Below are 107,861 nucleotides of genomic sequence, written 5' to 3'. Positions count from 1 at the left end.
AACTTGCTTTTTCTTAGAAATGAGTTCTGGTACTTAATGGTGTGCTTTTAACAGTCTGAAATCTGGACTTGACAAATCTTGGAAATAGTTCAGATTTATTTCCAAAAGCTTTGTTTTTTATGAAGTGGATAATTATTGTATTTTTTCCTTTTTATCTTCTTTGGTCAGTTTTTAATTAGTTACAATGTCACATTGCTCAATGAGTCATAACAGAATGATATAGGTTAGAAGAGGTTTCTGGAGTTTCACTCCATAGTCAGAGCATGGTTTTCAGTTGTCTTTCTCCAGATGGAATTCTATTGATTTTTTTTCTGTCTGTTTTTTGTTGGTTTTTTTTTTAGTGTGGACATTTGAGTTATTTTCATATGCTGATTATTAGTGGTCAGTTGGTACATTCACTAGCTAATTATGCTGGACAGAGTAGGCTGAGCCAGAGTGCAGCTCACAAGAGCTACCAGGGGGTGCCCAGTGGCTCTTTGCAGAGCTCACCCCAGCCAGGGCTGTGCCCAGAGTGCCCCTGCCTGCCCTGCCTGCCCCATTCCCTCTGCAAAGGGGGCTGCCCAGCCTTGGGGGGCACTGACAGCACTCAGGGGCAGCCTGGAGAGCCAGGGCAGGGAGCTCAGCACCACTCTCACACAGATGTAATTGATGCATTGCCAGTGCTGCTGAGCCCTTAGAATGAAGAGCTGTTAAAGAGTAATGAGTATAAAACTCTGGAACTGAAGGCAAAGTATTTCAGAGGAAAGGGGGGTGGTGTGGCAGGTGTGTGTGTGGCTTGGCCATCCATCAGTTTTCAAATACTGTACATAAGAGTGGGGATTTTTCCATTATAATAAGGAAACTGATGCTCAGACTTCTTCACTTGTTAATGTGCAATTAATGGGAAGCCTGATAAAACCCATTCTTTATGGCTTTTTACCAGTGCAGGGTTTAAAGGTGCTGAGGTTTCACATTCAGTTACATAGTTAGAGGTAAGTTCTTGTCATCTTTTAAGTTCCCATCTTCATAAAAGTTTGGCTGTGTTTCTTAGCAGATACATATTTATTTCTGGTTTTTTTCTGTCTTCTGATGCATAGCTTTAGTCACAGTAAGACAGGAAAGCTGTTCTGAGGACATGCTTTGTAATGTACTAAATTAAACCCCTCCCACTCAACAAAACTGAGTATTTGTTGTGGATTAAAAAATAATGTTGTCTAGAGCAATCTTAAACAGGAGAAACAGCATGCACTACAAACCTTTTCTGCACATGCTGATGAATGAAGTTTTAGAACTGATAAATAACAAAATATTGTCTAAAATGTGCTTCCAGCTGGTAGATACTTAGCTCACAATGTTGGACCAAGTTCAGCATCAGACTGGCTCTTGAATGTCAAGTTAGCTGATGGGGCTGTAACAGCTGAACTGTTTCCTCTAAAGATAAAGAAATATTTGGGATCACCAAACATTTGCAATACACAGGAAACTTGCTTCTTAAGAAATCATCCATGTGGATCCTGGTTCTCTTGCCTGCATGTTTGGTTCTTGTCTTTAGCAGCAGTTCTGTTTGTGCCTGAAAATCCAATCTCAGGTTGGTGCTCAGGGAAACAGCCCAAGCTAAGGAAGCTGGGCTATGCAGTCTGCTTGCCAGCCTGGCTGCAGGTGCACTGAGCTGATAACCAGGCATTAGTCACAGAGTGGCTGGGCTCAGCCCAGGGCACTGTGTCTGGGTACAGAACAGATTTGCACAGGGAGCAGCAAGGTGTTCAAAAGCAGGGAGAGCAGAGTCCTGTACAGCAGCAGTTTGTGTCCCTTCAAGGCTTCCCCTGCTTCAATTTCTGACAGGAGGGAATCATCATGCTGATGAGGAGTACCCTGGGTGTTCAGATGGCCAGAAGGAAGCTCAAATAATACTATCAAGTACTCTTAAACTTCAAAGACCAACAGGAGCTTCCATTCCTGAAGAGTTCTTAATCCACACATTCTGTGGATTGATTTGCCTCAGTTCCTCAAAGACGGAAAGCAAGACAGAACATCCTCAGAAGCAGCACTTAGAAGTGGTTGCTGACAGCCTGTCCCTTCCTAGCTGCACAGCCTGAGTCAGGATGTCCTTTAATTTCTAAATGGGAGACCAAAGCAGGTGAATGACCCAGTACTCCATCAGAGATTCCATAGCACCAGGTCAGTGTGGTGACCCACAGGATGACTGCCACAAATCACACTCCCTACTTTAGATTCAGAATGGGAACATCTCTGACTCGGGGGAGCTTCCCAGCCCTATTTTTTGCAGTCTGAAAGGAAATGAGCAAGTTTTTGGCACGTGCACCTGCTTGTAAAGAGATGAGTGGAGCACAGCCAAGGGCTTGTTGCAGTTCAGAGCTCCTGCTGCCTCACTGAGAAAGCCACAGACACACAGACCCTGCTGGGAGCAGCTCTGCAGCCCAGCTCTCAGCACCACACGTGCTGGAGGGTGTGTGAGCCCGCTCCTCAGAGCCCAGGCAGAGGGCAGTCCTACCCTTGGAGCAAATCCTCCCATTCATCTCTTGGAAGGACCTTTCTGACTTGCAGCAGAGCATCTTCTCTCTGCCTGGGGAAGGTCCTGACACTTTAACCAGGACTCTGCCTGCAGAGGCTGGGTCAGCCTCATGGTGACCCCTGCAGCTTTGGCTAGAAGGGACTTAGGAGCCATTCAGCTTTGAACCTGGGGACTCATCACCAACTGTGCAGCTCTACCCATGGTCAGCAAAAACAAGACCTCCATGGGCAGCACAAGTGGATGGTGCAGTTGAGTCTTGTGTTGGTTGGTGAGGAGGGACAGCCATGAGGAGACACCTGCTTTTCAGTGGGAGCACAGAGGTTATCCAAGCCAATTTGTAACTCACTTAGGTCATGTTGGCAGCTGTGTAGCTCAGCAATGTGCCAGCTCAGGCAAAAAGCCTGACCAAATAACTCTGGAAGACTGAGCATCTCCTGTAGCCCTGCCAGCCTCAAGATTTCAGATGTGTGTTTGTAATGCTGCAAGCTGGGCATGCTCCAGAACAAGAAATACATGTTCTGCTTCTTTGTTCAGGAATTTAATTCTCTCATTGCCCTGGAAGCAGGAATTGATGTGTTGACTGATGCACCAAAGCTCTTGAAGGATGAGATGGAAGGTGATTATGGCTGTTTCTTTGGTGTTGGGTCCAGTGGCTGTCAAGAAGTGGGAGTCACAGCGTGTCCTAGTTTCTGTCCCCAGACCAGAAACAACCTGGCTTTATGCTGATGGCAGAGGTCTGAACCATCAGTCTCCTCTGGACTATTACAAGACATGACAGGTGACCCATGCAGAATTTTTTTTATATTTCTGAGTGTATTTTTAATAATTAGTAGTTTCCACACCTGTAGGAAAGCCCAACCCTCACAGACTGCACATAGAAGATCACAGTGGCATTCACAGCAGTCCTGGTGTGTTTGAGGTAGATGTGGTGGTATCTCTGTTACAGATACCTTCCTGGTGAGATCATCCTTCAGAGTGTATCAATGTGTGTAAATGCCAAATAGGAAACAGAGCCAGACATAAATCCCTGGAGGAATGAATGGAAATTGGAAAATTTTCCTATTTCCAGGCCAAACTTTTTCCCAACCAATTAATACCAACCTGAGATCACATTCCTTGTAGGTGACTGGTCACAGCAAGACACCCATCACTGCATCCACTCCTTGACTCATCACCCCCCAGGTTGGCTCCTGCTCTCTGCAGCTTTTCCTGTGCCTGTGGAGAGGGAGATGGGCCCTGCCAGTGCTGCGGCACCGCGTCTTCCCCCCTGCCTCGCTCCATCCTCGCTGCATCCACACTTCCTCCAACCTGCTGTGTCTGACCAGCACACCATTTTCCCATGGAACCATGGTATGTGGGGCTGTTTGGCCATTTTTGAGGGCACCTCTATCCCCAGAGCTACAATCAGAGGCATAGGGGCCTTCTGTTAAATTTACTACCACAGATTTGCCAACTTCCTCAGAGCTCAAGTCTATTTTTCATTTGGTCACTCTTCAGCCTTGAAAATGCTAATGAGTTTCTCCTCCAGAAGGCCACGTACCCTGCTGTGTCCAAGCCCCTTCCTGCTGCCACATGGGAGCTGCAGCACCTGCCAGGGGAGCAGAGCAGGGTTCCTGCTCTAAGCATTTCCCTTGCACACATTCTTTCATGAGGGTGGGTTTGGAAGCTGCCCCGAGCAGTTGGCCAAGATGAAAGCAGAGTGTCATTTGATTCTGCATCACTGAGCTGCTTTCTTTCCAAAAACACACCTTTAAACCAAAACAGGTTGTTTCTTCTTCTGGGTTGATGGTGGGATTTTTAACCTTTTTGCTATTAATAGGGCTTTGTCATTTCACACTTGCAGGATGTGGCCCCTTTTGTGCCTCTCTGCTTATTTTTCAGCCCCATCTAACAGACCCAGACCCTCATACCCCTGAGTACAGCTGGCTCCCTCCAGCCCATCCCCACAGAGCAGGGCCTGGCCTTGCTGCTGGCTGGGGCTGTGCAGAGAGGCAGGATCACCTCCCTCAGCCTGCTGCTGACTCTGCCTCCTGCAGCCCAGGATCCTGCCCCGTTTGCTGCCCTTGCCACGAGCACAGGTTGGTGGCTCATGTTCAGCTTGGTCCAGATCCCAAACCCCCAGGTCTTTTCTTGCCAAGCTGCTCTGCAATTGTCCCAGCTTGTACTGGTGCTGGGGTTTTTCCTCCCCAGGTTCAGGACTCTGCACCTCCCCTTCCTGAATTCCTCACAGATGAGAACCATTCACAGGTGAAAAGAATGGCACACAGACATTACAAAGAATTACTTTCCCTCTTTGTATTTTAAGAAATGTTTGGGGTTGGTTTGCGCTTTGTTTTTTCCCCTCCACCTCAGCATTGTCTGACCCAGTGAACTTTTGGTAACTACTTTGTTCATACATGTTTTCTTCCAAATAGTTCTCTCTCCTGATAAGCATGGCCTGGAGACATTTTATCCCAGTATTTTTGATGTGGTTCAGACCATTAAAGGACTGGAGCGTGGAATAAGCTAAAGTGGGCAACACACATGCCAAGCAAAGAGTGAGCAAGCCCCCATTCCACCAGGTTGTTCATACACAGGATTCGTTTCTTGCCTCTTTAACAGCAAAAAAAAAGAAAATCAGATGTTTTCATTCTATTTGCACTGCCAGCTTTGGATGGTTTAAGCCACTTTCTACACAGATAAACCACTTCACACCCAACAGTTTCTTGCAGCAAGGTGAAGATGTGATGGCCACCACTTCCTGGAACCCACTTTGTGTCTGGTGTTTGTTCTCCAGCCCTGTGTTGATGGAAATTTAAAGCTGTGGCAATGACAGGATTTCTGTGCCCACTCTTTGTTATGACTGACTGCAGTGTGAAATGGCACCAGTAGTTCTGCCTTTGAACCAAAATCTGTCTTGGTGCATAACTGGCTCCTATTTTAGGAGGCTATAACCAGCAAAATGTTCCTCTGAAACAGGCACCCTCCTCTCCACCTCTGCACCTGGGCAGGAGGCAGAAGTATAAAAACAGAGACAGGCAGCTTTGCCCTGATACAGTAATGTGGCTCAGCTGCAGGGAGCTTCCCAAACCTCTCAGGGTCAGCAGGAGCTTTAACTGTTCGCCATCATGATGTTTTTAAATTGCCAATTGTGAGAAGAGCTTTTGGGAAAGACAAAGGCAAGAGACCATGGCACTGTCCCTCTCCCCACCCACTGCAGGTCCAAGGGCCACAAGCCTGTGCCCCACACCATTTCAAGCAAGGGCAGCTGTACATGGAGGACTTGGGGTGCTAAAGGGCTCTGGTGGCTCAGGTCTCATCATCACAAAACAGATTCTCTCCCATCTCCCCCTGCCCCCATATTTTCCTCACCAGCCCAGTTTATTGCCCTTTATGCCAGGCTGTCACAACCCACCTAAAGAATTAATGTATTTCAACACAAAGCAGCCACTAAGTGAAGCAATGTAATTTATTTGACATTATATCAGACACGGGTGCTCCAGATCCAGACTTGACCTTAAAAACAATTTAAAATCCTGGATTTGCTGTATTGGAGGTATCAGTTACCCGTCTGAGAGCCAAATGTGTCAGTATTACAGCCACTGAAACAGAAAACTAAGTACAGGACAAGTCAAGCTAGCAAGCACCATCAGTCCATTTCAGCTGTGAACTCGCTTCCAGTTTTGGGGCGCTGGAAGAAATGACAAGGCTGTTGGACAACTTCACAAATATTTCAGTATAAAGCAGCTCTCAGTTACTCATGTCAGTGTCTAACTACACAAACTGGGGAAATTGTACTTTTTTAAACTCTGAATTAATGTCAGGCTAAGACCTGCAGGAGAGGGACTGGGGAGTGCTCCCTCTCCCTCACCCCTCTTAAAGAATGAGGTACCACAATACGACACAGCTCCTGATGACAGTAAAATTAAACAGAAAACCCAAACAACATCTTACACCATAAAACTGCAGCACCATCCCAGCTGGCAGAGCCTGCCCAGGAACCTGCAAACCTTGCCCAGGGACAGACACACCTGAAGCTGGGATGCAGATCTGAAGCACAGTATTACAAGCAGCTCCACAGCAACCTCTCTGCTTGTTGCTTCAGCAGTGCAGCTGCTGCTTTAAATTGCTTTACTCAATTTAACAAATGTTGACAAATGTTAAAAAAGTGAAGTTGTAGTAAATCCATAGTCATCATCCCTCCTAGATTCTTCTAGAGCCGAGCAGCAGGGCAGTGCCATTGGCCACCAGGCTGTCACCTCCCTGTGCATGAACCAACTGCAGTTTGAGGTACACAGTTTAAAATGTACAAAGATGACATGAATGTAAGCGGTGCAGGGAAATCCAGAGAGAACTTTTCCTCTGTGTTACTGGCTTTGTTTCTTCAGATGCAGCCTTTGAAAGGAGACAAGAGGTGGTGCAGGATGGTCAGGCCATCACATGAGCCAGTCCTGGTTGAAATAACACAAGCTTCCATTACACAACTTCTATTTACACAGCTTTCTTCGTCAAAAGTTTTTAATGTGCACCATGAAAATGATCATTCTTTTCTCTCTTGTTACGGACATGGAGGAGTAGACCCTGTAATCTCAGAACAATCTGAAATGCCAGAAATAAAATGAAAACTGTTTTCAGGGAAACATGCATTTATTGTTAAGCATTCCCAGTGAAAAATCAACATCTTTTAAAATGTGTGTTTATTTAAAAAATCATTTGTTTACAAAAGTGTTTGTGTAGCTTTTATTTTCAAGACAAAAAAACACTGATGCTGCATTCCAGCCTCCCCACCCCTGTTCCACCTCCACAGGCAGTCTGGCGCTCAGGAACCAACCTCCTGCAGTACTTATAGGTAAATATTTATTTACTAGAAAAGTCAGAGTAGAGGATGGAAAAGGTAATGAAAAGCAGGGCTCTTCAGCAGTTGACATCAGCATTCCTATGATGGCAGCCTTCTTCATTCACTGCACCACAGCAGCAGCAGTCTCACACCCCACACAAGCACAGCATTGGCACAGGACCTTTCCTCGGCTGTCGAGCCGTGATCTGAACTTCCATTATCCTTGAGGGGCTCAGCACCACGAGCGATCCCAGAGCCAGTTTGATGCCTACAAAGCAGGAAACAGCACAGCTCCAACAGCACAGCACCGTACAGGGCAAATGATTCACAAGGGTTTGTCCAGTGAGAACAAATCCAAAGTCAGGTTGCTGCCAACAGAGCACTGCAGCTGGAATAACCAAGGCAGAAGCCAAATGCGTTGAGGACAGTTGGTCTTGTGAGTCTGATGATGAATCAGCTGATGACACAAACACCACAAGCAGGAAGAGCTGCCTACATCATTCACAGATTGGTTTGGAACAGATAAGAAAACTAGCAAGAAAGAAGTGATTGCCCCTTTGCCTAGCCCTAGGAGAAAGCTGTGCCTGGAAAACAAGGATGGTAACACTGAAAATATCTATTTTGTCTTCCCAGAAGAGGCTTGACTTTCAAGCATCTTGACTTTCATTCTTCAGTTCCATGATGCAACAGATGCTGAGGAAATGCACTTTTGCTATCTCTTGTTGAGCCAGCTGCTCATCAAAACCATACAAAACTAAGCACCTGGTCACAAATCAGTGTCCCCACTCATCAGCTCCATCAACAAAACAGAGCAGGGGAGGACACCTCATCTTCTCATTGCCTCTGCCCATCAGCATTTAAGTAAAACCAATTCATTTGCTAAATAACATTTCCCACTGCAGGCAAGCCTCCAAGTCTAAGCCAGCTTTTGGTGATGTTTCAGAAGGGAACAAGGGACATGCACAGTGGACTTCCCCTGCACTAAAAACAGAACTTCCCAACACAGTGCATGACCAATGCAGTAAACAAGAACTCACTTGAATCTGTTTTGATTTCCCCCCACTCCCCTTCTCCCTTCCCAAATGACATAAGCTCTGAAGTGCCTAGTCTGAGTCACAGCTGTTAGGCTTAAATTTGCATAGTTTAAACGTCTCTGTTACCCACACCATCTAATGCAGATTTGGTGTTACAAGGTAAGATTCTTTCTGGCTATTTAATTCCTCCTTTCAGACAACAACAAAAAAAGTTTTTATATTCCTTATGTCAGTGTTCCAATACTAATTTACAAGGAAAACAGTTGAATACAGTGATAATTAGAAAAAAACTAAGACATATTCATACACCAGTAGTACCTAATTGGTCATAAATACTACCGAACCAATTATAGTCAAGGCCCCATGTACTCTGTTGCAAGCTTTAAACAAAATAGTAAAAAAAAGTTTGGAGTATGCAGAATGCACTAAATGATGCATCGTTCCAGGATATGTTCCTAAGGTTTTTTTGTCTCCAAAATGCACCAATTTGTCACACTGAGAACACAGTTTGTTCACAGAAGGAATGGGAGGAAGCTGTGAATTTGGCAAGGGGGTGGAATACAGTCAGGGATTTTGGTACTCATGGGAAAATGGAGGCTTTTGGCAACAGGAAAGGGCATTTCTCTACCTCTGAACAAAGCTGTACTTTGCTCTTGGAGGAATTGGGTAAGATAGGATAAACCACTCTGCTGGATGCACGTTAAAATGTTCAGCAGTGAAATCCAACGAATGCTCTGGTAATCTGTGTTATTACCAAGACCTTGTTTAGAAAAATGGGGCCATTTGGACTTCAAAATGACTGTTTCAAGCCATCTTCTGGCACAACAGAGGAAGACAAAGCATGATTTATTTGTACCTAGCCACTGTAGCCATGTTTCATGTTGTTGCAAGGAGCAGTCAGCGTGCAGCCCGAGCCCACAGCTGGAGTGGGTGCACAGCAACTCCTGGCTGGGAATGCACAGGGCCCTGAATATAGCGGTGTTCAGTGACACAACACAGCTGCCATGCCATGAGCAATGGCTCACAATGATAGGCTGAACACTAACAGCACAATGCCCAGGGCTCAGCCCCAGCTGCAGTTAAACTAACCTTGTACAACATTATCCCTATATTCAACTCTGATAATTACCAAGAATACAAAAACATTCCTTATAAAGGAGTAACATGTCAAAATTCAGAGGGACTTCAGACCAAAGGTGTCTCCTTAATGCTGGGTCATGTTTCTTTCCCAGCTCACCTCTTGAGTAGCTTCCTGCCAGCACCTGAGCTAGCATTAAGCTACTGAGCACATGGATGGAGGGCAAAATCCAGAATCCAACATTTATATATGAGGGGGAAGGGGGAGACAAGTGTTCTGCAGTAGAGAAGAAAATGAGGTAACTTCATGAGAGAAGTAAAACGTAACAGGGCATTCTTTCAGAGGTGACTGTGCTCACCTAAGAACCTCTTTTCCCCCTCTCCCCTTTCCCTGGCCTCCTTTATCACTTTACATACTGTTGCAGAAGCCTGCTGTTCTCAGGAGTCTGCTCTATGGAAAGACACGTTCAGAAGCCCAGTACTGAGAAGTTTTATGTCCCCGACAATGATTTCCAAGTTCTTTCTTTTGATAAATAGCAGCGAAGAACAAGGGAAAGTAGTCAGCAATTCATATTTACCACCAGGGTAAAAAAAAAGGTGTTGATGTAATCAAGAAGTTCTTAGCCTGTATAACAGAAAAGACAGCAACTTGAGATTAACACAAGTAGCATTTTGCCAGTTTCCTACCGTCCCTGGTTTTCACTTAGCAAACCAGCTGAACAGTAGCAGCTTCTTGTTAAAAAAATAAATAAATATAAGGAAAGTCAAAACAACTCACTTCCTTTGGCATCATTGCAAATGATTTACACTAACTCAAGAAAACCCAAGAAAACTGATCACTGACTACACCTTAAAAAGCAGTAAGTATAAAGACTAAGCAAATGCATTTAGTATTGCACTGATATGAGTTCAAAGTATTTACTGTCTGTGCCCTGCTCTAAGTTTGGACACATCTGACAGAGCAGTACATGGAGCACCCCAGAACCAGCCAGGTCTTGCCAGCTCTGTGGTCTGGTTCTGTTCCCCTACTGCTATGCTCCAGGTATTTAACAGATACCACAATGTTCCTGATTTCATCTAGTATGAGTTATAAACAGACCATGAAGTGCAAAACCATTTCAATTTGTACTTCACAGCTCTAGAAAAACCCCAAGCAGGCATAGATTTCCCCATCCCATTAATCCACAGCCTAGGAGGAAAAAAACCAAAACAAACCAGAACAAAACAAAAGAGTCATAGAAAAGATGACTGATACAGTACTCCATTATCCACAATCCCCACTTTCTAGTCTCAGGATTTCTCTGAACTTCCTTGTCAGATACACTCTCAAAAGTTAGCATCATATTCACAAAGACATTACAGCTCTCTTTAAATAGATGTACTAGTGTTTGAAGTTGCAAGACTAATAATTTTCAAGCTTTTGCACTCAGGATGAAATGTCATTTTAATACAAATAAAAAGACTGACTGTATGTACAAGCCAAGGTAAGATTTCAGTTCTCATTTATCAGAAACATCAATCAAAAAAAAAGCTAAATTGAGAACACACTTCTACTTCTATGTGCATTTGAAGTATGTACAGTAAAAACACCAACACAGCCTCCATGTGTTAACCAGAGAAAAATGCAAGCAAGGATGAATTTTAAAGTACCTGGTAAGCAATCCTTAAACTGAAGCCCAAAATAAAGCTAGAAAACTGCTGCAAAAAAACAGCTGATTGCATCATATCAAGTACTCAAAAAAATTTTTTTTTCCATTCTCAGTACACTGGAGAATCAGCTGTGTCCTCCTTCAAACCCTGTGAAATCATATTATCCAAAGTGTACTGAAGAACACTTTACAGCTATTTAAGACAAAAAAAAAGGAAATGAAACCAGCTCCATCTTTTTGTGCTGTATGAGGCATACTCCTTACATGATTGTGTAGAAAATATGATGGATGAAAATCACTACTGATAATTCAAAATATATATTTTTAAAGGGGAGCCTAGACTACTGCAATGGCACACATAATACCCACAGATGATGAAACATAATCAACAGTATGATGTAAGGGAGAGGAGAATCAGGTTTCCCAATTAATAAGCTAGAAAGAAAATGGTTCTGAATAGGTCACCATTTGGAACTTTGGGTAAGACTTGAAAGTCTGGCAGGAAAAGTTACAAAAGCAATTGAGTATTTCAATGGTGCTCTCTTCAGCAACCCTACCTAATATGTCTATTTAAGTACAAGCATGCAAATATAGGTCAATCCACAGGCACATAGGATCCATGTTAAAAACAGTAAGATAACTGTGATGAGTGGCACCAACAATTTTGATGACTAACACTCAAAATGTTGCTTTCTGAATTACTAAATCAAAATCCTGAAGCAAGTTCCTGCTAGTCTTTGTCACACTGCTAAACACTAAAGTAGGCATTGTTTTCCCCCATCATCTTAGCTGAGCTCAAAGAATTTTTACAATATTTAGTAAGAAAAAAAATTAAAGTATTTCCCCTTTTTAAATTTACACAGACGTTTAATTAGCTTTATTTACAGAGCGCTTTTTTTCAGTCTCCAATAGTGCCTAGATAGCATCATCAGGCAAGAGTGCCAGTTTTGAAAGAGAATCTATATAGAATCCTAGGAATAACAGATGGTGATGCTCCTCCAGAAGGGGCAAGCTGGACTACAGAAGCAGCTCTCTCTATATGGCTCAGTTACTCAGGAGTAATTCTGTTGCAGTCTCTACATCCCATGATTTTGAAGACAAGGCCACTATTACTGCATTCTGCAATGAGAAAACAAGAGCAATAATATTTTCAGTGTGTGAACCTGCAGCTCCAAGAAGTGAAATGAAAAGTTCACAGAAAATCAAAACACATTAGTTTACCATTTCTTAAATCCCAACTAATAATTGATAGAAAAATTGTCTCAAAAAGGCAGGGGGAGCTCACAAGAGTTATCCATAATGTAGTATTCTAAAATTCCAATTCTTAAAAATAATTAACAAAATAGAATAATTGGACTTACACAACATCATGAAAGTAGAGAATCTACTTTAGTAGATTCTGATGATACTGATGACTCCCTGTATATATACACATAAATTTGCCCTGCCCTTACTAAAAATATTTAAGTTATTTGTACTTACCCTATCAAAGCCCATAGCACAGAGGTTTTCTATTTTTTTGGTGTATTCTGGACTAGAAACTGGTGCTCCAGCATACACATGTGCCCAAAGTCGAGCTGTCTGTTTAAACATTTCTGGATTTTGTTTGTACTACACAAAAGAGAGAGGGGGAAAAGCAGAAAGTTAAATCAACTCAGCAATCCAACCAAACAGCAAGACAATATGCAGACTGCAACCCATCATTCTTCCTATGATATCTTCCACAATGTTTCATACTGATCATGCTGCTATTCCTAAAGTAAATTTAGAGGTGAGGATTACACAAAGAGCAAACCCATGCAAGCATTTGATATAATGAGTTTGCCTTCAGGTTAAATTATGCACTACTGGTATTGGATGTGTGCAGCCAGGTACTGCTCTCAATTGCACAGATCAAAGTAAAGCAGCTATATTTAGCACAGCTACTGAAAATTTATATCCAGTGCAACAGAGTACAAATTATTCCTGTGTTAACATCTCCTGAACACGGTACTACTCCAATGCACTTCTCTAACCAGTTCAATATGTATATTGTTTTACACACTGCAAGTAGGCTGCAGTTCTGCAGTCAGGCCAGTACTCTACTACTGGCTTTCTTCCTGAGAATGAGGATCTTATTCACACAGGTGAGCAAGTACAGAAAGTTAGGGAGATGCAACTCTTCATGACAGCTATTACTTACCAAAGGAAAAAAAGTCATGCCAGTATGTAACTATATTATTTTGTACCAATCTCACCACTAACCAGTTTTCCAATAAACAACAGACTGGACCATATTGCAGAGAATTTTTAGCCTGTGCCAAGAACTCAGCTGCCAAGAAAGTGGGTCATCTGTCATAAACTGTACTCAGAAAAGTTAAATGATTTTCCTATTTTAACAACTTTTGTATGCAATATCAAGTTTGTCTTAAAAAAATCTCTTCCCTTAGATTATCACTTTAATAAGACAAGATATTAGGAAATACATTTTTCAAATATTTAGGTACATTTTAAGGACAGAAATATGGCTGATTATTATTCTTAGACATTTCATTATTACATGAAAATAATTATTAGCTCTATAAAGCACAGTAAAATGCACATTTCATTTTGCCTCTCCTACAACAACCCACACCATTTACACTGCTTTGTGTGCCTTGCCCACCTCCCTATAAATGTGATCCACATGTCATAATTTGTATATTTATTATGTGGTGACATTAATGGCATTGAAACAAACATGGGAGGCAATCTACTGCTGGAAATAAACCACTGTTATAAATGCAGTGGTCTGTAACAAATTCTTTTGGTGTAATGATTAAAAAAGAAGGAGGATTAAGTTAAACACCAGTAGCATCCTGAAGTACTATTTCCTTCTGCTCTTGAGATCTTCCCCAATTAATTTTTTAAAAATATTTTTGAGAACACTGCCAAGCCTGGAAAGCAACTAGCTGAAGTGCAAAAAATTAGTCATAATTGCATTTTACTCAGAACTAGCTTTCAGTGTTCTATTCATAGAATTACTTTACTTAGGTATCTGTAAATAATCCAGTTTCTCACTGAATTTAGAAAAGCCTAAAGGCAACTTTCACTGATGTTTCAGTATCAGGAATCTGAGGCAGTTTGTGCAACTAATACACCAGACAGCTGGAGTCTGAAAATACTGCTCTTACTCAAACAGGAATTCTCCCTGGGATTCTCTCAGGAGCTTTTGCCATTTACCTGGACAGCACACAGTTTAATAAAATAGCACAAGTGTGGAGAATAATTAATTCCTTGTGAAATGTTTGTCTTGGAAAAAGCAATTAACCCAAAACAAAGTAAAAGAGACCCCAACACCAAATAAACACATGAAAAAAGCAGTTGTTTACCAATATCTCTCTTAAAACCATTATAATCACTTTCTACATACAATCACATGCCTGTAACTCAAGGCCAAACCCCAGCATAGTTTTCATACAGGTGTTTGCAGGAAACAGGATAAACTGAATCCCCCCAACATCAGCCATGCCACAGTCCCATGGACACACCCACACAAGCACCTAAGGGGCAGCCTGGAAAATTGCTCTTTGGAATCTACAAAGATTCATGGAGTTCTTTACCTGAGGAAAAAACTCTCACCAGCTCAAGGGCTTCTACTGTTACGATTCCCACACAAAGTTCTACCATCAGAGCCAGAACAGGAAACACTATTTTTGTTCTTTGTAAAAAAGGATATATACTTGTTTTTTTAATGAAGGAGTCTGACAACAAGGGCATACATCTGGGAAAAAACCCAGTGCAGGGACGTGCCTGGTGGCCTTTTTGGCCTTTGCAACACTTCCCCCTGGGCAGAGCAATTCAGGCTGACACAACTGTTCAGGGACATTTATTCAGAGCAGCCTTAGTGCAGAATCCCACAGGCAAACCTTCTGTACTTACTGAGTACAGTGGTAGCAAGCAGCTCTCACACACCCAGCAGTGCAATGGGCTACCTCTAATCATGTTTTCCCCTGAATCCTGACAGGTTTGAAAAAAAAGTTTATCATTCTACACTGGCTTTTAAAGGGAAGTAGTGCACACCTTGTCACCCTATCCTGGAAGGTTCTGACTTAGAGAAGATACAGGTGAGATAGAATGTTCTTCCAGCATCAGCTTGCTTTGTTCTTCTGTAACTGAAATACACCCTTACTGTCAGCCAGGGGGGAAGCCAGGCTGCCCTTCTCCTCCTCAGAGTAGGAAGGAAAACACACACATACTTGACACTTTGTTGAGAATTGTCAGAGGAATAACTGTTTCTATCCTTCAGCAACACTTTAAACAAAATCATGCCAGTCCTTGTATGGCCCAAGATCTAACTGATATTTTTTGGTATTAAAAGGTATCACTAATCTGAAACGCAACAAACCTTGTTGTTATAAAATTCTACTGATAGCAATTCAATCAGTGATGAAAACAGTTATTCCCCAAGTCAGCATTCATAAAATTTTGACATTAAACAAATATAATGCTCCACAACATTTGTATTAATCTGGAAGAGGAGCTACATACCAAGCCAAATCCAATAAACAGCACCAAGTTAAAACTCATTTAAAACCAATAGCATATTGCTTTTCTTATACTGGAAGCTTTAGATTTTGAAAGGCCAGTTACACTGGAATTCATTTAACTATGCTGTTATCTCCAGACATTTCTCACAAGGTGATATAAATAAAGGACAAATCCTCCTGACACTGTAGAGTAACTAATACTCACTCTGGAATCAAAAAGAGCACAAAACATTGTAGCAGCTCACATTTAGAATGTACCATTTTACAATAAATTGTCTAAAATCTTTTATCTTCTGTAAGCCTTGGGACCTAACCTGAGTCAGTAAAGATGACAGAAGTGTTACAAAATCACAATCAACTGAGTATCTTACCTGGTTTGCCACTACTGCATCTTGTGGATCATCTGGTTCTGCAGCTGCCAACAATGCTTGCAGCGATAACAACACTGTTCTTAGAGTCATTGCTGCTGCCCTAAAAGTGAAAATTCAAAATATTCTTAACCATATCCTGTGCCTGTACTATCACAGAAGATATGAGTTCATGTACAGATTTTAAGTCCAAGAAACAATTTTAAACTGCTGCAGGTTACAGTTATTAAAATACTCTTTTGTATATATCTTTAAATAAGGTTTTAAATGTGGACTTTCCTATTAGCAACGCTGTCTGAAGTTTTGGAAAGTACCTTGACCTACACATTTCACCATGCCCACTGAATGCAATTCATTTCATCTGGAGAAAACCCCCAGAGAAGCCGAGGCCAGACGAGGCCGTGCCGCCCTCCCTCAGCGCGGCACCAGCGCCTCTGTCCCGGCGCGGGCGGGGCCGGGCCCGGGGCTGCTCCCTCTGCCGGCACTCTGCAGTGACCTACACTGCAAACACGCCCAACAGGTAAGGAATTCTATACACTAGCTCTCTTTGCACCACTTTTAATGTTACATTTTTCATTAAACTGAACCTTTACACAGTTAATTACTACTACAATAACAAAATGGTTAGGCTAATTATGGAACGTGCGATCAAAATAGTTCACTACAGCCTGACTGTCGGCAGCACGAAAACATTCCGTAGTCACAATGGTCCTGTAAAGTTCCCCTTTGCCCCTGTGGAAGAACCCTATTGAAGGTAGCACAGTCCCAGAGTTGGAACTTCTAAGATTTTAGGTTCTTATCATTCATCTTGATGTCAAAGTGTATTTAGAATAAGGCACTTCAATAACTTAGTAAGGGAAAACAGAGTATGCTAAGGGACGTCAATTACTCAAGTAACCACATGGAATTATTACACACTGGAAGTCTTGAAAGTTGTAACCTTTACATAGTTTCATTAGATTTTGATCATAAATAACTCCTCTGAATTACCATTTCAGTTGGCACACACTGGAAACCAAGTAAGAACCCCACAGACCCTGTGAAAGTTGAGTATTTCTGATTTGAACAATTAGATTCTTATAATCACAGTGGCAATGGCACAGACAGATGTTCAAAGCAATCCACAAACCTGTTTCTTCTGCCTAAGAACTAGGAGTGAGGTGAGTGGGGAAGATGTGACATTTTAGATTTGAGCAGTGATTATGACACATGAATGCCAGATCAAAGTTGTGAAACACAGGCATCCAATTTCTTACAAACAAACCTCAATTTTCACTCAACAGAAAACAGTTTCTTGTTCTCAGAAGATTGCAAATAAATGCAAAGGCTTTGTTAGAATAAGTGGGGAACAGTTTGACCTGACAGTCCAGCTACAAAGGAGACAGTGTGCAAGTGCATTTCCAGGCTCAGGTTTCAGAAATTGATGTATTTTCCAGTACTGAGTCACTGTATTAAGGTACTCTAGCATGTATACCAATGAACAAAGCAGAGGTGCTGGTAAGATGTCAGAGGTACATTTGTGGCACCCAAATATTATGTTCCTAGATGCTTTCTTGCTGTGTCACTAACCATTCAAGTATGCCACTCTTCCCTAATTGTTTGTAATTCTGGAAGATCTTTCTCAGTAAGTTATTTTTTAGCTTGATAATTATTGCTAAGCTTTCGCAGTGCAGTGTTCTACATCAAAATGCAAGTGAGAAACATCCCAAATGACAGAGATTTTAATTAGCACATAGTGTCTCATTCCAACTGCCACACCAGCTTGAAGTCCCTTAAGCTGAACCTCATATACCTAAATTTCAAAAAAATCCTTATGCTTTTAAATTTGAATTCTGAAAAATCACAACATCACAACATACAATTCTCTTCTTTCAAACCTATTCTTTAGTAATTTTCTTTTCTTTACATGTCCCTAATGCTATTTTGCTCTTATAATTTCCTTGGGTTGTAATCTCTACTGGTTTATACAGTTTTTAAATTAACCTATTTAATGTACACACTGATGACATAATTCACAATCTCAGCTCCTAGCATTACAGGAGTGTAATGCAACATATTTACTATTCCAGCATTCAGGTGCCATGGAATAAGAAATCTTTCAGGCCGTACTATGATCAAATGGATGAAATAATTTTTATTTTTATGCAGTCAATTTCAGGTACTAGCACATCTGCCACACCCACTGTAAAACCTGAAGTCTTTTACTCAGTTAAGTAACTTTATTATTTACTGTAGAGTTTTAAAGATTGGCTCAACATGAAATATCTATCAACCATAACTAATGCTATAGTCACTTTCTCCAAATAAAAGTTGTTCTGCCCTTTCCTTTGCAGAAATACTTCTACATTACAGACATCTGAAAATGTAGAGAAGATGGCATAAAAAGGATCACAGCCTTTTGTGCCACTTTTACATGCAATTTACTTCCACTTCCACTGTACCCTCTAGGAGAGGAGTATAAAGTACACTTTGGAGAGCAGGGGGCACTGCTAAGAACCAGGGGTGCCATGGACACCAGCTGCCTCCAGCTGCCTCTGGCTTTCCACACTGCCCCGTTCTTCCAATCCCTGTTCACCTCTTGTATTTGTAGATTTTTATACCAAGCATACTGACACTTGGACATCTGACATTCCATTTTCAAAATAACAATAAAAAACAACTTATCCATATATATATATATACACAGATGGCTATATGATCAGAGAATTTAAACTCTGAAATACTAAGTTTCAGACAACATTGGTTTAACTTTTATTAAAAGGTTTAAAAATGTAGCTTACAACTTAGTTTCAAGTCTCATGCCTCAAAACAGCTTTCCCATCTCATGCATAGTAAGACAGTCTGTATTGGACAGAAACCCTGAAAGAAGTATTCTTAAATCATAAAAGAAAACCCATTACAGCTTCAGTTGTATTAAACAAAAGAAGAAATAAGAGTTTGTGATTATTGGTAAAGAAAAACTGACATATTTTGTGTAACTATTGTATAACCATCTAAAATCTTCTATCCTTAGAACACCAATTAGCTTTCCTGATCAAAGAAAGTAAAAACAGCTTGTTATTTTCTCACAGCTTAGTCTTAATTTTTCAGATAGATATTCAGATTTACAGAAGAAATTGAAAGAACAGCTAAAAATAGATTCTGATTCCCATGAACTTAAAAGCTCTTCCTTCTTTCTGTTACCTTCTTTTGTGAGAACACAGTGAATGGAGATGACTGCCTAGAATTATATTTACAGATATCAGTAAGGCAGGACCTGTTCCTCATGAGCAAAAAGCAAAACCAATTTCTATCATATCATCAGTTCTGAAAGAAAATCTATACTGATAGTGGCACAAAGCTAAAAATCCCAACACACACCCCCACCCCCTTCCTCAACATCTTCACAAGCCAAAGAAAGAATGTCCAGGGGAAGAATGAAAAGAAAAAAGTTGTATTTTCCTTAAAACGAATTTCCAGTGCAAAGATACAGATCTTCTGAATTTTCCAATGCATCTCAAAGGTTTATTGATCCAGAATAGAACCCTGAAAAAATTAGGTATTTCCAACTCTTCTTACATTGGAAGTTTACTTAGAGGTATGGACTTATGTGCAACAGCTCATGGAGTTCAAGCAATTCTCTTTGGTAACTAAGTTAGCTGCATGGCTGTGTCCTAGCTTTGTTCTCTCCTCCCTACCAAAGGCAAGGTTTTGTATTGCTCCTGACAGACTCTGTCTGATCTGTTCTTAACTGAAGCCTCAGAAGGCTCTTGGAAAATCCACTTCACTTCTTCACCATGCTTGATAATACTCTGCACACTGAGATGGCTTTCCAATCTTTCACTGTACATTGTTTTTGCTTAGACCATCATTCTTGTTACTTCACTCTAGATTTTTCCTCTCTTTCTATCTTTCTTGTACAACAACTCTCTAAGCAGGTACACAACTTCAGTGGAAACCTGCAACAAGCAGCCAGCTTGTACAATGAGTTTTACAGGTAAGACTTCCTATTTGCCTTGCACATGACCTTACATTGCCTTTGTCCCATGACATCACTGGCTCCTGTTTGCTCCTCCTTGACTTCCACTCCCACCCCAAAATGCTGCCTAGCTATCCTGCAGGTTTGCCATCTGCAAAATGGGAGGAGGCTCCTGTCATGCAGCACTGAGCTGCAGAGAGCTCCCTACAGGGATGCACTGGCCCTCAGAGAACCTGAAACTAAAAGCCTCCACTCTGGACATCCAAACCAAAAGCTCAGCTTTCTATTGGCATTACATTTGCTAAACCACAAGGAAAATCTGGATTGAATCAGAACAAAGAGAGCTGATATACATTTTGTTCACTTACACTTTCTTCCTCCTTTTTTTTAGTAGTATCTTAGGGCATTTCCATTAAAGAAGAGCACCCCTAGTTTGGGTGACTATAGTGTTAACATTAAAAGGCACAGCAAGCCAGCTGTGCCCAGCATGCCCAAGGAAAGAAATCTCTTTTACCTTTTGATGAGCAGAGAGAGTCCTAAGAGGATTACAAAACACTGCCAGGTTTTAGGGTTTTTTCTTCATTTTTAAAAGCTAAGTAATTCTCCATTTAGGAAGTATTTACTTATGTTCTTTACATTCCACTCTAAGAAACAATCTCTCTCATTATTCCAAGAGGGTAACGAAGCAGAATGCCAGGAACAGCTGCAGCCAGCAGATTGCTACTCCACTCTCATCCAAACATGGCTATGGGAACACTTTTTTCTAAATAATCTGCAATATTTGTTCCATTTGTGAAATAAATAAGCTTGTTAATCCAAGAGAAAATGTCTAGGACCTTGTACCAACAGCTTATGGAATCTGGATGAAAATTAATAAGGCCTTTGAGTAGAAGCCCGTTGCATAGTCACTATCTACAGGACAGCTACAAGACCAGGCACCCTTTTCTTTTAATCAAAGAAAATTTTTAAAAAAGAATAATAGGATAGCTTTGACACAGCACAGAGGGGGAAAAACAGCCTGCTTGCTGAAGGGTTCCCTAAAACCATGTTAAACCATGCATTCCTCTCAAAGCTTTAAGAAGCTTCAGTGCTCCTCAAACACCCTGAACAAAGCTCAGCAGTACTGGGTACCCAGGAAGATTACAAGCTGGCTGCTGCTTGTTTATCTATTAAAACTGCATTATCTCTTATAATGATTTCTGCATCTCAACTAAAACAGAAGCACACGTCCTCCAGTAGTCAGTATGACAAAAATATTCTTATTATTCATTACTGACTGTCAAACCCACAAAAGCCAAGAGTTTTTGTAGCCATATATGCAGCAAGGACACATTCACTTAATGATCTCTGCCCAAGGGATTTATGCAGAACAGCTTTCAAGTAATTTGTTCTCAGGTTTCAATGAACTGCATTAGATACGTGTGTATTTCAGATTAAAGCTTTGAGACAGTACTAGCCCAGAAGATAAATATAGGCCATAGTAAGTGAAACCACATCATGAAAATTATGTCAGATAAGCATAAACAGTATTCCTTTTACAAAATCCTACCCCTATTATAATTCTAGTGGCAAACAGTAGCTGCTTTGCAAACAAACTGGCATAACAGGTACTTAATCAAAACATGATGAAAATCCACAGCTGCAAAGAATTTCAGTATCAAGCTCGCAATGTTGAAAAATAATTTCATTAAACTCATTAAAAATAATTTAAAGACATTACTTTTCAAACTGATAAAATCTCCTGCCAATATGCAGAATATCATCTCAACTATGCTCATCAGAACAGCAAATTACCACAGGATGGGAGATTAGGGAACAAACTTTTTAAAACTGTATAAACACATTTAAATAATTGTATTTGTATTCACTATCTATAAATGAGTATTTTATCAGCTTATTAACTCTTTCACAAATCCTGCTAAGGCCCATAGGCCGAACTTCTCCAGTTCTTTAACTCTCAAACCTCACTGAAAAACAGATATGCAGTGAAATTTGAGACTTATATTCAAACACAGGAACAAAATGAGCATTATTCAGTTAAGAGCATTACAAGTCAAGGAAGTGGCACTTCAAAAACAGATCTTGCTGCTAAAAGATTTGACAAGAGAGATGGTGGAACTAATATATTTTCTAGAATATTTCCACAGATATATTTCAGAATTGCATCTAGCCAATTTAGTTTTGAATCTCTGGTGAAATAAATATTAAAATATTAATAAATATTAAATATTAAACTATTAATCTGGGGGGTTGGGATTGCTTGTTTTTTGTTTGTTTGTTTGCTTTCTAATGAAGCTATCTTCTTCAAACCACTTTTCAATCTAGACATGCAAAAAACTTTTTTTTGGTTGTGTGTGGTGGTGCATCTCCCCCTGGCTCCCTCCTCAGGCCAGCTATGGTCTGAGGAATGCTTGTTAGGCCCCAGCCTGCATTAATGGCACCTGGACAGTTAGGTTTCCTTGAGCTTATCAAAAACCCTATCTGCTCTCAGAATTTCTGTTGTCTAGCAAGCTCCTGTTTTCCAACAAAAAACCTTGAGTTCCTTCTTCCATCGAACAAAAGATCAAGTGGAATAGTATTTTTATTACTGGTCTTTTCAAGGAATATTCCAGTAAATACCAACTCATCCTTGCAGCCAGGATGGAAATCTACTGATGAATTAAGTCAATCATCTTGTGACCCTATCTATGAACAATGGTACTGAAACCCTTTGAGTTGTTGTGGAGCACAGGAGGCTGTGACCAACATTTCCCAGAGTGGGATGACTCTCAGAGCCAGCAAACTCTCAAGTTGTGAGACTCTGAGGATTGCCATGGAAAGCCAATGAAGCCTGGGCTAATTCCCTCACCATTCCTCAAGCTTTAATCCTTTGCCCACTGAGAAGATCCAAAGGCATCTGCAAGTATTTCACTGAACCCGAGGGCAATTTTTTTCAAGTATGCCTTTGTACATACTTATTTTTGTCTGTGTGCATGTATATTATGAATGTTGCCACTTCAAATTTCATCTGGTCTAGTGGAAGGTGTTCCTCTCCATGGCAGAGGGGTTGGAACTAGATAATCTTAAAGGTCTCTTCCAACCCAAACCATTCTGTGGTTCTATGATTCTATGCTGTGGGCATTTCTTAATTAACTAAAGCTGCATATACTGAAGAACAATAAACAACTAATTTAAACAATATTAACCATTCATATTGCTTATTGAGTTTTAGGAAAATACTCAGGAGAATTCTAGTCTTATCTACCACAATACAGAAATGCTTCAAACAGTAAACAGGGGAGACAGCTATAAGGTTGTTCTTATCAAAGGATTAGAGGCTTTGACAAACACTTCAACAATGCTCAAGTGATTGTCACATACCATTCTATGATTGGAAAATAAACAAAACTTACAAAATAGCACCACTAGAAAAGGAAGAGATCACACTACATCAAGAATCATTTGAAGAGGGATTAATAGTATACAGGAAATCTCCCTCCATCACCACCGGGTTCTGTGCAATTCTCTCCTTAGCGCTTCCAAATGAAGACACTGTTTCAAAGGAAGAGTTTAAAACTATATAACTGGAATAATACTAGTGCTTCTTGTGTCAGCTGGGATAAACATACAGAAGTAAAATCCTTGTTCCAATACTCCTATTCTACATATGTCTTGGAGAAGGAAGATATTAATGTTTGGGTTTTTTTCATCATGCAGAAATAACAGAAATAAGACACAGACCAAATTATCTGTGCTAGACATAACTCAAAGATTACAAGAACACAGGTCAACTCTCCTGTTTGTCCTTCTCAAATATCAAAGGTTTTGACTAACAACCCCAAAGGTAAATAAATTAAGTTGAAGCTCATGGTTTTTTTACATCTTTGTTGCCTTTTGATACTTCCAGACAGCCTCATGCCCATTCATTCATCTGCTTCAGAGTACGATCTCTCAGGAGACTGTACTTGGGACAGCTGAGGAGTCATTAATCTCCACTAAAATTGTAGGGTGGTATGACAATTAGATGCAGGTACAGAAGTGCACTAGCTTTACTGATAAGAAAATCTCTGCCAGGTACCACAGCATGTATACTGAAAGATTCTATTGCCTGAAAGAACATCAAGTGCTCTGAGACGGTAAGAAAACATGCCATTCCAAAAGTTAGAAAAATAACAGTTTATGACCATTACAATTTCATTTCAGTAATTTACACTACAATGTGCCAGATGACTTCTATAATCTCATACATCTGTAAAAGATTAATACCCTGATGTGTCACCTGCAAGACCTCAAGACTTCAGCATTCTCCTCTAAAGTTTGTTTCAAACCCAACTGATATCTGCTTGGCCAACAGCACTCTTGACCAAGTTGCTGACTTTACAAGCATTTGAAGTTTGTCTGGATGAGACACTGCTATGATCTGCTGGGGAATTACAGTACTATTCTTTTGGGGCAGACATGGAGGCAGCCATCTGTCTTAAGTATCATGTCTATCATACAACTGTTGTACACAATCTTCAAACCACATGAAATCAATTACTTTGAAAAACAAATGAACAATGAGTGCAGCTGTTAGTTTGGACACAAGTCTATTCCACAGACTTTGGCTATTAAAACTTCTGCAGTAAAATTAACTGATCAAAGAAGGCAGTAGGTAGTATTTGTTAAAAGAAAGCACTAACATTAAAAACTAACTCATATAAAACCACCCAAAATGTCAACAATGAAATGTTCATTCTAGTGCAAAAATTTTTGGAAGAACTCTCTGTGTATATAACAAATACTTAGTGCTTTCCAAAACTATCACCCAATCATTTCATTTGGATATTTGCACCTCACTATACTATACCATAACGTGTGCTTTAAGGACATCTCAAATTATAAGCACAAGGTGAAAAGCAAGGTGAGCTGATGCCTCCTATCCAGGACACCAGTATACTTGATTTTGCACATTTAAACCCCCGTGGAATCTTACCATTGATCCTTCAGAATATCCAAACAAATGGCCCCAGTGACAGAGCTAATGTTAGGATGCCATATTTTGGTGATAAACCGCACCTAAAAAACAAGACAATTTTTAAAAACAAAAGCAGGAATTAAGTGCAGTATACTAAGTAAACATTTTAAATCCACCATTTTAAATAATAGTATGAAGAAATACTAATTTGCAAAATATAGTACTACAAATGGAACTAAGATGTGATACTGCTTATTTCAGGAGGCTTCAAGTTTGTAAGGCTGTTTGTTAGAGCCTCGCCTTACTCAAAACAGACTACTGCCCATTCCAGCTCCCCAAACTCATCCCTAATTGCTCTCCCACATGTCATGTGTTCACATCCCTGGATCACACAAAGCTACTTAGAAATATCCTCCAGCATACAAGTGTTTTCACAAGCAGATGGTCAAATACAGACTAAAAACTTCTAACATTACTAAAAGTGGGCTTTCTAGATTTCACAAAGTCCTAAACGCTTAACATAGAAACTGGATATCATTCACTGTTGAGCTAAACTGTTGGCTACAGATGTGTTAGAAAGTGGATGCTACTACATCCATAACCATCCAGTCTCATTACCTCAGATGCAGAAAGCTGTTCACCAACCCAAAACTTAATTAGATTCCTAATATTTTTTTTTGCTATTGAAAGGATCTAGTCCCAGCATCCATTCATTGATCATGTCCACACTTTGACACTAAAGTGTATTCATGTTTACAAAGCATTGCTAAAACCAGGTTTTGGTGGTTTGGGTTTTCTTGGTGTTTTAAGACACCAAGAAAGGTAAAAGCAGCACTTTCTCTTAAAGGTCTCAGAGACCAAAGCTGTCCTCAGAAAGGACATATATGCCTTTGGAAATTCCCCTTCATTTTCTTCATGTTGTACTGTAATTGCCTTCCAGTGATTCTGACCCATCTGTTTCTCATCTCCTCCTCACCCCAAACTCCTGAATAACATTTTATGTCTAGCACAGATCTTTTGACTTTTGCCCCAGACCTGCAAGCAAATCAGTGAAGAGATCACCTGTCAGGCACTACAGCAAAAGACCAGACATACAAGGCTATAATAAAATCAGTGTAATCCTGGTGTCTAAATAGGCAAGACCAGAACAGTTCTGCTTTCCAGGACAAAAATAAGCTATCATGTCAGCTGAGGCACTTATTAACTACCTCCACTCTAGAAATCACTTGGAAAATGTAAAAAGCGATGTAAATACTGGATAATTTCTCACAGTGAATGACTGCTAACAATGGCTGTCAAAGCACATACTGAACAAGCTAAAGAATTCTTTCAGATGAAAGGCAGGGCCAGACACAAGCAAAAAGGCTCCAGAATAAGCAGTACTATGCTACAATGCACTGAGTTTCTAACAGCTGCCGGTGAACTCTGGAAATGGAGACCACCAAGCCCTAAAGCAGCAACTAAATCATGGTATACAGACTGATCTTTCAGCATCTGCAACCTGTTTCAGCTCTCCTTAATTTAGGTCCCAGCACAATGTGTGCAGATTAAAGAACTGAAGACCAACAGACATTTCTTTAAGATTTTCTGTGTCTTTTGCTCCAGCCCCAAGGAAGTAATTCAAAGAACCTATGAGCAACTGACACCTCTCTCCTCCTTCCTCTTTCCCAGTTCCTTCCAAGTATTACATATTAGGGTGAAAATAATAAGAATCTAGAACATGTTCATGAAAGACCTCTTTCAAACAAAAAGCAAACCAATCAGGAAGTGGAGTCAGACAACTCAGGTGTCTACTGATTCAAGGCACTGAAGAGTAAACTAAATCAGGGCACAGGAATCTACAGCTGCACATGGCTGGAGAGAACATTATACAGAGTGGAATGACAAAACTGAAGTTCTAGAAAGATGCAATAAAGTTAAAATGCCAGTAAGTTGTGAAAAATATGAGTGATTTTACCACAGCCATTTCTCATCTCTCATCCACGTACATGTTATCTATTTCTGTTATATTTCTCTGTTGGTTCTTCAAGACACACAACGCTACAAGTCTCTATTTAATTATTACTAGAAACTTGGTAGGTTAAATTCAAAAACCTTTTAAGTATAACTTATGGAGCCCAAGAAATTAAAAAAAACAATAAATCCCTATTACAACATTTCTTCAACAATGCTGAGGGGGAGGGAAGACAGTTGTACCCTCCACATCATTTAAAACTACCTGAAAACTGTATTTATCTTGTCAGAAAAATATTACATTAGGGTCAATAATAAGGCCCAAGCTCCTCCCCCAAAATTTCCCAGTATGTACTTTTAGGAACAATCAGAGTGTACCTCTAACTAGACACAGTTTTGCATGCTGCTTTGTTTCTACCTAAATGTAACAGTTCCAATCCTTGTCTAGAAGTGAATTAAAAAAAAACAAAAAACAAAAAAAACCCCAACAAAACCAACAAAAAAAATCACCAAACAAACAAGTATATAAGAATACTCAAACCCAACTTGTTAGCCAAACTGTATTATCCAAAAATGTGTGTTTGCAGTACCTTAGGAGGATTAAACGGATATGTTTCTGGGATTTTTATCTCTAATTGATACCTTCCACCTGCAAAAGACAAGAACAAGTTGGAAATTATACCAAAAGAACATTATTCAAACTTAAGTCTTTCATGACACTAAAGCTTACACTTCTAAATGAGCCAATTTTCAAGTTAATTCAAATTTACCCAGCTGTATTAGTTAGGAGATTCATTTAGATTTCATTTATTTCACAAACAAATGCAATAAAGTCAGTTACAAAAGCTGTGTTTGCTTGTGCAAATCACTACCTACATTTCTTAGGTATATTTGTTTTGTACATTCTTATTTCCACTCTTATCATTTCCATGCTTTATTTTAGTAAAATATACCAAAATAAGAACCAAATATCTCCTAAATAGATGAAAAACAGGACAAAGGAATATTCAGGCTCAACATGGGATATTACATTATTTTGGCTCTTTTCTGATACCTCATGACAAATTTTCTTCAAATTACACAATTGAAATTACTCGTATTTAATTTTGAACTTTTTGAAATTCAAATACGTTCAAGTAACTCTTTCAGAAAAGTTCCCACACTTTGGGAAAAAAATAATAAAGGAGGTACCAGTGTTTAACTTTTATTATGTGCTACATCACCACCTGAAGTAGTTACTTCTGTTTCAATTCTACAAACACTTTGACACACCAGTATCATTAATGCAACATGAAGGGCCAGAGCAAACAATACAGGGTAACAGGAGCTTGAAGACTGAACCCCCTCCTACTGCCCAGCTTTAAACATTTCTCAGTTTGATTTCTTTGTCACAGTATCATTCCCTATCCTATTTCCACTATAGTTCTGTTAACATTCAAGTTCACTACCAATACTTATGTCTTCTGGAGCAATCTCAGACTATCTCTGGCTGCACAGTGAAGGCCATGTGCCAGGCAGCAGTTCAATGACAAAAAGAACAGGGTATTAAAAAACATACACTGTTTTTTAGACAATTCATTTTTTATAAAAATTGAAAGCATTTATTCTCATTTGCTTTTTTTTTTCTTCAACCTGCTGCTCTTCTTTCAGAAACCTTTTCCCTCTGTCAGTATAATGTGTTACAATTTATACAATTTCTTGAATTAGTGCTGAAGTATTTGCAATCTATTTTCCTTGAGATTTCCAGTGATTTACTCTGCAAATCAAGGTATACAGAACCAGCTCTCAAGTAGTTACAATACTGGCAGCAAGATGCACAGGGAAAAAAAGCCTCCAAGTACTCCTCTCAGCAGTTACAGTATATGGCATCTTTTCATCATGCCAAAAAACACATTAGTAGCTCCTAAGAGCTCTCATTTTTAAAATGTATTTCAGTCTAATACACTCCACCTGAAACTAGTTAGCATCAGTTTGGAATTTTACACTATTGCCTACAGCTGTTCTTTTTCTCACTTAACTCTAAAGTAACTTGAGACATTTTAACAGATAATATTATATAAGAAAGACCAATAAATCCAAAATTTGTAATGTCTATGTTGATTGCTTGTCTGCTCACAGGACAGCACAGGATAAACAGTTTTGAAGAAATACAGCAATAAGAGACCTCAAGGAAGTTTGGTTTTCCTTTTCTTTGAACTGAAGCATAATTCAGCAGCAACTGTTTCTAAGAAAAAAACAGCTACACTCATCAGTCCTTCTACAATTTTGCTGCCACATCATTTTGTAAGGTAATATGCAATCTATCCTTAGGTATTACCATTTCTCCTGCTTACCACAAACTGTTACAGTCTTCTGCCTAATAGGATATTCAGCCATCAATATCTTTCACCAGACTGAAGAGCTGGTAGTGTTATTTATACAGTATTGTTTTGCACTAAACTTTGAGGTTAAAAATACAGGCTTAAAGACATAACCCAAACAAATCTGTGATTTTTTTAATACTAAATTTAAAATACAAATTACTAATATATTAATTTCTGCAAGCCAATATTTCAGCATTTTTTTAAGAGGGTGAATATGGATGGCTTTTTTTGTGGCTATTTAATGCTTGAAATTGAATTAAACAGTAATGGCATAATATTCCTTCTGTAGTCCTACTGGAACAGGTCTCACAAGAGTTAGAGCAATTTTAGCTATTTCCCTTGAAGAAAAAACCTATTATAAATTTTGCAGTTGCTGTGGCTCACATGCAAGCTTGGCTTGAAATTAATAACAATATTACACAGGCTTTAAAAAAAAACCAACCTCAAAAAATCCAAACCCACAAAACCTCAACCTATCTACTGAAAAGCTCTTGATTCAAGTAAAATCCAGCAGCCATTAATCAAGTCTCTCAAAGGTCCTCTCTCCAAACACATTTTAACATTGGATGCAAACGTGTTTCCATTAAGTGGTGTCTTGCAATATTCTGGTAATTGATCAATATGAGTTGACACTACTAACAGATAAATAAAAGCTGTAAATTTTGTCAATAGATGGCATTCTTCCCCTCAGTCACTCTTAACTAATGTTCCAACATTACCTATAAAAAAATTTGCAGCAGCAGTTTGGTTTCAGATACCTCACCAACTATGGTCAACAACTGTTCTTTCACTTCACAATGGTTCTAGAATTCCCTCCTGTATCACAGGGACTGTCTGACCAGAACTACTGCATAAAACTTCTTCATAAAGCACTTCTTGCTGTGTCACTGTTCAGATTATAGATGACAAAACATCAGTCAGTAATTGTGCAGCATGCATAACTGCTACAGTCATAAAATGAAGACAAAAAACACTGGCACGCCCTTCATAATTATGTAAGGGAATAAATGCATATAACTATATTACAGAAATATTAACATTCCAAAGCAAATGATTCTAATGACAGGAAACACCAGAAACTGGACTGGCAGTAACTCTCATTTTGTTCTTTGAAGCATATGACTTCTAGATTAAAGTGAGCATACAATCAATCAGTGCTCTTCCATGAGATCCCTGCCATAATCAGAATAAAAAATAAGTTCAACCCACCCCACCAAGGGGTATTTACTATATCCTCATAATTAATTCTACTCAAAGGTCTGTAAGTGTGCATGCATTTCACATCAACAAATTCTGCACTAAACATATTGCTGTTTTTCACTAGCAGGATATGCTGAATATCTGAGCACAGTACCCAGCTTTTGAAATTCTTGTCTACCTGAATCATTCAGCATCACACAGAACCCAGTTCTGCAGACAGATATTTCAATCTTTTTTTACCCTCTACATGAGCTGCTATACAGTTTTTAACTTATGTAACACTCATGAGTGTTACACATGAGTGTTACATATTTAATTTCAAATAACTCTCAATACATTCTCTAAAACAGGCCCATTTTATAAGCCAACGTAATACTGACCTGGAGGGGGGGAAAATGGCAATCTCTGACAAACCAACTGACCCAAGAAGGTTTCATTCTCTCTGAATGGAAAATAAACACCAAAACCAACACCCTTCTACCACCATTCAGATGTTTCCTAGTATTCAATTGCCTATATACAGATATTAAGTTATTGCAATACTAAGTCTTGGATTTACAAGACTAAAACCCTCTGATTTTATAGATTCCCATATGATACTAAATTCTAACTAGAATGATTCCCTTCTCAATAGATCACCAGCATGAGTCTGTATTTTAGGTGAACATTCTCAATTTATTTGCCTGAGACACTCCTTGATACTTTCTATTGTACTCCTTTTAAATTGAAGGCACATATCACAACCAGAAGAAATTGTTTTCAGACATTATCATGTGTCAACTATACATCTGCAGATGATGAGGTGGAGACACATGGGACAAGGGAGGGAGAGGGAAAAACCACCATTATTTACCAGAATGTTGAGGGACTCTGGAATCTGCAGGGCACCCCCACCATTACAGCTGCTTCCACTTTTCTACTTTCTTTCTTCCAGACTAATTTCCCTTCTTGTCAGCTTCTGACATCCACCCCTGCCCAGTATTCTTCCATGTCAACCACTGTCAGGCTATTTCTTCCTTCTTTTCCTGTCCTGGGTCCCAAAGCTAGAGGGGAGACTCTCCCTGCTCTCAGTCCAAAGCTACTGCACCAGCTTCTAGCCCAGAAAAGCAAATCACAAGGGATGTCCTCCATTAGGGAAGATGTGACAACCAGATTTTCATCAGCAGTCATTAATGCTTTTGAGTGCATACACTTCCTATAGCTATAAAACAATTGCCAGGTATTTTCCCCACCTGATGAAAATTTATTTTTTCAAAATAATGACAAATGGCATGTGTCCAATCTCAAGGGAATACTAAAGTCTCAGTGTTAGCTCAAAGGCATAGAGCAACCAGAGCACCTGAAGAACATGCAAAATAGTTTCATATTCCAAAAAAACCCAATGTATTTGAGACACTCCTTGATACTTTTTTATTGAAAGTACAAATTCAAATCAAAGTAGATACCTGGCATGGAAAAGTGAAGTAAAACTATGTTTTAAAGCCATTCAAATTTTTTATTTAAAAATTAAAAATCCTTACTTATCATGAAAGAACTTTAAATAGAAGGTATGTCTGCCAGTTCCATATATATTATACACAAAGTTTACAAGTACCAACACTATTGAGTAATTTTGTATCTCTGAAGGGCATGTTACATTAACCTCTGTTAAAGCTTCTTTATGGAAGTTACCTTGCTTTTACCAGACTGTAAGAAATGCATAATTAGTGATACCAGCTTCAATAAACTAGAAAGTCAGTAAGGTACAATTTTTGAAGAGAGCTAAAGATATGAAGCTCTACTTACAGACTCCCCCACATCAGTATAAATTAAGTACTGGGACACACAGATGCCCAAAATTAATCCCAAATTTAACTTGCAACAGCATCTCTGCTTGAGATGGGAGAAATGCAATGTTTATGAATGATCACCACTCTAGATCACAGAAATACATGCACAGTCTGAAGCTGAGTTTCTTAATGCTTCATGGTTAAGGAGCCCAAGCTCTCAAGACAGTAAAGAAACAACTAGAAGTCAGAATTATACCAATTAAACCACTCCGCTCACATTTGTAAATTAACCTTGATATGGGATAGTCTGTCCTACTGCCAAACAGATCTCTCCTCAGGGAACACAGAAGCTGAACTGAAAGAGTTTTTTAAGCTTATTTAAAAAAAAAATCAGACTATTTTAAAACATGTACCTCTACATTTTATGCTGTAATTATTTTTACAAACAAAGCATCTCAAGACACATGACTTGAAATGTACAATGATTGCATACACAAAAACTTTACTTGCCTTCATATGGTGTGTCCGGAGGTCCTGCTATTTCTCCTCTTAATTCTGTAAAATTCTCATCTACAAGATCTACTTTAATTTGATTTTTGCTCGTCTTAAAAATAAACAGAGAAACAAAGAATCATAAGTAAGCATTTCACATACAAATTTCCCCCAAAATATGCTGCTTTAAATTTTTAGAACAGTACTTTAAAGTAAGTAAACATTGAAAAATATAGTAACCTAAAGTTAATAGCTATCTTCCAGTTGAAATTTTACTTCATTAAAAACAGACTACTTGTGAAGCATTAGAAACTTCAATACTATTTATACTATCACTAGAATGTGCAAAGCAATCCAGCAACATACCTAAAATTGTACTTCAAAGTTGACTATATTTTAAAATGACCGTGATCTTTCAAATCAGCTATTAATTCTACACATCTAAACTATAAAATTAAATTGACCAAATTACACATCAGTTCTTTTCATATTTAGACCAATTTATTTCAAAACAGACATTTGTCACTTGCAATGGAGCACAAAAAGACTTCCCCAAACAGAGTAGTATTTTTAACATTACAAAGATCTAAACAGAATATTTTAGTCTTAAGATCATGTATATCTTTAATATTTAGGCATAAGATACAAATTACTTTATGCACTTGAATTTTATTGTCACCTCCTCAACATTTTCACACCACATATGAACCTCTCTACAAAATAAAAATAATGTACATTGATACTGGAGAAAACATATGTTTTTCCAGAAACAGATTCTCCAGAAGTGTTCAGCTAGAACTACTCATGCCATTGAACTTGCTTTCCAGAGAGCAGTATCAGTGAAAGCCATGAACCTCCCAGCCAGTTACTTTTATTGGTGACTTGCAAAGCACAATCTCCTTTTAGAAAGATGCACCATCAAGTTTTCAGAGGTAAGGAATTACAGGTTTTTCCATTCTTCTGCATACTGTGCTCACTGACTGCAATACAGATTTCTTAATTCCTGTGTTATTTTCTTGCAATAAATGTTAGCATCTTTTCAGATCTTTTAAAATTGTTCCAACTAGTTCTATACAGCTGTGCTGCTTCTCACCCTCAGAGTAAAGGTGGTTGCTGGCAGCTACTGGAGAAGGATTCAGTCACATAAAGCTGCTGGGTGCCACGAGCTGGTTCTTGAATCTACCAGTGATATGAACCATGAGGCACACAGCATTCACTGGACAACAGCTGGGAAATTACTTCTGTTTCTTTCCTGCAAATGTTCTATTGAATCAGTCCCACCAAAGCAAAGAGCGCTCTTCTGACCAGGTATGTTCACAGATATAAAGAAAAATCAAAGATTACGTAAAAGTTTCACCATGTAAAAAATTCTAATTCACTAAATTAATCCAATAGTGAACTGGGAGCTTTTAACACCTGTAGCTACATACATTTGCATTTAGAACTTAAGATCCCTCCAATCCACACAAATGAGGCAGCACCTGCAGCTCTCCACAACAGCCAGGCCCTGTCAAAAATTCTCTCTCTGAATTTGAACTTGATCTTATGTGACCTATCTTCTTGCAAGCTTTCCAATATCACTTTTAATTTTTTGCTCTCACGCTTCCAACTGGCAGCTTGTTCCAACACCTCACAATTTTTAAAAGCTTTCTCAAGTACAATTAGAAGTTACAATCTACTTATCCCCACTTGTGACAGCACTGTTTCCCAGCTTCAACAAGTTTTTCATATATCTAGTATTTATTCCCCTTGTAAAATATATGGCATTTACACTGGTTTTCCAGCCTTAATTTTGCTTTAAATGAGATGAAATTCTAATCTCACCATACTGATTTTTTTTATAAAAGGTTCACTATTTCCCATGATCACCTAACCAGCCCTGCATACACAAATTTAGACAATGTCTCAGAATCTGTGCCACGAGCACTCTGCTGCACCCACTGAAGACACATCACAACCAGTATAACCTAAGAAAGATGAAATCTGTCTCTTTCATGGCAGCATGACACGAGGCTCAGATCAAGTGACAAGAGTCCCAGCAAATATTCCTGCAGAAGTTTTTGTCCTCTCCAGTGACTGCACAGTGCTTTGTCAGAGGTACTGCCCCTGTGCATGGACTCTCCATTCCCAAAGCAGCAGAGTGGGTTAAATAACCAATACAGGTGAGTCCCTGTAAGTCTCTGTGCAGGTACTGCAGTCACTCAAACCTCAGCTGAGCTTCTCCTGCTCTCCCTCTGCCAACACCACCTGGCAAGCTCCACCTTGACACCAGGAGTTCTTGTCCTTTGCAAATAACTTCTCATTTAGAGGACTGTACTAATGGCAAACAGGATGAATTTCAATGATACAATCTATGGTTAATCCATGCTGCAGCTTGCTTCATTTCCTACTGCACATTCTGCTTTTCCTCAGTGACCTCTTCCACACTCTTGTAGCAGCCTGGATATTCTCCTTCTTATTCAGTCTCAATTAGTATTACACTGGCTGTTTTTCACAACAAATCCTTCCCAACTCCACAAATTTAAAGTTTAAAAGCAATCAAACACACAGTCTGTCCCTAAGACCAGTTTCTCTCAGGAGTCAGTGATCCTGGTTCCCACTGTGAGATGACTGCTTCCATTACTACAGCTGTAGCTGTCTCCATCTCCTTATTTGCTGTGCACAGCACCTTAAGCAAAACAGCAATATTGCACTGTTTTATTGCAGGGATTAATTTAATTTTGTATTTATGCTTCAATTCTACCATGTCCTCCATATACCAAATTAATTTTTTCTTCAAATAGCTGAAGATCCTTTGTTCCATGTTATTCTGACACTTTTCAAGGTTCAGCTCAGCTTCACCTTGACAAGTATTGCTTTATCCTTCATTCCTGGAGAAACAGCACCAAAGTGATTATTAAACAAATTAAATCTGGAGTGTTTTCCTACATTTCTCTTTAATGAGGATAATGTAGGATAAAATTACTTAATTTTAGCAGTTCTACAAAATAAATCCCTTCCCTCCACCTCTACCAAACAATAGTGGTCTTCAAAATTTTTCTATCACCAATAACCTTGGCACAGAATTTATGACTCAGCTTGTGATCTCACACCCCAAGTTGATTTTCCAGAAGCAGTCCTACAAAGACCTCAATACACTTCCACACCAAGTCTAAAACAGCCTCACCTCCCGTTGATCCAGTAACAATTTAGTGACTAAATCACTGGGCTAGCAATTCCTGAAATATGAGCCATGCCATTACTCACAGCCTTTATTTCCATAATTTCAGAGCAGAATTCTGTAACAATGCAGTGCACAGAAATCCATCAGTAAAATCCTTTTCTAGAAATCTACAAGTTCAACACTAGCATAATTTTTCATTATCACACCTGAAAATCATTTTGATCAAGACTGATCAAAAAAACCCAAACAACAAACAGAACACAAGACAGAGAGAAAGGAAAATTGATGCAACAATTTTCTGTTGCATCATGCAAGGGAATGCATGATGCCATTCCCTGTTTTTCTTGGTAGTCTAGATGGATTATGCATAGCCATTTTTCTTTTTAATTCACACTAGGGTCAAAAGATTTGTTGTCTTTTAGACCAGCTCAACTGCTAAGATTCTTTTTGCAATGCTACAGTCCTGCTTAACCAATTTTATTGGAAACCTTGTGGAAACTAAACCCAAGTTTAAGAGACTAAACTAAAAGTATGATGCAGACAAGTTGGAGAAGATTCATACGATGACCTTTTATTCACTACTAAAAGCTTTATCTCTAAAAAGAAACCCAAATTAATCAATCCATCTTTCATGAAGTGTCATTCTGTGAGCATTTTCCAAAGACAGGACACTTAATCATATTTATCACAGTAACCATTGATCAATAATATTTTGTCTTCACCTGCTTCCTCTTAAAAAAATTCCAGAATGATACTGTCTAATTTTATGTTTTAGTAACTTCCTTGCAAAGGACACACAATCAACTCCACCAGAAAATTTGAAGAGTAACTTCTGCCACTGTGAAGACAAACACACATCTCCACTTCTACTAAAATCATTTCAGAGAGCAGCTCTGGACTCTATAACATTACTCTCAGCAGATATCAAGCTCTTCTGTTCTCCTTACTCACCATAGTCTACAGGCCTCAATAAGGAGGGCCTGCCCATTCTGAGGGCCTGTCTGCCTTCTGCAGGAAATCCAACCTTTTCCTGAGCTTTCAATACCATTTCCTTCTCTCTTCTTCAACCTGCCTTTAGAAACCTCTTTCATTTCTTCATGGCCTATTATCCTCTTCACTAGTCCAGTACCTCTACTCTTAAAAATCCAGTGTTTTCCTTGACATAAAATAAACAGACAAAACCATTACATATCAACACAAAAGAGCATATTAAGATAATAAAAACTGCATTGTTCTTCTAAATTTTATTTCTCACAAACAAAATACTATTTACTATACTTACTAAAAGCAGAGGAAGATTATATATTCAAAGTTTGATCCTGGGTAGGTCTACTTCATAAAGACTGAAGTAGAGCAAACAGCTTTTTAGAAATAGGAATTATAATTACATCAGAACTTTTTGTGCCTTCTAAAAAAGCCTCAAATTCTTCAGTTAATTTGATAAGGAGACTACCAGAGAGTCAATCTCAAGCAATCTGCATAAAAATGCCTATTATCAGAGCTGGTGATATATGGACAGATACTGGTAGGCTGAACTAAAAATGAAAGAATAAGATGTTTCTAATAATTTTTTCTTTAATTATATGGCCAGCAGTCTTGACATGTGTTGAACTCTCTTGAGTAGAAGCAAAAAAACCCAAACAAACAAACCCAAACCCCAAATAAATCCCTCACATTTCCATGTCAGCCACGGCTACCAAACATCATAAACTTAATACTGGATGATGGCAACATACAAAAAAAGTTTTGAGTGAAGTTTTCCTAGAACCAATCAGCTCTATTTACTCCCCCCAGGACAACTTATTCACATTAGAGCCTCAATCCCTGTATAATAAATTACTCTACAGAAACATAAATGCATCCATTAGCAAACATAAGATGTTTTTAACTATTGGTGTCAAAACTAAAATAGAAAATTATGTTTATTAGCAATATTATTAACTTCAGGATGTTATTTTAAAAACAATAAAGTAGTGTCTAACTTATTTGCATGTTCTAGATCTGTCTCTCCTTACATATTTAGATACCACGTGCAAATTCCAATCAAGTGTCTTTGGGTAAAAGGGACAAGGTGGTAAATACCATTTAGAAAAACAGAAAACGACACAAAATCACCTTAAACATAATAAGATCTGGAAATTAAAACCTAGTGGCTACTTCTGAATTATGTTATGTTTGGGGAAAAAACTCCAACAACAACAACAAAAAGAACAAACAAACAAAACCAAACCAAACAAAATCATAAAACCCTGCTATTCCATACAGGAATTAATTACCTATAGGCTGTGATTTTACTGGTCTTTTAAAATTATTTATATATACTCTATATTGGATCAAGTAATGTTATTTTTTGTTAATTTACTTTGCTTTACAGAAGATAACTCAGAAAACTCTAGAAACAGATGCATGTATGTACATAAACAAAACTAAACCAGAAAACACTAGCCTGAAAATACACATATATGTGACAAATGATGCATACAAACATTGCACTAAAATCAGCTATGTATTAAAACTCTGTAATCATTCAGGGCTTTAAGACTAGCCCCTTACACATTAAGAAAGAGTTTTAAGGAAGTGACAAAAATCTTAAAAAATGTACATGCAAAACTTTCAGCAAAATTAAGAAATAAACTTAAAAACTTTCCCTGGAATTTTCTCAACCAAGGACAAAGTTTGTGAAGGAGGTTTTGTACATGCAAAATGTTTTCAATCACTAATTGTTTCCCTAATCACAGAAACAAAAGAAATTACTTCTTTATCTTTGTGACAGGATTTTAAAATTTTTGATTCATCCATGAGGTAAACTGGCAATAACCACTTTTGAACCTACTAAAATATAATAAAAATTTAGTTAATTGTTTAATTACAACCATGACTTACAAATGTGAAATAGGTACTTTTGAACATCCAAACATTTTATACTGACATTACCAAATTCAATATTTAATAAGCCAAATTAAGTGAGAAATCCTCCACCCTAGTCTGCAGCCATGCCAGCAAAATTAAATTGTTATACTATAAAGTTACTAGTGCCATATAAACTCTTTTTACCCTCCCACTCATTTTATATGCCAACACAACAGCCTTATTCTACATCAAAACCTCTCATGAACATATTTCACCAGATTTACAGAAAAAGATCACCTGACTATCCCTGTGCAATCCATAACACGATTTTTGCACAAGGCCATAAGTACTCTGAGTCAACTTGTTTTGAGCAAAAGACTCCAATATTTCAGCAGCAATTTACTCCACAAAACAATCTTTTAAATAAATTAAAAAACAAAACCAACTTCATCCTTCTTATGCTATTTAGCAACTCTTTGCAAATCTGTGGATAAATATTCCAAGGAATTTTGCTTTGCAATATTTATCTTGTTATTTTATGTTCTTTTGCTAAGGTACCATTCTGAACTTACTCCAAATGGTTCAGGTCTCCCTCCTTCACTGACATGCTAGAAAGGAAGATTCCTAATAAAGGCTTGTGTCTTCAGCTGCTGTCTAAGAAGTCAATACCAGACTCATCTCCCTTCTGTTCAAACCAACACTTTCCTTTCTTAACCCCCTTGCTACCCCAGAGTAAGTACACAGCATCCACTCAGTTTCCTCTTTCACAACGAATGGGAAAATATAAAAAAGGGAGGTGTCACTCAAGAAAGCAAAGTGCAGTGCATTGTCATGCAGAAAAACAGCAAATTCAATTTACCAAAAAAAAAAAAAAAAAAAAAAAACCAAAAACCAGTTTCATAATCCCACTGCCACCCCCTCAAAGAGCTACCAAAGCAAGAGGGAACAGTTCAATACTTCCAAAATATTCCTTCAGACTCACTCCAGCTTCAAGCCAAAGTGCATACCCTGAGCCTACTGTGATGAAGAGAAGCAGAAATGCCACATAACGAGCACAGGGCTATGAAGCACACGCTGCACGAGCAGCTGAGCTCAGCAGATCACATCTGCATCCTAGAGCAAGCGCCTGCTGACCTTCAACGCACAGAGCAACGCCACAGAAACAAGCCAGGGCTGGGGCAGGGCAGGGCAGGGACACTTCCGTCAAAAGCACATTAAAGAGCAATTCTCTAGATAAGAAAGGGTCAATACCAAGAAATACATTTCCTTAAAATGCTCCCATGTTCTTTAAACCTACCAATAACTTCAGTCATGGAAGTCCTACCAAATTTCACATTCTATTTCATGCCCCCATATCAACATATATTAGGTGACATATTAAATCTGTCCTAGTAAAACTAGGTGACATTGGTTTTGCATGCTATTTGTTTCATTTACTGATAAAAAGACTATGTTACTAATAAGTAACTTGTATTTTAATGTATCTAAGGAGCTACAAGCATGAATACTGTGTGAATTCTGTATTACTGTTGCTTAGACAGTCTAGAATTTTCACATCTATCACAATATAAAAAAACAATACTGAAGGATATTCTTTTTTTGTCAGAACACAAAACATCTCAAATATTAAAACCGTCTTCATTTTTCAAGAGTTAGACCTGTACCACCGCAAAGTTTTAGCAGAATTTTTTAAATTTAAGGTAGGTAAATGTCGGATCTCAAGATCTCAGTCCTGAGGTGCTGAGCCACCGAGACCACCCTTGGGGGGCTCGGGACTCCTGGAATGTTGCCAGAAGTGTCTGGGGGCTGGACTTTGGTCCTACACAGGAGACGACAAGGATGAGGGCTTCACCAGGGTGAATGGTGAAGGGATTAGTTAATTAGAGGGTGAGACACAGGGTTTAGGATTTCTGTACAGGGGGGTTTAGAGAAGTAAGATGGAGGAATTGGGGCGTGTCCTGTCCTCCTTCTTCTTCTTCTCCTCCTCCATCTTCTGTGGTGATGGTGGCACTTTCGGATTGGTTATTACTAAAAGTGCACCCAGCAATAAGAATAAATGATATTGGGGAAAAATGATAAATATTGTACACGTAACCATGGGTATAAAGATAGGTGTCTGTACGGAGGACAGACAGTGTGCTCATGGCTGGCTGCTGAGCAGAGCTCTGTTGGGCCGAAAGAAAATCTTTTAGATAAACAATTAATAAACACAGAGACCGAAAGAAGAACTGAAGCCTCTTCTCGTCCTTCGATACGCGGGCTGCCCCAAGGCCACTCCGGGCCTTTCCAGGCCCTTCAAACAGCCGAAAAACCAACAGGTAAAAACTCCTGCTAATGTTCAGCTGTTGAAACATCACTCTACCAAAACACTTCAGACACTGTACTTCCATGGTGCCTTAAACCAGTCTAACAGTGGCCAAGGTCCTACTTCCCTTCTTATCACAGAATTAATGTCAATGAGGGGGTAAGATTTTGTAATAGCATTCACACAACTGCACAGCAAACATCTGAAATAAGCACATATTAGCAAGACAGTTCTTTCACTTTAACCCAACCCCTGATTTGATTCACCACTGAACACTGCAAGTAAGAGAAGAAGCACAAAAACAGGAAGAAGAGATGAGTCTGGAAGAGGAATGTGACACTGCTCCCTGGAACTGCCTTAGGACTAGTTAAAAGAATTCTGAAACTTCAGCTCCAGCGTCTGTCCAAACTATTTCTGCCTAACCCATCACATCAGTCTGGGAGAGCAGAGGTGTAAATGCCCCAGCTCTTGTGGCAGAAGCCCCAAGTGCAGTTACACAGTGACTGCTTGTGTCACTGAGGGACAGAGTGGTGACACTGCTGAAGCTGTGCCAGCCATGAAAGGTGTGCACATAACTGCTCATGCTCTCTCCTGTACTCCTCTAAGGGCCCCTGCACAGGCCATGTCGAGCTATGCAAGACACTGACAGGCCCTCAGAGCACAAACTGTGTGCAAGAGTTACCAGAGTGATCTGAGCCTGCTAAGATACTCGACATCAGCGTGGGCATAGTGCAAAGGACTCCTGCTCCCTTCAGAAGAGTAAGGGCAGAAAGAAAAGATGCATTTTTCCTATCTTTTTATGCATGGTTCTGGTTTTGATGTAGAACTGAAATACCCTGCAGATAAAGCATGCTTTAATAATAATTTTGAACCATTCTTTCAATTAGCCATTTTATGAACATACAAAACCATTTGATGCAGACTCTGCAGTAAATTCCATGTATCTATCCTACTTAGGTTAGCAATTCTACATATGAAGGAATCACAGGATTCAGTTCATTTTAAATTGATTATGCTAATTCAATCACAGTCTCAGAGCTTGAAGACTAATGAAAATAGCTCAAGAACAGTTTTTCCGTGCTAGCTTCCCACATGGACACCCTTATTCCAAAGTGGAAAGGCTTACCTAAACACCATGAAGGCTCTAAGAGCCTCCCAAGAACATACAACCCAGCTACCATGATTTCCATTCATGTATGCTGCCTTATTCCATCACAGCCTCCGGTACTTTAACACATCCTAACATAGCAAAAACTCAAAAATACTTCCTCACAGTTCCTTTTCAGCTAAAAATAAAAAGTAAAATATTATCAGCTTGAGCTGACATACCTGTTTAAGTAAAATATGGACTAATGTATTTGGGTGTTTGAGTTTCTTCCTCCCTTCCTGAAACATTCCATAGATGTATCTAAATCTGAAGGCATGTTACCTTAAACTTGTTTCTTTAAAAGTAATTAGACTTACAGTCTTTCATTAGTCTTTCCCAATCTGAACTGTTGATCATACTGGCTAATAATGAATAAACATTATGAAATAATGAACTTCAATTAGTTTCCTACATATTTTGTGACAAATAGACAGGACAGCCCTTATTAGCCATCCAACAGAAGAATGACACTCGGGAAGAGCCCGGCTCTCCCAGATGTTGGCACAGCCAAACTGGAGTTATACTGCAGGCCTGACTTTGACAGTGTCCCCCAAAGCACAACACTGAATGCAGCTTCCTCTGCAGCCACTGACACTCCCAGCACCTCCCTCCTGTGCACACACTCTGAAGGACAGACAGGAGCAATCCATTACTTCAGCAGAATTCTGTTGCAATATACTAGATTAACAAACACAGATCTGGTACTCAAAGAAAGTTACTTTTGCTACTCACAGAGATACTTTATTTATGATGCAGGTATTATTTCATTAAATACTCAGGGCAAGCATATTCAAGTGCTCTCAACTCTACTATTACAAATATTAACACTGATATAATCTCAAAGGAAAATTTTGGATAAATCAAGACTGCAGAAGTGGACTACGTCCAACTCAGAATATTCAGTGATTCTGTGAAACATCTCCAGAGTGCCATATAGAACATTATTTGCCAAACTTCCTACTCTTTGCCATAAAATAACTGAATCGATTCCTTTGCTATATCTAAATTGCAGAAATTTTACTTAGCTCGACAAAGACAATGAGACAGCCTGCCTGTTAATGATAAACTTTAACCTAAAGCATTTTCTCAATTTAATACCAGCAGCAATTATTAGTGTAAAAGTGATGAAGTATAATGACAACAGTCCTTATTAGGATTATGGAATCCAGGAATCTAAAAACCATTTAACAGGTAAATAATTTAAGAAACACTCTAAGTACTTGCACTAGCTTAATGAAAAATAAAGACCACTGGACTGCTAGCCAGCAGTTTCTTGCAGTTTATAGTTACACAAATTTATTATGATAAAAAGTTAACTTTATTTAAATCTCATACTACATAAAGTGAACTAACCTTAGGACTCGTACACTTCCTTTCTATTAAAAGAACTCCTGAAAACAAGCACAGAAGAATGAATGCAAGACTGGAATTGGTAAAGGACTGGCTAATTTTTAGCACTGCTTTAGGTTCACACAGGGTTGTTATCAGAGGGTACCACCATCAGCTACAATCTATCCCCTGGCCCTAAACCGATTCATCCACTCCTGTAACGAGGGACTGCTCTCCTTCCTCAGGTTTTTATGACATTACCAAAAACAACCAAATGAGTCTGACTCCAATGCAGACTGAAGTTTTTCTGTTTTCCACTTATTCCCAAAATCTTTAGGATTCTGCCAATTGATATATAGACCACTCACTAGAAATCTGGACCCAACTGGATACACAATAACATAAAAAAGTCACCAAGTGACACAGGGAAAAGCAATAGATCTATTCTTCTCTGCACAAATATTCTGCTACCAGTACTTGGCAAACTCATAGGTCTAGTCAAAGGATCACTGACATTGTATATTTTAAATCACAAATTTAATGCTAGTACTGATTAGTATCTACATAATACTGATCCTTAAAGTTATTATACTCACAGAACTTGAGGAACAGCTACATGGTTCAGGTAAAGGGGTGTTAATTATAAATAAACCTAATAATTCTGAAATACCATCCCACACGTGAGACTAACATGCAGTTTTTTCACCACTTATAGACAAACTCGTTTGATGGCAAAGATGTACAGAACCATTCTCTGTTATTCCCCAGTACAAACTACAAGATATAACCAACACACCCCAGATAGGATTAAGGAAACCAAAGATGCACAGTAATGGTGTTTCACGATTCTTTTTATGCAGTTATAGGAAACAGGTCTAAACCTTGTCTTGCCTAAAATTGTAGGCATGGCTAAAAACACAGCAGACAAAATTATTTTTGGTGATGTACCAAAGATCTCACAAACAACTACTTTAAAGTTAAGATAATCTTCACATTTCAGAGAAATGAAGCTTAAAGAAGTAGTACAAATCTTGTATTTGTTCTACTTTTAGGGTTCCAAACTAGAACTTGTTCAACATAAAAACCCTGACAGCATTGCATCTACCAGAAAAACCCAGCCTCCAATTTGTCATACAATAGTGAAAACTTTTAAACTAAAAGAAATGGTCTACTTCAAAATTTTTCTATTTGTTTACAGGGAAAGGTTTTACCAGATGTGGCAATAGAGTTGGAACCCTTTTATGTTTTCTTTGACAAACAGAAGCAGTAATTAAAAACCAAACTTATACTAGAGATTCTGTAATCATGCAGGTAGAGACAGCTGGGTGGCTTCTAGTCCCCACCTCCTGCTCAAAGCAGGTCCAATATGAGCAGGTTGTTTAAGAATGTGTTGAGTTTTGAACAACTCCAAGCACAGAGATTCTGCAAGCTTGCTGATCACACTGCTTAAATGTTTGACTACTACCACTGTAATTTTTTTTCAGCGTCTAACCAGGATGTTGCAGTTTGTGTCTGCCACTTCTTACCATATTCCCATGCACTTCTGAGACAACTTTGGCTCTTCTCAGGAGCCTCTCATTAGGTATTTGTAGATAACAGGAAGATGTCCCTCTCAATAACATCAACTCTCTCACTGTCTTCTCACACATCCTGTGCTCTTAACCACCTTGACAATTTTCTGCTCAGTTCATTTGCGTATGTATCTGAACACAGAACACCACACGCGCTCTCTCAAGCAGAGAACAGAGGTGAAGAATCACTTCTCACAACTCACTGCTACACTCTTGCTAATGCAATCCAGTATGTGGTTGGACTTCTTTGCCACCATCACGTTCAACTGGCTTTTCACTAGGTCATGAAGTTCTTTTCCTGCTAGACTGCTTCCTTTCCAGTCAGTCTCCTGACTGTACATAGGGATGCATGGAGTTACTTCCTCCCAGGTGTAGCACTTGGCACCTACCTCAGCTGAGCTTCAAAAGGTTCCTGCCAGGACATTCATTTCTCCAGCCTACTAAGATTCCATTTTGCATAGCAGCCCCAAGCTACACACACACTTTTTTAATAATATGCAGGCCTTTGGAGAGACTGGAACCAATATAATAATGACACTTTAAGCATTCTTATGTTTACATCTTTTTTTACCTTTATGCCTCTCAAGCAACTAAGCACACTCAAGCTTTTTTCACAGTTGTCCTGGTTTTGGCCAGAACAGAGTTAATTTTTTTCCTAGTAGCTGATACAGAGCTGGGTTTTGGATTTAGTCTGTGAATAATGTTGATAACACACTGATGTTGCTGGGTACAGCTTACTCTAAGTCAAGGACTTTATAGTTTCCCATGCTCTGCCAGCGAGCACAGGAACAGCAAGCCAGGAGGGTGCATGGCCAGGGCAGCTGAGCCAAACTGGCCAAAGGGATGTGCCATCCCACAGAATGTCACACTCAGTACAGAAACTGGGGGGATTGGCTGGGAGCTGCTGATTGCTGCTGGGATGGGCTGGGAACAGATGAACAGGTAGTGAGCAATTGCACTGGGCATCCCTTGTCTTCATCCAGCTTTATTCTTTTCTCTCTTTTTGTAATCTCCCTTTCCATTATTTTTACTATATTTTACTTTATTTAAATTATTAAACTGCTCTTATCTTAACTCATGGGTTTTATCTTTTTTCCAATTCTTCCTAGCCCATTGTGGGGAGTGGGGTATCTGACTGAGCAGCTGCACAGTCCTTGCTGCCCCCTGGGATTAAACAGCAACAACAATCCCACTGCACTCACTAAACTTCTACTGACTTCAATGGGACTATTCTTACAAGTCAAAGGTTAAGCACATGTGTCACCACAAAATGGATACTGTTTAAAATATGTATGTTGCTGGCTCAGGAACCATAATAGAAGAAAATTCATTCTTATAAATACCTGCATTGCTTCTACATGATAAATAGGAAGAAAAACAAGAATCCTACTAATGCTAAAGTACAATTACAACCAGAAGTTTCCACATTAATGGATTCAGTATCTAAGACTGCCCAAATATAAGCAAGCTAAAGCAATGAAGTTTTTAGGAGCTTGAAGATTAAATACCTATGGCTTTTTCAAACAACAAAAACATTTTCAGAGATGTTACTTAGTATCTTGCTATGTACTGAAATAAATCACAAGATCTCTAAAGGCCTACTCACTAGGTCTCTACAAGTCCAAGAAAGGTATGGCAGACTACAGCTATTTTTCCCTTCCTTTTTGCCTGCAAATCACTGAAACACATAGCAGACTCCAAAACAAACACTCATTTCCTTCTTGGAAATCAAGTTCTTGAAGTTTTTGTTGTTAACCCACTATCTTTGCTAGAATGCTGTTTTGGGTTCAAGCAAGTTGCAAATTTACACTGCTACTTCATAACTGTTCATGAAGATACTCACACTCCATAATTGCAGCTGAGTTACATTTACTCGCAGCTCTACCTGGATTTACCTGCCATAAATGTCTCTTCACATTTGTAAGAGAAGAACACTTCATGGTAGACACACCAGCAATTCTCCTCTTGCTAGAAGGAAGCTATGTTTCCCAAAGTGTTACCTTCAATACCAGATTAGAGTTTTCACTGCAAAAGTTATCAATTAATAGAAAACACCTTACATTTCCACATGATAAAAGAAATTGGATGGCAAATTAAACATTGAATCTTTCACTGCTAGCACAGTCTAATTTCTTCCAAGTAAACACTGATGCTTTATTAAATCACAAAAAACAAGTTACACATAATGTTTAACATACCTGATCAATTACAACACGTCTCAGCATCAGTCTTTAAATGACCACAAGATCTTTCATGTTTCTATTCATTATTAAATGCCAGGCAAGTTCTCCCTCTCATAAGATAGCTACTTGTAAACAGAGAGCAGGTAAGGATTTGGCTACCCAATGCAGCATTCCAGTAACTTAATCTAAAAATAACACAGCTAACCTTCACTAAAACTTTCTCCTACTTAGTAAAGCAGGATACTATTCTCCTTCCACCTCTTCATTGGTTTCTCCATCATGCTGCAGCTTCATACTTTTGTTCAACATGCATTTTGTAGCTTTATCATTTCAGCCCATAAAACCAACAAGAAAACAGATTTATGAAATTACAGAACAAGGAGAGAAATAAAGTGAAACATCTGATCCCTTGCCTACACATATTTAACCAGTAAAGTTACTACCTAGATGAACTTAACAACTTTATCCTTGCTGCACAATACCTCACCTACCTTAGAACAGTAAAGCTTTCTCCACACACAAAAGTAAGAAGTTTAAAAATCATACTTTAGAGAGCACTTCTGACAAAGAAACTTTGATTATTTTTATCTATTTGATTCAATTATTAAGAGATGCAAAGTTACAGGTATCCCTCTTATATAAACAATACCCTACTTCTTAACATGAAGTGTGTTTATGACAAAACTACAAATAATAAAGCAAGCAGAGCAGAAGCACTTTTCCTCAAGTGTGAAAAGACCTTAAATACTTTTACAAAACACTCAAGAAGTCCCAGACTCAAAAATATGGAAGATCCTTCATCTCTTACTTGTAAACCAGACAGCAAGGTAGTATTTCACATTTTAGTTATATCCCAGAAATTGCATTCAAGGAAAAAGGAAGTGCTAAGTAACATGAAAAGTCTATTTAGTCCTGAGTGGCAAGGATTCCTAGATCCTTATCCACAGCAAGGATAAACACACTTTACAGTGAGTTTAGCACTTCCAACACATTCTTCAAATGCAGAAGGAATTAACTGTCATCCAGCTGCTCCATTTAAAAACATTTCTAGTTCCACCACTCTATTTCAGCACAAAGGTGAGTAGTGGAAGAAGACAGAGAACAAACTTCCTATGTACTTTTCTCCCTGTTGCCTACCCCCTTCCCAGGCATTTGTGCTCCTATTACATCTACAAGGAAAAGGGGAGGAGGGGCTGCTCTTCAAGTAGTTTGAAGCATTAAATCAGGAATAATTTAAGAACAGATAATGTGAGCCACTTTGCTTTCAGAGAGGGACTTACAAACCTCTAAACAACAAATTTTACATTGCCATTCATTAAAAAGATTTATTTCTTTTTAAAGAAGCTACGTTTAATAATAATTTTAGTAAATAGTAAGAAAACTCCTTTTTGTTTTGTGATTTGTAGTATTTAATTGGACCTTCATTCATCATCCCACTCCACATGTTTTCACAGCCAGTGATAATGACACCATAGTTTGACTGCACTGGAATGTACAAACATTCACAAAAAAACTTTGCTTGCAACTTTGATAACCATTGAGTAATGCTGAAATTTTGCATTCAAGACATGGGAGTCAGTATAGTTGGTAAACAGCAATTTTATACATACTAATGCATCATGACACTTATGTAGCTTGCTAATGGCAGAAAAAAAGAAATACCAAGAGTCTGCTGTACTATGATTTTGAAATTCCATTAATTGAATTTCATAAGAATTATGACCTTTTTTCTGAATAGCTTTAGGCAGCTCAAAGGCTATTTTAAAATAATATCCATTTTCAAAATTCTGTAACTGCGTCCTAAAGACTAAACAAACAGAAATAATCAAAAATAAGCACACTAGATCCAACCTTTACAGTAAGAAAATTTACCATTCACCTCCCCAAAACCTATGTAAGTTCAGGTTTCTTTTATTTTCTCTACATAAAGCAAAGGGAAAGGGTTTTGAAGCCTTTAGAAAGCACATCCAAACAGACTTCTTTGTTCACAGTATCAGCTGGTTATACAGGGTATGAGGTCTACATTCTCTAGCATTGGCATAAAGGTATCCACCTAGAAATTTCTCTTGGTCTCCATGCAATTCTGTGTTTGCTGTGCAATAGCTTGGCAAAGTCAGCCTGGGCTCTAAAGGCAGCTGTAAAACAAGGCACGTACATTTTTCTAGGGGCTAGTTCAAGATGCATAGCAACAATGTTTTTAGCATACAATTTAAAAGTACATCAACTACTGCTACCCTAAACGTGTTTTCCTAAAGCCATTAGTACCTTTCAAAAATTATCCTCTCATTTTTTCTCTGTGAATATGTCCAGATTTCTGAAACACCAGCCTCAAGAGTTACATATTCACATTAATATTTCACAAGGATCTAACCTGCAACATCATCCCAAGTAGGACGACAATGACGACACAACCATTAAAACCTATCTGGCTGACGTCCACCAACTCAGACACAGACACAGCAAAAGCTGTATTGATGCAAGCCTGCAAACACTGCTATTTATTCCCCCAAACTGGTCAGAACTTCTTTACTGCTGCCCTCAAAGTAGTCAGCCTCTCTTACTGACCACCACATACCTCTGAACACACTGATTGGGAAACGAGGTAACATGACTGAAATGAGTGAGGCTTTAAAAGCATCCTTCTGAAGGTGAGTACGCCTGCAGTGGGATAAAGGAAGTTCTGTACACATGGAAGCTAAATGGAGGTTTAATAGCAACCGCTAAAAAACCCCAAAAATTAAACCCCTACCCTGCAGCCTCTGGCCCAGGCGAGCCGAAGGGGTCAGCCGAAGGGGATGTGTGGGATCACGTACCCCGGCTCACCCTCCCCAGCCCGCTCCATGCATCCATCCATCCATCCATGCATCCATCCCTGCCGGTGCCGCGCGGGCGGACGCGGGAGGGCGCGTGCCGGGGGTCCCCGCGGAGGCCGGGCCGGCCCCACCCGCTCCGCTCCGTGGCCTCCGGCCTGGCGGCGCTCCCGAGCACCGACCGCCGGCAGCCCTGGCCGGGGGCCGGCCCGCCCGGCCTCTTCGGGCCCTGCCGCCGCGCTTCCTGCGGCCCCCTCCTCCTCCTCCCAACGGCTGGCGGGCCCCGTCTCCCCAGGAATCGCCATTCCCCTCCCAGATGCCGTGGGACGGGCCCACCTCCAGCACGGGGAGGTGGGGCCGAGGGGGTGCGGGGTCCCCACGAAGGCCGGCGGGGCACCCGCACCGTCCACTGCTGCCCACGCTCACACGGGGGAGGGTGGTGGTGGCGGACGCGCAGGGGGTGGGGGGAGAGGCTCTGACCTCTTCGCTCTTCAGCACCTCCTTGAACTCCCGCTTGATCCTCTGCACCGCGATGTTGGCCATCTCCGCAGCGGGCACCCCTCGCCCCCTCCGCGCCGGGCCCAGCGAGCTCCGCCGCCGCTCCGCTGGAGAACTCCCGGCCCTACCAAAATGGCGCCCGCGCCGAGCATGCGCGAAAGGGCCGCCGCCGCTCCTCAGGAGGGGCCGCGGCAGCGCGGCCGGAGCGGCACCGGGGCGGCGGTGGGGCCGGGGGGGCCGTGGCTGGACGCTGCCGGTGGGGCGACTGCGGCGAGTGGGCTCTGGGCCGCCGCCTCCCCGCTGACCCCGAAGGAAGGGTGCGCTGCCCACCTGTGGAGGCGCAGGGGCTCTCCCCGCCGGCCGCCCACCCGCCCGTCCCGGGAGACACCTGCCCGAGCCGCTCACCCTGTCACGGGCCGGGCGGGCCCGTGGCGAGAGCGTGAGGAGGCACCCCTCAGGCACAACCCCGCCGCGGGCGGGCCTCGGGGCACAGCTGAGGCCGTTGTGTCGTCATGGCTCCCGCCCGGCCCTGCACCGGCAGCGGGGTGAGCCCTGAGGCTGCGGGCCGGCGAACGGCTGAAGGAGCGCCCTTGGGAGGGCCGGGCCCGGTCCGCGGCAGCGGAGAAGTGGCTGAGGTGTCGCGGAGGAAACAGCTGGCTCAAGGAGCAGCTGGTATGTCTGCTGCTGAAGCCCCCAGCAAAAAGAACTAGGGGGCTCCCACGTAGCTTGAGAATCTGCTCACCCGGGCCCATAACAGCGGTTCTCATCTATTTTTTTCCCCATTATGCTCGGCAGAGAAAAATGTTATTCCTTCCACGTCTCTCCCCCAGACCTGCTCCTCGTCCTCTTCCCCCCTCCCCCTGGAGACGCTGGAGTCTCCTCAAACGGGACCAGGAGAACTTGCAGGCCCATAAACAGGTTATTTAATGGGGACAGTGAAAGGAACTGCTGCTTTACACAGATTCTGCTACAATGTTTTAAAAGTAGAGTAAAAGGCAAAGGTCAGCCCTGTGTAATGGACATTTTATTGCAGAGGCAAACGTGGGCACCCACGATGCTGCTTCTGTTCTGAAATCTGAAATAGGGAAACAGCAACCATAACTTCTAACCTGAGGTGTATAAAATAAGGTATGGGATCGAAGAGCGTAGATCTTCAGAGGAGAACATGAGATTGGATTTTGAACTGTTTATTCAGGAACTAGAGGCTTTCAAGACATTAAGGTTTACAGGAACACTTTATAGGGCCCCCTTTTAACGGTGCAGTGCAGGACAACGTACAACACACATTTATCTCAACAAATGTTAACTTCTGGTAGGGCTGTTATCTGCAAGTGCCATTCATTCACCTCCATTAGAATAGACAGCATTTTAACTACTATCTACACTATAAAGAAAATACAAGCAACAAAAAAATATTTTTTTTTAAAAATCTGTCAACTATATACAGATGCATGTAGTCCCTTTAATGTGTTCACTCTTCCTATGTAGTTTGACTGGAAAAAGTTCATTTTTCTGAAAAATGTTGCTGCATGTGCATCTCTTCATAAATTTTTCTTTTCAGATGAAAACTTTAAAATGTTTTATACAATCCAGTTTTTCAGCTGAGATTTTCAATACCTTTATGGAAAGGACTGTTTTGCAGTAGGCCTGGTTTCTTTTTAATGACTTAATAGTGGGATCTTGTACTTTCATTTTCAGAATAATTTAGACATCTGAGTTCCACTGATATGTCTCAAATTCTTTTCGAGGAGGTAGGCCATGGCTTTTCTGTCACCAATAGAGAAAGGATGATAACGCTTTTTTGCCTCTTAGATGAAAGTTAGGTTTGTAGTGTGCTGAGCAACTATGACTACTATAGACAAAAATAATAAAGGTGGTACATAAAATCTCCTGGTTAAATCCTTCATGTCTTTTCAGACAGCTCACAGAAAGAAGCTAAGCTTCCAATATTCAGATTTTGCTCTGAATGGAGTGGAAAACATGACCTTTATTAAGTGTCAAAGTCCTTTGTGTTCCTGTGAATATGCTTTTATGTTATAGGTAGTGAACATCCAGTAACAGCCATGGTAAAGGGCAATGATTTTGTCTGGTTTGTACCTAGGTTCATTTTCATGTGCTCATTTGGATTACAAATGTCAGAGTCTGCTGCTGCAAAAATGAAATTAATATGAATTACTGTATCTCTTTTCCTTATTATGTCCCATTCCTTTCCCTTGTCCTTAAGCAGGCATTTTTCACTTACCTCACAACTGTTTGATATTCACCATAATACTGTGTTAATCTTCTCTTTGCTGAAAGACAGATATAGAAAGGCTTTTTGGATGGTAGGACAGAGCAGTGGTCAGTTTTGCCAGGATCAAAATTTGTGTAAAAATCAGTACCTTACATAATCAGCATGCTGGAAGTATCACTTTGTACCTCCAATACTGTTTTATACTTTATTATAATTTACTATTTTACAGAAGGTTCTACAGGGGTTTAGGGTAGAACAGGACCATAGACTTTGAATACATGTTTTGGGGTTTGGTTTGGATTTTTGGGGGGAGTTGGGCTTTTGTTTGTTTGTTGTTTTATTTTTGCTTTGTTAAAAAAGATAATGCCTAGAAAAAAATTGAGAACATAGCCTCTGTGTGTGATTTCAGGGACTTCCATGTCTGACTCCCTAATATATTTTATGGTATGTTGATAATAAAGCCCTGAATTAAGTTCTCATTAGTATTTTGCCCTTAGAAAAATCCATACACAATATGTGCAACTGTAGTGCATTGGACATAGCTACTTTTTGGAATTAAAAATATTTGTAGTATATATGATTTCAGGGGAGAGTTCTTTATTGACCCTATCACCATTTTAGTCTCATACTGAACAACTCTCTCAATAGCAGCTTTTACAAACTGGCTGCAGATTGGTTTATGCTTTTGCCTGTTGGTGTTGATCACAACTAATAGAGTGAGATACAATTCTGAGTATCTATGCATTGTTTATTATGACTGGCATGTTGTTTTGAAAGACTTCTGGAAGTGGGAGAAGGAGATATAGTTGAAGTTCAAACTATGTAAGGTTATTGCAGGACAGGCTAACAATATTCATTAGCCAATGCTGGGACAACCAAACATCCTGAACACTGTCATTTCCCATGTAATGTGGGAAGTGCTGTCTATCATGTAACCTATATACAGGAAAGAGTCGTTTCCATTTTCATGGAAAAGTGGCTGTGGCTCATGCCACAGTTTCCTTTATATAGGAAAGAGAAATTTCCATTTTCATGGAAAAGTTGCATGGCTCTTCTCTCTGGCTATGGATGCCCCCAGCCCCAGTGCACTGCCTGGGGACTCCAAGATGCTTCTGACAGAACCAAGTGCTTTCTGTTCTTCAAGTTAAGATTCTTGGTGATCTTTTTCTCATTTCCATATTTTCCTAATTTTATTCTTTTCATATCAATAGGACATTTTTATAGTATAATTACTCAGAGAAAATTTGGAATTATTGAGATAGTCCCCTGTGATTTGAGGAAAATGAGATTTTTGAAACATTAACTTTGCAGGATGCAGCATTCTATTTCTCTTTTGCTGTTTTATGTCTTGCATAACAAAACTACCACCTCTTCATCTTGGCTTCTTTAGTTTAGAAAAATCAAAAATGTCAGGCTTGATCTTCTCTCTTTGTTGCTGGAGGATTACTTATTGGAGAGGAAAGCTGTCTCAAGAGATATGTATATTGATTTCAACCCCTTTAGAAACAGAGGTTGAACCTGTAGCATTTGAAATTCTTATTTTATTTATTTCAGATATCCATATAAAGATTAACTTTATAGGCTGTGTTAGTACTAGATTATATGCACTTTGCATTTAAATATTTGTATGCTCATTTATAATAGTGCTTTATTTTTAAAAAAGGCAACAATTAATATTCATAGAACTAGGTTATTTTTAAATTTAACCTTCGTTTTCCACGGAAGGTACACTTACAGCTCTCTTTCTATGATCCCAGCTTTTACCAGAGAAATGCAGAAATTGTCTTTTTTATCTGCATATCATTCAGCACATCTCAGAGACTAAGAAGAAATTTAGCCCACACGTTTATTGCCTGTCATATTGCGTTCCTGTTGTGGCAGCGTCTGGATGATTCACCTTACCTGTGATTAGCACTATCATAAAAATAACGAGCTGGTCGTGCAAGTTGACCGAGTTTTAAGATGTCATCTGAACTTTCCTGTTCCTCCCGTGGGTGTCCATGTCCGGTTGCGTGGCCAGGTGTAAGAGTGCCCTCTCCTGGGTGGAACAGGGCAGCTTGCCCTGCTCGCCTGAGACGGGTCCTTCTGTCGGGAGCTTTCCTTTGTCCGGCCGTACCTGCAAAAGTATTTCTAGAGAACTTGTAGGAGGTCTGTAGGCAGAAATGGCAAAACCAGTAGAATAGAAATTGTTCGGTGTTCAGGAAGAGAGGGGAGGTATTCACTCGAGATGCCTGCGCTTACCAAATGATACTTTTCATGTTGTTAGCAGGTAAAATGTATATGCACTAAAAGGCAATAAGGGTTCTAACTAAATATTAGAGTGATGTGAAGTCACTCAGGTTGAATTCATACAATGCAATTCATCTGAATTAGTGGATTTGCATCAGACATCAATCTATAGCATAGCAAAATTTTCATTAAATAATGAATTGGCAGAATTTTTTTGTAGTTTAATAACACCCTATTGTCCTTCACTAGGCTGTGCTAGCAGTGAAGGATTCAATGTTTAATTTGCCATCCAATTTCTTTTATCATGTGGAAATGTAAGGTATTTTCTATTAATTGATAACTTTTGCAGTGAAAACTCTAATCTGGTATTGAAGGTAACACTTTGGGAAACATAACTTCCTTCTAGCAAGAGGAGAATTGCTGGTGTGTCTACCATGAAGTGTTCTTCTCTTACAAATGTGAAGAGACATTTATGGCAGGTAAATCCTGGTAGAGCTGCGAGTAAATGTAACTCAGCTGCAATTATGGAGTGTGAGTATCTGCATGAACAGTTATGAAGTAGCAGTGTAAATTTGCAACTTGCTTGAACCCAAAACAGCCTTCAAGCAAAGATAGTGGGTTAACAACAAAAACTTCAAGAACTTGATTTCCAAGAAGGAAATGAGTGTTTGTTTTGGAGTCTGCTATGTGTTTCAGTGATTTGCAGGCAAAAAGGAAGGGAAAAATAGCTGTAGTCTGCCATACCTTTCTTGGACTTGTAGAGACCTAGTGAGTAGGCCTTTAGAGATCTTGTGATTTATTTCAGTACATAGCAAGATACTAAGTAACATCTCTGAAAATGTTTTTGTTGTTTGAAAAAGCCATAGGTATTTAATCTTCAAGCTCCTAAAAACTTCATTGCTTTAGCTTGCTTATATTTGGGCTGTCTTAGATACTGAATCCATTAATGTGGAAACTTCTGGTTGTAATTGTACTTTAGCATTAGTAGGATTCTTGAAATTGACAAGACACCCTGGACTTTTCATTAATTTGATATTGGTCTGCCAATATCTTCTAAATTAATGTTATATCTGAACATGATGTTTGTAGTAGGAAAACCTAGATACAAAAACACCCAATGCTTTTGAGTCTGTGAGCAAAATTACTGGTGTTTTAAGTTTCCACTTTTTTGTGGAGGAGTGATTTTCAACTGACAGTACATACACCTTGAGGTCCATGGGCCAATTCTTGTGGCTTCACGAAGAAGCAAAAAAAAAAGAGGGGGGAGGGGGAATTAGGTTCAGCTGTGAAACAGTTCTTGTAATTTTGCAGGAGCTCCCAAGTTGATTAATATTCTTAATGATCAGGCATGTACCTTGAAAATTTGGCAGTCAAAGACTGACAAGTTGATTACAGGGAAATAGAAGCACTTCTTATAAAGTGTGCTCCTTTCTTCCTATTACAAAAAGAAGATAGCAGTCTTTCTGAGGATCCTTTCAAAATGAAAGTAAGCTGTGAATACAGAAATAGATTTCACAACCTGACATGGCTTTTTCATGCTATGAAAACTTTTTTTCATAGCAGTTTTATGAATATTAGAGTTATAAGGGAAGAGAAGATTTAACCAATCTTATAAAGAACTTAGTGACCATGCTATGTTGCTGGTATATTGTTGTCCACTCAAAAAATGTTTACTACCTTGAGTGAAGAATTTGTACCATTTTAAGTATTTTGTGTTATCATCTACTGATGTAATAATTTACAGTATGTTATCAAATCTGTGTAACTCTATTTAATTAAATATTGTGATCTTTCTTTCACAGAAAGGTACAAAAGGGAGTTAGAGCTGCCTTAAAAGGCCAGCTGGACATTATCTTCTCCTCATGGTAGGATTTGTGACTGAATAACATTTGCTGCTATTTTAATGACTATATGGGCTAAAATCAGATCCAGACTGATACTCAGTAAAGCCTCCATTTATAAAAGTCATCAGGACTGAAGTATATCTGACCTTTTAGCTAGAAGCTTAAATTTATTGTTCAGTGTAGTGGTAGCCAGGGAAGTGCCTAAATGCAGCAAGTAAGGAAGAGAGAGGATAAAATGGCATTGGTATTTTGAAGTGATTCTTTGGGGGGTGGAGTTAGAGTCTCTCATTAGGAGATTTGAGTTTGGAATTAGAACGGGAGCAGCAAAAAATTGTGAAGCAGTAATTGAATGAATATGGGAATCCAGAAATAAACCCACTTTCTTTGGTAGTGGTCTTTACTGCTAAAATATTTGCATATTCCTAACAATGTAGATAAGCTGAGTGCTGGGAAGCTCACTGTATAAAGAGGTTCAACTGCCAGCATATATATATATATATATTAAAATTTGTGTCTCTGGGATGGTTCCACCTGGCTATCTGTATTTTCCTTTGAGCAGGCAACACTTGCTCAGGGAGTTTATGTTGCAAACTGATCTGCATCACTGCTGTGTCCTCTCAAGAGAAAAGGATGAGAGTGGACACCTTTCCTCCTATGTACATAACTTGAGACACAGAGCCATCAGCACAGGCTGCAGAGTGTACCATGCTCCTGCTGGCAATAGTCTTATGAATGGTTTTATGAGGTGGTCCCACCTCAAAAAAGTTTCCAGCTATAAGAGAATATGCATTAAAGATGTGTGAATAACCAGAGTATAGTACAAGAATATGTGCAGTAAAATCAGAAAACTACAAGCCAAGCCACAGAGACAACAGACTCCAGTATACTTTGCATATAAATTGTTAAGAATTCCTCCAATGGTCTCTGTTTTGTAAAGCACAGGGCTTTTTAGGGATCGTGAAAGGTAGGGCTAATAATAAAAAAGCAATCTGGAGCTCTTGAATTCAGTTATTATTGCTTGATCCAGCAATTTTTGATTCTGAGGTTTTTTGAAAATTGTATCTAGAATTTGAACCTACTCTTATGATGGCCATTTTGCTAAACTACAGTATAATCTGTTATCATGGGCACCAAATCCACAACTGATGGAAGCCTTTTGGAGCTGTCTACAACAAAAATTTACAAAATAGTGAAGTTTGTCAGAGATCATCTAGAAAAAGCTCAGCTCTGACAGATGGGTAATTTATCAGGCTCTGTTGTTGTAGATACCATCCTAAAATAGCTGCATTTTGGAGACTAGAACAATTTTGTACTAGGAAAAAAACCCCAAATTTTTCTATTAATCTTACTACAATAGAATAATAATTTAGAATTAAAGCCTTAAGTCTAAATCACTAGTCAGTGTTTGCACCATAGTTCTGTAAAAAAGTTAATTGAATAGAATTGCAAATCCCAGAAACCAGTAAGGACCAATTCAAGAATAGAAGCCAGGACAATCTGATCCTTGTTGTTTTCCTAACCTGATTGTCTTCAGTTTATCCACATGGCTAGCAAGAACACTGCACCTGGCAATTTATTAGAGAACACTGAGGATAAAGTCAGGTTAAACAAACAAGGCTCAAATAGTGTAATGTACAGTTTCCCTGAACACAGCAGATACAAGCCATTTTTCTGGTCTGTGGATTTCTGCCAGGCATGCAATGTTTCACAAAGCAGTATCTAGAAAATCCCTACTATTCTGTATGTCTGTCTTTTCAGTAATAGCATATGCCTTTGTTTAGGTGGAAGATCTAGTTTAGATGTAAGGAGTTTCTTGTCTTGAACATTTTCTCAAACAAAGGGTAGCAATTATAGCAGTTTCATTGAAGAATAATCCATCTCATAAAATTCCATGTTACAGCTTTCCCATCTTTCTGACAGTGCAAAAAGATCACATGGTGAATTGGAACCAGCTTTTAAAGGCAGTATTCTGGACTGTATCTTTGTTTCCCCAAACAGGGCTCAGTCGTACTGGGAAGTGTTCAGTCATGCTGTGTGATTGCTTCTTGATTTTGAAGATTCTAACCCTTAGTGATGCCTTGAGAAGGCTGACCTAGAACAGAAGCTAGGCAGAGTTAAAGGAATAAAGTAGGGATTTACTAAAGGGCCTCAATGGATACACCTTGGGCAGTGTAAGAGCCCGGCCAGGGCTACAGCCAAGATGAACCCAAAATTGTCACAAAAATGGATGACCGGTCACAGGGTCTCTCACTTTTATAAGTTCTGGTCCATTTGCATATTGGAGTTAATTGTTCAATTATAGCTTTAGGTTATGAAATTCATCCTCCTTATTTTCTCTCTTCAGTCCACCTTTGTTTATACTTTTTGGGCCTGCAACTGGTAACAGCTGTCCTTGGACAAGCTGGAAAAGGATTGTTTTGTCTACCTACCTTGTGAAGAGAACTTGCTAACACTTTATATAAAGCTCAGAGTTACACACTAAAGCAGCACAGAATCTGAAAAATACAGAAGCTAAAACTTAAGGCATCATTTGTCCTAGGAATATTGTAATATTACACTGTTGGTCCCTTCCCCAAACACAGAGCAGATATAAAAGGTATTAACTCTCCTAGCAGACTTATTTATAGGTGCCATACTATCCCTGTATCTTAATATCACTTATTCCAAATAATTTTACTCCCACAGAAATTGCAGTGAAAGTGCTTTGCAGGTATATCTACTCCTGGCTTCCCTCTTGAGTGGCACAGTATCACAGAATCACAGCAGGGTCAAGGTTGGAAGGGACCTCTTCAGATCATCTAGACCACCCTTCCTGTCAAAGCGGGGTCAGCCAGAGCAAGTTGCCTTGCCAGGACCATGTCCATTTGAATATCTCCATGGATATGAGATAGCACAGCCCTTCTGGGCAACCACTACCAATGTTCAGTTAGCATCAGAAAAAAGAAGTGTTAGCTCTTGTTTAGCTCTTGTCCTGTCACTGGGCACCATTGTGAAAGGACTGGCTTACCTCAGTATTTTCTCTACAAAGGAGTTGGGCTTCTGCTGTAATACAGCTTCAGCTTCCAATCTTTCCATCCTTTTTTTTCAGTAATTATCTTCAGTTTTAGAGACGTCATCTACGTCTAATGATTGCCTCAGTAGCTCAACAAAAGGTAACCACAAGAACCCATTTAAACACCAAAAATGTAAATTCATACTTTCAAACACCCAAAAGGTTTCCCTCAATTCATGTGGTGTTTTTGCAAAATCTCTGAACTGTGAAGTATGAGTTGAATTGAATTATATAATGGTTTGGGTTGGAAAGTACCTTAAAGACCACCTACTTTCAACCCCCTGCCATGGGTGACACCTTCCACTAGACCAGGTTACTCAGGGCCCTATTCAACCTGGCCTTGAGTACTTCCATGGATGTGGCAGCCACAACTTCTGTGGACAACCTGTTCCAGTGCCTCACCACCCTCACAGTAAGAAATTTCATCCTAATAAACCCATTGTTAAAAGTCTCTCCAGCCTTCTTGCACCCTTTTAGGTACTGAAGGACACATTAAAGTCTCCCAGAGCTTCAGCTCTCAGCTGTTCCTTACAGGAGAGGGGCTCCATCCTTCTGATCATCTTTGTGGCTCTCCTGTGGGCTCATTCCAGGAGATCCATGTCCTTCTTATGTTGTGGGACCCACAGCTGGATGCAGCACTCCAGGTGGGTCTCACAGGAGCACAGCAGAGGGGATGAATCGTGTCCCTTGACCTACAGACCACGCTTTTGATGCAGCCCAGCATACAACTGGCTTTCTGGGCTGCAAGTGCACATTGCTGGATCATGGCCAGCCTCTCATCCACCAGCACTTCCAGGTCCTCCTCAGCAGGGCTGCTCTCAATCCATTCTCCTCACAGCCTGCATTTGTCCTTGGGCTTGCCTTAACCCAGGTGCAGGACCTTGCACTTGGCCTTGTTGAACTTCACACAGACCCACCTCCCTCCAGTGTCTTGTTTGCACTACTCAGCTTGGTGTTGTCAACAAACTTGCTGAGAGTATACTACAGAAGAATTCCCTCTTCCTGACCAGACAGTGTTTTCAAGTTCTGTAAAGTCAAATTTTCTCTCTTGCACTAAACCACTTGTAGGGTTTACAGCTCCTCTTCAAAAGGTGTGACATCCTACAGCAAACATCCAGCTGCATCATACCACACCATCAAACAAAATTTGCTCAAAAGCAAATGTGCACAAGTTAAAAACCTTGCATTATGTCTATAGGGATCTTGCCCAGTTGAGAGAGCAGTCATTTCTTGTACACTTGTCAATACTCATGTTCTAATAACCAAAGTAAAATGCATGTTTGAATGTGCTACAGAAACCAGAGTATCACTTACTATGATCAGATTTTTTTTCAACAATGTGATTTAGTTCTCTGTAGTCCATACGGAGATGCTGCCACATTTTATGTGATAGAATACTGATCTTCAAGTGCTGACTGACAGAGTTATGCCTTTTGATACACCTCCTCAGGAAGAAATGAAATGTCTTCTCTTCTTGCCATATCTTTTTTTATTAGTAAATAATGCTTGGCTTTTTAATGGATAGTACTCTTAAATTTCAATCATATACCAAGTGCTTAATACTAACTGCAAACTGCATATATCAATTTCAGATCAGAGTAATTTTCAGTTCATGACCAGAAAATTTCAATTCATTGCCGCTTCTTAGTTATATCTAGTAAAGTGTTTTTAAAAATCCTTTAGGATCTTGTTTTCATTTTCTCTTCTCACTTCTGCACCTAATATCAAATCTGCTTGCTTGCATTTTAGCTTGTGGTTTGTCTATCAGATACGGCTTCTTCTACGAGGCATTCACTTGGAAATGAAGAGGGATTCATTTTTATTTCAAGTCTGTGAGAACTGTAACAGTTGAGGGCTCTGACTCATGTTCAGAGGCATTTTGAGACTAAATGCTGAAATGGCTCTGAACATAGAGGGTGACATGAGATGTGTTTTTCCCAAGTGGCAGCAGTTTTCAGATGAATATAGCAACGTTAGCTGCTGGTAAATTTATGGCTGCAGATAGCTTATGTGAACTACAGTTGCTTATGAAGCAGTTCACTCTGTTTCTCATCTTTTCTTTGCAAGAAAGCCACCACACTTGAACAGCTGCTATTATGATTTCTGTTCCAGAGGAAAAACAATTTTTTAAGGTTATAGCAGTGTTGGTTCACTTAGACCACATTTTTAGAGGGGATTGGCCTAAGCTATTGGAAAATAATGTTCCCAATACTGATTGGATAATTATCAATGAAATTTAGTGGACTATTAACTTATGTGGTTACTGATAACATACTATTCTAATACTACAGAACCATTTCAGCCTAATTCAGATGGTGTATCTTTACCAGTGAGTGTTATCATTAACAATTTAGTAGCTCAGGACTTAATCCTCTATTTTTAAATTGCTTTTTGCAAGCCTGACCTTATAAGCATCCCAACTGGCTTGCTTGCATTTCATAGTTATTCTAAATTACTAGTCATTATTCTAGTTAAGTGTAAAATAATCCTTGTCATCCCCTCACCTTCAGATTTCCTTCATCCATTTCATAGTTTGGAAAACTTCACTGGGCAGCTGTGGTCTGGCAGCAGTGCAGCAATCCTTTGCGGTCATTTTCCCTAGACTGTGGCTAATTGATCCCAAAAGTCTGTGTTGGTGTGTTGGTGCTTCAGGAGCTCAAACGATCCTCCATAGATTCCATAGATCCTCTGACAGTTTCACTGGAGTTTCTTGTTTCCACTGAGCCATATTTTTACTGTGAGTTCTGACAATTGCAGTTGAGTGTTTGTTAAGTTTAGATCTGCACATTGACAGAAACCCTGGCAGTATACATTTGGTTCAGTGGTGATTACACGAGCAAATATCAGTAAAATTAATATAAGTACACAATGTAGTCTTTGTGCCAGCCAATTCTCAGGCTTGCTGCCTAGTATCCCAAAGGGCTTTTCAACTCTCCAGAGCTTTGTGAGATGCCAGTCTAGCTGAATTCTAGGAATGCTTGCAGGCAACTTTTTTAAGGACTTCTTTTTCCAAAATTGGATTTCCTTTTCCAAAAATCCCAAATGGATCCCAAAAATCCCAAATGGATCCCAAAATGCCAAAAGGCCTCTCTTACCTTGATTCTACAAGGGCATTTAATAATATTTTCCTTTCCACTTCCTAGGTGCCAGTTTCAGACCATTTTGCAGACCTCTTCCAAATGGCTCTTTGGTATCAAAATTTGCAGCAGAATTTCCTTAGAACAGCATTATCTCCTTATTATGAACTGCATACAAGAAAAGAGGGAGCAGACAGAAAAGGAGATACATTAGGAGGATTTGTCCCATTTCTAGGTCATTTTTCAGATCTGATGAAACTGCATGAATTGCAGATGAACAAGTTCCACTCCACAGAATACCTGGATGTCAGCAATACAATGCCTAGTGACATGACTTATGCAGCAAAGATGAAAATAACATCAGCAGAAAAAGAACTTGAGAATGGGAAAAGCAATGTTCTTGGGTATCTGTAAACAAGCTCATTCATTATTTGGCAAGTTAGATCACCAACACAACTCCTAATTTACCATTGCCTACTGAGGTAGAAAAGTTGAAAGCTAGCACTGTGATGTGGAATGTGACACCTCCTGTTGCTTACAAAATGCCCAACCCACACTACTTTCAGATTATGGATGTAGAGAATGTATATAGTAACTTTTGCTAACTTCCACCCTCCTCCATTATAAAGGGTTTTGGTAGAAGGACTATTACCACCCTCTGCTCTTTAATCAGAGTTGTCTTCATAGTTTTAGCCTGGCAATGGACAGCACAATTCTTTTAGTGTGCCAAAATCAGTAGATTCACCATTCTATCCCTGTTACTACTTGAATGCATCTCATAACTTTGTTCCTAAAGTAGTCTACATCACTGTTTTCATCATAGTTTGACTGCCAGAATGGAGACTTCATGGAGAGAGTTGAAGATAGCCTCCATATCAGGATCTTGTTTTACTGCTGTATTGTGCACTAAATTTGTGAGTGTAAGGGGGAGCAGATGGCTGAAGTCTGGGAGTAGGAAGCTGAGATAGAATCAGTGCCTGCTATGCCTTGTTCATTTGCCCGTGGGAACCAGGAGGGCCAAATTCTGAGGGATGCTCTGGCAGAATGTTTTATTTAAAATATGCAGCTACTTTCTGCATACCTGTATGTTCTTGCTGATTTGAAAGCAATAAGCTTATACATTGTTTCTCTTGCTCCTGGTCCCTACTTTCTGTGGTTCCTGTTGCCTGCCCCTCTTCCTTGACAGATCATCCTCTGCAGTTTCATATATGAGGATAACCCTTTCACAAATCCATCCTTCATTAGGCCCATCAACTTCCCATACTTCCAAACATGGGAATGGAAACATATATGTTGAATAAAGAAAAATAATTGGAAAAAATTGCTATTTTGCTGTCAAAAGGAAGTGCAAATAATGCAGGATACTGGAAAAATCCTCAGCTTTTTACTGAGACCAGGTAAGTAAAACTATTTTCAGATATGCTGAGCTTTGCAGCATACAACATGGGGTGAAGAAATGGGAGTAGGGAGGGGGAGCTTTTGTCTCACCCAGTGGGGCTGGCTGGCCAGCCAGGTAGTGCTTCTCGCACACCTCTTCAAGGCACAATTTCAAAACATTACCAGATATAGTGCAAGTACCTGGATGGGGTGATGTGAGAAATGAGCCAGAAAGATGTAATGCACTGAGGTCTGAGGAGGCTGCATTTGATTCAAAGTGAGGAAGACATCTGAGCTCTAGCTGTGCCACCATTGCATACTGCTTCCTTGTAGATCACACAGTTGTCATCACTCTCAACTCATGCCTCTCCTGGATAGACTCTTTGCAGGCTCATATTATTTCTGACAAGGCATCTCATGCTGCTGGTCAAGCTCACTTAGTCTCGCCCTTCCAGTTCTAGGATTGTTCAAATTCAGTTCTCCAACAATAATCACTGAGATTCTCTTATCAGTTTCAATGGTTCCTCCAAATATGCCTGATATCATTTTAACAACTGCTGTTTGACCTTGTCCAAGAGTTGTTCAGCAAGAAAATAGAAGTGTTTGGCATTTCTGCCTCAGCTCGGCAGAAGGAACCCTCTCTGCTACTGTGCTGTTGGCATTTCTCTCCTCTCTTGTTAGAATCAGGACTAATGGCAAGCTGTGTCTGGTTTGGGGATTTCAGGATCTCAGATCCATTTTCTAGAACAATGGCTAGCCCTGTGTATGAGGTGTGGGAGACAGGTAAGACTGGTTAATGGTATTGAGAAGCTGCCTTTGCTTGTTTCAAGGGTGGCTTGTTCCTGGTGAAGGGTTAGGAGAATGGCTAAGAGAGAGCTGGAAAGAAGGATACAGCCAACAGTTGATCATTCTGCTTATGACTACCCTCTGACACCATTGTCTAGATTAGCTGAGCGTTTGGCCAGGACAGCCAAAGTAAACATCAAGGCAAGCATACCTTGAGATTGTCAATCTTCATAGTTCTTGTTGCAGTCCAAACTCCTGAACGGGCTGTAAAGAAACCTGTCCTCCCAGGAAACATTGAAGGGATATGGCTTCATACTTCCAAATTAAAGGTAAGTTTTAGCATCCCTAGTACCTTACCAGAGTCTTAGTTCCCTGGATGGAGGTAAACAAGATGATACTAGTTCTGCATAGTTTAGCTTTTTTGTGTGATGGCCTGGCTTTGTGTCAGTGCCTTGCCTCCCTTTTCAGTATTGCCACTGCTTAGTTGGGTGCTAAGACAAGAGAAAGGACTAAAACATGGGAAAGAAGAGGCAAGACCCGCAGCAAGTCAGGACTGTGTGGCATTGCTACACAAAAGCAGCCCACCTCCTGACTCTCAGAAGTGGAATGGATATGTTCAGGGCCAGCTCTAACCAGGAACAGTTGGTCTGCCTGCATCTTTCAGAGAGAGGTGGCTCTGTGCACCAGTGATGGCTGGACATGCAAGGCTGCCAACTGGCAGTGCATCCAAGACTTGGCAAAGTAGCATAGGCTAGACACTCAAGTTTAGGAAGAAACTTTCAGAAAAAAAGCTGTTGCCACGAAAGGAGGCTTGAAAACCCCATGACAACTGCAAATAGTAATGAGAACAGCCATATGTGGGTCACATGAGACTATGCAGCACTGGTCAGAGGTCCCAACTTGACAGCATTTGCAACTTCTATCCAACTCTCCTTTCTCACTCTGATTGCAGTACTGTCCTTGTTTCCTGGCTTGGAGGAGGTAAGCCAGCCTTGGAAATATTGGAGAACAAGATTTTCTTCCCTGTATAATCCCCACTGCATTATTGCATGGTATCAGTGTCTCCAAGACAGGATGTGGTCAATCTTTCTGTATTGGGAGTATGACACTCCCTTTCCTTGGGTGACTGAGAAGCCACAATCTGATTTTCCTTTCTAACTTCATTCACAGCATCTAAATACCTATTTTGATGGATGCTTTAATTGCTTAGAAGCCCGTGAGTCACGAGCTCCTGAACAGGCTTTAAATTTCAAGATGAAAAACTAGCCTGTAAATTGCCTCGTACTTCGGTGGGGATGGCTGGGGCCAAGCGGCCGAAGCGCCCGTGTTTGTGCCGGGGGCGCGGAGCCCTGGCCGCGGGGGCTGTGGCGGACCCCAGGCACACCTGGCCCTACAGCAGTCCTGTCCCCGCGTCCTCTCCGCGCTGACCTACCGAGCTTTATTTTATGGCCGCCGCGTTGTTGGGCACTGCGGCCCGCCTGGTCCTGCCGGACAGCGCGGCCCGGGCCGCGGCCGCCCCTGCCCGCAGCAGGGCTCGGCTCCCGTGCGGGGCGGAGGGCTGGCAGTGGGGGGCGGGACCGCGCGGCGCCGCCCCGGCCCCGCCGCCGCCGCCGGGAGCCGGCAGATCCGGGTCTCGTGGCGCGGGCTGACGTGTGAGCCGGCCCGAGCCGCGGGCCGAGCCGCGGGGCCGCCCCTGCCCGCCCGGCCGCCCTGCCCCTGCCCCCGCCCCCCAGCCCTCCGCGACGGCGGCCGGAGAACGGTGAGCGGGGCCGCCGTGGCGGGGCCGGGGAGGGCGCGGGCTGGCGGCGGCCGAGGGTTCGCGCGGACATCCCCGCCCGACCCTCCGGGGCCGGGGAGCGGCGGCCGAGCCCCGGTGGGGGCTGCGGGGTAACTTCAAGCCTGTTGAAGTGCAGAAACGTCCCCGCCGCCGGGCGCTTCGCCGGGTGCCGGGGAAGGTAAACACCGGGAGAGCCGGAGCCTCTCCTCTCGGTGTCAGGCAGCTCTCCTTCTTTTCCAAACCAGAGAAACGTCGGCTTGTCTTCTTATCAGCTGGTCTGATTGTGGTTTTTCTGGTTATTGGGGATTTTAATGCGAAGTGGCACTCTTCTGTCCCTTTTCTTTTTGTCCTTAAAGGATCGCAGTCTGATACTTTGAGCCAAAGAGGTTTAGGTTTCTCTCTTTAAAGAAGCTGGCAGTGGCGTGCAGACACCAGGATGTGTGCTGCCAGGCTGCTCCCTGCTTTGCGAACAGGGTGCAGCTGAAGTGGGAGAGATAAAACAATGTCATGTGAAAGATAATCTCGGGAATAGGACAGTATCACACTGCTGTTAATTTATTAAAGATAGGGTTCCTGTCAGGAGCTCTTCATGTATGCTCGAATATGTGATTCCTATAGAATCAGTGAAGAAGGGCTATATTGGCCTTGGAGAGCACAAGATGTGGTTATTTCTCTGCTGCTGCCACTGTGCTGGGTTCCCCAGCTGTCCTGCCCTGCAGCTCAACCGCTGCCTTCCACGGCAGTTCTGAGGCCTTGGCCAACCAGCGTGAATGTGCTGCAAGACCTACATCAAAAACTTTGGTTTCCTGACAAACACCTGTTTGCCTTGTCAAGTGTCTTCAGGTTTGCCGTTTAGATTGTAGACCGTTTGTGTTTTAATACTGTCTGAACATCCAGATCTATGCAGATAGATAAGTCTTGAAAACCAACTCCCGTTTTTGGAGGCAAGGACATCTAACATTTGGGTCTTAATAGCATTTTGCATTTATGTTGTTAGTGTGCCTGCTGGGGAAGGTGTGTATCTTTCGTGAGTGTTAATGGGTTATGTATTAGAAGTCTTTAAATGCTTAGCTATTAGTGTGCTATCCACCTTTACTCATTCATTTTACATTCCAAAAGCAGACGTAAGTTCAAAAAAATCAGAAGTGTGGGAGATCAGTTTTACTTTTTTATCTCTTCCTACATCCTTGATAATTTCATCCAATTCCTGTGACTCAATGAGATGAAAGAAATCAGTCTTTGATTTTAAAAAGTGAACCTGTCACTGATAGCGAGGCTTGAAATGATAGAAGCAGTTTGCCAAATGAAATTAATTGTAATGTTAGCAGTCATTAGTTGATTCACTTCTAAGCACTGTTCTTTCTCCTGCCACTGTGGTGGGTGAGTCCAACATCTTTAATTCTTTTTGCCCTTTGTAAAAGACAAGATTTACAATGTTTGTCTAACTCTTGAGTGGTACAGAGTTCTGTATTTTAAGTAATTTAAGATTGTTTTGTATATGGAGCTAAGTAAGGGCAAAGCTATACAGGATGTGTTACTGCAAGTTCCACACTGTGTTGTTGCACGTCCTTCTTGGGCCGGCAGGGACGTCCCTGACCCACTGGGGATCAAAAGCCCTGGTCTGCTATAGAACTGAGATGATGGTAGGAGCAGTTTTGTAGCTCTGGGTGGATCTTTTTTTAGCCTAGTTGGATACTATTTTGCTGACTATAGAAATAAATATAATCGACAAAGTTCTATGATATTCTTCATATTGTGCACACTGTGATGGTTTTGCAACACCTTACTCAAGTCCATTAAGTTCCAAACTGCATGGCCCAGTTACATGAGCAATATTCTGCAGTCCATGTTCTTTTATTCTACGGGAAAAATGAGAATAATACAATTGTTATTAAAGAAATATTTTACATTTAAAACAATTCATTGTTTCAATAATTTTTAAACTATTTTACCTGCTTTCAAGAAGTTGGTATTTAGTTTTGGAGAAAGTTAGTTTCTAACTGACTCATGGTTTTGTTATTAACTTCTCATTTCCTACTTTCATATATTTAAACTTCAGAATAAGTGGTGTGTGAATGTTATTTGCATAACAAATGTGTAATAAAACTATGTTTGTACATTTAGAATTTTCCCCCTTAGGTATTATGGGTACTTGACATACATTCTTAAAGACCAAGTTTTGTCTCTGCTGAAGTTTGTCATACCAGAATTTGACCTTACAACATCATGAGACTTCACAGGGCCAGTACAATGAAAGTTAGCAAGATCTTCTCTTCTTATAAATGCATATGAATGGCAAATGTCACAGTGGCCTGACAATACCATCAAATTCTTACTCTCTATGTTTTGAACATTTATCAGATTCCTCATCATAACAAATATGAAAAAGTTTTGGCAGATGCATTTTTGCATATACAGCCTGTTGTCATCTGGCCATTTTCTGCTTGGGACACAGGTCAGAGCCTGTGACCCTATTTTGCATACATGCTGTTACACACTCTGCATGTTTGCATTTACATACCTAGATATTAACTTGATGCTAAACACTTTCTGCCTTAACTCTCTGGGTTAGAGATTCAATTTATGAATGCATTCAGATCCATCTAATTGTTAATGAGGCAGCTGATTCTGCAAAATGCTAATACTTCTTGGAAAATCCAAGTACTCCCAAACCCTCTGTAAGTACAGTGGAAGTGAAGAAAACTTTCTAAAGCTCTGTCACAGAGCTGAATCTTGCAGTCCTTGTACAGGTAGAAAGAAAGAGGAATTATTTTCCCAGAAGAGCTCCTTCAGCTTGTATGCCTTGACACATCAGCATCTAGCATCCCTAGTTCCCAATGAGCCTCATTTGAAGTAACACTCCTTAGCTCCTCATCATGAAGGAATAGTCAGGGATAGGAGAAGGATCAGTGTGTGTTAGCTGTGTTAGTCTTACTTTGCTGACAGAACAGTGGTTCTGCTAGCAGTAAGAGAAGAAATATGGTCCTATCCTCTTCCCTATTCCCACCACCTGTTTCACACTGCTGGCTGAGGCTGGGGCAAGAAAAAGGTCCCTTAGTGATGACTGATGGGGCTTTTCATGAAAAATTGGAAGATGCTTAGGGGAGCAGCCCTTGGCATGACTGAGTGATTGTGCATTTGCATTGTTGTTAATTGAACAGATATGCTTCAGAGGCTTTTGTTTAAGTGTCTAACTGGTATTTTTATAGATAATTGAACAAATTAGTCCCATTTGGGTGGGAACAGATTGAATTACATTTGATAAAAGTTTTCCTCATTAAGATTACTTCTGATTCTTCTGCAGCTTTGCATGCATTAAAAAGCATGGCTTTCTGGAGCTAAATATAGTTTCATTCTTACTTTATAAACCTTTTAAATAAATGTCAGATCCAAACCACCAAGCACTCCTCAGAAAGAAAATATTTTTATCAGAAAAAAACCCAGAAAAGCTGGACAAAAATGTAGCAGCAACCATTTACATTATATAAGCAGATGCATTGCTCATTTACTTTATTTGTTGAATCTTTGTCAAAGACAGACCTCTAGTATTAGAGCTTTGGTCTTTTTTCTTCGTATGTTCGTGTATTTCCCATTAGTTAATCAAAAAATCTTTATTTCTAGCAGGAAAATATTCTTAGACAACTTGATAAAATAATTTATGTTTTTTTCACACATTAAAAAGTTATTTAGAAAAAAAAAGCCAGCTGTCTGAATGAAATTACATGAAGGTGTGAAGAGAAGTTGGGGTTAGCTCTTCAAGCAGTTGAACTAAATCAAGTGTGAAAGCAAGCTTCCTGGTGTGAGCAACCTTACTGTAACAAGGATTCCAGTGCAAGTGATTACAGTGTTGTTAGGGGTTCCTCACCCTGGTATCTAGATGAGACTCATCAGATGTGACCCATAATTAAGAACCCCTATTTGAAAATACTACATTTTATCAGAGAGGTCTGTGAAACGCAGAAATATTCTTATTATATTATTATATTTCTTATATAAAAGAGACATTTTTGAGCCATGGAGATTGTCAGATGGTTTAGCTTCAAATTAGTATGTAGAACAAAAGTCACTAAAGATGAAAAATACATTATTTTCTGTATGAAAATGGTGGAGCAAAAGGTAAGATGTGTACTGCAAACTGATCCTGATCTTGTGAAACAGAACTGTAGATTTTTGTTGTGCAAATTAATATAATGGATTTTAAAATCTGTTGCTAGAAGGTGCAGGGAAGTGTTGTGTAATTTGCATAACACTTTCCTTTTGATAATCTAAACTAGTCTGTGAGTCTGCTGAATTAGATGGATGATATTCTCTGGTAAAAACTGGGTCATCTGGTAGCTAAACATATGTAAATAACCAAGTCCAGAAATCCTGTTAATTGCTATGGGTTCCCTCTGGTAAAAATACTGATTTGAAAAATTCTAGTTGATAAGCTTCAAATTGTTTACTGCAGGTATGTAAAAAAACCCAGCTGATTGAACTTCCATTGAAGTTGAAGACAGGCACCAGCTAGCTTCAGATAAAATTTGATCTGGCCTAAAGGGGTTAGGAGTAGAGCTGCCAGGGAATAGAGCTTCTTTCATCTGAAAATTGAAAATCCTGCTATCTTTCTCAGCATGCTGCTACCCTGTTAAATCTGTTTGCTCAGTGGCAAGTTATTAGAAACATATGTCATCCCTGGAGAAAGAAATAATGAAAGTATTCCAAAGAATTTCAGTATAATTTTGTGTTTGTATGTGATCAGAGTGATGTTAAGGAAAAGTGTATTTTTATAGTTTTAAGGATTTAGTAAGGTATTTTTTAATGCAAGCAATTGCACTCTTAATATACTAGTATAAAAAAGCTTCATAGCTCATGGTAGGGCTACATTTGCTGCCTCAATATGGCGGAAAAAGTTTCATTTTTATTTCTTTTGAAACTGTATGTTTTTTTGTAAAGGACTGAATAAGAGACTTTTTCATGTTTAATTTTGCAAAGAAACAAAATATCTAAAAATTTCTGAATGAGGAACATTTATAAAAGAATAATTTGAAATAATGAATTACTGTAGGCCACCTGAGCTGCAGTAGCTGCCTGGCTGCTTGTGGTTAGCTCTGGTGTGTTTCAGCATAACCTTTTTCTTTTACAGACTGAGCAAAGTCATGTTTCAACAGCCAAAACCAGTACAATAGGTTATATAGTTTCTTATGCAAGCATACTTTTCTAATACTTTTAAAAGTAAATTACTAGTTTTGCACTATGAAGCCCAAAAGTTAAGCCCAAAGCATCTCTCAGATGGGGTAATAAACAGCAAAGTCTGGTTCCCTGTTCAGCTTCCGTGGGGGGCTAGTATGAGATCCTCACCTCTGCAGTTTTCCATCTGCAAGAGGGTGCTCTTTATTCTTGCTTTCCTGCAAAAGCAGGCCTGTCCCCTGTTAGGTGTGCTCCTGTTCCCTGTGTGGGTGCTGTCTGTCCCCTGTTAGGTGTGCTCCTGTTCCCTGTGTGAGTGCTCTCTATCCCCTGTTAGGTGTGCTCCTGTTCCCTGTGTGAGTGCTGTCTGTCCCCTGTAAGGTGTGCTCCTGTTCCCTGTGTGAGTGCTGTCTGTCCCTGTTAGGTGTGCTCCTGTTCCCTGTGTGGGTGCTGTCTGTCCCCTGTTAGGTGTGCTCCTGTTCCCTGTGTGAGTGCTGTCTGTCCTCTGGAAGGTGTGCTCCTGTTCCCTGTGTGAGTGCTGTCTGTCCCCTGTTAGGTGTGCTCCTGTTCCCTGTGTGGGTGCTGTCTGTCCCTGTTAGGTGTGCTCCTGTTCCCTGTGTGAGTGCTGTCTGTCCCCTGTTAGGTGTGACTCCTGTTCCCTGTGTGGTGTGCTGTCTGTCCCTGTTAGGTGTGCTCCTGTTCCCTGTGTGAGTGCTCTCTGTCCCCTGTTAGGTGTGCTCCTGTTCCCTGTGTGGGTGCTGTCTGTCCCCTGGAAGGTGTGCTCCTGTTCCCTGTGTGGGTGCTGTCTGTCCCCTGTTAGGTGTGCTCCTGTTCCCTGTGTGGGTGCTGTCTGTCCCCTGTTAGGTGTGCTCCTGTTCCCTGTGTGAGTGCTCTCTGTCCCCTGTTAGGTGTGCTCCTGTTCCCTGTGTGGGTGCTGTCTGTCCCCTGGAAGGTGTGCTCCTGTTCCCTGTGTGGGTGCTGTCTGTCCCCTGTTAGGTGTGCTCCTGTTCCCTGTGTGGGTGTCTGTCCCCTGGAAGGTGTGCTCCTGTTCCCTGTGTGGGTGCTGTCTGTCCCCTGTTAGGTGTGCTCCTGTTCCCTGTGTGGGTGCTCTCTATCCCCTGTTAGGTGTGCTCCTGTTCCCTGTGTGAGTGCTGTCTGTCCCCTGTTAGGTGTGCTCCTGTTCCCTGTGTGGGTGCTGTCTGTCCCCTGTTAGGTGTGCTCCTGTTCCCTGTGTGGGTGCTCTCTATCCCCTGTTAGGTGTGCTCCTGTTCCCTGTGTGGGTGCTCTCTATCCCCTGTTAGGTGTGCTCCTGTTCCCTGTGTGAGTGCTCTCTATCCCCTGTTAGGTGTGCTCCTGTTCCCTGTGTGGGTGCTGTCTGTCCCCTGTTAGGTGTGCTCCTGTTCCCTGTGTGGGTGCTCTCTATCCCCTGTTAGGTGTGCTCCTGTTCCCTGTGTGGGTGCTGTCTGTCCCCTGGAAGGTGTGCTCCTGTTCCCTGTGTGGGTGCTGTCTGTCCCCTGTTAGGTGTGCTCCTGTTCCCTGTGTGGGTGCTGTCTGTCCCCTGTTAGGTGTGCTCCTGTTCCCTGTGTGGGTGCTGTCTGTCCCCTGTTAGGTGTGCTCCTGTTCCCTGTGTGGGTGCTGTCTGTCCTCTGGAAGGTGTGCTCCTGTTCCCTGTGTAGCCACTTGCTCAGAATCTGGCCTCCCAAAGCAGCACAAGCCTTTGGCCCTGCTTGGCCTGGCACAGCATGGGTGTCCTTGCAGGGCTGGTGCAGAAGTGCTGCCAGCAGGGTTTTCAGGATTAATATGTGTTGCTTCCTGCATCAGTGCATCACTCATACAGCTGCAGGAGTGCTGAATTTGGGAGATTGGCACTTGTTTGGGAATGGGAGGAGGAATGTCAGCAAGCAGTGAGGCAGTCTGTAATGTTGGAGACACTAACCAAAAGCAGGAGAGTGAGCTAATATGCCCAGGTGTTCTACTTAGTATTGAGGTGGAAGGACCATGAAAGTCAATAAGAGTTCTTGCCTTACTGAAAACCACAGGAGAGGGCTCCCAGTTTGCTCTGTAAACTGGTTGAAATATGTGTTAGGAATTTTACAGAGGATAGCTCACATTTTTGCATTAAAATGTGAAATTATTTATAGCCATTAGTTACTCAGCACGGTAGGAATAACTTTGTTGTCCTAGACCACTGTCAGTCTCCTACACTAGAAGAGGCCTGAAGCATTTACTTAGCAGAAAGAGGGTATTATTTTTGGACAATACTCTGTGTCACTGACATCTTCTCTTAATTGGTTTTCATATTCTGAGAGCTTTCTTTCAGAAAAATGTCATCATTTTAACAAAAGGATGACCAAAGCTGACAGCTGGAGTTTGGTAATAACATTCTGTATCAAATATCATTAAATGAATTCTAAAATAGCTGGACTGCTTTTTTGGTCCATGACTGTATGTGCATAATTAGCTCCTTTTCAAGTGTTGCCCAGAGGAAATGTTGAGCCACCTGCATGGGAATAAGTAAATAGCTTGTTTTAATCTCAGTAGATTTTATTTAGCTCCCTTAGGGAGTTCAGTTTTGGTCAGTGACATCAGCCTTATTGCTTTAAAGCCTGAAATCTTTTGTCCTGACGTTCTGGGGTCTGACCAGGAAAGAGAAGGGGGCAAACAGTGCAGGAACAGTGAGGAGTTTCAGTGAGTGGGTTCTTGTCCTCTGAGAGTTGTACTTGATGCTGACAAGACTTAACTATGCTGAAAGAATCATCTGTATAATCTGTATTTCCCTGATATGCCATTCTGTGTTGAACTGATGCACCTCAGCATACCTGTGACCTTGGTTAGCCCAGCCCAAAAATAGTAAGCTTCCTGCCAGGTTCTTATTAGAACCTGCCACTCTTTGAAGGGGTGTGAACTTTTTCACATACTTCAATTTGAGAAGGGTGGTGATGCTTGGCTATGAAAGGGCTTTGGCCATAATTTTAAGTAGTTGAAGTTTTTATGCTCTGATTCCTGCTTCATTGCTCTAGGTGCTAGCACTGTTGTTGGCAGATGGGCTCAGAAGAATATTCTGCCCCACACAGAGCAACTCCAAATGTCCACTTCAGGGTGAAAATGTTACCAACCCAGCAATGCTCAGAATATCATGGTAGTCACACAGTGAAGACAAGGGATGTATCCAGTAGTCCTGTAAGACCACCAGGAAAATACCTCGGACTTTTACCAGTTACTTCTCAGCTTTAAGTCTGTCCCTGCTCAAAAGCTCCTTCCCCGATTTCAGACGTCCTTCAGTGGCTGGCTCAGCGTTTCTTAGTTTCTTTGGCTTTGTCCTATTTTTAATAAGTTTTGTACTATGTTTTACATCTTTAAGAAACATCACATGAGTGACACTGGAAAATGAATTCATTGTTTACTGACAAGGTGATTTGTGGGACAGTAGCAAAGTTACCCAACTAGAATGCCTTGAGCAGGATGTGGCTGGGTGAGCATTTCTCGTGTGGAGCTCCTGCTGGGGTCTTGAGCTCCTGCTTGAGCAGTGTGAGTCAATTTGGTTGAATCCAACAAGAACTCCCCCAGCTGCCTCTATCTGTGTATGGATAAGCACTGACTTTTCCATGAGGAAGGGAACTGGCTTAGCTCAATCTGCATTGAAGAGTTCATCTTAGGTCTTGTTAATTATCCTGAGAAAAATTGTAAAAAAATACTTGCCAATTCATTAGGCTACAGCTGGAAGTCCAGGGAGACATGCTGATGCTTTCAAGTACAAACCCAGCTGCTCTCCCCCCACCCCTGGAATTACAAGGAGAGTGGAGATGGTTGCTTTGTACCATGAAAGTGTTGCTGTGTCTAGGAACCCACTTTGGAATCAGCCATCAAAATCATGGCAGCTCTTTTCCTAGAAAAGCTAAATGGGTGATCTGAACTGGGACAATTAGTTGAAGAAAGCTGTAATTGGAGCCATGCTCTTCTGTGGCAGCTCTCCTTCTGACAGGACCCACATTCATATCTGACTGGTTTGCTTTTGCTGCCCAGTTAGCCAGTTGTTTTTTGGGGGTTTTTCTTGTCCTGAGAATTCAGTTTTATGCCCAGGAGGAGGCCTGGTAGAACAAGATCAATAGTTCTCTAGAGATCTGTGGTCATGCAGAACTGCTAGATCCTGGTGCACTAAATCTGATGAGAGTCATAGTATTTATTCCAGTAAAAATAGGGTGCAGCTGTAAGTGTGAAAGAGATGAGAGAGAGCTTCTCTTGGGTTATTAATAAAAGGGATTAAAAACAACATTATAAAAAAGCCAAGTATAATGTTGCCATGTTTCAGGCTTTAGTTCTATGAGGGAATATTTACTTGAACTATCTAAATTACAGTAATAGAGCAGAAGAGATCCTTGGAATGTTTTAATTAGTATTGATTTGTATACAAGATTCTTCTTTGCAGAAGTTATTTTTAGCCTTGTTTGAACAGAGGAAGTTGCTTTGTAAAGGAAGTTTTCCTAGAAAACTTCAAGCTTATTTTTGCTAATTTATAACCCCAACAATTTAAAACATTTTTATAAAAAATGAAGACCACCTCCACTGGTTACTTATACCAGGCCCTTGGCTTCTGGATTGATTTTGATTTAGTGTGGTGTCTTTGTCTTTATTGTGGGTTCTATTGCCTTAGAATCATGCCCCTGTTAACTTCAAACAGAATAGCATTCTTTATTTCAAAGTACTGCTTATTTTTCTCTTCAGTTTTGTCCCTATTCTCATAGTTCCTTTTGTGAAGTTTCTTCCCTATTCAATTAGTAATGCTTTTGTTTCCTTGCACTGTCCTGTAGTTTTGTTTAGTTTGCCTTCCTTTGCTTTTTTAGCAGAGTGGTGGCTCTGCTACTGCTTTTGCCTTGTTCCTCCTCTATACTGCCCTGGTGATAGGAAATGTGTTGCATTTCTGATAGTAGCAATTGAACTAGAAATTTTACAAAGCTATGTGCTGGTAAAATCAGACAGTCCTATGTACACATACATCTGTTTGGCTTTTTAAAGAGAAAACCCCAAAATCCGTGCATATTGTTTCCCCCCTCTGTGCTGCAGTCTAGTCTGAAGAAACACATGCTGCAGAAATCAGTGGATAAAATTCCCTGCCCTGTCTTACTCAGGAAGTTAAATAATAGGCTAGTGATTTGGATGTAGGTAGTTCATCAGAAGAGTAACAAAACACTCAGGATTCTGTGGGAGGGTGGGACGTCCATGAAGTAAAAATACTACAAAAGATGGTAATCAACAGGAAAATGCATTATATAACAAATACAGAAAATTCTGAGTTCGTCTGGGATTCACTGTTTTGGAATATTTTGTCTTCCCTTGGTTGGTGACTAGTAAACAGTGTTGCCCTACCTTTATCTGTTATTTTACTGTACAGCTAACAGATGTTGAATTGGGCTCTGTATGACTAGGCAGGGTTCAGAGGACCACTCCCTAGAAGAGGCAGGATCAGACACGGATTTTGGATTGCACCCAGAGGCATTTTGAAATGCCCAGTAACAAGTCAGTTGTGGTCCCAGTTACCCCCTGAGTGCTCACAGTACCTAGGGGGCAGAATGGCCAAGGAGGAGGAGAGATTCCTATAAAAGCAGTGATCAGGAGTTTTAGGAGGAATTTATCACACCAATCTCTTCCTGCTTGAAGCAATTTTCACTCCCTGAGTTAATGGGTACTGTGGTCACACAGTCCCAGTGCCTGGTAGTTTCTCTGGGACAGGACTTGATGTGCAGGAATGCAAAGGTGTTATGTCATCTTATGAGGCCAATCATACAGGATGATTTTGATTCTAGAAGAAAATATTTGGAGGTGGGAAAGATTATACAAAAGAACCAAACTTGGAGCATGCTGTGAATAGAAGAATTACAAAAAGAGTCAGGTATTGTGAGAAGACATGGATACTAGTATGGCTTAGATCCAGGTGAAAAGGCAAGGGAACACATAATTTTTAAGTAAATGTGTATACTATATAAGATAATGGTTGAGTAAAAGAGAGAGGGTTTCTGCCTCTGACAGTAAGATAAAAATGAGCACTTTGTCTTTGGGCCAGTGAATCATTTGTGCTCTGTGTATGGCTTTTGCTATTTTAGCCCTTTATAATTTTTCAGAATGCCTGCAAGAGGCAGGGCAATTAATTTGCTTTTTTTCTGTAATTTTATTTTAAATTTTATATCGATTTTCATTTGTTCTGCCGCACTTCTCCCAAACTAAACTCAAAAGTAAAATTAACTTGATGGCTTCTTTGAGGTATTTGACAATTGTATTCCAAGTTATTGCAGTTGGCTGGAAAACAGTAGCAAGGATCTGAATAGGATTTTTGTTTCTCTTTAAAGTAATGTGGCAAGATTATATAATTTGCCTGTTGTGCTATGAGGTATTTTTATTCCCAAGGATTTCTTACCTTCAGTCTTCAGGAAAATAGCAACACAGTGAAAATAGTTCTTAGCAGGGGAATCTTCAGTCAGTGTATTTATCGTGTTTGTAATTGTCTACATTTTAAGTGCCTGGATCCAGGACAGAAAAGAGTTGATGAATTTAATGTTTTGATCTGAAGATGCCTGGTTTAGTCCATGATAAATCTGAAGTTACTCTGATCTGTGTATCATATAAAGTTACTCTTTCTTCAAATACTGGTGTGATAAATACTTCTAGACAGTCTTTTATACCAAGGAGTAGAGATGACCAATGTGTACACTTTGACCATCTTGCTAATCAGCATCATATTAGAATTGCATTGGAGGGCATCTAGCACATGGAAAATGCACAAACATTCTTTGCCTTCACAGTAGAAAGGAATCCAGTTTTGTAATTATTACAGTGGAGCAAGGCAGAGTATCATTTGTGTCTCCCAGAGCTCACCAGCTGCATGCAATTTACTCAGGAGTGGTGTTGCAGAATTGGGAAATAATGTATAGTCATTGCAATAATTCAAAATACAGAACAATCTCTAGGGACAACCCCCCCCCCCCCAAGCCAGATTGTAGCCATAAAGATTGTGGGTTTGATAGTAGGATGTATAAAATATAACACACTGCTGTAGGGCTGGGAGTGGGGAAGATAATAAAAGAAACAATTTACAATAGTTACTATAACTGAGAATGCTATTTTTTAAATCATGAGAGACTAGAAATATTTTCCATATGGCTTCACTGGCTGCAATTTCAAAAAGATACTCAAGTCAAAAAGTAGTGGGGGGCTTTTATTTCTGACTTAAATCATCAGAGACCATCCTCCACTTTACTCCTGAATTGTAGTAATTCAAATTCTGACCACAGTGCTTTAATTTCAGCAGTTCTGTTTATGATTACCTCTGTGGGCCTCTTTACACTGGAATGGTCATATTGACTCTCTGATGGTACATCATATTTATTCATGTTTACTAATTTTCTCCTTTATTATGCTCTCTGTCGGTTTGCTAGTCTGCAGGCCATAATAGATATCTTCTCAGCTGTTATCATAGAGAGCTCTGGCATATTTACTGACCATGTCTTCCAGCTGTTTGTAAATGCTGTGATTTAAATGTTGTGCTAGCAGTAACATGGCCAATCCAAAATATGGTAATTTTGAGTTGTGTAAAAGACACTGCCCGTCAGAGGACTTGCAGGTATTTCACATCATAGCCTTACCAATTGCTGTGATCCTACCAGCTGATACAAACCAGCTCTGTCAACTCCAAGGAAAACAAGGTGATGATAAACAAAAAACCATACTGGAAATAATAAGTAAAGGAAAGCTACAAGCATTTTATTTCTTTCTCCAAGTCAGGAGGAAAAGAAGAGAGCCCATACTCCCATTGTGGTAGATTGTGTGTAGAAGGACTGTATTTGCAAAAGGTGGAGAGCTTGTGTGACTCACAGCAAAGAGGTCAGAGCTGAGCAGAACAAGTTAGCTGCTGACGTGAGATCAGACAATTGCGAGTACCGGGAGGCAGGCAGGAAGCACGCTGCAGTTCTGCAACAGGGTTTTGATACAAACAGGCTGCCTAAGGAGCCAAGAAATCCTGCGTTGTGCTCTATAAAAATACTAGTCTCTTTTACAGGGTCACAAAATGCTAATAAAGCTTAAGATCTGATTACAGAGCTTGGTACTTTATGCATTTGAGGTGTGCAGTTAATTCAAGAATGTTTTAAAGAGAAATAAAGACATGTGAGTCACATTTTGCACATGAAAATCGTCTTATAGTATAGAGTGTTTCTCTCTTCTTTGTAATTGGGCAGACATGTAAGATCTCCATTTCCTTCAGTTCCATCAAAAATAATTACATAAAGGGGAATTATTTACCTGGATTTTAAGAATATTAAACTAACCCAATTTTAGCAACTTTATTTTAGGGGAAAACCTAGTGCTATTCCCAAAATATATTGGTTCTTTGCCAATGAAAGAGTTTGTTGTAGGCTTGGAGGGAAGAAAGGATGACTCGTTTCAGCGAATCATGTGAAGGTGGAAAAGCTTTAAAGAGATCTTTTGTTCAAAGTTTGGATGGCATTTTACTTGGTGATGTGTCTTGTGCTTTCTTTAGACATCACTGAGGTAATTGGTCATGTACAGGTGCCTTGGGGTAAATTCCTTTTAGTTCACCTCCGCCTAAATTTATGATGTTGTATGACAGATTAACTTTTCCTGTTTATTGTCTAATTTTTTTCTCTTATATGCTCTATAGAGAATGTTATCATGGTCTTAGCAGTGGTGACTCTTACTTGGTGTTTGTTTTTTGTTCAGTCCCCTTTAATATAAACAATTGTCTGTTAATTTCTGTGACATTATTATGTGTTACTGACCCCTAAATTATTTCAAGTTACAATTAAATACTTTTTTGCAACTTGTTCATTTCTTGTTCAAATACCTTCTTGTGGATGTCAGTATTATATCCTATTTTTCACTGTTTAGTAATCAGTGCTTTTATCTGTTCCTTATCCTAAGATTGTTTTAGAAATGCTCCTCTGCTTGGTGTGGTACTCAGGGAGACTGTGTAGTTAAAGAATTTCTTCTATTGCTATCATGGGGTTCTAGTGGTTCTGAAATAATTTCATGTAAGTTAGTGTAGTAGCCTTACAATAAATCTTTAAAATAGTTATTAGATCATCTGATCTCCTATGTATTGGAGGCCATTATATGAACTTGGGTGCTCCTGTACTTTACTCAGGAACCTGTATTTTACTGAAGCATATCTGAATGCAGTGAGGGGTGGGAAATCCCACTGCTTCTTGGGCAGTTTGTTGCACTGATCAGCTTCTATGATGGTAAAAATGTATGCCTAGCTTTTCTTTTCAATCTGGTTAATTACAGCTTCCAATTACTGGTTCTTGATTACCTCTTCATTGAAAAATTCGATCTTGGGCCTGGTTTTCTTTTCAAAGGGACTTGTGGGCTACATAATCATCTTACTACATAGCCAGAGTGTGCTTTCTTAGAGGCAAAAAAAATTTCCTCCATCACTTCAACTTTTTTTCCTTTTTCAGTTTTCATTTTAAAAAGTGGAGATCCTAACTGATTAAGGGCATTGATGTTCAAACTCCATAATTAAGACAGATATCTCTCAGTTTCTTTTACTCTCTGGTCTCTCCAGCATGGTAAAGATTTATTCAGAAGAATAGTTGGCATTAACAAAGGAAGGACTTCTGAAATGCATTTGTGTTTTTCTCCCCCCAAGAGCGTAGAACTGTAGCAGTGTTACATTCTGTTGAATGAAGATGTCTTACAGCCACATAGGTTCTGCCTCTTCCTACTAGTGACACTGAAACATTAAAATGCTCATGTGTGATTGAGGCTGTAAGTTTTTATAGGCAATGACTGCAGAACATGTCTGTTGATTCAGCACACCCTTATCAAATGGCTGGTACCTTCATAAAGTACCTGTTTTAGGAATTGAGAGGTTGCATCTGCTCTGCACTGCTGTGTTTGTCTTTTTTGCAAGCTTGCCAGTTGTGTCACATCAGAGTCTGAGTGCATGCAACGCTTAACACCTTCTGAATACGGCTTTATGGATGGCAAGTGAAAAGTATTTCTTAAGTATGCTTTTGCAGAACTACCTAATATATCCTGAGTCGTCGTTTGAGAGAAATCAATCCCAGATTTGACCACAAGAGTAGAAATGCCTTGCAGTCTGCTGCATGGTTTGACCCTCAATTAAGTCACTAAAAGTTATTGGTAAATACTAAACATACATTTGAATATGCCTGACATGGCTGGTGTGAGTGATTTTAGCAGATGAATAATCTAGATTTGATTTCCTACCATGTCCATTACAGCTTCTTTGAACATTCTGTATTGCTAAGTAATTCACCTACTTCTTTGATCTAAAATTAGTGTGCATAACTCCATTTTTAAAGTGTTTCCAAGTACATTCACTTTTGTACCCCTGCTGTTTGCTTGCAATATACAACAAAGATGGTTGTTTCCTTTAGCAAAAAACTTACTGAGTTTTAAATTCTTTTCCTGTACATTGATCTGGAGGGAAGATGCCAGCAGTTTATTAGGGTTTAGGAGTAAAAGTTCCCCTGACCTTTCAATTTGTATATGTATACTTAAGAGTCCCACTGTGCAGATGAGAGACAAGAATTTAATCTTTGTGCTTCTTTTGATAGGATGTATTTCATTTTGGTATGTGAGAAAACCCAGAGGAGAAACACAGTCTTGCAAAAAAAATTTGTGTGAGACAGTGTTTTCAGCAACATCAAAATGTAACTGCACATACCAGACTTCTTCATTCATACCGCCAAAGGAATAATAGGATTACCCTGCTTTGTTTTGCTTTTTCACCCTGGCATTAAATGAACTGAAACTTGATGTGTGAGTCTCTGGAAAATAAGGTCAGTTGAGAAAGAGTTCATTGTCCTTTTATTCTTATTCCTCTTAGGTGTTCAGAGACAAGTTCAGGTTTATCCAGAGAGCCATGGCAGAAGGTGGATTTGATCCCTGTGAATGCATTTGCTCACATGAACATGCAATGAGAAGACTGATTAATCTGGTAAGGATAACATGAGGATATTTGGAAGGGTGCTTATTCAGGCACTACTTCAGCTCTTGCAGATTTGCAATTACTGGTGCTTTTGATTCTGCTTATTCAGTAGCACGTAGATGCAGTTAGAATTTGTGTATCCAACTTTCTGATGAGCTTTTGAAGAGTCAATACAAATGATAGCTTTCTGGTTTTTTCCCAGAGCTGCATTTTGACACCATTCACACTGTTTCTCTTGAAAGGTTTCTTTTAATGCCTTTTTTTCAGTCTGCATAAAACCAAGGAAACTACCCAGCAAAGTCTTTGTGGTCAAGGTTGTTCCACACATATGAATTTGCACATACTCATATGGCAAGATAATGATGTCTAATTTTTAAAAATGCTCTCTTAAAACTACTGAAGTTGAGAGTCCAGTGAGTCTGAGTTTTGAGTTCTGTTTCTTGCCATGTCATTGATAGACTGAGCAACTTTGAGCAAGTTATGTACATTGCTCTAACTGTAACCTGTAAAATAGCTGTTTCTTTGTTTCTGTATTGAACTTAATTCAATGTCTATTGAAAAATAAGCTATAAAGTGTTTCTTTTTTTCTGAGTATATATACTTTCAAAATAACATTAACAATTATGAACTGTGAGCAGTTAGGTGAATTTGATTACAGCTCTAATTTGGTAAATTCTTTTTAAGATTACAGTATACATCAGCTTCATTTGATGTACTTCCCATTATTGATTTTCATATGTTTGTTTTTATCGCATTTTCTTTCTTAGGGCCTAAATTAATATTATTTTTAGTTACTGAGTACGTCAACTGTTCAAGGCAGTTGTGTGAAGAAGATTCTCTCTAGGATCAGGCCCTTCTTCAAGAGGTTTCTTAACAGTATTTTGGAAAGGTGCTGCTGACACATAGGTGCAGAAAATTGAGACTTCTGTAGAGAATAGTTGTCTTTTCTGTGGAGCCTTTGCCTCAGGCCTAGCCATCCTAATGCTTCCCAGTTAGAGGCACAATTTCAAAATCATCTATGTTCTTTCCCAAGAAGGATTTTCTTTTTGTCTTCAACATGATGTTTGTGCCATATCCCACAGTTGTGTTGATTCTTCAGAACCTTGAGGCTTCTGAACACAGGCTGAAGTCGTGAGAAAGGAACCCCAGAACCAAGTTCAAAAGTTGGGAGGAAGAAAGGAGGATTCATGTTTTCAGGCTTGTCAGATGCAAATCTAAACTAGCACGGTTCAGAATTTTCACCCTCTGAATTAAAACATTCAGCATTTTTTAATCTTTTTGGTTTTTTTGCTAGAAGGTACTGACATGCAATGACACTGGTCAGCCAGTTTTGTTTGTTGTAGCTGGAGGGTTCTAGTTATGAACAGTGTAAGTGAGTTGTGTCCAAAGTTAGAAGAAATGCCACAAATGTGTGTGAGGTTTTGTTCCTGGGCTGCTGCAAGCAGGGTGAGGTGGGTAAAAATGGATCATTTGGAGGATCACTAGTTCCTGTGTTATGAATGTGACAGAGCACATAATAGATGCATGCTCTTGGGCAGTCACCAAGAGCAGTCTAACAGTGTTCTGTGTAGTTGCAAGAATGCAGTTTGTTGCTCAATATTCACCCTCCAAAAAGATCATACCAATTAGCACTTGGAACTGTGAGGAGTAAAGGGAAATTCCAGATTTCATCTCTCTAAAAAGCAAAGCAGATGCTCCTAAATATTTATAAGAACAAATCACTAGCTAGGATAATTTAGCAGAATCTAGAGAAGAAAAGTCTCAGAAGTCTCAGTCAGCAGCCAGACTATCCTCAAGTAACCTGTGCTATGATCTCAGCAGGAGACTTGCTAAGCCATTTTTGCATCTGTAACTTTTATGCTTCAGTAAGAGTTTGCCTTCTAAGCTGCTGTTTTGTCACTCAGTCTTACACGACATAAGCAAACAGAAGTTTTACTATTTGTGCTAAAAAGAACATGTGGATGTTGGTTCTCAAAATTGCTGAACCCCACAAGTCTCAATGGAGACTGGGTACACACTGCCTCTAAAAGTTGAAACTCTAACTTCAAAATCAAAATTTTGATAAACAAAGCAAAGTGATCTGTTCTGAGTCTGGGTGAGAAAAATATATCCAAACATGCTGTCTACCCAGAATGGTTCCCTATATGTATTTAATTGTTGATTCTTTTTAATATAGATAGGTATAAAACACACCAGAGTACATTTGAATGGTATTAAAGCTGGCAATACTTGACAGGACTTTGGAGCAAATTGTATAACAAAGTGTTTGCAATTGTCTCCAGACTGAGCATTGTAAATGCAGAAGTTCAGAGATAAGATTTAATAGAATCTAATTTAAAACAGGATTATAATGTAATTATAGGAGATGCCCAGATGTGAAAATGTTACTTTTAAGGTCTTTCAATCCAATAATTGTGCAAATCCAGACATTGTTCAAAACCCCCATGACTCATTGTAGATGTTTTAAACTTCTGTTTAAGTAAACTAATTTTTACAGAATAATTTGTTTATAGCTATCTAAACCAGCACTGATAAGAATTAAGGCTCCTGCTAATAAGTAAGTTATAGTATATTCAGTTGTGACTATTATGTGTAGAGTTAGCTCATTCAAATACACAGGATTTCTGTTAGAATTAACTGTGCAGGAGAGTTGAATGACACTGCTATTCCAAAATCAGAAGGAAGTCAAGAAGTCTGCCTCTAGAACCTGAAGTTCTTGTTTTAAATTCCAATATGATAATTTTAACTTCTAGTTTAATTGGTATATTTACTTTGAGACTCTTATGAAGTGTATGTGGCATTCAAAGTTTAATTTGTGGTTGAATAGATTACTTTGGAGGTTTTATATAGCATATAGTTTAAATCTCTATTTGAAATGCAGACTTCAGTTCATCTCATAGTACAATTAATGCTAGTACAATGAAAAAAGAAAAGCTATTGTCATTTAAACTCTTCTTGCTCTCTGTTGTTAGCAACACCACAGGAAATTACAAACAAGAAAGCTGTTTAAAAGTCCACCTCTTACTTAGTTATGTGGCTTGGTTATTTATCTTTCATTTTCCTTGACTAAGCAGGTCTTTGTTTTGTTGGGTTTTTTCCTTCTTAATTCATAATACCATGAAGATTTTATAGTCAGTGAACTGTGTATCTCTAATATACATAATATTTTAAAAGATATTTTGCTGCTTATTAGATTAACTTGGAGATATTGTTCATACACAAAGTTCTTACAATGTATATATACATGCTTAAGTGGCATTGAATTATTTTATGCTGAATGCTCTATAATTTTCCTGAAGTAAACTGAAGTAAATTTTTCAGGGTTCTCCTTGGTGTCAAAATATGAACATTTCACACGAGTAAGTTTCTGTAGTATGGCCATTGTAATTAATAAGCAGATATTATGATCTCCAAATATTCCTAGGAAACACTAAAAATTAAAATTTTTGACTGTGACTTCAAAAATATAATTTCTAGTATGTAATACCTATGGCACCGTCTGTTATGATTTGGTGGTGTTGTGTAATAACAATTTGGCTATTGTATGTTGGGTTCACTGTTTACTCTATGGATATAGCAGTTAATTGGGAACTTCCATAAGAGGAAGTAAGCATAGAAGAAAAATATCACAAGATTTTCCATCCTCTGCAGATGCACCAGAATTGTCAAAAGACAATGACAGGTTTGTTAGCTTGCATGACTTTATCTCCAGTTCAGTCTCCTCCCCCTGCAAAACTTACTTTGACAGAAAGAGCCAAAGTTCAAGAATGAGGAACAACAAATGACAGCAAGTTGTTTTATTGGGGGGGATCTGTCAGACAAGGGGAATGCTTGTTTGAAAGAATCACGGTGAAGGACATTCTGTGTACCCAGAGGAAATGGTTCCTGTCTTAGATTTGGCAAAAGGCAGCAGATCCCTAGATGAGAATGATGTTGTATTAAACCTTTTTATTTCCCCTTTTTTCACTTACTTTGTAGTACAAAACTCTGATTTCCTTATGTTACTCCTCTGGATATCAATGGTCTCTTAGTAGGTGTGGCTGATCTTGGCCCAAGGGTCAGTTCAAGTTTGAAAACTAGACTGAAAACACAGTTTATGTGTTTTCAGTCTACTTAAACACAGTTTAATGAGTTCAGTCTCATTAAATACAGTTTATGTGTTTTATGTGGTGAGGAATAATCATACATGGAGCATCTTCCGTGAAGACTCAAACCTGCTTATGACTGCTTAGAGTGGCCAGAAATGTCCAAGCAAGCCAGTAATACACATGACTTTGTGTCAAGTAAACATCCTTTTTCTGTCTCCTTCTGGTACAGTATTATTTGATTTACAAAAACTGGCTTCAGAATTCTCTCATACTGGTTTTTACAAAAATGAGTGGTATGTTTTTTAACCCAAAATATTCCTAATTCTATAATGTAAAAGGACCCATTTTGATAATCTGCCAACAATTCTACTTACAAACCACTGTGGAAATTACAATCTCGTGTTTTGTCCTTCAGTAGCTAATTGCAAAGTAATGGTCCATGCTTAGTTATGTTGCTATATCAAAACTTCGGGGTATAGAGCAAATCATTCTCTATTTTAATCTCTCTTGTGTTTTGATTTGTCACTAGATTTTTATAGCAAGAGTTGCAAATTCTCAAACTATTTGAACATAACTGGTTCAAAAAGTCTTTTGTCAATCAAGTTGCCGCATAATTCTTTTGACCAGGCCATTTTAGAGTCTTACATTTTCAAACTGGCACAGTCTGAGATAGTATCCAGCATCGTATCCAGCCACAAGTCTTGGCTAAAGGGGACTTAGTGTAAACAGCATAAAAAAACCACAGATTACTAAAATAGATATGTGCTGCAAATGATTGAAAGGCTCTCAAGATGTTAGCACAGCGAAGCCCAACTTAAGTCAGCAAAAGTGGCTTTCCTTACTGATGGGGACTTTTACTGAAAGCACACCAGAGCTATACCAAATACACTTTTATAATTTAAAATGTCCTTTAAATATGAAGGTTGCGCTGGAGACTTCTTACACACGTTCCATGGTGTTTGCCTTCTATTTTTTTATATATCAGGTTCTACTTCTTCTAGTCTATAGTTTTTAGCCAAACATCCCAAGAGCAGGAAACTGCATTTTGCTCTCACTTGCCCCTTTTGTCCTTTGCATTGAAGCTGATTCAAGGAGGACCTTCCCAACAGCTGAACTTTAGGTTGTTCATTAGGACAGAGAAGCTGTCATTCACCAGGGGTGCAGTGGAGAAGCCTTCCAAAAGAATAAGACCCAGCCCAAAAGAATAAGACCCAGGGTTGGAGTGGCAGAGGGTAAGACTGGACCTGAGTGCTCTTGCTCCACTGACTTGCATTTTCCTGTCTTTCACTGAGTGCTCAAGGTACTGGTGTTGCACAGGCTAAGGCCAAAAACTGTATTACAGAATTCATGTACTGCCAGTGCATGTCATAGCCTAGAATCTAATTCTACTTCAAACAGTGTAAATGGAGACTATTTTGTAGACATATTAGAAAGGAAAACAGCTGTGAAAAGTGGTGTCCACTTGAGTCTCTTAGGAGTTGGGAATCAGGGCTTTCTGAACATGTCTGTCATTCTTTACATTTCGCATTCCTGAGCTTTGTAGTATGCTTGAAAGTGCTCCTTCTTAGGCAATATATATTTGGGGAAAAAAAGGAAAAATCTCTGTCATTCCTCATGATCATCTCAAGGTATGCATAGTGTATTGCAAGCAGTGTAAAAAATCATGCTCTGAAAATTCTTTCAGCTTGATATTCCAGAAATAATTAATAGATCTAACCTGTACTATGAATGGCTGAACTCTGATGACAAGAGATGTGTTACAGCAATCTCTTTTGAGGAAAAAGGAGAAAATTATGCTTTTTCTCTCAGGCTTCATGTAATCAACACTTAGAGCAAACTGTAGTTTGTATCTTTTGGAACTGTGGGTTCTAAGCCTTTTCCTCAAGGCTGCCTATGTGGAAGTACACTTTTCTTTTGCTAATATGCATAATTTTGGAGAAGATACTCAACTATTAGGTCAAAAACCTATACGTATTTTGGTTTTTCATTTTAGAGGTAAGTTTTCAAATGTCCTCTGGGGAGATATGTATGTTGTTTGTGCACATGTTCAGATGCCTCTGTTTAATATTCTGGCTTGTGTATTTGTTGTCTAGTAGTTCACATAGTCAGAGATGCTGTGAGCTCCTTGTAATGGTCCTGATCATCACTGTTTCATCTTCTTTTCACTGCTAATTCATTCTGCTTTGCATTCAGTAAAAGGAGGATGTCATTGATATCATAGGTCAGCAAAATTATAAAATAAAGTACCAGTAAGTCAAGCAATTGTAGGGAAGTGAGGGAAGTGTGAAAAAGAAAGATCTATATGACACCAAGGTGAAACAGCAATCCCAGAACAAATGAAAAAATTAAGAGAAGAATGTATTCGTGTCCAGATCAGGACTCCAGATTGTAGTGGTCCCTGGGACTTCTGATGCACCTTCCTCCATAAAATGTCATGCCTTTCAATATGAAAGTTAATGTTCTCCTTCTGTCATTACTGGCTGGTTATTCTGGGTCTTAAAAGTTGGTTTGTAATTCAGGAGTATTATTTTGAAATGTAGCAACCATCCTTCTCTCTCACTTGCAATTGGGGAGAAAATTACATGCCATCTCATAGGACCAGGCTCTGTATTTTTATTTCATACTGTTATTCTGTCCTTGTATGAACAATAATTTATTTTAATTCTGCATATACTCATAGAGAATGAAGAAGTGGGGAAGGCAATGTTCACTTTTTCCTTGTTTGTTCCTCTAAGAGAAGCTAGTCTAGTTTAAGAGACAATTAAATTCCATCAGTATGCCATTCTTTTCCTCTTATTTCTCTTTGCCAGCTTGTAGCAGACTAATGCATGTAGGTGTCATTTTTTGCATCTTTAAATCTGAACTCTTACAGATAATGCTGCAATTCAATTTGCAGCCTGGCTTGTATTCAGGGCTGGCATATCCTACCATAGCAATTTATTTATCATGTTGTTTACTAGATCGTTTATGTGGTTTGGAGAGAACAGACAGGGCTGCCAACAAAGCTTAAACAATGATTTCATTACCCAAAAGCATGAGATTGCAATCAGGAGTATGCCATTGTGTTCTCATCTTCTGGCATTGTTGGAGAGCAAAAGCAGAGCTTCCAGCTGGTCTAAATAGCAAAAAAGTATTTTCACAAGGGATGATACTTTGCCCTCGTTATCACGTAAAATTTTCTATCAACACTCTTTCTGATTCCATTTTAAATTTACTTGTATTCATGGAATAAGTGACCATATCAATTTAGTTGTTTGCTTTCCTACTTAACTATTCTTTTCATTCCCACCATTATGTATTTTTGCTCTCTTATATTTGTACCTGTTTCATCTATTTCTTTCACACATTTCTCTAGGCTTTCATCTATCAAAATTTCTTGTATGGAGGTCTTTCTCTGACCTGTCTCATGAACTTACTAATTTTTCATTTGTGTCTTTTCCGAGGACTTATTTCTGCTTTGAGTGGACTCAGAAGTTCTTCTAAAATGTAGTTATTTTATCCCTACATAAAGAGTATAGTAATAATATATTTTCACCTCATCTGCCATTCACACTAGACTGCTTTGTTCCTGCCATGAGTCCTGTTGTTCTTGTTTCATTATCTCTTTAGTACACCATTTCTCGAGTTGGAAAGTGCTTTTGGACAGGGATTATGCTGCTGTTTCTCCTGAAAAAACTCGTGAGCTGTCTGATCATTGGTATCTCCCTCATCTTTGTGTGCTCTGTCCTTTTTTTTTTCCTAACTCTTAATAATACATTTAACTCTCAGGAAAAAGAGTTCACACTGGATAGAAACCCTGAATCTTTTTTTTAGGTATATGCTAATGACTTTAAAACAAATTGTCTGAGCAGAGATTGCAGGATCAGTCACAGAGATTGTGAGACACTTGAACTCTGGCATAGCAAACTCTGAAAATTAACCTGAAGAGTTTCACTAAACTGGTCTGAAGAGGAAGCAGAGGAATTGAAGCAAGAACTATTTACTATATAGGTAGACAAAGTGTGCATTTTGTTCTCCACAGCAGGTATCTGTGATGAGCAATGCAAAGCAGCTTAACTTCTTTCAAGGAAGACTGAAATTGTCCTGGTGGCTGAGGTCCCTGTGGTGGAAAAACAAGGTCTCTGTTTAGCTAGATGAAGCTGTTTTCACTGGGCTTACTGTTTCACTTGGACTGCAGTGATTTTGTGGAGCAGCTAAAATGCAGTGAAACTTCACACCCTGTTTTCACCACACAGTGGCATGTTTGTGTGCACATGAAAAAAAAACCAAAACAAGCTTTAGTTAATATGGTGTCTTCCCAAAAGAGTTTTCAGAGGCCACCAGCAGTGTGGCTGTTCACGTTTTGTTCACAGCTGGGGACTGTAAAAAGTGGAAGTTCTCGTTGCTGAAAGCTGTGCAGACTCCTACCATAACATGGCATCTGCTGAAAGAGGAGCAGCAGGACGCAGGGTTCAGGTGTGCTGGATGGGTGGATGCTGTTGATCCACAAGATGGCATGTTGAAACTGTCCTTCTCTCAAAGGAGCAGCATCTAAACACTGTTGTGTTAGTGTGAACTAGGGCTACAATCTGTATCATTTGGAAAAGGGAAACAAAGGAAGAACAGTCTCAAAAAAATGGAGCTAGGAGCTGTTTGAAATGTACCTTTTTTTTTGGAATGCAAAATTTGAATGTCATGGGGAAGGAGTGAGGAAAAGCCTTTTTCTCTTACCACTGGAAGTAACTTGGTTGCTTCTTTTTTCTTGGTATTGTGTTGAGTTCAGATTCACAATATGTCACTAAGTGAGCACTGATTTGCTGTGATTCTGCCATTCCTGCCTCTTCCAGGAACTTATCAGGGCTTTCATAGAAACCAAATATTCCTATTGACCAAGAGTTCTTGTGCTTTGGGGATTATTAATTTAAATTACTTTAACTTAGGCAATTCAAGACTTTAAATGTACTTGGAGGAAATGAAAGTTCACAGTTGTATTTTAAATAATATACATTTTTAATTAATATATTTACTTTTATTTTTTCAAGTTTGTACTGTACTAAAACTGTAAATTTTTGATTCTTTTTAGCTGTTTTTCATGCTGTTTACAATTTGTGTTTACTTAATTTTGGACAATAAAAAACAAAGTAATTCATTGTTTGGCTCATGTGCACTAAGCCATTTATTATATTTGAATGACAAACTGCACAGACAATGTTAAAATTTGGATATGATCCTTTTTATTAATAGAATAAATATTTAGTTTTGCAATGTTTTTCACTCTCTTCTTTTGTTGAATACGCCCTTATGTTTCACTTGCCTAATTTTTGTGTTCTTCTTAAGGGACTGTTTTAGAATATATGGAAAAAGATGAAAAGGCTGTTGCTGACTTTAGTAGATGTTAGATCAGACAGTCAGCTATTAGTCTTTCACTGAATTCACACTTTCAGCCACACAAGGATCTCTGAAGTATTAATAAAAATCAAAATAATTGTTAATAATGTTGTTTTTAAGTATCTAGGAGTTAATGTATATGAAGAATCACTTCTCTGTTCAAATTTTTCTCATCAGCTCTGTAATGTTCCCAGTCTGAAAACACTGAGTGTATTTGAAGTCTTTTTGAGGGTTTTGTTGAGAACAGGTGAAGTCTGGTTCAGCTTTTTACCATTATTCCACAAACTTTCATCCAAACTTCCCCTCCACATTTGATTAGAAAAATCTTAATACAAAGGACTGTTTCTTTCCAGTGCCTGGTAATTGCTCTGTTTTCAATTGCCTTGCTACTGAAATGTTGCACTTTGAGTTTTCCCCAACAGTTGCTGTGTTCCTTAAAGGGTGTTTTTGTCAAAAGAGAGCTAATTGGGAGAAGGAGCATTCTTCTTTCAGGGAAAGGCATTACCTTTCCCAGCCATTCAATTTACGTAAGCGTTTCCTACGTGTGCCAGAAGAGTTTCTTCTCTTTTGACTAAATGAGTGACCACAGGGAATCAGATTCATATTGGGTTACACAGTAAGGGACTTGTTGACCTGAGTGAATTAAGAAAAACCTCTTTTTACTGCTGCCTGTTTTTCATGATCTGCTGTGTTTCATCCCACAGTGACAACATGCAGCCTCTTGCTGAGCTGTTAAAAACAGATTTGTTACCTGGCTCAGAGAGACATCCTAGAGCTTTAAAAAAGTTGTACTTGAACAGAGTGTGACACTTAGAATGGGAGATAACTAATACTGTGGCGAGAACAGCCCCAGGCAGTGTTCTATATCTAGGAAAACTAGATAAACTGTATGAGGATTTGCCATCCTGGGGACAGAGGGGGATAACGAGATGCTTATACAATGTTTCTGATCATGTATCTGTTGTCCATTTCAATTCTGGTCATCCTTCTGTGTTGGATATCTGTAAACAGTGTTTTAAGTAGAGATTATAAATTAAGCCCCTCTCAGAATTAAACTCTTACACAAACAGAAGATAATTATATTGCTGAGCTCTTTAAAATATGGGTATAGAAATATCCAGCTTTCCCAGCTTTCCCAGCTCGGAAATCTTTCAAATATTTCAAATGGGTACTAAGATAAAACCTCCCCTTTGTAAATTACTTCCAAAGCTTTAAAATAAAATGAGTTTTTATAAAGAAGGGCAGGAAATATGCATAGTTTGGTAGATCTTTTCCTTTAGTAAGAAAGAGAAGTATTCTGCCTGAATTTCCCTCAGTGCTGTTTTTAACTATAGAAATAGCTGAAAGGTTAAATCCAGCCTTCCAGATTCCTTCCTGAGAGACTTCTTTGTAGTCTCAGTAAATTTGCTAGTAGATCTTAATATATTAATGAAAGAAGTAATGTCTAGTTCTGGACAGATCAATCTTCATTTACATTTTTTCCTTTTTCAAATGTGTCATTTATTGACAATCTTTATGATAAAAGCAGGAGCTTATACTTTCCCAGATGTCTTCCTTCTTCAGTTCTTCATCTGTTTCCTTGATGTGTTTTGCATAATATGACTACATACATTAAGTCAATTATGCCAATACAAGAGGAAATGGGTTTTGTGGAAATGATTCTTGTATTTCTTACATAAAGAGCACCATCTTTTCATCTGTTTAACATTTGTATATTTACACTGGTAATAAACAGATTAGCCTGTTGTGACAAAATGTGTTGGGATTTGTGACACAACTGTATCATAAAACCTGTGAAAAAGCAAATGTTATTTCTAACCAAGGCAGTGTAACAATTCTGTACTTTTAAAAACTTTTACTAATAATCCATGTAGTTTACCTAAGCAGAGTATAGAATCTATTTCTATAGTGCTGCACATTAAATCCCATCCATTTAACATCCCTGATCCGAATAAAGAATGTGATATTTGTCTTTCTTTTTTGGCTCTGTCATCTGTAAAATAGCTGTACTGATTTGCAGGTTAGCCAGTGTTGACTTTTCTTGCAGTAGGCAAGCTTACCTAGTCTGTAAATCAAATAGTTATTACAGTCACTAAAAATGTTTTAAATTTTACCCATCAGTAAAGAGAAAAACCAGTAAAATACATATTAAAGCCTGCTTTTTAAAAAAGATATTGGAGGAAAAAATAGTAAGTACTAAGTTTAAATGTGAAATACTAATGCAGCTTCTCTGTGCATAACCATTATCACAGTCTGATCATTTATTGTGATGTAATCACAGAGTATTTGAATGTTACTTTTTCTAGATAATAGTAAGAACAGATATTTTGGGATTTATGATGGACAGGTGCAGAGAGTATATCTGTATATAATAGCTCCTATATCACTACAGATTTCTTTTCTTTGAATTTTGAAAGGTATTAAATGGCTGCATTGGAAGCAATCACACTGTAGTCAGGTGATTTAAAGGTATTAAGTAAATAGTGTTCAGAAACTATCTCCATACCTGGGATTCTTCACAAACTATAAGCCAAGTGTGATCCAGTAAAGGATCAGTTATTCTTGAACTTTACTCTGACAATATATTTAATCCTGATTTCAGTAAAAGCTGACCAAGACTTATTGTTAAGAAGTGTCATGCTTTTCTTTTTCTCTGTTTCAGCTGAGACAATCCCAGTCGTACTGCACAGACACAGAATGCCTTCAGGAATGTGAGTAACTGTTCATATCAGGTTCATGGGAGTAAAATGAACAGCAGTAATTAAAACACAGTCTGACTGTTCTTTAAAATGCAGCAGTTGATTTAATGTTATAGGAACATATTACAGTAAATCAAATCCTGCAGTAATAAAATTGATGTGCTGGGGAGTGGTAATTTCTGAGAACCTGTGATGAACATCTGTACATTAGAAGCGGCATTGATGAGAATTCTGGAGGTATCAATAAACCAGCATAAACATCAATCAGGCCCCAAGCATTACTGAATCTTATTGTTAGCCTCCAAATAGGATAATCTGGGGAATGAGAGGGGAAAATTTGGAAAGTGCTTTATTTGTTCTCCTCAGATTCAGAGCAGCCTAACCAATAAAGAGTAGATACTGAGCACAGACACACACGTGTTCACAGCTGGGGCTGGGTGATGAACTGTCTGTGCTGTGACCCCTCTACTCCACTGAGAGGAGGAGGAGGCTCTGGCTCATAAGCTGACATCCACCATGACTGCATCTCTGTTGATTTGGCACCTGTGTAGTTAATGAAGCAGAGGAATGATGTGTACGCTTCCTTGGAATTTGCTATGAAATGCATCAAAAAACCTCTTTCAAACAGTGAACAGTACTAGGTCAGTCAGACATTACCAGAATGGACAGTGAAGCATAGCTGTGTGGAGGTTATGCAGCAATGTAAGCATGCCCTGAGGCATTGAGACACTCCGTGAGACACTTTCCCTGAGCTAGAGGGAATGCTGTCAAATGTTTGTAAATAAAAGTGAAGTGAGTCTGTGTTTCCTACATCACTTCACCAATTGAGTGTGTGAACTCATTCAGCTTGCATCAGGACTGCTGTAAAGCCTTGAGGGAGCAGCAAGCACCTGAGCAGTGTTCTTGTAAGCAAGAGCTGCTGGTGCCTGTATCTTTTATAGGTCTAGGAGCAGTGCAGGCAAGGTTTCCAGCATCTTGGAGAGAGTGCATGGCTCCGTTGACCCTCATGTTCCTCCCTCTTCACTCCTCTGTAAAACCTGTTTAGAGATGGGCATGCAGCTCAGACTTGCACTGGGCTCTGCCAGTGTGGAACAATCCCAGATTCAGTGCCATGCTGGGCTGAGGGGGGAAACTGAACTGTCCCACATAACCCCCTGAGGAAAAGATGGTGTGGTGCACATATGCTGTACAGTGCTGCTGGCTTACTCCTTCTTTATGGGCTTCCATCACTTCCAAATGCACCTGGGCAGACTTTTTAGTCTCCCACACCTTGGACTTCTATGCAGTTTTTTTAATCACAGACATGTAGGAGAAGGAAAGAGGCAGATGATGGGAGACAGAATATTTTCTATATTAGAAGGAGGCACAGACAGGGCATGGAGCTTTCTGAGCTTTAGTCCACTGTCAAAACCAAGCAATGGTAGGTCATTCTCATGCCTTGGGAGTCGTGGATCATTAGTATTTATGAAGTTTTTAGACTAAGGACTGTATAAATGAGTAAGTTCTCATATGTGTGGCTACAAAGCCTGTGGGATAGCTTTAATGTTACCAAGCTATAGTACAGTGGGGATTTGAATGGTTTGCAACAAATAGCTTTCCATTCTGAGATTCTTGCAATAACTGTCTGTGCAGATGCAAGCAATTTGACAGCAATTGTTCCAAACCAGTGGTTTGTTTCAAAAACCAAAGCAAAAATTATAGAGTAAATCTTTCCCTATGTTATTATATTGCTTAAATTTAGTTCTAGCGAAGGTATTTTTCTGCTGATGCAATGACACAGCCTGCATATTTGTCATTATTTTGTGGTGCTTCTGTGATGCTGTGTTTGTGGCAGTCTGTAAGACCCTGAGAGTCAAAGGGAAAAATAAACTGATTGAGCCTGGAGAAGCTTCTAGAGAGGTTTTCAGAAACATATTAAAGTAATTCTGGGCCAGTCTTCTGTTCATTGCTTCATCCTGTTTTTATGAGCTGTGAAGTGATGAGCTTACGTTTGAGGTGGGTCTCCTCTTCCCTAGGTCCCACAGCTCCACTTCCTGGTACTTGTTGACTTTGATTCCTCATTTCAGAATCTCACTAAGAACAAGTTTGTTTCACTCTCACCAATTCACTCATTCCCAGAATTTGTTCTTCCTTCTGGAAGCACAGCTGGGAATGTTGTCATACACAGATTCTTAAGTTGCAAGGTTGTGGAATAACTGATGAGATGTATGTGGTTTTGTTTTGGGAGACGTCAGGGTTGGGGTTCAGCCAATGTCACAGCAGCATCATGTGTTGTGCTGCTGCTACCAGCTGGAAATTCTCAGAAACACCCTCTGTTGATTCTTCTGAGCATGCTTTGTTTTTCCAGCCCTTGATTTAGGTTATTTTTTGTTGTTGTTTTTTAGAGCCATATCAAGGCAGTAGTACCAGGTTTCCCACCTTCACTTTTTTGTGTTATTATCTACAAATTCTTACTTGCAGTTGTTGGCACCATTATGTCATAGTGACTCCCCTGCAGAGTTTCCTGCCAGGGTCAGGACCAGTGCTTTTGGATTTAGGTATAGGAGGATATGAGCAGCACTTCAACAAGCATTTGGGCCCTCTGCTTGATGGCTGTTCATCGGCTGGTTCTCCATCAGAGTATCTGCCGTGCATTAAAGCACGTGTCAGAGTCTGATGATTGTTCCCTCAATTTCAGTGGGTGCCTTGCAGAAAGAAAAGGCTGTAAGTTTTGAATAGGCAGCACATTGAATTTTCTGTTGGGATTGTTAATGCTCAGCAGATCAGAAGATCTTAGAGTTTCCCTTGAAATGAGCAATAAGAGTGGTAATTCCTTTCTGAATTCTGTCTAATGCAAGTGGAGCAGGCGCTTCTCTGACGTGTGGCAGTTGCAACATCAGCGACTCATCCAGCCTAGGGAGGGTCCCAGCTGGTTCTGATCTGCTCTGATGGCTCATGGCCCTTCACAGTCAGCCTTCCCTTTCCCTGTCAAAGGAAATGAGGGGCTGCTGCTGGAGTTTTTTCTGTGTTCTAGCAATTCCCAGACGTTGACACCTCATATTTTCAGCACTATTCTCAGTGCTCTGCTACGCTGTAATGTGGTCAGAGGTGACTGTCTCAAATGTTGTCTACTCCCAAACTTTTATGCAATTTAAAGTGAATACGTACATGTGATTCATCTTGATTTGTATTCATCTAGGGCAGTCACAGCAGCCTAATGTCTGCCAACTCTTCCCTCCCTTTTCTGGGAATTCCCTTCTCCCTTCCTCTGCTGCTCAAGACCATCTTGGCTTTCTTTGGGTTCCTTATGCCTGCCTTTGAAAGGGTCCGTTTGCAGGCATTATCTCCTGAAGGTCCCGTGGGCTCTTTGTCTTCCCTGATTATTAATTTCTAAAATACCTCTCCTCATTCAGTTTGATGCCTTTCTTTCACGGAAGAAGCAAGGCTTAAAGCACCATGAAAAGAAGACAAGTCAGAGACCATGCTTTTGCCTTCCTGCACGCTGAAGTTTAACAGTTTTTACCAGGGTCAATCTGTTTGTACTCCAAAAGAAGGTATTTCTACCATGAGAGGGCAGACAAAAAGCACCACATGGAATACACTTTTACAGTAAAACAAATGAAATTTCTCCTTTCTTGAGAGTGCAGCCTCACTCTGAAGTAAAAACTGCATTTTAAAAGCACTGAGTTCATATAAGGGTGTTTAACCTGGGCATTTAGTAGTTTTAATATTGTATTCTTGAGATTTCAGTTGCACAATCAGGAATTGGTTGACCTTTAATCTTTAAAAACTCTTTTTACCAAACTCATAATTTTAATAGCTTTTACTGTCTTCTAGAACCTCAAATGAATCTGCAAACATCTGTCATGGAGGATTTTTATTTTCTACTTCCCATTTCTTTCTGGGTGAAGACTAGTTTGTGTGGCCTGGTCTCCGCTTCTAGGAAAAAGCAAGTCCAAAACCTGCATCTTGTACATGGAGCCACAGATAGGATTCACCATAGTCACTAACTCCCATGGAGTTCATCCCACAATCTCACACCAGCTCCTCATAAACTTTCTCCTGCAGAGAGATAATTCAGCCATACTGTAAAAAAAGGAAATAAATAAATTCCAGGAAACCACAGGGCCAGAACTGCTCACAGGCATCATTCAGGAGTGTGAGGATATATATGTATGCCAAACCCAGGGGACCAGATACTGTGAAAATAAAGACCTTGGGCTGGATTCAGTGTTGCATGGAAAGGTAGGTTAGAGACTGTGTCATGTCTCTCATGACATGGGAATATGTGCTGTTAAATTCTGTGCTAGTTGGTGTGTCTGGAGCCCTGGAGATTAATAACCAGATCCATCCATCAGAATGGGTGCTGGCAGGAACATTCATCTCAGACCAGGACAATCTTCTGTCCATCTGAAGATATTAGAAAATACCATTCACAGGTGCTCTTAGAGGATAACCTTTATTCTTCAAGGAATCAAAACATCACTTCTAAATTACTTGCAAAAAAATACCAGTTACAGATAAAGAAACTGTGACTGTGAACTCTTAAAAAGAAGATTTTATTTTTTCTGCCCATCACCATAAATTCCATTCTGCTTGGTTTCACCTTCACTCAACTGTTCTTTTATCCATAAGCTGGTTTTATCTGATTATTTTGTGATCTCAGGGATGGAGGTCTTTGTAGCAAGATTGTTGTTTCCTACATATAACTGCTTCCAGTAGTTGAAATAGCTTCCTGTCTCTTCTCTTGATTTGTGATGCAAAGCTTTGAAAAGTTGGATTCAACCCCACCTATGTGAAATTTTGCTTATCCTCTTCCCTGTAAGAGATTAAAGTAACAGATTCTGAAATATCTCACATCCTTATTGAAGCACACGCTCATTGTGAGAGGTGTGGGTTTATCAGTTCCTTGGTAAATGTAAACTTTGTTGTGTCTGGCATGCCTTGAGTAGGTAGTACAGGGCCAGTTAGATCAGCTATTGTCTTGCCTTAGTTCAGAACATGTTTCAGCACGTTTGGTTCTGTCTGAACTGTGTTACAGCACAGGCTGGAAGAAACTGTGTCCTGCAATGGACCCCTCTGGGTTCCCTCTGTGGTCCCCTCTGCTCCCTTCCCTGACCTGTAGCATGACCTGATCTGGCATCATTTGCTTACCCCAACTTTTGGTTAACCACCACAGACCCTAAGTGCAGCAAGGTTCAGCCAAATTCCAGAAGGCAGTTGGACCAGTCCATTTCTCTGCATTGAACGGGGAATCCTAACAAGCCATCAGAATTTTCAGTCTTCTACGAGAAATATTTGCCAAAGCAGTTACCTTAGGCCTTCTTGTTGCTGCAGATAGTCTCAGAGTGTCTATTAGTGTTGTCTGGAAGCCCCATAATAAAGCAGTTGTTCTTTTCATGCCAAATTATGTGCTCATCTCCTGGACTGCATATAAGATTTTCCAAGATTTAAAATATTGATATATGCTGCTGATAATAATAATATTTTGGTCAACAAAACTAAAGGTCTAAACTCTTACCTTCACAATTCCATATGCTTTCAAAATCAATTGTGTAAGAGTTTAGTGAATTAAAGGCTGTAGCTTTCTTATTTATATTCTGCACTATGCCATCTGGTCCATATACAAAGCCCTTTATTCACTCAGATTTTCAAAAGGAATTCTCACTTGTAATTGCATATCATTCTAATAATAAAATTCCTCTACATTAGCAACATCTTGAGTTTTGAAATGTCTATATTCTGTACACTTAAAAGGCAAAGGCAGTTTCATTTGTTCATACATGTTGATGGTGGTGTTTGTGCTGTGAGAAGCATGAACTTCTGTGGTGCATGGGTTTTTTTCTTCTTTGACATTTTTGAGTGCATGTGATGTGAGTAAAACACATCAGTCCAACAGCAGCAGCTCATGAAGCCTTATTCCCAGAGCAGCAGTGTGGAGATTGGCATAGCTGTAAGCTCTAGGCTTCCCTGCAGGGCCCCTGTGCTGTGTCATGAACAAACCCTTCCAAGGAAGAGCCTCTGTTAGCAATGCTACCCAGGATGGCAGTGATGGGGGTGCTTCTGTGGTATCAGCATTAACCTTCAAGGAAATTATTCCAGCAGGGTATGAGTTATCAAGTAAGTGTTTAATAAGAACAATCCAACCAATACTGAATCCAGACTTGACTCCACAATCATTATTATTCATTATAGCTTTGAATTAATTGCTCTGTATCAGTTGATCATCTAGATCATTAATGAAGATGTTAGGCCTTCAGATACTATAATAAATGGATTCATGTGAGTACCATAGGTAATTATCTATACATGGGTTTACACTTCAGCTGACAAGATTAGTTACTGCTTGATTACTTGAAGTTATGTTTCAGAGGAGAAAAGTAGTTTTAAAATGTGCAGTATTTGCAAGAGTTTCTTGATCTAAAGAGATCAACCAGCCATTTCAAGCCTGAAGGTATTTTCTTAAATTTATTTCCACGTGTTGATGTTTCAGGTATTCTGTATGGAAATTTGGTTTAAAATTTTTATATTGTGTTCCTGGGCTTTATTTTGGAATGTATCTCTGCAGCATTTTTTCACCTCCTGCCAGATACATTGCTAGCAGAAATACCACATGACCTGGATGATCAGTCATGGAGATCTGGCATATTGACACTAAAACATCTTCAAACAAACTCTCAAGAAATAAATTAAGAGTAGATTCAAGAAATTTATTACCATTAATTTGCTCCCTTCTTGCTAAAATTAGCATGTTCTCTGTGTGAGGCCTAACAATGGAGCCTAAGCTTTCATCAGTTTGGTCTTATTGTTTTGTTTGTTTGAGGCAAAAAACCAAAGACCAACATACATATGAGGCTTTTCCTACATGAATATATTCTGCATCAAGTTTGATTTCTTAAATGTCAAGAGCATGTTTATCATCTCCAGTTACTAGGATTTAATATTAATTAAGAAACATTCATGATAATTCTAATACCAGTGAAATATTATGAAATAGATTATTCTCTTTTCAGATGGGTAAGAAATACGATAAAATACAGTATTACTGTCTCAAAGCCAAAATGAGTGACTAATTAGAACACTCCATTAAAAACTATTTCAGGGATTTCTTCCTGAGATTGCATTTTTGGTTTCACTTGGGGAAAAGAACTCTGCTGTTACTCTGTTATAACTTGACCTTTCTTTGTCTGTAGTGCCAGGACCAAACTCCTCCAGTGACAATGGCATCAGCTTTGCCATGATAATGATGGCCTGGGTGGTGATTGCACTTGTCTTGTTCTTACTGAGACCCAGTAACCTAAGAGGATCAAACACAGTCGGAAAGCCAACCAGCCAACACCATGTAAGTGCATCTTCAAGTGCCCTGCAGGGAGATTCTGTATTAGCTTAAATCTATTTTGGTTTTATACACACTGTCTCAGAGTATTTTTTCCCTTTTTTTTCACTGTATTTTCTTGGAACTCCATTAAAAATTACAATGAGTTAGTCCAAAGTGAAAGGAATCATGAAGGCTCAGTGTGGGATGGAGCAGGTGCAGTGTCCTCCGGACACTGTCTGTCCCTGGATGAAACTGCCTCCTGCCTTCTTAGGTGAAAGGGGACAAGCACAGCTTTAAGAGAAGTCAGTAAACAAAATTACAGCATGATACTTTGACCAGGGTGATCCTTGTCCTAGATGTGGGATCATGAAAAAAATCTCAATTAATACAGGAAAAAGTATAATTTTTTGATGCTCATTTACTCTAATTATTTTAAGAGATGTTGAAAAACCATGAAAGAAAACACAATGTAACGCTTCTGAGTTCTTCTATTGCTATATCCTCCTTTGTGAAACACTGTGTCTAATTCTGTACCTGCTTTTTTTTTTTTCCTTTCCTCCTTTCTTCTGCCAAGGGACAAGAACCACCAGCCCCACCAGTGGACTAGAGCATTCAATATTGGAAAAGCTCAGCAGCTAAAACCTTGCACGACCAAATGAACGAAGTGACCAGATTGCTCCTAACTCCCACTCAATACTGTTTTCTCATTTATATAGAGCAGAGTTATCACTCAGCAGTAATCTTCATGAACTGCTTTTAGCAACTTCAATTTTAAGTGAATTTTTGCTTTGTATGTTACTACAATTCCTATAAAATTGTAATTTGATTAATGGTAAGGCATTGCAGGGGTTTTTTGGTTGTTACTGTGGACATTCCACTTAATCTCTTTCTGTTACAGCGATCCTTATTTCTTTGATGTGATTTCTGATATGCATTGAAAGAAAAAGAAAATCCCAGTCCACCTATAAGAATGGAAGGTTACTGACCTTTCTTCAGATTAATTCATATTTCTTCTCCAGTATGCTTTTGAGAGTTATATTATGGTTGGAAGTACTTAGTTATGTGCTGAAAAATAGAAATTGTTTTATATTTGCCCTGGTTTCAGAGCAGCTTTTATTCTGGTCTTTGGACCACTAACACAGTTTTCAGGGTTGCTGGCAAAAGCATGGATTGTCCACTAGAATAATACCGTAAGTGAACATGAGGATTGCCACTGTCAAAGCTTTGATCTGTATATTGGAAACTTTACACAAAAGATTATACCACCAAAAAAGTTAATTCAGCCATTTTCATTAATAAATTGTATGTCTTATTCAATATGTTGTGAAAAAACGTACTCTAAACCCAGGTGTGTTTACTTACAGACTTTATCAAAAGAGAAATTTAATAAGAAGAACTTGGTAGAATTTTCTGTCCTGGCATAGTCTTTTCATAATTGATACCTTAACAAGTTTTTAGCCATGATATAATAGATATTGGACAGGATGAAATCATACCAAGAAGTTACCATGGTTACCAACTTTTGGTATTCAACATGTACTGGATTATTCAGGTTTTTCACCTGTATGTTATCAGCAATTCTTAACATTTCATCCATATCTACTAGTTGTAATTGTAGAATAACAAACTTGCAGGTGACTACATATGGCATGTCTCTTCCCTCTAATAAATGTGTGTATGTGTGGTATGTTTCAGTGTGTGTATGTGTGGCTGTGCACGCACCTGTGCACATCTCCCATTATAGAAAATGGGAAGGACTTTTTTTATGTACATTAATTTAAGAACATTTTAAAGATGTACAGAAAAGCAACACTGTATATTTTTCTTGTTCAATTTGAAAAAGTGATCAGAATAATGTAAAGAACATTTTTATGTTCCCAACATGAAACTTCTTTCCTTAAAGGTCAGTAGAACAGACATATGGGAATTCTAAGCCTTACTCTACAAACCTTTATTTCATGAAGACTTTAGTTATGGAGCTGAAGGAACTAACTGTTAAATTTCAAAAAGGTTTGTATTAACAGGCTCTAACAAAAATCTCACATCAGATCCCATGGTTGACAGCTGCAGGGTTTTGCTCTTCAGGGTAAAGGGTGAGCCACCTAAGCCCCCTTGTAAGGATACAGTGTAGAGCTGAAGAAGGGCTTCTGTAATTTGATGTAATTGACCTTTGAATTTCTATGGAATACTGTCCTCCCAAGCCTAGGAGTAAGTTTAAAAAAAAAAAAAGGAAAAAAGAAGAAGATCGGGCCAGGTGCTCTCAGTGACATCAGTGCAGTGCCATGTAAAGCAATGAAACTGCAGGAGAGAAGCTGAGAGAATTTGTCCCATTGTGTCTAATAATGTACAGGCCACAAACACTGTGTAAAGATGTCACTGGGACAAGCATTCTTGCCAGTGCTTACTTTTTGCCTTCCATGTACATTTATGTTTGGGATGCTGTTCAGTACAAGTAATACAGCATCATTTTGTTGAACCCACAAGAAAACCTATATAATCTCCCACACTGACCTTTTTTCTCCAAGGATTTTTGGCCAGAATTCTTTGCTATTGGAGGCATAAAACAAGCTTCCAGTTGATTAAAAAGCCAACTGAAACAGGCTTCCATTCAGAGCACTACTCCTCATCATCTTGGGAGTTGGTGAATTTACAGGAGATGCTCCTCACTTGTGAGGATCAGTCTCACTTAAATGTCTGTTTATGTATTTATAAAACTTACCCCATGCAAATGAACTTTTTGTTCAGAGGAATGTTGTGGTTTACCTTTAAATGAAATGTCTTTGCTTGAAATTCCTCTGATTGTCCCAGTGATTTTATACATGTATGTTTTCCTCATGTAAATGGCTATTTTAAATTTTTTATGTAAAAGAAAATGAACATTGGAAATATTTTATTGTAAAATGTTTTACTAAAGAGCCAGGCCACTATCCCACATCAAAATGTATGCCTTTTAAATTCAGATACTCTCTCAAAGATACAAAATTCAGATCAGCACTCTTAATTAAAATAAAAATAAGTAACCATAGGACTGTATTTTGCCACTCTTATTTGTGTTAAATAGTGCCTTACTCATCAAGTAGTTGCACTGAAGTTTGTGGAACTACTCTGAGATAATGTACTAGTAGCAGCTTTAGTAAGGGTGGCAGAAATCTGGTCTTTAGTGATGTAATTTGTGATTAAATAATTGTATCATGGTTACAGATGTTTATGGTAAATTTTGGGAAGAGATTAGTGGTATGCAAAGCTCTAGGGTATGATCAGTTCTGTAATGATGGTTTTAAGCTTGGTTAGTCAGAGATGCAAGTTGTAGCAACTTGGAAAATATGGAAGGAAAATTTACAATTATACCTTAACTTTGTTAAAACAATAGTATTTTAGAGTCTGCTTAACACAATTACTATACTCTGAAATGAGAAATCATATTTATCCATGCACTGTCTGCAGATCACTTAGCCTTGTAATGTTAATGATTGAAAAAGGAATAGTGAAGATGTGATGTACTTAATGTGAATCGGTGGTTTAAAATATCTGAATTATGCCAAACAAAAAATCGTCTGTGCCATTTGCAGTTTCCTAGTAATCTTTTACTGAGTACTTGGATTGGGATAAAGGGCTCGTACTATGCACTTTTTATTGACTTAACAAAATAAATAGCAATCATTAGTAAACTTTTGTCTTTGTCTTTTAGTTTTTATATAAGACATAGGACTGCACCAACCTATCAGTTTCTAAGGTAATTTGAAATCATCTAAAAATAAGAGTCAGTAAAAATAGTGTGTCACCTGTGTAACTTTTAAAATGTAAATTCTACCCTTTCTAATGGACACTTGTCTACTGTATGTATCACAGGCAAGTCAGAACAAATAAAAAGCAGTTTCCAAGGCTTAAGATACTTTGATGACCAACATGGATACCTCTGCCTTTTGCTCTTCTAAGTAGTTGTGCAATCTAGGAAGTTAGAAATAATACAGGAAGAAAAGTAATGATAAATATGCTGATGGTGTTACTTTGTTTTAGATCCAATCCTACTACTTTGGGATTGCAATCTGTTTTCCAGCTCTAGATCTTGGCAGTGTTGGACTTTGAGGAAGGAAGATGCTGCAATAGCTCCAAGGCAGTGTGTAGGAGCAGCAGAGACCTGCTGCTTCCTCACTGTTCCCATGAAGTGCAGCTCTCTTCTCTGGAAGCAGAGCACAAAATTCTGAGCACTGCCTCAACAGCAACTCAGATCCCTCATTAAAGATTCCTATGCTAATCTGAGGAAGAAAATGAGAACCAGGGGAGCATTAGGGTTTAAAATAATGTATAGCTATCCAGAGATAGTGGCAATAAATACCAGAGAATCGGAAACAAAATCAGAATAATATAATAATAACAATAACAAGTAACAAATGTTTTAGCATTTGAGTCAATCTAAACAGCACGAGATCTTACTCAAATACCAATAATATCTGCTCATCAGAATTTACCCTTTTACTCAAACATGATGCTATAAATAACCCCTGAAACTAAAGCTAAACTTCTAAGTACACTTGTTACAAAGTTTGACAAGGATATGCAGATGCCTATTGAGAAAAGTGATGCAGAAAGAAAATTGCCACAAATCTAAATTTACATTGTTGAATAGATCTGTACAAACCCTAGCTGTTCAAGATCACCAGTAATTTGAAATTACTCTGCCCCAAAGTCTGAAAAAAAATTACCCTATTTAGGATGTTTAGGAAAAATACACCAAATCATTGCAGCAAAATATCCCATTAAGTGAATTCCTCGCAAAAATGGACTACTTACATCCTTTTCTCCTTCTCTTTATTTCTCCAGTGCCAGCCAATGGCCTACAGTGCCATTCACTGCAAAGATCTGCACCTTGGGGTGGGGGAAGAAGCAGAATATTCCATGCTGAACCACATCCTCACTTGTAAAACAACACAGCTCTTACCAACTTTTAGGCAACATCACCTGAAGATTTTTCATTTCATATAGGAAAAGTAACTGAACACTTGTATCCAAATTGCCAACTCCCATAGCAGACATTTAGTAGTTAAATATAATAGCTAGAAGAATCTGGCTTCCACACCACCTTTTTAACATCTGCAGATCAGAGCACTGGCCAGAGGGGGTGTCTGAAACAAATATGCTTCAATATTTGGCAATATATATTAATTCACCCTATATATGCAGCATTTTAAAGGTTTCACTCTTCTTGCCTTTATGGAAAGTGTTACTGTAAAATACTTACTGAAAATAAAGCAGTAATTTATAATCAAAGATCACATGTAGCAAGGTTTAAGAAAACAGACCTTTGCTTTTATAGGTTTTGTTGTTTCATCTTCCATGCTATAAATGATGAAGCAGAGGAATAGTTTTTGTGACTATATAGTTTTCAGGTTTATAACTGGCTTAAAATTAATT

General features: G+C 39.5%; 2 protein-coding genes and 1 long non-coding RNA gene across 4 annotated transcripts; 1 reads left to right on the top strand and 2 right to left on the bottom strand.

The window, feature by feature from the left end:
• Positions 1–5,946: 5,946 nt before the first annotated feature.
• Positions 5,947–50,862, bottom strand: UBE2K (ubiquitin conjugating enzyme E2 K). The gene is made up of 7 exons (XM_064710292.1): positions 50,474–50,862; positions 32,654–32,747; positions 27,402–27,460; positions 24,877–24,959; positions 15,968–16,067; positions 12,571–12,699; positions 5,947–12,207 (listed from the first exon to the last, which is right to left on the bottom strand). Exons 1-7 carry the CDS (start codon positions 50,534–50,536, stop codon positions 12,133–12,135), a joined length of 603 nt encoding a protein of 200 aa, XP_064566362.1. The 5' UTR covers positions 50,537–50,862; the 3' UTR covers positions 5,947–12,132.
• A 47-nt stretch (positions 50,863–50,909) lies between these two features.
• On the top strand, positions 50,910–106,121 carry SMIM14 (small integral membrane protein 14). 2 transcript variants are annotated; one of them, XM_064710293.1, is made up of 5 exons: positions 50,910–51,163; positions 82,897–83,007; positions 95,116–95,164; positions 102,325–102,473; positions 103,024–106,121. In XM_064710293.1, the coding sequence occupies exons 2-5, from the start codon at positions 82,933–82,935 to the stop codon at positions 103,054–103,056; spliced, it is 306 nt and encodes a 101-aa protein (XP_064566363.1). In that variant the 5' UTR covers positions 50,910–51,163; positions 82,897–82,932; the 3' UTR covers positions 103,057–106,121. The 2 variants fall into 2 exon arrangements, with proteins under 2 accessions (XP_064566363.1, XP_064566364.1); XM_064710294.1 differs by lacking the exon at positions 50,910–51,163 and adding an exon at positions 66,727–66,848.
• Positions 51,805–66,686, bottom strand: LOC135446488 (uncharacterized). The gene is made up of 3 exons (XR_010439825.1): positions 66,522–66,686; positions 62,945–63,094; positions 51,805–54,840 (listed from the first exon to the last, which is right to left on the bottom strand). It is a non-coding gene; the product is annotated as an uncharacterized LOC135446488 (long non-coding RNA).
• Positions 106,122–107,861: the final 1,740 nt, after the last annotated feature.

Source organism: Zonotrichia leucophrys, chromosome 4 (assembly GCF_028769735.1).
Source record: "Zonotrichia leucophrys gambelii isolate GWCS_2022_RI chromosome 4, RI_Zleu_2.0, whole genome shotgun sequence".
NCBI classification, from domain to species: domain Eukaryota; kingdom Metazoa; phylum Chordata; class Aves; order Passeriformes; family Passerellidae; genus Zonotrichia; species Zonotrichia leucophrys.
This window is presented reverse-complemented; position numbering and strand designations above follow the sequence as displayed.

Coding starts and splice junctions, on each gene's coding strand:
- UBE2K (XM_064710292.1), bottom strand. CDS start 50,536: ATGGCCAACATCGCGGTGCAGAGGATCAAGCGGGAGTTCAAGGAGGTG. Junction 32,748..50,473: donor AGGTGCTGAAGAGCGAAGAG/GTCAGAGCCTCT, acceptor TTTATTTTTAAG/ACGAGCAAAAATCAAATTAA. Junction 27,461..32,653: donor TCCGGACACACCATATGAAG/GCAAGTAAAGTT, acceptor TGTCTTTTGCAG/GTGGAAGGTATCAATTAGAG.
- SMIM14 (XM_064710293.1), top strand. CDS start 82,933: ATGGCAGAAGGTGGATTTGATCCCTGTGAATGCATTTGCTCACATGAA. Junction 95,165..102,324: donor CACAGAATGCCTTCAGGAAT/GTGAGTAACTGT, acceptor CTTTGTCTGTAG/TGCCAGGACCAAACTCCTCC. Junction 102,474..103,023: donor AGCCAACCAGCCAACACCAT/GTAAGTGCATCT, acceptor TCTTCTGCCAAG/GGACAAGAACCACCAGCCCC.